Here is a 144,179-nt window from a genome sequence, read left to right as displayed (position 1 = left end):
TTCAATGCTGAAAGCAGTGAGTCCGTGCCACGTTTTCATTTGTTCATTTCATCAACAATTAACTGACATTGTTAAATCGCTTCTTAGACACCTGCTTTTCCCCTTTACTGTGTCCCCTATGACTTCTACTGCCCCCCTTGTACTGTCTCTCTGTTCTCCAGTGTCTATATATATATATATACAGTAAATGTTTTATTTTTTTAAAACGTTTTCCTTCTATCACTGAGACTGCCAATCCGCTTGTTAAGTCTGACGTCAAAAGTGACGTTTAGCCATTTCCGAGTCCAAACCAGAAATTCCCTGCACCAGAGTACCTGTGAACTACAGCGGTAGAATGACAGTTTAATCGTTTTTTAGACTCGGATCTATTCATACAACAAGGGACACAGCACTTTCCCGTTTTCTCCATATTGTCAGGGTATTTGAGCCTCGGAAAAGCGCTATATAAATATAATTAATTATTATTATTATGTCGGCATTTCGAAGACAGCGCCTCAGCCAACGTTGGACCCGGAAACACGTCACGACTTAACAAGCGGATGGCCCCGGGCCTGAGCTGGATTATTCTTCCTAATACGACTGGTGGATTGATGATTCATCAATCGTGTATTGATTGTAAGTCGCTTTGGAATAAGGCGTCTGCTAAATGCCAAAAATGTTCATGTAAATGTAAATCAGCAACTGTCAAGACAAGTTCTTCGCCATGCCAACAGAGAACATTTTGAAGATGTTTTAGCAAATACAAATACATTTTTATCAGTTGTGTTTTGTGCAATAAACCTCTGATATGGCTTTTAATAAAATAATGACACAATTATTTGCAAAAGGTGGGATGATTTGGTATGTGGCGTAGGTAGGGTACACATTCAGGAATTGCAGGAATTGGCCTTCCCCAGAGGAGGTTAGGGCTTCAGGGTGCGCTGCCATAGTACCTTTGTGACATGGGTTATCCCTAGTTGGAGCTAACTCCCTTAGCTTGCTTCATAGTATACCCCTCTACTCCAGGCCAAGTCTTATAGCTACGTACGACCCTATACTCCTCACACTACCACTGGAATTGTAACAATGGCAGAAATGCAGAAGTACAAGCCAACAGAATAGTGTAGTTTCTAGTCAGAGGTGGTCTGTACCTGCACGTGGTGGTGTTACTGAACCAGTAAGGCACCTGGCGAGGTCGGCTGTGGTTAGAGAAGTCCTGGATGTCAAACACAGACAGCGTGTTGTTGATGTAGCCCTCCATGGTGTGGGATGAGTGGTCTCCATAGGGATACACTGAGAAGGACCAGTAGTACACCAGCCGTGGGATCATGTCAGACGTGAAGGCGATGATCATGGCCTGGGAGGAGAAACCAGGAGGAGGTGTGGATCCATCAGACTGATCCTGTCTACTCAATCTGACTCAATTGAAGCATTTCGTGAACTGCATCGGATTCAAACTCGGATTCAAAGTCAAGCTATATTTCGTGACGTTAGAATTATAAGGTTCTATCTCCATTTTTGTCAAAATTGAGTTTTTTACATAATCTGATCCATTAGGTGTTTATTAATGCCTGTGTGGTGTTATTTTTAAAATGTTGACATGTTTTAGTTAGTAATTAATAAAATACAAAGGTTCCATCTCACAAAACATAATGGAATGTAAAAACTTTGACGCTCAATATCTCTGAACTGCCCTAAACGGAGATAGAACCTTATCATTCTAAGCTCACGATTTGACTTGAAACACTCATCAATAGTAAAGAAATAAGCTCTCTTAGATCCAATGAAGTTCCAGGCAGATGAGGAGGAGCGGTGTGTGGGGAGCATGCAGCCTCCGGCCTGTAGAGGGAGCCTGTGAGGGAGAGTGGCTGAGGGCATAGTTGGACACTGTGCCGGTGTCTCAATGATTCCATCAGCAACTCTCCACCACAGTCCTGTAGCACCCTCTACAGGCCAGAGGCTGCATGCTCCCTCTACAGGCCAGAGGCTGCATGCACCCTCTACAGGCCAGAGGCTGCATGCTCCCTCTATAGGCCAGAGGCTGCATGCTCCCTCTACAGGCCACAGGCTGCATGCTCCCCACACAGTTACTTACATTAGTCGCCACAGCCAAGATGGCGACGCCCTGGAGGATGGGCTGCCACGCCCCGATGTCCTGGGCCTTCTCCGGCACGCTGCGGCGGTACTGGGTGGTGATCTTCCAGGCGTCCACCCGGATCTCAAACAGGTTGTTGACAAGAGCCAGGACAGGAGCCAGAGGGAACGAGGCCACGAACAGAGTCACGAACCCAAACTGGATCACTGTGGAGAAGACACACAGTCATAGTCACCGCCTGACCACCATGGGGTCTAGAGCCTTCAGTCACTCTGTCCCCCGTCTCTGTAACTCTCTTCCACAAGACATCCGCAATATTGACTCTCTCCCCACCTTCAAATCCTGCCTGAAAACCCACCTTTTTAAACTGGCGGATTTTTAATTGATGGTTGTTTTTAAGTCTTTTGTTTTGTCTTGTTTTGGTTGTTTTTGGTTGTTCGAATCACTGTTTGAACCTGTTTGAATCTGTTGCTTGTTTTTAACTTGTGCTCTGTAAGGTGTCCTTGAGTGCTCTGAAAGGCGCCTATAAATAAAATGCATTATTATTATTATTATAGTGGCCAACTGAATCACTGTGGACAAGACACAGTCATGGTAGGTTAATGGTGGCCTAGTGGATAATGAGTTGAATGGGTGATCAGAAGGTCATGAGTTCAAATCCCACCTGGGAACACCACCACTAGTGTGCTCTTGAGTAAAGGCACTTAGCCCTGAGTTACTCCAGGGAGACTGTCCCTGTCATCTCTAATTATAAGTCACTAATTGGATAAAAGCGTCTGCTAAATGGAAGACACGTTGGGCTTAGTGCCCAAACTGAAGCACTGCAAAGTGATAACCTGAGTTTAAGCCTACATTGAATATATCTGAGATGCAGTCATTTGTTGCATACTGCTGCATACTTTGTTAGGAGATTCGGTCATGTTTAAGATGGAGTGCTGCTTCACTGTTAGTCAGAACACAGACATGCATACCTTGTCCACCATCTCGAACCCACAAACACATTCAAAGCTTTCCTCTTCATACTGTATCTTACCCATCTCCAGGTACTCATAAAAAAGTCCCAGCTTTCCAATGTCCTGCAGCTGGTAGTCCTGCTCCCAGCGAGGGATCACCTTCTCAGAGCCCACCCGTGTGCAGTAGCGGAAAATCAAATTCTTCACCCACCTAATGAAGAGAGATAGAACTTAAAAGGTGCAATCTATCTATCTATCTATCAAAGTCCTCTATCCTGCAACAAATGTAGACACAAATAAAGAAATAACTAAATTATTAATAATTTACGGCAGCCAATGACTTACGGCAACAAAACCTCCTGAATATTATTCCAGATGGCCTTTCCACCCATGATGACCGTCAACTGGGTCGTCAACTCAATGAGGCATCCTCCTGGATCACACTGTATGGACATCACACTGGATCAACGCTAAATGGTAAATGGACTGCACTTATATAGCGCCTTTTTTGCTGCTCCAAAGCGCTTTACAACGGCCTCTCATTCACCCGTTCACACACACATTCACACACCAATGGCGGCAAGCTGCCATGCAAGGCGCTGGCCCGCTCACTGGGAGCAGAGATTTACTTAGATTCAACTTTTTTGTCATTGCAGAGTACAAGTACCAGACCATGAGATGCGGTAAAGGACATGAAGCTGATGGGCGTACCTCCTCGTTCCTGTACTTGCCCAGCAGGTAGACGGGCTGCCCGGGGTATCCCACCACCTTCCCTTTGGCGAAGGCGATGTAGAAGCAGGAGGAGTAGTAGTTGACGAATTGGAAGAGGAACATCTTCAGAGTCAGACTGTTCTCATACTCCGTCTTCGTCCTGGGGAGCTCTGGGTGAGACAGGGTGAGACAGATGGGTGAGACAGGTAAGACAACCCTCTGGGTGAGACAGGGTGAGACAGACGGGTGAGACAGGTAAGACAACCCTCTGGGTGAGACCGGTAGAACAACCTTCAGAACATTCTGCATTTCCCAGGGTACAGTGGGAGGCTAATGTTTAATTTTCAACTGAAAAAGTGCAATTGATTGAAGATTAACTCTGTTGAAATGGTGAAACAAAATATTTTCAATCTAATTTGAACAGAATCAGCCAGCTCGATCTGATCCTGGTTCAGAGAAAAGGGATGTCATTTTAATGTGTTAATTAACTTGTCACTTCATTGACTGAATGCCTTTCGTGCTGTTTTCATTTGGGGTTCTAACCGAAGTCGGTGATCCAGACGGCGACCCTCTCGTAGAGGATGTTGAGGATCATGATGACCACGAAGCTGATGATGGAGGCCGTGACTGAGGTGGCCATCTGTGGAGTCACATACTCCTTAAAGGGCTCGAGCTCTTTCAGGTCGGCCCGGAGTCTTGCAGAAAATGTAAAGAACACTGCTAAGCGGTACACGATAATGGCCACCACCGATGCCACGATCAGCACAATCTGTATACAGTATGAAAACAAAAACAAGAGATGGAGAAGTCAGACTTAGGGCGTTTTCACATAATAGTCCTCTTTAAATGAGCCAAGTTCACTCAAAGTTCAGTGAACAAAGACGTGTACAGTGTTCACACTCAATGAGTTCTCTTGCTGGTCCATATTTCACAGTTGGTCCCTTTCAGAAGAGAAAAGAGAGGCCCTTTTTTTAATTCATGCTCTGGTGAACACTCCAAATGAATGAATGAAACCCTTTGAAGCGAACTGAACTGAGGCCATCTCCAGATCACATCAGGTCTGCAGTGCAGTTCAATGTGCAATTACCCAAGGTGCAGGTCAGTTAATACCAGTTAAAGCTGGTTCTGTGAAAGCAAAGTGGACCTCATCACTGCTGAAAAAGAGTTCTTGAACTTTTTCTCAACCTCTTGGTTCATTAAAGAGTTTGGATCTTTTAATGAGGATGATGTTAAAATACCCTGAAAATGTTGGCCAACCGTTTCACAAAAATTGGCTGAATATCTTGTATCCTGATGTGATACTGAACATGTAAGGATACTGGGTGGTAGAACGCACATATCTAGGAAAAGTCATGAAAGGAGGGCCCTGAAATTTGATCGAGTGCAAAGATAGAACATTTTTCTTTACTCACAGGGATCAAATGACCTCATGGCTGTTCTAGTGTTAAAAGAGCAGGTAAAAGTAATGGATGGAGGATTGATAGGAAAGGGTTAGGGTTAAGGGGTTTTGAAAGGGGTTGTAGCATTTCTATAGGTACTGTATATAAGGTAGGACAAGATAGGACAAGTCTTACCCAGAACAAGACAGTCCAGATGCCTATAGACACTCTAACACACCGACCGCAGGCTGTGTAAGGCACCCTCTCCTTCACCTGGAACACAAGAGCAGGAACATGTTTACAGGACAATAATAACCAGCAGGTGTTGTTCATTGTGTTACTAGTGGAGAACAATGACTAAAGTCTAAGACCCAAAACCAGGTGAATGCAACAGAGATAGACTCAGGGATATGATGTCGCTATATCCCAAAGCACGAGCAGACTAAATGGTAAATGGACTGCACTTATATAGCGCCTTTTTGTTGCTCCAAAGCTCTTTACAACGGCCTCTCATTCACACACACATTCACACACCAATGGCGGCAAGCTGCCATACAAGCGCCGGCCCGCTCACTGGGAGCAATTTTGGGGTTCAGTGTCTTGCCCAAGGACACTTCGACATGTGGCCAGCCGGGGCTCGAACCGCTGATCTGCCAACCTTGTGATCATTAGACGGCGACTCTACCTCCTGAGACACAGCCACCCCTACCTAAGACTACCGGCATAGAAAGCCAGCCTGAAGCTAGACAATTCACTTGCTGAAAAAAAGAAAGACAAAATGAAAGCACGATGACTGGCACTGGCCCCAGGCCTGAGCATAGATGACTGTTTCCTGCTACGACTGGTGGATAGATGATTCACTTACTCTCCTGCTATGACTGGTGGATAGACGATTCACTTACTCTCCTGCTATGACTAGTGAACAGATGATTCACTTACTCTCCTTCTATGACTGGTGGATAGATGATTCACTTACTGAGTCAAATGTATTTGTTGTAAGTCGCTTTGGATAAAGGCGTCTGCTAAATGCCCAAAAATGTAAAAATGTAATGTAAATGTTTTTGTCATGTGGCTATCAGGTTATGTATATATTGCTTATATTGCAGGTTATATTGCACAAGCAACATCGCTAACAAGTGAAAAGTATTGCTTGCATTAGGCTGAAACATCTCTGAAGTCACTCCACTGAATCTACCATTACATCTCAAAATACATTTCACAAAATTGACATTCTGGGGTGGACATGATGTAACTTAGTGATAGTTTTAATGGTCTTCATTGTGTGATTTACTAAAGGTCGTCTGGACCATATTAAAGTCCAGTAGATCACACCATTACTCCCTTTATGTGTACAAAGCCCTACCCCTACTGCATAAGCTATCTACAGAGTACATTACAGTTTGTAATGTGTGTGTATGCATGGCTCTTACATTTGTCTCAATGGGACTCCCTACCAAAGTAAAGGTTACATTTACATTTTTTTATTGGCCTAGATGGTTTTTAGATACAAACTAAACTAAGTTCCCATACTTTTCTAGTCATATTTTGGTTTGGCCATATTGGACACCATTCATTCTGACAATGAGGAATCACAATAACAAAATGCATGGATAATAGTGGAGGTGAAATGGATGTGGATGGATGTGTATATACTACCCTTGCTCACCCTGACTATCAATATTTTGTGGGTTGCAAGATATGTACCCCAGGGTAGCAGGGTACTGTCTGGACTGATATGTACCCCAGGGTAGCAGGGTACTGTCTGGACTGATATGTACCCCAGGGTAGCAGGGTACTGTCTGGACTGGCAGGTATGTACCCCAGGGTACTGTCTGGACTGGCAGGTATGCACCCCGGGGTACTGTCTGGACTGGCAGGTATGTACCCCAGGGTAGCAGGGTACTGTCTGGACTGGCAGGTATGTGCCCCAGGGTACTGTCTGGACTGGCAGGTATGCACCCCGGGGTACTGTCTGGACTGGCAGAGCACAACACAGGTGTGAGGACAAGAGGAATGAGGGAGCAGGGAGATTGGAATGCTTTTGTAAATCCTGAAACGCACGTAAGGCTTCAAACCTGCCAAATGTCAGCCAAGGTAGAGATACCTCTATCAACCTCTATCAACCTCTATCAACGTCAATTTGAAAATGGACTGGCCCCTCAAGAGGAGGTTGTCGTTGTTGAATAGTGGCATATTGGGGTGGTGTTGAAGAATTGTATTTCAACGAGAGCCCATTGAAAATGCTGCCCACTGTCATCTCCAATAAAGGTCAGGGTTAGTTAGCTTCGGTAATTGTTGCCAAAAGGCAGTCATTGGTTTGGGGGGGGGGGGGGGTTGACTGTCCCATGTTCATGCTATCAACTGACCAAGACAGACTCTTCTTCTGGTCGATGGCCATGTCTATCCCTGTGGGGAGCATGCAGCGTCTGGCCTGTAGAGGGAGCTACAGGACTGTGTCGGAGTGTGGATGATGGGATGATTAGCACCAGCTGGCCGGTGGCCAATTATCCCACCAGCACCCACCCACCCTCCACCACAGGCCCGCAGCTCCCTCTACAGCTCTCTACCCACTAAAACACAGGCCTGTATCTCCCTCTACAGCTCTCTACCCACTAAAACACAGGCCTGTATCTCCCTCTACAGCTCTCTACCCACTAAAACACAGGCCTGTAGCTCCCTCTACAGCTCTCTACCCACTAAAACACAGGCCTGTATCTCCCTCTACAGCTCTCTACCCACTAAAACACAGGCCTGTATCTCCCTCTACAGCTCTCTACAGGCCTGTATCTCCCTCTACAGCTCTCTACCCACTAAAACACAGGCCTGTATCTCCCTCTACAGCTCTCTACAGGCCTGTAGCTCCCTCTACAGCTCTCTACCCACTAAAACACAGGCCTGTAGCTCCCTCTACAGCTCTCTACCCACTAAAACACAGGCCTGTAGCTCCCTCTACAGCTCTCTACCCACTAAAACACAGGCCTGTATCTCCCTCTACAGCTCTCTACCCACTAAAACACAGGCCTCGGGTGACTCACCCCAGATGGCCATGAAGACAGCAAACACCAGCGTCCCGTAGTTATCAAATATGCAGAGTTTCTACAAGAGAGGAAGTCCAGTACAACACATCAGGCCTGGGTTTAGCATCTCTAGCTCCCTCTACAGGCCAGACGCTGCACCCGCCCCAACAGGGCCTTTCTCCATGTGACTGGGCTGACGGCTCTGTCTCCCCCCTCACCCGTGTGACGGGGTTCATCCTCTCATGGGTGCACTTGGCCTCGTACTCCGGCCGCGGCTGCTCCTCCTGCTCTAGGAACTCCACTGTGTCCCACTCGTACTCCAGCTCCGCCTGGTAGCGCTTCCAGAACTCCAGGAACAAGGTCACTGGAACAAAGGCGGGAACAGGCGGAAAATCGTGACGTTAGAATTATAAGGTTCTATCTCCATTTTTGGTCAAAATTGTGTTTTTTTACATTATCTGATCCATTAGGTGTTTATTAATGCCTGTGTGGTGTTATTTTTAAAATGTTGACATTTTTTAGTTAGTAATTAATAAAATACAAAGGTTCCCATCTCACAAAACATAATGGAATGTAAAAACTTTGACGCTCAATATCTCTGAACTACCCTAAACGGAGATAGAACCTTATCATTCTAAGCTCACAAAATCTGTAATGCTGTACTTTATACAATTATTCGGTACTCAAAATAAATAATACAAAAATAATTTGATGTTCTATGTTAATAAGAGGTAAGTAGCTGATGGTAAGATAAAGCGCCAAGAAAATACATTGATTGTTGCGTCCCGAAATCTGAAAAGAATAAATTCCTCCTTTCCCTCATCATGACCTCTGATGTGATGACAGTACTGGGTAGGTGTCTACTGTCTCGATTAGACCTATCACACTCTTTCAGATGGATTGTCATAAAGATAAGTATTCATATAAACTGTCAACATTGTTGGTTTTACTAAACCTGTAATCCAGTGAACCTGAAGTGTAAGCACCAGGATGTGAGTGATGTCACAATCCCAACATGGCTCCCTGTCCATACCGGTTATGTTCATATTGTCATGGTTCATGCAACTAATACCTAATGAGGTTGGACAGCATACTCAAATACAGCGTCCAGACAACAGATACAAGGGGCAACTGTAAAATGCAGAGGAGTCTAAATGAAATGATGTTAGGTGTTAGGGGACTCACCCCAGATGGCCATGAAGACAGCAAACACCAGCGTCCCGTAGTTATCAAATATGCAGAGTTTCTACAAGAGAGGAAGTCCAGTAAAAACACATCAGGCCTGGGTTTATCATCTACACAAAGAACACAACTTGTTCAGAGCGGTTGAATATCACTTAATAACTGGCCATTCAATTCGGTTGTTAAGTCTGACGTCAAACGTGACGTTTAGCAATTTCCGGGTCCAAACCAGAAATTCCCTGCACCATAGTAGCAGTGTACTACAGCGGTAGAATGACAGTTCAATCGTTTTTTAGACATGGATCTATTCATACAACAAGGGACACAGCACTTTCCCGTTTTTCCCATATTTGTCAGCGTCTTTGAGCCTCGGAAAAGCGCTATATAAATATAATGAATTATTATTATTATTACTGAGGCATTTCGAAGAGAGCGCCTCAGCCAATGTTGGACCCGGAAACACGTCACGACTTAACAACCGAATACTGTCCAGCATACTGTTATACCAAGAAGACATCATTGTGGTTCAAGGGTTACATTTGGGTTTACAACTCTCAAGTAGGGCTATTAATCATGAGAGTGTAACTCCAAATCTCCATTAACCTTCCTCTTCCGTTTGTTTCATTTTCCAACTTTCGGTCAAAATTGACCGGTGTGTTTTGCACAGTGATATCTCTGGAACCCCTTATCCAATTTTGATGGTTGACATCTCATTTGAACAGTCAAAGCAAGTAGAATCAAGGGGTGACAGACAGAATGACACCAGGGGTTAATTTCATATTATAATTTTGCAGCAAGTTCAAAGTTAGTGTTTACTGTACATTACTGTATATTATAAAAATGCCTGCCATGTAGGCTGTGTGTACTAGAGATGGAAATTATTTAGTTAGTGTTGTAGCTGAGATTCTTCCCGTTCCATTGATGCATGGGATGTATTGATTTGATACAGGCAAGCCAGTGTTTCATTGTGTAGCCTACTTTCATCTTTCATTTTCCAACTTTGCTACTTTCGGTCAAAATGTTCCTATGGCGGTCAATTCTGACCGGAAACATCATAGGTGTGACACGGTTCAATACATCCCCCAAAATGCAATGCAATTCAATGCAATCAAGTGTATATGCTCAGGGGCCTAGGGTGGAGGATAACATAAGGTCTTGAGGCAATGGGATGAAAAACACAATATTTATGATTACAGACAAAGTCATTCGGTCAGATTTGACCGGGAACACAAGAGGGAGGTTAAACAATTCAGGGCTCTACAACTGTGACAGGATTCAAGAGTGAATTAAAGCACTATCTCACTTTAGAGGATTCACAGGTGCTGTTGAGCCTCCAGTAGGTGCACTCCTTATCACATTGGGGACACATCACAATTTCTCCTCCAATCAGAGGGTTGCACACCTCTTTGCTGTCCAATGAAAATGAACAGAGCAGAGCAGGTCAAACCCAACCAATGAACTCCACAACAACGTGCATGTTGTACAGAACACACAACATACAAGGTTATACACTTACACAGTTTAAATGTATTTGTAATACAGTTCCCTCCAAGTATTGGAAAGAGGAATCATTTTGTCTTCTCTTAGCTTTGAAACACAACAATTACTAGAAGGTTAGAGTAGAGATTCTTCGCTTTAATTCAATGTTTTCCTTTGTCAGATTTGGAAATTACAACCCTTTTTATACATGCTTCCCTGTTTTCAATACTTATGAGGGCACTGTATATCAAAACATATCCACATACAGTAATTGTCAGCCCACAATTAATGTGCTCCCAAAATATAACATCTATACAAACCGCATAGACATCCTAGTAGCATAGACATCCTAGTAGCATAGATATCCTAGTAGCAAGCTTAGATTTGCTTAGATTTGAGTAAAGTTGCTTTGGATGGACTCATTACAACCTGTTGTCTTGTATTTAAAAAGTTCCAATATCTGATGTTTTAATATACACTGACAGTGCTGCAGTGCACATAGCTATGGATAATATGGTCTGCTAAATGACTGAAAGGGAAATGGAAACAGAGCATACCTCCAGGTGCTTGTTTCCTGAGTGTTATACCCGTAGATGAAACAACCTAGTCCAACGATAGCAGCCAGCGCTAGCATGGCCGTGTAGAAGCCCAGCCAGGCAAAGTAAATTCCAATCTTCTCCCCGTAATACTTTCTGTGATGAAATGAAAAGAACAAATGTGTTGTTAAAACCTTATTGTAATAGCATTTAATCAACCTTTACTTTGAAATAAGATATGCATATGTTACGGTACATGTGGGAATACGGTACATGTGGGAAAACTAGGGTTAGGGTTAGGTGCTAGGTGCTAGGGTTAGAGTTAGGGGTAGGGTTAGACATGCCAGCATGTACCAAGTCACCCTAGCACCTAACCCTAACCCTAGTTTTCCCACATGTACCGTATTCCCACATATACTTTTAACCAATACAACATGTGATATGATCATATTATTTGTGTAAGAAATAATCACAATACAACAAAATGAATCAACAGTTGTGACGTTACCTTATAAGGTCGAGTGGCTGCATTTTATAGAAGCTTTTAGGATGAGCCCACTCCTTGTACAGAAGATATCTCTCATTGGGGCAGTCCTCCTCTGACTTAACGTTGAATCTGCACTAAGTTCACATAACACTCTGTCAAACAGCAGTCATACACATTCAACACAGCAGTAGTGTAACTTAATCATAATCTATAATGCATTCAAGTCAGCAATCATTGTGTTATAGGCTTCAGTGAGTATGCACAGGACTACCAGACCACAGACAGCTGCAGGTACTTGTACAGGCTGACCTACTGTCATATCAATGCAACCACCAGTGCCATTCACCTATTAGGGAGAGACAATGAATCCACATAACCTCTGTTGTCAGGGGTTACATACAGTGCCTTGCAAAAGTATTCACCCCCTTGGCTTTTTGTCTATTTTATTACATTACAACCTGTAATTTAAACATTTTTTTAATCAGAATTTTATTTGATGAATCTGCACAAAATAGTGTTAGTTTTTTTTTTTTAACCCAACCCTGACTTGTACTTCTCAACAACTTTGTCTCGGACTTGTTTGGAGAGTTCCTTGGTCTTCATGGCAGTGTTTGGTTGGTGGTGCCTCTTGCTTAAGTGTTGCAGCCTCTGGGGCCTTTCAGAAAAGGTGTGTATATACTGACAGATCATGTGACACTTAGATTGCATACAAGTGGACTTCATTTCACTAATTATGTGACTTCTGAAGGTAATTGGTTGCACCAGAGGTTTTTAGGGGCTTCATAACAAAGGGGGTGAATACATATGCACATGCCAATTTTCAGTTCTTTATTTTTTTAAATTCTTTTTTTATATATATATTGCTCATTTCATTTAAAAACTAACACTATTTTGTGCAGATTCATCAAATAAAATTCGGATTAAAAAATGTTTAAATTACAGGTTGTAATGTAATAAAATAGGTAAAAAGCCAAGGGGGGTGAATACTTTTGCAAGGCACTGTATGTGCACATGTGCTTCATACATACTTTTGGATTTTTCAGTTTTATCTACATTTAGTTCTGTTCTTCTTAGACAATTTCCATGTCTGTTGAAATACAAATCGATGATGAGATTAATGAAACGTGTGATGTGTAAACCATTTGTTTGTTGTTCATTTCAAGGGGGTCAAGAGGACATTAAATACAGGACCTGGTGGGGACGTGTTAATCGTTCATGTAACTGCTGACGGCAGCGGCAGAATGTTTTCTGAAATGTTGTCAGTTCGAGTACAAAGCAAATGCCTCCAAATTAATTGGATGGTGCTTCACCCCATCCAATTTTTTGCATTTCAAAAGAAATGCAAAAAAGAAATGGCCCCCGGCCCCCACTCACGTCATGCAGAGGATAGGCAGCCTTGTACACCGCGCTGTCCAGCAGCTTAGTGATGCCAAACTTCTTCAGGTTCCCTTTGACTTCGTAAGGAGCTCGGCTCAGGATGTAGTAAGCCTAACAGGAAGTAAACATGGCAGATCATTCAGTTATCACTGAAGTGTTGAAGAAGAAGAAGAAGAAGAAGAAGAAGAAGAAGGAGAAGAAGAAGAAGAATTATTTTGTATTTAAAAGCACCTTTCTCAAACTCAAGGCCACTGTACAAAAAAAAAAAAAAAAAGGAATAGAAGCAGGACAATAAACAACAAACAGAAACACAACAAACAGAAAGGCAGGGGGATATGGGGGATAGTGTCAATTGATTGGACTTTCCAACACTGCACTTTCAGAAGCAGTATGACCCAAATATTTTCACAGCAGCATGACCCAAATAGACACAATAGTGCGCTGAATGTCTTCATGGCCAGATTTGACATTTGGAAATGCTTCGGGACTGTCTGTTACATAATTCTCTCCAGGCTTTGCAGCTATGTAAATACAACACTCCTCTAAAAGTACACACTAGAAAGGCGCTATTTTCAATATATACAGTACTTTTGCAGGATTGGAAACCTGAAACTGGGCTTTAAAAACAACATGGTGTAATCTCATAAAACATTAGAAAATAAAACCATAAAAAACAGACATTACCTTGAGCCACACATAGGCTACTGGTGTGTATTACAACAAAACAATTTGCACATATTATGTGAGGCACCAATTTTTTCTAACGGAAACCCTGATGTGACACGTTCTAGTCTTTTGGTCCGCATATCGGCAACCAATCAAAATGTTCTGACTTTTCTTTTGAAACACGGAACTACGTTTCAACGTTGTTGAGAATCACAATTGACTAGTCGAGCGAAAATACTGCAACGCAATGGGTTGGGTGAGTAATCTCCACTGCTACCTAGTTAACTAGAACACTACTTTACAAGGTTAGCAGGCTCACAAGACAAACTGTGTTAGTTGACTAGTGATCTGTGATCGATGTTCAACAACACAGAAATGTATTCACATTTTTCAAAAGAAAAGTCTGATCAGATCGGATCCCGATATGCAGACCAAAGCATTAGAACGTGACACATATGATTGTTATAGCTATAGTTATACATATGACACTAATGAAGATATCTTGAATATGAACCATTAATTTTGTATGGGCTTTGTTACATTGTAAATGTTTTCTCTGCAGGGTTAAAGGTCACAAGATGAATCACATGTGGAACAGATGTGCAGAGGCTCTTCCAACAGAAGTACAGTTCTCTTAAAAGCCCGGAGGCGCAACGGAAACCAGGCAGAGGACCAGGAACCAGCCACACAGGGATGACTGAGAGCTCTTTGAACTCTTTAACATTTCAGGGATATTGGATGAAATGCAAATGCCGCTTTGAGCAACACATTTAGGGTGTGTTCTCACTAGAACATTTGCTTCACTTGGAACCGGAGTTTAGGATAAATTTTGCTTTACTCTGCGTTGTTTGGAGCTGTGAGAACGCGCATTCGAAGTCACTCCCGGAGCAAACAACCGACGCATGCTCCGCTTGAAAAGGGTGGTTTCACTCCGACGCATCGAGGCTGTCCATAGGAAAACAACAGGTATCCATTTGGAATGGCCTTGATGTAACAATAAAAACAAGTAATACTATTAAAATGTTTAAATGCAAATATAAACAGGAATTCTTGGATAAATATAAGCTAGAGGAGCTTGAAAATAACGTGAACTAGTATTTTTGTAATTATTTAGTTATCTTTTGCTATAGTAGATAGGTATATTATTTTTGATATTGATAGATAATTTATTGCATAATAATATGATATTGTAAGGGGCAGGACCAGATAAGCTTTGCTTCTTTCTGTCCCTTCTCGAACAAAACCATTGTTGACTATTACTTCCATGTCTAGGAAGATATATTTTATTTTAATTTATATCTTATTTTATTTTATTTGTATTTTATTTTATTTTTAAAAAATTTACATTTTCTGACCAATCAACTACCTCGTCTGTTGCTTCGATTGCGTATGTTACCTCGTTTACATAAAGGGCTGTGAGAACACAAATCAGATAAATAATTTATGCAACAATGTTGCAAACTCATCCACTTGCTCCTGGTCATGATTCAGACTTTCATGTGAGAACATGACCTCAAACTTCAGACATTGTCACACCTTCCACTTCCACCTAGGGGGGCGCAACTGCCTCCCTCTCTCCTGCCTGTAAAATGGCCTGTCCTGTCTGTCTGTCTGTCTGTTCATGGTGGTGTCTGGGCGTGATCAGGTTCAGGTTGCCCCTGTCAGTCATCACGTCCACCTGCTCAGTCTACGCACCTGTTGGCCGTCATCACCGCTCTGTCAACCCCAGCTTTCCGCTCAACCAATGAACCATCCGCTCATCGCCAGATCCTTGTTAGTCTAGTCTAGCTAGTCTTGCTCTTTCGCTATTACGCTAGTATGTTATGTTTTGTCTGACCGCTGTTTCCCTGTGCTCCAGGACCCACCTATCTGCCCGCCTGCCTGTCTGCCTACCTGGCCTGCCCGCCTGCCTTGTCTGCCCGGCCTACCTGCCCTGTCTGCCCGGCCTACCTGTCTGTCTGACCTGACTACCTGCCTGTCTAACCTGACTACCTGTCTGTCTCGTCTGTCTCACCTGACTACCTGTCTGTCTGTCTGTCTGACCTGACTACCTGCCTGTCTGTCTGACCTGACTACCTGTCTGTCTGTCTGACCTGACTACCTGTCTGTCTGTCTGACCTGACTACCTGCCTGTCTGACCTGACTACCTGTCTGTCTAACCTGACTACCTGTCTGTCTAACCTGACTACCTGTCTGTCTGTCTGACCTGACTACCTGCCTGTCTGTCTGACCTGACTACCTGTCTGTCTGTCTAACCTGACTACCTGTCTGTCTCGTCTGTCTCACCTGACTACCTGCCTGTCTGTCTGACCTGACTACCTGTCTGTCTGTCTGACCTGACTACCTGACCTGACTACCTGTCTGTCTGTCTGACCTGACTACCTGTCTGTCTGTCTGACCTGACTACCTGCCTGTCTGACCTGACTACCTGCCTGTCTGACCTGTCTGTCTGACGTGACTACCTGCCTGTCTGACCTGACTACCGTCTGTCTGACCTGTCTGTCTGACCTGTCTGTCTGACCTGTCTGTCTGACCTGACGACCCTGCCTACCTGCCCATACCCCAGTTGCAGTTACACCCGGCCTGTCTGTTCCTGTATTAAATTCCCTATCATTGTCTTTGACTGTGTCCTGACTCGGTGTTCTGCGCCTGGGTTCTCTAGCTTTACCTTAACAGACTCTCTATCACTGAGACTGCCAATGGCCCCGGGCCTGAGCTAGATTACTCTTCCTGATACGACTGGTGGATTGATGATTCACTTGCTTAGTCAAATGTATTGATTGTAAGTCGCTTTGGAATAAGGCGTCTGCTAAATGCCAAACATGTAAATGTAAACATGGTGCAGAACCCAGCCTCTGCAGACGGAGTTGCAACTAGAGTCGACCCTCTATGAAGAGTTCATGGGAAACGCAGAGGAGGAGACAGAGGAGAGGGAGAGCCGGGCAGACTGCCAGATCTGGTGGGGATCCCGGGACCTTCAAGGAGCGGGATATGGGGTATGTGGAATTGTGGGACACCTCATCGCTAAGGCACTTCACTGGTCCTAAACACGAGCGTCTGTGACTCAAGCTTTCACCAAGGTAATAACTGTATAGACTAGTATAACCAGAATAGACTAGTATAGCCAGAATAGACTAGTATAGCCAGAATAGACTAGTATAGCCAGAATAGACTAGTATAGCCTGTATAGACTAGTATAGCCAGTTTAACACAGTTGTTTCCATTTTAATTACGTTTTAATTGTTGGCTGTTTATTTGCTGTGTTATGCTGTATACTACCAAATGTACTGTGAAGCACTGTGTGTCTGCTGTCTTAATAAGTGCTATACAACTAAATCAAAGTAAGTCAAACAAAGTAAGACAAAGTAAGACATGCCATTCTGCTCCTCATGGACGGCGTGAAGAAGAGGTCCTGCTCTTTGACGTAGAAGTACTCCAGCCTGGACTTCTCGAAGGGGGCGGTGAAGAACTCCGTCTCCTTGGCGATCAGGTCCTCGCTGGGGTAGAAGTACTTGGTGAGGCAGGAGAGGAAGCGGAAGGGCGAGGGCTGGGAGGACAGGTCGTTGGGCTGGATGGGCAGCTTGATGTGCATGACCTCGGCGTAGGTGCAGAGCACGTCCCACGGCATGTGGACCTTGACGAACATCAGCTTCTCGTCCACCACCTCAGGAGGGGGAGAGGAACACGGGAATAGAGAGAGAAAGAAAAAAAGACAAGGGGGAAAAAAAGAGAGCTTTTACAGTTCAGTTTGAGCCCTGTTAACTCCCTATAACGTTGTTATACATAACATAGCATAGCAACATAACATAATCCGCTCCGCAGAGAAGGTGATGGGCTGCAACCTGACATCTCTCCAGGCACCGGAGGCGTGCAGGACAGATTGTGGCCAACCCCTCTCACCCCGGACACAATCTGTCTGAAACACTCCCCTCTGGCAGTAGGCTGCGGTCCATCAGGACTAAAACATCTCGCCACAAAAACAGCTTCTTTCCCTCTGCCGTCAGCCTCATCAACAAGGCCCGGGACCCCCACTGACACAGACTCTTACCCCGCCCCCATAGACACTATGGGCCCTATTATGCACTTCATCAATAAGACGAGGCGGTAGATCTAAACTTAAGACGTGGAGGCGTGGTCAAGGCCACTTTGCTATTATGCGTGCTGTAGTGGGCACCTAAAACCCGGCGCTAAGCAAAGAAATTAGTCATGGGTGTGTTTTGGGCGTCTTCTCAATCAACCCAATCAGCGTGCCAGGTGCCATTCCCTTTAAGAACCGGCTGCGTTGAGTCATTAGCGCTATGCTATTATGGAAGTCCTGAGAAGGAGGTCAGCGCGCTTCTCTGCCTCTCCCTTCTGAAATAAAGCATTAATACTGTGACCGTAATTGACGTCTTGCCGTGGAGCCACGTGCGTGTTCATGTGTGCCCACATGCATGCGCAAACCGCGGAGGCGCGCTCGTGTTTCAAAACGTGCATGAAGTCTAAACTTAAGAACTTTTCAAACCACTTCTTAGCGATAGGAGCAAAGTCAGATCGCATAATAGCAGGGGCGCCTAGTGCACTTCATTAACATATGAACACTCCCACAATGAGCAATATATGCACGGGAGTTTTACGTCTTATGAGTGGGCGCCTATAGACACCTGCATAATAGCAGTAGCGCGTATGAAGCGCATAATAAGGGTGGCGGTAGGTCTTAACCTGGCGGTGCGTCTTAATTAACACTTAAGACGGCAAGTTAAGAAGTGCATAATAGGGCCCTATATATTCATTCATTCATTCATTCATTCATATGTATATCTTACTTTATTTTATATCTATGCACCTTGACGTTTTTTGCACTACTTGATTTTTAATTCTTCTTATTATTATTCTATGTTGCCTGTTTGCACGAACAACCACAGCAAATTCCCTGTATGTGAAAACCTACTTGGCGAATAAAGTCATTCTGATTCTGATTCTGATAGTTCTGTCTTGTCTACTCACAGATCTGGTAGCCTCCAGCTCCATCCCCATCTTCATCAAGCTGGCCTCAAAGTACTCTCGCCGGTCCTTGGGGAAAATAGCAGAGGTCATCAGGGGGTCTTGAGTTTGTTTGAATCAGCATCCAAAACCCATCCCAGTGGTTATGTTTCATTACTATTGACTACATGATCAAAACACCAACAAAAATAATAAATAACCAAAACCACATAATAAATAATAAGCATAGTGTTATTAGTGTTATTACATTGACGTTTCGTTTCGATTCTCTTGACTGCTCTGGATATCTGCATGCTACCATTTAGTGTCTGAACTAGCAATAGTCCCAAAGCATTGCATTAACACACAAATCATGATGGGCACAGAATATTTGTCATTAACAGACAAATCAGAATATGAGGAATGCCTTTGGATTTGTGTCCATTAGGTTTCAAGGAAGTGTATCGATGTGGCAATGAAGTGGCTGTCTGGCAAAGCTCAGACACAGGGTGTGTCCCAACAGTCACTCCAGGTTCAAGGTTCCTCCCCTAAGATATTCTCCTCCAGTGCTTTTTGAGTAGGAGGCAAGGAGACATGATGAAAGGACTAGAGGAAAGTCTATTGGGATGCAACCACAGGCTGTATATAATAGACATGGCAGCTGGCCAAAGAGCTGTGTTAATAATAATATGTGTAAACACAGTGGCAGGGGTGCCATAAACTGAACGTTTGTTCCGCTGTCTCCAGTGACATTCCACAGAAAATGGAACAAAATAATTCACTGTTTTTAAAAAAGAAAAAGAAAATGTGCAAGAATAGTGTTCCACCCACTCCACATGTTTGCCTCATTGCTGTGAGTGATGTTGTAAGAGATGATGTTATTATGTTGCAATGTGGTCAGGGGTTTGATCACCGCTCCCAGCATTACAGACTGCCTGCTAACAGGCTCCTCTTATGCTGAGGATGTTGAATCAGTACTTTAAAAACCATGTTAAAACACATACATATTCTTCTGTATTTGATAGAGATATTCCTCAAGGTTTAATGTTTGCATTAGTACTTGTTTGGCATGAAATGATATGGCAAAATACTTTCGCCATTACTCTTACATAGAAGTGACAACACAAACTCCCTTTACAAATACACCCTTTACAAATACTAAATGATGTGGCTATTTAAGGAGACTTAGTGTCATTGGTCAATCAATCAAACTTTATTTATATAGCAAGTCATAGATAAGTCAAGAGAACTCATATGACTGAACATAACAATGATTCTGCTGTTATCAGATAAAGCAATCTTTTCACAACAGTTTGAAACTAATCTGTACCACATTTAGTAATTTATTTGATACACAATTTGGCTTAAAATAAACATAAAAGCTTGTTGAGCCAGGTTTAAAGTTATAGTAAACAGCTGCCAGTTTCTCTACATATAATATTATTTTGGATTCGTAAGATGTGTTCCACAAAACTATGTTTATACTATAAGGCAAAAAGAGATTTTATTGTAGAGAGGCTTTTTGACATCTTTATCCCAGACAGAGACAGATCCTTGTGACTGCTTTTAAGTGAATGATGCCACCTTGTATAACAACAGAACCACCGCCAGAAATATACACACTTTACATACATAATACACATACTTTACATACATAAATCTACATACTTTACATACATAAATCTACATACTTTTCGTCTTTGACACGTGTGCCTTTTGTCATGGTCCTTCTGGTCCTCGTCCTCGTAGACCAACACAAAGTCGATCCGCCTCACCCCGTCATTGAAGAACAGAGAGTCTGGTTTGTCATTGAACTCAGCCTGCGGGCAGAAACAGGGGTCATCTGGTAACTCCAAATCCTGGAACTCGTATACCTCTTCCTCCATGATATTGTACATATTCCCCATCTTTGGTGATGGGAAAGACTGAGGGCTCTAAGAACAGCTTCACCGAGGTCCTGCTTTAATCAGCCACATACTTTGTGCCTGACATCAGACGGGGATGGGGAGAGGACTGCAGAGTCAATAACAGCTGAGTGGCTCCCACCCATTTCTTCCAGGGACAATAACATCCCAACCCTAGGATCTCTCAAACAAAGGATCTTTTCTGTAATTGAGGAGACTTATGGGTATACTATGCAGATAATAGCAACTCAATGAATTGAAATGTAAGATGAATGTTAATGTTATCCTTTATGAACTAGCCTTGCTGTTCTCATGCCTCTTTTATTGTTAATGCAATAGAGTACAAGTACCAGACAATGGGGCGGCTGTGGCGCAGGAGGTAGAGCCGCCGTCTAATGATCGCAAGGTTGGCAGATCGGCGGTTCGAGCCCCGGCTGGCCACATTTCGAAGTGTCCTAGGGCAAGACACTGAACCCCAAATTGCTCCCAGTGAGCGGGCCGGCGCCTTGCATGGTAGCTTGCTGCCATTGGTGTGTGAATGTGTGTGTGAATGGGTGAATGAGAGGCCGTTGTCAAGCGCTTTGGATAAAGGCGCTATATAAGTGCAGTCCATTTACAATGAAATGCAGTTTAGCATCTAACCAGAAGTGCAAATATTGATATAAAACACGGTAGTTAGAGGTATATACAGGAGATGGGTAGCAGTAACTATGTACAGTTAAGGTAGCTACTGTATGTACAGTATGGTGTATTCAGATGTATAAATTAGAGCTTAAATGTGCAAAGATATGTGCAACGGTAGTATTTAGAATTACATTTAAGGTTCTGGTCATCACCTACAGAGCCCTCCATGGTCAGGCACCTGCATACATCTGCGTCCTTACAGCCCCAGTAGGTCTCTCAGGTCCTCTGACCAGGGTTTGTTGGTTGTCCCCCGTGCCAGATTAAAAACCAAAGGTGATCCGAGAATTCCAAACCGTGGCTCCCAAACTCTGGAATGCTCTGCCCTTGGATCTGAGATCAGCGGTCTCGGTCGAAGCTTTTAAAAAACAGCTCAAGACTGTCCTGTACAGTCAGGCTTTTGGCTAACCCCAAAAGCCTGTCTGTCTTTTTGTGTCTTGTTATTATTTTCACTCTTTTACCTATTTCTTTTAACCTGCTATTACTTACTGCTATTGCCTATGTAAAGCACTTTGTGACCACTGGTCTGTGATAGGTGCTATATAAATCAACTTTACTTACTTCACTTACTTACTATTTGCAAACAGCAGTAGTGCAAAGGGTAAGTGAGTGTTCACATTGACCAGGGGTGTGTGAGGTCTGGAGTATTTTAGATGGGCTTGGATTGAACTCTACGGAGTGATGAGAGAATGTGCTCTTTCATTGGATGTTACGTACCAAGATCCCTCCCCCCACGTGACCACAGCATGGGTACTTGTTGTTCGTTGGGTAGGACTATTCTGCAGAGTGGATGCCTATGCTAGCTTGAAACATTGAAGGAAATGGGAGAAAAACTGAATTCTGTTTAATTGGAGCTCTGCCCAAGCAAAGTATTTGATTGGTTTAACATGTTGCGAAACATTTCAAAGGGTTTTCCACCCATTTGTAGCTACTTTCTGCAAAGTATTTCCCCAGACTTTCTGAACTAGGCAAGCCTGGGCTCAACAAGGTTATTTATGAATGAACTGAACACTATATATATAATATAATATATATCATATATTAGAAAACCAAGACAAGTCAATGCTATACAATTATGGTATCAAATGTAAAGGCAGTCATTTGCAGTTCAAAGTAACTAGCAATGCTATCAGCCCTAATTAGTCACATTCATGATGCAGTGTTAATAATAACGGATAAAACTCACCTTCTCTGCTTTGCGAACCGACGCCCCTTCAGGTATAGTTTCATATGTTGGCAAAAACTCCTGAGAATAGACTGCCAGAGAAAGAGACGAGGATGGAGAAAGAATAATAATATTGACATGACATGCATGACAGTATTTTTTTTAATTTATTCTTAAATTGGACATACACCCTGTGTGTGGTGCTACAGTAATAGTTTAAACAGGCAGCACAAAATTATATCTGGAAAACCTTGTAATCCCTCCCCTGGTAGAAAGCTGTATTGGAAAGCTAACTGGAGTCAGATGTTGTTTTGGAAACATTAACCTTAGTAACGTCCTGGAAACGGCTCTGAATGGTCAACTCATATGTTCCATGTTGGAATTACAAAAACTGAAAAGGAATCCCCGTGCTACAAGTATATGACATAAGTGCATCAGACATTTCTCACAGTTTCGATCACATCATAGCAACCACATCAATCTCATCTGTCTGGGATCTGCGCTGTCTGGGAATGTGGCACGAACTCAAGTTGTCACATTATTTCATAGAGAGGTTTTAAACCAAGATACACACACTTCATGTATGTTGAAGGGTAAGATTCCTCTCCAGGGGTGGTAGTTGTACATGCTCTTACTGTTGGCCAAAGGTTGTGTTTACTAGCAAAGACCTACGTTTACAGCAAAGAGCTAGGTTCTAGGCCCTGGACAATCTAGACAAATTGATGGCAGCTACTAGATTGAAATCAAGTGTAATACTGAAACACAACTGTGTACATTTCAAACCTGCAAACTGCGACACTTTAAATGAATGTGCAATAACACTATGTGCAATATGACAACCCTAGGGTACATAAGGTTCAGAGAATAGGAAATGTTAGAATAGGTATAGCATAGCATAGAGTACAGCACAGTGTTTTATTTGTATAGTATAGTGGATAGTGTACATAGCCTTTATTTATGTAAACCAGCTCTTTTCCCTTCTTGTTTTTAGTTTTTTTTTCCTAGCACCAGGGGAGCCCCCCCTCCCAAATTTCGTTGTATGGTACCTGTACTATAGCAATGACAATAAAGACCATTCATTCATAACAGATACAGACAAAACAGTGAGAAAGCACCAGCCAGAGCACTAGTTGTGGTAAGTACCGTAGGGCTTCTGTGTTAAACTGAAGCTTATAGAATAGAGTACTAGAGTACTGTCAAATACAAAAACAAAACACACTAAATAGATGATGTCAGATCCTTTCAGGGCCTCTGTTGTGCTATTTGAGTGGACAGCTTTGACTTAACTCACTAACTGCCGACGAAGTTCTTCAGTGCCAAGTGTTTAATGTGGTACTTACCTAGCAACAATACTTATTAAGCATTATAAGTTATGCATTTTTGGTTAATAAAGACACCATTGATTGCCCTTGGCGCTCTAGACTTTATTCACCATCGGCACGAAATGAGTTAGTGGAAGTTCAAGATGAGTGGGAAAGAATGGATGTCTGAGGGGCAACAAGTGAAATCAAGTCTCAACCATTGTAAACCATAACAACAAACAACTGGACCAAATCATAAAAGGGCTACACGGCATCGACTTCATTAGATTTTTTTTTTTAGATGCTTGAAATAATATCTAAGAATCGATTTGATTTGAGGACAATTGTCCACACAACACATTGCTTGATTCACGACTCACGATCGGAAAAAGCCAAGCACTCCGCCTTTTTCTAACGTCTTATTTTGTGTGTGTTGTTGTGTGAAAATCAAATCAATCCGCATGAACTCACCCACTTCCTCTTCTATCAATCCCATTTCTATCTCCGTGGCCCCTTCCATTTCTGTTTCGGACACAGAGTCCATCTCAAACAATGTCGTGTCCCTACCCAAAATACATGCGTTCAACTTGACTAACCACCGCTGTTTGTACGGAAATAGTGAGAATCCACTTCTACAGTAAACAAGTTTAGACTTGAGGGGATGGGAGGGGCAGGAGGTGTTGGCAGTGACAGCTATGCAGCACAGCCCGTTTCCTTCAGCCCGCAGAGCACAAATACCATTCTGTCTGGCAATCTGACGTAAGAACTTCTCTTCGTAATACGAAACTGTCTTCCCAGTTCCCAGAACAACTAAAGCGGTGTCCAAGCATGACCCAGTTCAAAAAGCGGTATAAAAACATGGTTTTCACCAGGTACGAGGAGGAAGAAGGGCTTTGATAGTCACCCAAGTTGTTTTCACAGATGATTTGTTTATTTACATTATCTGTTTTCTATTGTTGGTAAATATGTAAATACATTTGAATTAATTTTAAAAATACATTATATTAATATTGAAGTCAACTGCAGATTATTCATTATTAATCTCTGAGTATTGGAGAAGGGGTAGGATTAAATACGCTTATGCTTCTTCCTACTCCTTTTCGGACATGTGAAGTAAATAGTGTTTTTTGTTTTGTTTTGTTTTTTCTTGTTTTTGTTTTGTTTTTTCTTGTTTTTGTTTTGTCTTTTGTTGTTATAACTATTTCTTTTTACACATGTTCGAAATAAAGCTTTCATTCATTCATTCATTCATTCATTCATTCATTCCCGCTCCACGCAGGGTTCAGGTTCTGTCAGTGGAAGGATTGCGTTATTGCAACACTACTGAAGACATTCCCATTCTCCTTAGGATATGCATGCTTCAGTATTGTGTGCCAATTCGCACTAATGGTTTACACTTAGTGGTTTTATTGAAATACTCGTCTCGTAGTAGGATACTATATAATTGCCGAAAATGTAGGCTGTCTTTACTGGAGAAATGCACTGGAGGTGAATGTCAATGAGTGTGGATACAATCACACGTCCTTCTACAACCATCTCACGTCCGTCTGGGTTCTGTGAACGACAACCTACCTCGCATGTAAATGAATATATATATATCTATATAGATATATATATTAAAAATAAGTGAATAAGTGCCCACGTTAAACTTGTTTAATCATTTAGAAATAGTAAACATGGATTTTTTTTTTATCCTCTCAATGTATTATTAGTGCTTCTAGGGTTTATAATTATTCTAATATCCTAATTACCCAGATAAAAGACTGCATAGGGCACACATAATAGACAGTACACAAACAATTTTCCAAGGCCACACTTCAGATTTAGTTTGATTTTTGATTGATTGAGAACTTTATTAGAAGATTTGCAGAAGTAGGTACATGAAAGTACATATTACATACAAGGTCAACTAACAGGATAAAAACCCAAGAAAGCCACTGGCTTATTTCAATTGGGGTCCTTGATGTGACAGTCTACTCAGAGACACTTCTAGTTCAACACTTCTAGTGGGACACAAAGTGTTTCGAAATGTCTCAAATGTGTGCCCCACCTGAACTGCATAGGCCACACATAATGGGAAGCAGTGGTGTTACATTAGAGGCAGGTGGGGAATCGACCCACCAGGTGGCGCTGTGGCGCAAGATGCTCGTTACATCTGAACGTTGTGGCAACATGTATTTTTTATACGAAATAGTGAATCAATGGTGAAATTGGTATGTAGGCCTATACATATAATACACTTAACTCAAAGGGCTTATAGTGCTGTTTTGGAGTTTATAATACTACTTTGCACATACTGTATTTTGCACATACTGTATGTCTCTTGATATAGCTTATTTTATACATCTGCACATTACATGCTGTACATAAGCTACCTTAACTGTACATAGCTCATAACTGTATGTAATATTCATGACATATGAATATGTTTAATTACCAGTATAATTTAAGTGACATGTTATGACAGGCACAGGTTGGGACATCTTAATAACAATGCCTAGCAGGAGGTCCTTGATGGACACCTGTGTTAAAAAGGCTGTGGAGGACTGAGGCTGTGTTCGGAATAGCGTACTAGCATACTGCATACTAGCATACTCAATGAGTATATACTGCATACTACCTACTAAATTCACAATAATAGTATAGTAGTATCCGAAAACCAGCCGACCATTATGCATATATAACCGGCTCGGTCTGTCTCGAGTCGACTACCTGCGTTGTGTTCTGTGCTGACCGATGACAGGACGCCGAAGTGTACTTTAGGCACTTTTAATCTGTACAATGCACACAAAAACAATGCTGTAATGAAACGTCAAAACATGTAGGTGTCTTCTCAGCACGAGTCAACCTCTCTCCGTCTCATAGAATTTAGACTGAGCTCTAATAGTAATAATAATAAACAGGAAATATTTAGATTTTGGCTTTTACATTTTACAACATTAAATAAACCACCTTCTTTTCACTAATCACTTTCCCCTCGCATACAGTGACATGTATGATACAAAATGCATGCTTTACATCTAGCAGTTCAGTGCCATTGAACATTGAACAAAAGAAAACATTTCAACACATTATATTTTGAACCTGGTATTGGGAGTAGCAACATACCTGTACAATGCACACAAAAACAATGCTGTAATGAAACGTCAAAACATGTACAGTAGGTGTCTTCTCAGCACGAGTCAACCTAGCACAAAAAAGGACAACTGAAGCATTTCAGCTAACTGACACGGAGAACAGTGACGAGCGCTAGCTGACACAGTGATGAGCGCTAGCATACAGAAAAATGAACCACGAGGTTAGCTAAATTAAAGTCTCTAAAACGCTCATAACACCTATGTTTTCGATACAACATGACAGAATTGAATTTTCCATTTATTTTCAAAATATCTTTGCCTCTTAGTTTCAGTATTGAGGAGTGAGAATGGATTTTCAAGCTGCTCAAAACAGTTTCTAACTTTATCTAGGGCGTGTTCAGTTACTTCAGATGAAAGGCACTTAAGAACGGCCTCCTGTGCTTGAACATGGACATCTTTGACAAGCTCCTCCATTGAACTAGCTAAACATTGCACAGTACTTTCAGGGACTCCAGATGCTTGTACTTGAGCCATAATAGAGCTACACATATCCAATAACTGCCTTTTTTCAATAGGAGCTGCATTTGGCAGTGAATGACCAACTACGTCAACATTTGTAGTGGTATCAGTAGGAGTAGTAACAGCAGGAGTATCAACAGAGTCAAAATGATCAGTAGATCCAGAGGCTACACAGTCTCCATGTACTCTCAATAAATGTTTCTTGAATCCACAATAAGTGTAAAAAACAGATGAACACCCATGTTCACCGCATTTTAAACGCAACGTACGGCCTGGGTACAAAGCATGAGTAAACTTCAAATGTTGGAACAAAGCTGAACTAGTGCTGTGCTCTAACTTACAAATGTAGCATGTAAACATCTTTCAATGTTCTCCCTAAACCTCAATGTTGTGAAGTCGCACCCTGATTTCTTTGACTCTTGGACTCTCCTTGGCAGTTCCCACATCAATGCCATACACGGTAGTTTGAAGGAAGGTGAAGAAGCTGGTCAAGGCCTCGTCGTAGGACACAGCAAACACAAAGTGTGCCTTAAACAGTTCGTCAAAGGCAGCGACAGATGTTTGTACCATGCACGGAATGGCCTTCTGGTCCAGGACGATGTAAAACTTCTGGATACTGCTCTGCTTTTCTCCTACCGCGAGGAGAAAGGGCTGTGTTGATCCAACTTTGCTGAGGAACGCGTCAATGCTCGTCCCGACCTATAGAGCGATGAAGAAGAAATTGTTCTTGTGTTTGTGTGTGCTCACACCCAAGAGACAGAAAACATTTTCCACCTTCCCTGGACAGGCATCATCTCAAAATTACATGCATGTATGTTAAAGGTAGTTTTTTGGCGTATGGAGGGCTGGCGTAAGCTCTTAGCATGGATGATCATGTCTATTCAACCATTTAGAAGTACATTAAAACTGAAGCAGCAGTTTTTTGCTTGGTTAAAAAATAACATTTTAAATGATCAATCTGGTACAATATTGGTCTCTTCCTAGAATTACAGTGAATAAAATATACAGTACCAAATTGTTTATCTATCGCCCAGAGATGCTTCTTTTCAAGAGCTGTGATGGGGAGATACTCTAGGCAGACCTAGAGTATCAAATCAGAGGTTAAATCAACAATCATTCTTCATCCACGTGTAGAACATACCTTCACAAACTTGATCACATGACCAGCAGCATCACTGGCACTGACTTTTCCAGTCTTCCTTCCTTTTGCAGTTGGAGGCAAGAGATGAACAAGCAGGAGGAGCGCTGCCACGTCACTGTCCCATCCTAGTGGATTAGAAGGGCCACACCCACATCCCATGAGTACAGTCAAAGCTCATAGGTGCAGATGAGGACTGGTAAACAAACACCCACATTAAATGTACACTTACCAGAATCATTTGATTCCTCCTGAGCAGTCAAAAGATCGTCCACATGAGTACCAGGGCGAAGGTCTTTGCATGCAGTAAAGACCCTAGATTTGTAGAAGGTTGGCCATTTCTCGATAAACTTGCGGGATATGTCTTCTCCAAAGATCATTCTGAAGTCTTGGTCAATCTAGCACACAGAAACAATGTCCAAACATTACGCACAATTCATGACATGTAATTATTAGTACATCTAGCTAGTCTCCATTGTGCTCACCAAGCCTGGTGTATCCAAGAATCGGGAGAAGTGATCTAGGACGAGTGCAGACTGGTCTTGATCGTGTAGCATACTCTGTCGGTGCTTGAACGTTGCCTTCATTTTCTCCTTGACAACTGATTGGTCGGCTGAATGCTTCATCATGGATATTGCTTCTCTGCATTCATCACCTGACAGCTGTGCGGGTGTAGATGTCTCACGCTGACTCTTGGGGCCATCTTGATGAGAAGACTTGGAGCTCCTCCGGGTTTCTTTGGAGGCACTTCTTATGTTGCGCTGCACTGTTTTCAATCTGTAGCCCAGGTAACCCTGTCCACTGGCAAGATCATATAACTGTTCCTGTAAAACAAGGCAACATCAGACCAAAAATATGAATATATCTTTCAATATATCTATTTTTTTCGTTTTTGTCTCAATGTGTTAACAATGTGTGCTACACAGGGAAGAAAGGTGTGAAATGATTTTTGTTTTGAAATTCTAAAGTTAGTCCAAAAATGTAGACCTGAGCTAAATGTGATGAGGACAACAATATCCCCTGCCAAATTAGTAGAGAAAGGATCTAGTCCTTATTGGATACTTAAAATCCATCAAAGCAAAAATGGGAAAATCCTAGAGTTCAGCAGAACTCCTCTCAGTGTAGTTCATTGTGAAGCTATGGGTGTGTCTGTATCAGGATCCTGATACCAAGTTAGGAATTCCTAACATACTAATTAAATTAGGTTCCTGCTATATACTGTAACTCACATAACCAGTTGGTGAAGACAGATCCTTCAAATTGGGGAAAAGGGTGACTATTCCAAGGGCATAGGTAACACGGACATTGACCGGTGGGACTTTCCTGCAATATAGCGAGAGAGATAACAAGGTCAGTTTGAAATACAGTTCAAGCTATTTTTAACGGTGTAAACGGTTGAGAAGAGGATGGATGAGTTTAACATAACCAAAATTAGTAAGTATTTCAGTTAAGGAAGTAGAGTATATTGTATTGGTCACTTACCCATGAGTCTCGACCATATCTGCCACCAAGATGTTTACGAGTTTCCTTCTTGTTTGATCAGAAAGGCTTTTGGTTTTGTTGTACTCTTTGAATACATCCTCACCCCCTGGTTTTTGGTGCAAAGCTACGTAGACCGTCTGCAATACAGATATCACATGTAAACCTACCACACATTTTGAAAATGCCTGACATCAACCAGCAACCTATGAACTCACATCTTTTGCCACCTTGCTGTCAGGTGTCAACTTGCTTCTACCAGTTTCCTTTTCCATGTTTTGGTGCTCTCTAAAATTACAGTGGAGCTACTTGACGTGGATTTGGCGGCACTTGATGCGGAGCACGATGACTGAAATGAGGAAGACATCCCTTCATCTGAGCAGAAGGAGGTCTCAGAGATCTCATTCTCACCTAAAGGAACAAGGGAGGCAAAACAATAACTTCAGTTGCATAATATTCCATTTGAGGTATATTTAGCATTGTGGCAACAAGAGCTGTGAAATAAGTACGAGCTTCAACTAGTTGTCGACTTTGGGGGTTAAAAAGTGTACCGTAATTTCCGGACTATAAAGCGCACCTGAATATAAGCCACACCAGCTACATTTAGGGTAAAAACCAATTGTGTACATATACAAGCCGCACTGGACTATAAGCCGCAGGTGTTTTAATGTTTAATTACCATATGTAAGGGTTCGGGTGATTTTTTGAGGGGCCAGCGTCATCGCTGCCAGCAAAACGTCGCTCGCGGCATGTCAGGACAGCCTGATTGAAATGAATGCATTCTAATCCCTTTCACTCGCTTGCGTCGCTGTATGTCAGGATGGGGTGTGAAACGGGCCGTCCAACCGCTAAACAATACTAGAAGTTTGTTCACACCCCTAGTTCATTTGAGTGGTTTGGAATATACCCGTGATAAAATCGCAACGCTGCATATGAGGACAGTTTCGCACATGATTTTGTTGCCGGTTCGCTCGCTCGCTGTATGTCAGAATGAGGTGTAAGGTGGTGGACCGGTAAAATCCATAGATTTAGAACGCCCCCTTGTGGCCGTTAGCTGTAAAAATCCATAGATTAGCCGCACCATTGTATAGGCCGCAGGGTTCAAGGCATGGGAAAAAAGTAGCTGCTTATAGTCCGGAAATTACGGTAATTGGAGGGATCAGAAGGCTACTGCAAAGCAGCGCAGGTCAAAGCCTCTCGAGTCACATCCATCTTCTATCATGCCAAAATCCATTACATTAATACCTGGCCAAAATCAGCAAAACCACTGTATCTACAGTATATATCTCGGTGGCGAGGAAATAGGCTCCCTTAATTCCTGATAAAAGGACCATGTTTGCACGAAATGTTACCCATGTTGGCTGGGTATTAACATTTGTTGAATACTAAAATACTGTGAACACAGTTATTGTCGTTTCTCTTCCTACTCACAAAATGTAAAGTCGCTTTGGATAAAACTGTCAGCTTAAGGCCCTGAATGTAAAATTTACAATGGAGAGGGGCGTTCCTGTTTCTTACCAGAGTGTTCAAAAGTACCAGAGTGCTCCTCAGTGAACACCTTGAAAGATACTGCAGCACCCCTCACTAGCTCATCGAAGATGTCAGCTTCCACATCAACTCCTGAGGAGTCCTTCAGGTTCACATCAGTTCCATGTGGAAGGCTGAATTTCACTGAAACTGAGAGCAAAAACACGTACTCATGTTATGATAGCTATATATATATATTATATAGGCCTACATGCAATGCATCATGTGACATTCAAATGCTCCATAAAGCATTGACTCTCTTTACTGTTCTCATTCTTTTAGCCGTCTTCCCATTAGCTTGATGTGTAAAAGAGTGGGCAGCCCCTACCTTCTTGAATGAATTGGAAGTAATCGTAGCAGTCATCCATCATTGGTGACTTACTTGACTTATGCCGTTGGATCTCTTGCAGAGCAAAGGCCATCAACGACTCTTCTCCATCCATCACGGCTCTGGGCTTTCTTTTCCACCTCTCCCCAGCTGGTACCCTGCCTCTTCAACTCCGCCTCAGAGTCCCGCCTCCAGCTGTTTCTGGGCCTTCCTCTTTTCCGCTTTCCCTGTGGGTTCCATGTCAGGGCCTGTCGTGTGATGGTAGCTGCTGGTTTGCGCAGGGTGTGACCAATCCATCCCCACTTCCGTCTCCTGATCTGGCTCTCTACTGGCTCCTGGCTCCCTCTCTGCCACAGTTCCTTATTACTGATTTTATCTGGCCACCTGATTTTGAAGATGCGCCTCAGACAGATGTTGATGAAAGTCTGGATTTTCTGCAATGTTTTCTTTGTCATTCTCCATGTTTCTGAGCCATAGAGAAGGACACTTTTGACATTAGAGTTAAAGATAAGCACCTTCGTTGGAGTAACTATTTCCCTTGAGGCCCAGATGTTCTTCAGGATGATAAATGCTGCTCTGGCTTTGCCTACCCTAGCAGTGACATCACTGGTACTCGTACCCATTTCAGGGCTCCCTTGCACTCGACGTGAACCAACATTTTCTCCAAGGGACCTGTGCAAAACATTGCTGCTTATTTCATTTTCTGAGCTATCTAATTCTACATCTGTCTCATTCAGCAGCTATAGCTAAATAGTGCTGCCTGTTACGGCTGGGCCTTCACACACGCCCTCCCCCGACCTCACAGCTCGAGCACCCGCCCCCACCCGCCGCAGCTGAGGCTTGTCCCCCTAATTAGATCTTCAGCCAAACCGGCACACCTGTCTCCACTCCCAATCAACCATCAAATACCCTACGGGGCTTCACAGTATTCTGCCTCCATTGTCGTGTCCTTGAGCCCCCTCGCCCCCGTGTCATAACACTGCCAAGTCAAATACTGTCCGGGCGATGTCGGAATATCACTGTTCCTCATCGCAGTGGCGGCAAGCTACCCAGCTATCGTTACCTTGATAGTAAACTAGCTAACGTTAGCCAAAGTTTCCCAGCGCAAGAGGATTCCGATTCCATCACCGTGAAACAATTTGGCATGGCAGCGTCAACTCTAACAAGCTAAAGCCCCCCACGCTTGCTAAACTTTCTCAAACTAAGTTTCATACCACACAAATACACTGTTTTCGACACAAGCCTATATAATATAACGAATTAACAAAAATGATAACATACATGTCGATGAAATTCAGTGCGCAGCAATACAACCATTCTTAGGTAACGTTAAGCTAGCAGATGGCCAAACATACCGTTGCTGGTTTGTGGATGGTTACTTGATGGCCGACCAGAATGTACCATTAGAAAGGAAATAACAGTTAGTGCTACTTAAATGTATACAAAATAAATACAATTACAATAAACGAATAAATCAAATAATACATATTTCGACAGCCAGCTATGGTTAATGATAGCTAGCAAAGCCAGCAGGTGCATGGACCATATCATTAGCAGGCTAGCGTAACGTTAACTTACACAAACGAATATGCACATTTTCAAATATTACATTTGAGCCTATAAATATGCACACAAAAGTGTCAATATTTGGAGTCATTCTTTTCCACTGTCATTTGAATTTATGGTTGATAACGTTAGCTAGCCTAGTGCCCCCCCACGCTTGCTAAACTTTCTCAAACTAAGTTTCATACCACACAAATACACTGTTTTCGACACAAGCATATATAATATAACGAATTAACAAAAATGATAACATACATGTCGATGAAATTTACCTTGATAAAGGTAATGTCGAGCGACGCGATGTTGAGTACCTCACCTCGCTGCATCAAGTCAAGAGAGAGAAAGATGGCGGAGATCGAGACAATTAGCGCTCACCTCACGCACAGCACGTAAATGTCCCGGATGTGGTGTTCAGTGTTAATTATGATCAACACCATAATCCAACTCTGTGCTCAATAGGGTATTAACAACAAGTGGTGTTAACATGCTTGAAGGAACACTGAAATCATAACACTTGACTCTACACTGAAAAGTGCTAACACTGTAATTTTAACACTGCCATTTTTGCTGTGTATCAGACTTTCTGAGGAAGACAGACTCGTATCTGTGGCAGTTCCGCTCCCTCCAGCTCTCCCTCCTCCTCTGCTCTTTTGTGGCAGTGGGGGGTGGGGCTTTCTTCCTGGCCACGGCCGTGTTCATCGAGGGAGACCGGCGACGGGCTGAGAACTACGTCCCCTCTGTGATGGACACAGTGTTTCAGTTCCTGTTTGCTGGAGCTCTCCTCCTGTCCATGGTCCTGCTGGCTGCCCTGTGTGTGACCTGCAGACGCCAGCAGCAGCCTATCTTCCCTAACCCACCTGGGGCACCCAAAGTGGTCAGCACCTCCAAGACGTGGTATCAAGCTGACCTGGACTGCTCCCCCTGAGAGAGACCCACCTGGACCCAAACTCATGGGCTACCAGCTGGAGAAACGCAAGAAGGACACAGCCCAGTGGATCGCTCTGAACACTGTCAACGAGCCCATCGAAGGGGAAAGCTATGCGGTCAAAGACGTGACAGAGGGGTCTGAGTACCAGTTCAGAACTTCAGGGTGTCGGGCATCAATGTGTCTGGAGCCGGAGACCCCAGCCCCCCCTCTCCCATGACGTGTGCCAAGAATCCGAACATGAAGCCGCATTTCAAATATCATGAGAACTTCATGCTGGTCAGAGCTGGATATTCTGTGAGAATCAAAATTACCGTAACTACGAGGCGGAGCCTCCCCCCGACATCATCTGGCTGAAGGATGGCGAGCCCGTCTCCGCCTGGCTCAACGTCATAAACAAAGACGGCTCCTTCCAGCTGGTCGTCCCCTTCTCCAAGCGCACCCACTCTGGCGTCTACACCATCATGGCCAAGAACTCGGTGGGCCAGGCCAGCTTTGACATCGAGGTCAGAGTCACAGATGAGCCCAAGCGCCCCGGGGCGGTGGCGTTGGAGCAGACGGTCCACGGGAAGGTGGTGGTGTCATGGGAGCCATCTCCAGACGAGGGGCTGGACGACCGGCTGCACTACATCCTGGCGGAGCACGACTCCAACAGCCGCAAGTGGCGCGTGGTGGCAGGCCGCCTCTTCTGCAAGACCTACACAGTCCACAACATCCTGCCGGGGAGGGAGTATCACTTCCGTGTCTACGCCAGGAACGACATAGGCCTCTCTGACCCGTCCAACTCCCCGACCTGGGGCACAGACCCGTCACCAGGGCCCAGTCTTAGGAAGCGCCAGGTGAGGACATATTGAGCCATATTGGACCAAAAAACAAAAAAACAAATCTGTCTGGAGCCGCAAAAAATGTAAAGCCTAATGTATAAGCCTTATAATGAAGGCCAGTGGCGCCGGCAGGATTGGATTTCATGGTACGCACAGAAACGTAACAAAACTAAATAGCGCAGACTAGCCTACAATATTCATAGGTTGGATGATTGTATCACCTATTCATAGTTTGCAGTCACGTGACTGGCACAGAGCCCTGGCGAGCAAAACATAGTGGAAACTCCGTAGAACTGCAGCACTGACCTGTCATTTTCCCACCTGTTTCAAGCAACGATTATTTAGATCACCTCTCAAAAGAAGAAAAACTAAGATATGTGAACAATCTACACATTTTGGACACTTGCGATCCATATACAGCACCCGCCGCAGTATTTCAATCACTAAAAACAGCGAAGTCGCTGCCAGAGCTGCAGTTCGGTGATGTTTACATACATCTTGTGGAGAATCTTTCCCCTTACACTGCCGCCAGGATGAAAGCGTACAAAAGTACAGACAGCAGTTATCTGTTTTTTCGATCTGGATGGGTCAATAATGCTAATGTTAGCTAGCTAGGTAGCTAAAGGACCTACACAACCAACTCCAAGCTGGTAGCGTCCACAAAAACAAACCATATCAGAACGATTATGCAAAGATAATGACTAAAAATAGAATAACTAGGCTAGTCAAAGTCAAAGTCAGCTTTATTGTCAATCCAATATATGTACAGACTTGGATTATATGTACAGTCAATCCAATATATGTACAGACACAAGATTAAAAAATAACTATACAAAAAATACTAGATAAAAGATTTGAAATGTGTGGTACAATGTACAGGGGTGGAATACAATATGAACAATGACAATAGTGCAATAGTGGTAATTGGCTCTGTATAATAGAGTAGAGCACTCGATTGCACAGCAACTATCCAACATTTTGTCAAACAACTAATTACTTGATAAAAACCTGATAAAATAGCTGGCAGGCAGCGGAAGAAAGATTTGTTTTGCCCGCCAGGTGGGCGTTCCCCTTATGCCGTGACGACACGTGCAAACAATATGGTGACAGCGCAACTCGAAACACAGATGAAAAACAGCCCAGGTGACAGCGCACCTAACACATGGGGAAAACAAAGGGCCTATTTGGTGACACTGTGACAGCGCACCAGTACATAGGCTAGCACCGAAATGAGAGTTTTGCACTTATGACGGAGGACGAGGTAGCAGGCCTAGCTACACAGCTAGCTACCGTAGGGGGCAAATCAAATCAAATGTCAAAATAAGTCAAATCAAATCAAATCAAATGTATTTACAGTAGTGACAGTGACGTAAACACCAATCATTGGCCTTTATGTAATGTTTCAAACTAACAGGTTGGGTGATTGGCTGAAGGCAACGTGAAAGAGTTTATTAAGCACGTTTACAGAAAAATACATAAGCCTTAGCACATATGCATACAACCGAATGCAAACGTATTGTGCTTTACAAAAGTGAAACACTAGGATAGCGTAAAGCGGGTCTGGGTTGTTTTTTTTTAACAGGTGGGTTGATACTTTTATCTGGCTATACCAAAAAATATGGATAAGTTTGTAATTTCATCCGGAGGAAGTGAGCAAACCAAGAGATCGTCAGCCAAAAAATAGACAAATCCACAGACTGTAGACTACAGTACCAAATGAAAACTAGCCTCCCTCGTCCTCTTTTCACTATTTTAAGTTAAACCCTCTCAGACCCACAGGAACGCCGGCGCTCCCAAATATCATACCTTCTTTAGAAGTTCATAATTCGGAAACGGTTTGAGCTAAAGACAAGCCGCTTTTTGCATTTAAAAGTAGGCAAATAGCGCTCACCGGGAAGCTCCCGTTCATCGATGTGCGTCGACGATGTCTGTATATAAATCTAGCCACAAAGTTGTAGACAGTGTGGATAGTTTCTTGCTTTGCCTGCCACAGTACTTCGTCAATCCCTGTGGATATAGGTCTACTCTTGAAAAAAACCTGTCACATCCAGTCTCATGTTGGGTCCAGTCAAAATGTATAATACTAGTCATGTGCCAACATATCCGAATCCTATTGGCCCTCGTACAACATTTCAGCGTAAGCAGGGAGTTGGAGTTCAAGGAGAGAGACCGCGGCAACGTAAAAAAGAAATAATCGTTGTTAATTTCCATTTGTGGTCAAAGCCACAGGGAGCCACTGAAGATGGGCAAAAGAGCCGCATGCGGCTCCGGAGCCGCGGGTTGCCGACCCCTGGTCTAGACAGTGCACACACACTGGAGGGCGCGCGCGCAACATCCATGTATCTTAAGGTAGCTACAGAGATTAGATCTATATGTGACATAAGGCACTCAAGGCCCCGAATGGTTGCGGCTAATCAGTAGATGAATTCACTGCAAGACAACGCCACCTTTTTGTTACACGAGGTGAGGTCCTCGGGACTAAATTAAAGCACTTAGGTTCGTGTATGAGAGAGGGAGACATGAAACCAGGTTCACACAGATATTACGTGAAACGGCAAGAGCAGCGGTGGGCCAGGACCACGTGGCGCCTTCTGAGAGGATCCAGGACCAGGATCCAGTCGTCTCCTCAGCACTTACAGGCCATGGAGCCAGCAGAGGAGGCGCTGGCGCAGCGGGCGAATTTACGAACGCAGCCATGGAGGCTTGCAGCTAGCCTGCCAGCTAACCAAGCCAAGCACGCTGCTCAATAACAGCTGTCACCACAAGAAAATAACACATAGCGCAGGACAGTGTTGCACAGAGCTGACCACTGCTGAAAACCCCCCAACCCCCATACAACCCTAGCATTGAAGTACCATGGAGGAAGATGTTCCAGGGGAGGGTGGAGAAGTGGAGAATCCTGAGCGCTTCTCTGCTGACAGCCATGCAGCAGAGGCCATGGCTGCAGACATGGACCCTTGGATTGTATTTGACTCGGGCAAAACCCCTCGGGCCGAATTCGACAGCTGGTTGGAAACCAACAGGCCGTCCCAAGTGGGACGGTTTGGGGATGAGGAAAGCGGTAGAGGTCCTGTGGGGTGGATTTCTGTTAAGGGCCCAGACGACTCTCCTAGCATTGGTGACGTCGCCGGACTGCAGGAGAGCTGGGAGAATGCTGGCCAGTGGCAGGCCTGTCAGCTTCCAGACGGTGAAGGAACTGGCACTGAACCACGGCGTGCTCACAGGGAAGTGGCTGATGCACTTGGACACAGGCTTCAAGGTGGACCACGCCTGGGAGTGTGTGGCTAGAGCGACCCAGGAGAGCAAGATCTATTCTGCCAAGGTGAGCCCACGGAACCCCACGTCTGACAGTAAGCACGTCATCTGTGTTTACAACCAGAACTTCACGGATGAGAACCAGGTGATGACGCTGGACGCTGTCATCCGGGCGACGGGCGTTAAGTGTCCGCTCTCGTATAAGCCGGATGTGTACACTTACCATGGCATCTACCGGAACAACCGCTGGAAGCTCTGCCCCACCATATACGAGAGCAAGTTCGACCTGGAGTGTGTGCCCAGACGCTCCCACATCATCAACAAAATCACAAATTTGGAGGTCACATAGGACAACAAAAAGGAGGGCGGGAAAAGGGGTTGCATAAATAAGCAGTTCGCAGTGGACTGGACACATGCCATGGGTTACGTTTTGCAGTACTGTTTGGTTCACTTAATTCCCTGAAGTGTCTGGGATCCTGTTCTTTTGATTCTTCCTACATGTTCACAAGGCAGACACATATGGGAAGAATATCTGAATTTCTTCAGAATCAGAATTCTTATCACTTGTATTCAAAAGAAAACTCTTGAGTCTGTACTGTAACTTTTGCAAAGATGTCTTAAGGATATATAAACATTACATGCCGTTAAATCATAATTTTGTAATTGTTTGTATTTAATATTTGTTTTGTTCTTGAGTACATTTACATAATTGCCAAATAAATAAGCTTTGAAGCAGGAAGTCCTCTTTTTGGGTAAAAAAAAAAAAAGAGGGAGTTGCAACAGATCCCGACAAGGTCGCTATCGTTAAAGATTGGAGGACCCCCACTAATTTGGCTGAGCTCAAATCTTTTCTGGAGTTTGCCAGTTATTATAGGCTCTTCATAGCTGGGTTTGCAAAGTTGGCTGCTCCCTTGCACAATGCGGCAGCACAACTGTCCCCAGGTATAAAAAAGGGTAAGACCCCCAGGAAGCCACTGGCTCCAGTCTGGACAGTAGAGTGTGAGGAGATGTTTGGCCAGTTAAAGAAAGCACTGGTCTCTGCACCAGTGTTGGCCTATGCAGATTTTCATAAGCCATTTGTGTTGGAAATTGATGCTAGTCATGCAGGTTTGGGAGCAGTACTTTGTCAAGAACATGGAGGGAAGCTCAGGCCTGTTGCTTATGCTAGTAGGGCACTCAAGCCTACGGAAAAGAACATGCAAAATTATAGCTCTATGAAATTAGAATTCCTTGCTCTTAAGTGGGCAGTATCCGAGAAGTTCAGAGGGTATTTGTTAGGCGGGTCTTGCACTGTTTTTACAGACAACAACCCACTTACCCACCTAGAAACAGCATGAACCCAAGGAACCACAGAGCACAACACACTCAAAGAGCGTCAACGGTCCTTGCAACCAATGCTGCTGCTACGTGGACCTGAAGAGAAAGATTGATAAACTGGAAGAGCATGTTCTCAACATCATGAAGATGATTAGTGGCACATCAAAGTGATGATTGGAGTGTGTTTTATTACTTTTTATACTTTCATGGAAGACAAGTTCAGTTTGAATGTTTTTCGGTCTTTTGGTGACAGTTGACACAGTTGACACAGTTGGTTTGAACAGTTGACACAGTTGGTTTGAATTAATAATTCAAACCAACTGTTTTTTGGGGGGGGCATCAAATCATACTCAGAGCAGTAGAGCAACGATGGGCAGGCGAGCTGGCTCCTTTCAACCTTACCTTAAAATATCGCCCGGGGGCTCGTAATGGTAATGCAGATGCCTTGTCTCGCCAGTACAGGGAGGCCAGTGCAGCTGAGGCCTCAGAGGAGGAGAATGTCTGCGAGGGAGTGCCCTTTGTAATTCAATCTGACATTTCTGTCCTCCCAGGTTGTTCCAAAGAGAGCCTAGCCATGTTGCAAGCCCAAGACCCAGTTATTGGACCACTGTTGGCCTGTTGGAGAAAAGCCAGGCCACCTGATTCAAAGGAGAGGGAGAGATTTGGTCGTGCTACCAAGGAGCTTGCACGTCAATGGGGACGCCTAAGGGAGGAAGGGAAAGTGCTGTACCGTCAGTTCAACTCTCCTGATGGTGGTAAGGAGACTTACCAGCTTGTTCTGCCACAGTGTTTACAGAAAGATGTCCTTACTCAGCTACATGATAATCATGGGCATCAGGGGGTGGAACGTACTTTGCAATTAGTGCGTTCCCGGTGCTACTGGCCCAACATGTATAAAGAGGTCGAGAAATGGTGTCAACAGTGTGGGAGATGTGTTTTGGCTAAACTGTACAGCCGACAATCAAACCTTTTATGGGCAGTTTACATGCTTCTCGGCCACATGAAGTCCTGGCAATAGATTTTACTGTGTTGGAGCCAGCTTCAAATGGAAGAGAAAATGTGTTGGTCTTAACAGACGTGTTTTCCAAGTACACCCAGGCCATTCCCACCAAGGATCAGCGGGCCAGTACCGTAGCTGATGTTTTGGTGAAACACTGGTTTCATTTATTTGGGCCCCCTGAGCGTATCCATTCAGACCAGGGAAGACATTTTTTGAGTAATTTGGTCCGACAGTTATGTAAGGTCTATAAGATTCGCAAGTCTCGTACTTCCCCATACCATCCTCAGGGTAATGGTCAGTGTGAGCGGTTCAACCGTACACTGCATGATTTGCTGCGCACACTGCCCCCAGATCAGAAGAGATATTGGCCACGGCACCTCCCGCAGGTGACCTATGCATACAACACCACAGTGCATCAGTCCACTGGCATGACTCCCTACTTTTTAATGTTTGGCCGAGAGCCCCGGCTGCCTATAGATTTTTTTCTAGGGGGGGAGGTAGAGGAGTCTGAGCAGGGCCAGGAAGACTGGGTGCAAGAGCATCAGGAGTCACTTGAGGAAGCATACAGTCATGTACGACAGCGGTTGGCTGCAAGGAGACAGTGCAGAGACGAGAAACAGGAGGAGCAAGTGAGAGACCCATCCTTAAGTGAGGGAGACCTTGTGTATGTCCGGAACCATGGGGTGAGGGGCCGGAACAAGATCCAGGACGTCTCGCAATCGACCCCTTACCGGGTGGTACAGTGTCCCCCAGAACGCGGTGTTGTCTACTCTATCACTCCAGCAGTCCAGGATGGGCCAATACGGCAAGTCCATCGGACTGAGTTGAGAGGTATGCCTGTGGGTGGGCTGAGGTCGGATACAGGCCACGATACAGGAGAAGAGCAGGGGGACATAGGAGACCATGCTGAAACAGAGTTTAAACTCACAGAAGCGTTGACATTTGAATCTCATAGTGAGGAGTCACTGTCAGAATCTGAGTTTTGCCCAGAGGCTGAGGTGGGTGAAGGAGAAGAGGAGGAGATAGAAACACCAGGGTCCCGAGTGGTAGTTGAGGGCCCCCGAAAGTCTACTAGAATTACTGCAGGCAAACACAGTAATCTTTTTCGACTTCCAAAATCCGTAACACCGGATGTTGATGGATCAGATAATGTATAGTGTTCTTTTCCTCATTTGAGAGTTTTCCCCACTGTATTTTTTAATCAGTACATCGTCGGGGCGCCGATTCATTTGGAGGGGGAGATATGTGGCGGGTGGCGCCAATAGGAAAAGGGGAGGTGTCCAAAGGAAAGCACATAGGGCTCACCTTAGGGGGAACGCCAGAGCGCAGCCGTGTGATCAGGTCGGAGGTGAGGTAGTTGCACACCTTACTCCATGCTGACAGGCAGAGATCAATAGGTCACCTACTTCCCTGCTGGGTTGAAGGCGGCTGGTAGTCGGTGGTAGGACGCTGCCATCGACGTACCAGAGCATCAGTGCGGCCAGCTGCTCTTGCCGTGAGACGTTTTGTTTTATGTTCTTATCTAGTCCGCCTGGGCAAGTGTGCCGGTAGCGGGGCGGACTAGTTTTTCTTTTTTGTTTGTTTGTTTGTTTGTTTATTTGTTATTTAAATCTGCTTTTCCCCCACCATTGCCACTTCACCGGGTTAATCCCAGTTCGACCATCAGGGCAGGTTTGAGTGTGCTATATTTATAGATGATTGCAGTGAATCCTATCACGTGTGTAAACTTGTTCACCCAGAGTGTCAAAGTATTTTCCCTACGGGCGTGTGCAGTGAACAACCCTTTTCTACAGTGTGTAGCCTATGGTGTGCAGTGAACAACCCTTTTCTACAGTGTGTAGCCTATGGTGTGCAGTGAATATAACACCTGCCCTGGTAACAATAACTGAGGTTCTTTGGAGAGAGGTCAATGTGGGCCTGGATTGTGAACTAATGTAATAAAACTATTTTCTATTTAAAGTACATTCTCAACTGTCATTCTTATGCTAGGGACCTATATGGTGGGTGTAACATTTGGCGTTGTCTCAACAGTACTTGAGAAATCTATTATATCTTTGGCTGATTACAACCGAGAGCACGGGTGACTTGGGAGGGACGTCATATCTGACTGACTCCGAAGGGAACGTCCACTTTGGGCCGAACACGCCACAGGAGAAGAAGAAGACAACCGTCACTGGAAAGAAGATGCAGAAGAGAAAGGACTCAGTCATGCTGACTCTACCTCCCATGGAAAAAGAGGAGGACAAAACAGAGAAGAAAGCTGAGGAGAACGTCGAGAAGAAAGAGGGGAAGAAAGTGGAGAAGGTGGAGAAGAAGGTGGAGGTGAAAGCTGAGGCGGCACCCAAAACCACAGAGAAGGCTGGCGAACAGGAGAGCCCTCAGTCACAACTCACAGCCTCACTGGAGGAGGTCACACCAGACGAGACCTCCACATCTGAGCCCCTGGCTGATACACCACAGGCTGCTAAGGACACTCATGACAAAGAGGCCTCAGAAAAGGAGTAACAATCAGCTAGCTGATTACATTAGTGTAGGCCTAATAGTTCTGTTAGATGTGTTTGATGTGGGATTACGGTATGTTTTGACTGAGGAGTGACCTAGAGTATCACTGAGACCACAATAATTAGGTTTCGTTTACCAAAGATGCAGTTCTCATCTCTTGTTTAAACTGGAATGCTTACAGCAAGGGACACAGTATTTTGTATGCTAAAACATTTGTGGTCATACAGCACAGAAAGACAAGGAATGTTCACTCAGAAGAAGGGTGTTTAAACTATCACATCAACAATGATTTAAACATGTCTCTTTGGTTTATACCAACTTCGTCCTAATACATATTTAGCCTGAGGTTGTTTTGTTGCCTTTATTGTTTTTTTTGGACTGGAAGCGTGTGCATTTTGTATTAGTGTGCATTTTGTTTTATCTTTGCATGAATAAAGTGCAATAAATACAAAAAAAAAACAATACAAAAAAATAAAAATAATATTTACTGTGTTGGAGCCAGCTTCAAATGGAAGAGAAAATGTGTTGGTCTTAACAGACGTGTTTTCCAAGTACACCCAGGCCATTCCCACCAAGGATCAGCGGGCCAGTACCGTAGCTGATGTTTTGGTGAAACACTGGTTTCATTTATTTGGGCCCCCTGAGCGTATCCATTCAGACCAGGGAAGACATTTTTTGAGTAATTTGGTCCGACAGTTATGTAAGGTCTATAAGATTCGCAAGTCTCGTACTTCCCCATACCATCCTCAGGGTAATGGTCAGTGTGAGCGGTTCAACCGTACACTGCATGATTTGCTGCGCACACTGCCCCCAGATCAGAAGAGATATTGGCCACGGCACCTCCCGCAGGTGACCTATGCATACAACACCACAGTGCATCAGTCCACTGGCATGACTCCCTACTTTTTAATGTTTGGCCGAGAGCCCCGGCTGCCTATAGATTTTTTTCTAGGGGGGGAGGTAGAGGAGTCTGAGCAGGGCCAGGAAGACTGGGTGCAAGAGCATCAGGAGTCACTTGAGGAAGCATACAGTCATGTACGACAGCGGTTGGCTGCAAGGAGACAGTGCAGAGACGAGAAACAGGAGGAGCAAGTGAGAGACCCATCCTTAAGTGAGGGAGACCTTGTGTATGTCCGGAACCATGGGGTGAGGGGCCGGAACAAGATCCAGGACGTCTGGCAATCGACCCCTTACCGGGTGGTACAGTGTCCCCCAGAACGCGGTGTTGTCTACTCTATCACTCCAGCAGTCCAGGATGGGCCAATACGGCAAGTCCATCGGACTGAGTTGAGAGGTATGCCTGTGGGTGGGCTGAGGTCGGATACAGGCCACGATACAGGAGAAGAGCAGGGGGACATAGGAGACCATGCTGAAACAGAGTTTAAACTCACAGAAGCGTTGACATTTGAATCTCATAGTGAGGAGTCACTGTCAGAATCTGAGTTTTGCCCAGAGGCTGAGGTGGGTGAAGGAGAAGAGGAGGAGATAGAAACACCAGGGTCCCGAGTGGTAGTTGAGGGCCCCCGAAAGTCTACTAGAATTACTGCAGGCAAACACAGTAATCTTTTTCGACTTCCAAAATCCGTAACACCGGATGTTGATGGATCAGATAATGTATAGTGTTCTTTTCCTCATTTGAGAGTTTTCCCCACTGTATTTTTTAATCAGTACATCGTCGGGGCGCCGATTCATTTGGAGGGGGAGATATGTGGCGGGTGGCGCCAATAGGAAAAGGGGAGGTGTCCAAAGGAAAGCACATAGGGCTCACCTTAGGGGGAACGCCAGAGCGCAGCCGTGTGATCAGGTCGGAGGTGAGGTAGTTGCACACCTTACTCCATGCTGACAGGCAGAGATCAATAGGTCACCTACTTCCCTGCTGGGTTGAAGGCGGCTGGTAGTCGGTGGTAGGACGCTGCCATCGACGTACCAGAGCATCAGTGCGGCCAGCTGCTCTTGCCGTGAGACGTTTTGTTTTATGTTCTTATCTAGTCCGCCTGGGCAAGTGTGCCGGTAGCGGGGCGGACTAGTTTTTCTTTTTTGTTTGTTTGTTTGTTTGTTTATTTGTTATTTAAATCTGCTTTTCCCCCACCATTGCCACTTCACCGGGTTAATCCCAGTTCGACCATCAGGGCAGGTTTGAGTGTGCTATATTTATAGATGATTGCAGTGAATCCTATCACGTGTGTAAACTTGTTCACCCAGAGTGTCAAAGTATTTTCCCTACGGGCGTGTGCAGTGAACAACCCTTTTCTACAGTGTGTAGCCTATGGTGTGCAGTGAACAACCCTTTTCTACAGTGTGTAGCCTATGGTGTGCAGTGAATATAACACCTGCCCTGGTAACAATAACTGAGGTTCTTTGGAGAGAGGTCAATGTGGGCCTGGATTGTGAACTAATGTAATAAAACTATTTTCTATTTAAAGTACATTCTCAACTGTCATTCTTATGCTAGGGACCTATATGGTGGGTGTAACATTTGGCGTTGTCTCAACAGTACTTGAGAAATCTATTATATCTTTGGCTGATTACAACCGAGAGCACGGGTGACTTGGGAGGGACGTCATATCTGACTGACTCCGAAGGGAACGTCCACTTTGGGCCGAACACGCCACAGGAGAAGAAGAAGACAACCGTCACTGGAAAGAAGATGCAGAAGAGAAAGGACTCAGTCATGCTGACTCTACCTCCCATGGAAAAAGAGGAGGACAAAACAGAGAAGAAAGCTGAGGAGAACGTCGAGAAGAAAGAGGGGAAGAAAGTGGAGAAGGTGGAGAAGAAGGTGGAGGTGAAAGCTGAGGCGGCACCCAAAACCACAGAGAAGGCTGGCGAACAGGAGAGCCCTCAGTCACAACTCACAGCCTCACTGGAGGAGGTCACACCAGACGAGACCTCCACATCTGAGCCCCTGGCTGATACACCACAGGCTGCTAAGGACACTCATGACAAAGAGGCCTCAGAAAAGGAGTAACAATCAGCTAGCTGATTACATTAGTGTAGGCCTAATAGTTCTGTTAGATGTGTTTGATGTGGGATTACGGTATGTTTTGACTGAGGAGTGACCTAGAGTATCACTGAGACCACAATAATTAGGTTTCGTTTACCAAAGATGCAGTTCTCATCTCTTGTTTAAACTGGAATGCTTACAGCAAGGGACACAGTATTTTGTATGCTAAAACATTTGTGGTCATACAGCACAGAAAGACAAGGAATGTTCACTCAGAAGAAGGGTGTTTAAACTATCACATCAACAATGATTTAAACATGTCTCTTTGGTTTATACCAACTTCGTCCTAATACATATTTAGCCTGAGGTTGTTTTGTTGCCTTTATTGTTTTTTTTGGACTGGAAGCGTGTGCATTTTGTATTAGTGTGCATTTTGTTTTATCTTTGCATGAATAAAGTGCAATAAATACAAAAAAAAAACAATACAAAAAAATAAAAATAATATTTACTGTGTTGGAGCCAGCTTCAAATGGAAGAGAAAATGTGTTGGTCTTAACAGACGTGTTTTCCAAGTACACCCAGGCCATTCCCACCAAGGATCAGCGGGCCAGTACCGTAGCTGATGTTTTGGTGAAACACTGGTTTCATTTATTTGGGCCCCCTGAGCGTATCCATTCAGACCAGGGAAGACATTTTTTGAGTAATTTGGTCCGACAGTTATGTAAGGTCTATAAGATTCGCAAGTCTCGTACTTCCCCATACCATCCTCAGGGTAATGGTCAGTGTGAGCGGTTCAACCGTACACTGCATGATTTGCTGCGCACACTGCCCCCAGATCAGAAGAGATATTGGCCACGGCACCTCCCGCGAAATTGCGAAGATATCAAGGCCATATTGTTTGATCTGGATAACACACTCATTGACACAGCGGGTGCCGGTGGAGTGGCCGTACAAAAAGTCAGTGAGCTGTTGAAGACCACACTGGACCACGACGACCACTCTAGCATCAGTGACATTTGTGACGGGTTCAAAAGAAAGCTCTCTCGAGAGACCTTTGACCCTGCAGGAGACAGAACTATAGACGAGCTCCGGATCGTGCACTGGGAGGAGAGCATCCAGGAGGCAGTGGGTGAGAGTCCCAGGCGGCCCACTACACTGGGGAGGGAGTGTTACTACCTGTGAAAGAACAGCCGTCTGGAGCAACTGACCATAACGCCCCCGGTACGCGACCTGTTGACAGAGCTGAGGACCAACCACAAGCTGCTCCTGCTGACCAACGGAGAGACCCAGACGCAGAGGGAGAAGGTGGTGGCGGTGGGCTGCGAGGAGCTCTTTGACGCTGTTGTGGTCGGGGGAGAACATGCAGAAGAGAAACCAGCACTCTCAATATTCACCCACTGCTTCAGCTTGCTGGGGGTGACGGCTCTGGACTGTGTGATGGTGGGAGACTCACTGGACACAGACGTTCTCGGGGGCTTCGACGCAGGGGTACGCGCCACAGTGTGGATCAACAATAGGGGGGGCTCTCTGCCTGAGGGAGCAGTCAAACCAGACTATACCATTCCCTCAGTGCTGGACTTACCTGGTATTCTAGCCAGTATGAAATGAGGCTCTTCTACGAGTGGTGGAAAGGGGATCTCAACCAATCAGATAAAGAGTACTGTTGTCAAGGAAGGCCTTGGACTGGGAACCTGGTGATATTGTCATATTTAGAACCAACATACATGAAAATGAAAGTGATACAATTTCGTTTGATACAACGCAATATTTCAAGAATATGAAGTCCACTGACCAGAACGAGCAGCACGCTGGTGAAGTAGTGAAGGCTGGTGAAGTAGTGAAGGCCTCTGGTGAAGTAGTGAAGGCTGGTGAAGTAGTGAAGGCCTCTGGTGAAGTAGTGAAGGCTGGTGAAGTAGTGAAGGCCTCTGGTGAAGTAGTGAAGGCTGGTGAAGTAGTGAAGGCTGGTGAAGTAGTGAAGGCTGGTGAAGTAGTGAAGGCTGGTGAAGTAGTGAAGGCTGGTGAAGTAGTGAAGGCCTCTGGTGAAGTAGTGAAGGCCTCTGGTGAAGTAGTGAAGGCCTCTGGAAGCAGCACGCTGGTGAAGTAGTGAAGGCCTCTGGCAAAACCCTGAATCTAATTTGATTGCAAATGTCTAATGACCTGCTTTTCTTTCTTACTGAAAGCGCTTTGAGTTGCATTCATGTACGAAAGGCGCTATATAAATAAAGTTTCACAGTTTCACTCCCGCAGGTGACCTATGCATACAACACCACAGTGCATCAGTCCACTGGCATGACTCCCTACTTTTTAATGTTTGGCCGAGAGCCCCGGCTGCCTATAGATTTTTTTCTAGGGGGGGAGGTAGAGGAGTCTGAGCAGGGCCAGGAAGACTGGGTGCAAGAGCATCAGGAGTCACTTGAGGAAGCATACAGTCATGTACGACAGCGGTTGGCTGCAAGGAGACAGTGCAGAGACGAGAAACAGGAGGAGCAAGTGAGAGACCCATCCTTAAGTGAGGGAGACCTTGTGTATGTCCGGAACCATGGGGTGAGGGGCCGGAACAAGATCCAGGACGTCTGGCAATCGACCCCTTACCGGGTGGTACAGTGTCCCCCAGAACGCGGTGTTGTCTACTCTATCACTCCAGCAGTCCAGGATGGGCCAATACGGCAAGTCCATCGGACTGAGTTGAGAGGTATGCCTGTGGGTGGGCTGAGGTCGGATACAGGCCACGATACAGGAGAAGAGCAGGGGGACATAGGAGACCATGCTGAAACAGAGTTTAAACTCACAGAAGCGTTGACATTTGAATCTCATAGTGAGGAGTCACTGTCAGAATCTGAGTTTTGCCCAGAGGCTGAGGTGGGTGAAGGAGAAGAGGAGGAGATAGAAACACCAGGGTCCCCAGTGGTAGTTGAAGGCCCCCGAAAGTCTACTAGAATTACTGCAGGCAAACACAGTAATCTTTTTCGACTTCCAAAATCCGTAACACCGGATGTTGATGGATCAGATAATGTATAGTGTTCTTTTCCTCATTTGAGAGTTTTCCCCACTGTATTTTTTAATCAGTACATCGTCGGGGCGCCGATTCATTTGGAGGCGGAGATATGTGGCGGGTGGCGCCAATAGGAAAAGGGGAGGTGCCCAAAGGAAAGCACATAGGGCTCACCTTAGGGGGAACCCCAGAGCGCAGCCGTGTGATCAGGTCGGAGGTGAGGTAGTTGCACACCTTACTCCATGCTGACAGGCAGAGATCAAGAGGTCACCTACTTCCCTGCTGGGTTGAAGGCGGCTGGTAGTCGGTGGTAGGACGCTGCCATCGACGTACCCCAGTGAGCAATAGACGTCTTTTCAACCTCGCGTCTACGCTTGACCATCATATAAACCAGCTATATTACGGCTATATTTTCTACTTATCTTAAATGCATTAAAACCGTTATTAAACCCCTCTAAACTGTCAGAATACGTCCCAGACGTCATGTAGTATGAGATTCATATAGTCTAGCATAGTTATCCTAGCAGAAGTGGTGGTTTAAATTGTGTCTATACGTCGCTGTCCTTTAACCCAGATAAATGCGGTCTGTGTCTAAACCTGTTTTAGTCTAGCAGCACGTTGAGTTTAAATTAATACCCTAAACGCCTGTAGATTGTCAAAATATGTACCAGACCGTCATTTAGTCTGAGATTCCATGTAGTCTAGCATATTTATTCATGCAGAAGAGGTGGTTTAAATTGCGTCTATACATCGCTGTCCTTTAACCCAGATAAATGCGGTCTGTGTCTAAACCTGTTTTAGTCTAGCAGCACGTTGAGTTTAAATTAATACCCTAAACGCCTGTAGATTGTCAAAATATGTACCAGACCGTCATTTAGTCTGAGATTCCATGTAGTCTATCTAGCATAGTTATTCATGCAGAAGAGGTGGCTTAAATTGCGTCTATACATCGCTGTCCTTTAACCCAGCTAAATGCGGTCTGTGTCTAAACATATTTTCTACTTATCTTAAATGCATTAAAACCGTTATTAAACCCCTCTAAACTGTCAGAATACGTCCCAGACGAGTTGATACATCCACACACGCACGTTTGACAGCTGACCCCACAAAACTTCTCTCTGGTGCAAACAATATGTGTGCTGGGCTGGCGCTGGCAAAAAAGTATCAAAACTCGAAAGGTTCGATACAATTGGATGTATCAACTTGTCTGGGACGTATTCTGACAGTTTAGAGGGATTTAATAACGGTTTTAATGCATTTAAGATAAGTAGAAAATATAGCCGTAATATAGCTGGTTTATATGATGGCCAAGCGTAGACGCGAGGTTGAAAAGACGTCTATTGCTCACTGGGATTTGACTGCATCAGGGAGGGAGGTGGGAATAGTACTCGGACATTTGACAAACTGTTCGGCACGTATCGGACACTAAAAAGAGTCGTTCAAAAAGATTAGTTCGTTCATTTTCGCCCATCACTAATCGACACAGCTAGCCCTTCTTGCCATGACTCCGGCGTTTATTCAGTAGGCTATAACAGGTCAAAACAACTAGACCAAACGGCAGCAAACACAAATCAATAACAGGTCACGTCGACCTTAAATAACAGTGTACCAGTGTACAATAACTAACAGCTAACTCTTACAGTAACTTAACGTTACTTCCTGGACCCAAAGGCAACTTGGGAACCGAGTTAATCACGTGGTCCGGTCTCTCTCTCTCTCTCTCTCTCTCGCTCTCTCTCTCTCTCTGCCGTCTGCCGTGGTCCAGAGAGTTTCGAAGCCTGCATGCGATACACCAAGTGAGAAGTTTCCCAGCGAAAACATCCAATTTTCAGTGAAGCAAGTCGAAAACCCTGTCCTTTCACCACGAAGGTTTGTACAAATTCATTAACTGGGTATTTGAAGGGGTATTTGCGGGTGAGTACCAAAATACGTTGTTGTGAACAAACCATGCTGTCGAAGAACGTAAATGAAACTAGCTAAGCGGTTAGCAAGTGCTAACCTACGACACAAAGCTACGTTAACGTTATCTAGATTTTTAGATACGTTTTTAGCAGTAACGTGCAGTGAGGTCATTGGCTGGGTAGGCAGTGAGCTATTTTTAAAAATCATGCGAGTAACGCAGCAGCCAGACTTCAAATGGCATAGCGCATACTATAAAGACAATCAAATAGCCCTTATATCTTTTAACGCAGGCTCAAAACTCACTTCTTCAAGAAGTAGGCCTACTACTATAGGCTATTATACTACTATACTATATATACTATATACTATACTACTACTATAGGCTATTCGGTCGTCTGAATGAGACAGACGACGAGGGAGAGAGAGCGAGAGAGAGCGAGAAGACAGGCAGCGCTGTCCGGGAATGAGTTTGGTGTCAGCGCACCACAACCACCATCACATTATAACATGCACAAAGCCAATGGGAGGGGGGCACTTACTTTATTTGTAAATGAAGTCCATCCGTCTATCCTTCTGGACGAAGATGCTGATCACTCACAAGTCCTCCTTGTCTGGTGCATTCATTAGTTTCATGAGTCTCTCCTTTTCAATGGAAATCAGAGCCAAAGATGAAAGCCTGTCCTGTTCCATCCTATTTCGGCTGTAGGTCTTGATGCGTTTTAATGCTGAAAAGGTCCTCTCCACAGAAGCGGTTGTAGCAGGTATAGTTAAGACCAGCTTCAATAGCTTTGTGGCCTGAGGTACTGTCTCCTGCAGGTCATTGTCCCTCAAAAATGTAAGCAGTTGTACAGGTGACATTCCCTGGACCATTTGTGAACAGTATAATCCCACCAAATCAGATTTTAATCTAACTAGATCAAAGTATTTTGCGTATTTGGACAGACTTTCCAATTTGTCACAGTCAAAATTAACTGACATCTCCGCAAATTTCTTGCTGTCAACGAGGCCAAGGAAAGCAAGCTCATTCATATTGTGAAACCGGGCCTTCATTTGTACAGTGATGTTGTCAAGAACACTGTAAAACAGTCTCCTCCTCTCATCTCTGGGGGATCTGCTGTGGCGAGAATTGTCTTCCGAAAGATTCAGTTCATTGCATTTCTGTTCAAAACGATCATATAAACTATCAAACTGTTCACGCTGATTGTTCAACGCACACATGGTGTCTCTGACGCGCACACAACATAGGCCAATATCCATTGTCTTGTTCTGAAGAACACGAAAGAGCGCGTCTGTCACGATGAATATGTCACCATAAACATTCAAGAGAAAATAGGTGGATGCTTTTGAAAGCAACAGATGAAATCCAGAGGCCATAGCGAGAGTCTCGCCGTCCCATTCATCAGTGTTCTCCATCATTGTCCGGAAGACTTGGCGGAGATCTGGTACGTGTTGGAGGATAGTCTGTACCAACCTGGAGTTTGAGTTCCACCTAACAGACGATGCCCTAGGGATGCGGGATTTCACAATTTCATCCAGTAGATGTGTGCGTTTGGTAGACTTGCTGAAAAATGATGCGAGCCCTTCAACAGTTTTGAAAAACACTTTACACTCTGGAATGTATTTTGCTGATTGTGAAAGGACTAGGTTTAATTTATGTGCATAGCAATGCGTAAAGGTAGCTTCTGGCACTTTTTCTTTTATTTTTGCCTGTACTCCGTTGAGCTCAGAGGCCATCACTGCAGCTCCATCATAGGTTTGGGCGACTAACTTTTCAATGCACTCATATTTATGTAATACAGCCAATACATATTCTGATATTGCCTGTGCCCGCCTGTCATTGCTCACGTCATCAAATCCCAAAAAGGCTTCTTTTACTTCACTGTCGCTGTTGACATATCGAAAAATCACAGATATTTGGGCTTTGTTTGTGATATCCGTGGTTTCATCCACTTCGAGTGCAACAAATGATGCAGCCTTTATGTCATTTTTTATATGAAACCTTACGACATCACCGATTGCTTCAATAATGTCATTCTGAATCCTATTCGATGTACCCATAAACACAGTTGATGATTTTAAATGTGCAGCTAATTTCTCATCCTTTCCTGCCATCAAATGTAAAAGTTCGACATAATTCCCACGATTGATGGAGCTACTGCTCTCGTCGTTCCCCCGAAATGCTAATTCTTGTTTAGCAAGGTAGCATGTTGCATCAATTAGGCTTTTCAAGATTTCCCTGTTGTCCTTTACCTTTGCGTTGTGTGCAGTAACATGCAGCCGGTGCTGCTCATCCAGGGCCATGTCTATGCGACTTTTGCCAAAGGTTTTCAAGGCCATCTGAGAGTGGATGTGGGCTATGGATTTTTCATGCTTCTCTAAAGCTCTTGGAAAATTGTTCAGGTCACAGTAGCCCCCTTTCACCCACACGCTGTCGCTAGACGAGAACAATAGGCAAGGGAAGCAGAATAGCTTGTTAGCCTGGCTACATCCACACAGCCAGTCCTTTTTTTTGTACCATTCCGTTTGAAATGTTCGTACAATCTTCTGTCCCTTCCTTTGGATTAATTGAGATAGGTCAGGTGTTGCCCTTGCCCTCCCATTTTCAATCACATTTACTTTTTGCTCAAAACTGAAGGTTGAAAATCTTTTTAACTGTTGGATATCCATGATGCCGAGATCGCAAGTTAGCTGGGGAAATGTAGAACCGTGGCGCAAACAGCAGAGGAATGCCGCTACGGCAAGCCAAACAAGCCAAACGCAAACTGTCAATCATGCTGTCAGACAGTCAGAGGCAGCGTGGCACGGTGCCTCAACGTCCATCAATGAAGACAACGTGAGAACAGACTACGCATGCGCAAACCTACGAAACTGTTGGTCTGTCACTTCGCATAGCACAGAAGCACAAGCACAGTCTGCCTCAGCCTCGCCAGCAATCAGCTAGCTTTGGGAGCAAACTCTCCTGGTGCCAGGGCATGCATTCTATTTTTAAAACAACACATTTTACATAATTTATTTTTATTTTAACAACATTTTAACACATTAAAGTTAAGAATAATTAGTAAAATAAAATAAAAATATATATATTTTTGAGATTAAAAAATAATAAAAAAATATTTTAAAAAGACTGATATTCTTTTTCTTTCTTAAATGCCTTGGTGAGGCACTGCCTACCCTGCCTCACCTGACTGCACGCCACTGGTTTTTAGAGTTTTAGATAACGTTACTTGATTGTTTGTTAAACACTGCAGAAAAGAACGTAATGTCATTGCTATGAGTTTAACCAGCTTTGGGTGAATTGGACGCTTAAGTTAGGGCTACTCGAGGAATCGCCATTCGCCATTGACCGCGTGGAGCTAGCTAACGTTACTGGCCATGGCCTTGGTTTGTCTAAACTGCAGACAAATAGTGCTGGCTAGCTGCTGCCGATTTGCAATGAACGCAAGTGAAAGTGTGCCTATTAGGTAGCCTAAAATTTCGGATTTAAACCCAATGCTAATAGGTACCTAAACATTGAGGTAACCTGTAAACTTGAATGAATGAATGGTCTTTATTGTCATTGCTATAGTACAGGTACCAAACAACGAAATTAGGGTGGCTCCCCTGGTGCTAGGAAAGAGAAAAAAAAACAAAAAAAAACAAGAAGGGAAAGGAGCTGGTTTACATAAATAAAGGCTATGTACACTATCCACTATACTATACTGTACAGATAAGACGTATCTGGAACTGGAAAAGAAACCAGAAGTTCTCTAATTACACAATACACAGCACCATTAGAACTGCACATGAGCAGTATTGCAGTTTGATATTGATGATTAAAATGGAGACTATTTACAAAGGATGAGTCAGGTCATAAATTCATACAGAAAAATTCCAGTTCAATCAATAACTAGGGGTGTAACGGATCACCAAACTCACGGATCGGATCGTGTCACGGATTTAGAGTCACGGATCGGATCATTTTCGGATCAACACAAAACATTTTATCTTTTTATAAAAACTACTTTTTCCTTGAACATCACTGCTGCAATCTGGTTGCCAAGTGAAACCTAACTTTACCTAAATAATCAAGTGAAATCCTTTAAACATGGTATACAAAATAAAAAAGTAAATAAAGCAAAGCAGCCTCAAGTTTATAACTTCATATTCATTTTCAAAAAGATGATGTCCACATTGTCTGGGGAGAGGGCAGATCTATTTGCAGTCACTATGTCTCCTGCTGTGGAGAATAATCTCTCGCTAGGAACTGAAGTAGCAGGCACAGCCAGGTAGCGTGGCTCAAGCACGTTGACCATATTTTGAAACCCTCTGTTCTCCACAACGGAGTATGGCCTCATGTCTGTCGCGATAAACTTCCCAATGGAATTTGTAATGGCTTTAGCACGGTTTGAGTCTGCAGGAATGGGTTGTTTAAATGACATTTGGAGAAGTTGTTGTTGAGCTACCTTTTTCTTGCTCCCCGGTCAACACACCAGGGTGATGTCGAGTCAGTGAGTACGTCACAGATTTCTTTTCTCTCTCGCAGGGCTCAGGGTATCAGATTTCAGGGTATCAGGTTGCACACAGCTTCATGGCAACTCTACGTCGTGATTTACAAGACATTTTTTAGACGTTGAAATGCCGTTGAAACATAGAAAGGGAAACAACGTCTATGTTTCAACGGCATTTCAACGTCTAAACATAGACGTTTTTTAAATTTCCAATTTGGCCTATATTTAGCCTCGATTTGGCCTAGACGTCTACGGGCCATTTAGTATGGAGGGTGTATCATGCCTGATTTAAATACAATACAAACATCGGAATGCAATACACACATCGGAATGGAATACACGTGTAACACCAAATACAATGCAAAAATACGGAATGTTTGTGCCAAAATAAAAGCAATGTGTATTACATTTGAGCGCAGCGTATTCCATTCTAGCATGTGTATTGTATTTGGTCACGAGTGTATTCCATTCTGCATGTGTATTACATTTGAGCGCTGTAGGTATTATGGCACTTGCAAATAGGCACTTGCAAATACAATGCAAATTAGTATCCGCCCATATGCAAATTAGTATCCGCCCATAGGTTCTGGGTACTCATTTGCATTGCTTTTCGATATCCGGTTACTCATTTGCATTGCTTTTCGATATCCTATGTAAATCCGATCTAATTTGCATTGTATTCCATTCCGATGTAGGTATTATGGCACCTACATCGGAATGGAATACAACCTTCCGGTTCCAGCCATAGGTTCTGCCCTTTCCGGCCATAAGTGGCGCTGTGATTCGCTATGGGAGCTTCAAGAGAGTATAAAAACTGTGACATCTGTAGAGTTTGCCCTTTCATCAATTGCTGCACGTGTTGCCTGTTGTGTGTCTCCAGCCTTTCCACGAGCCTTTTCCTTATAATAGCCTTATAGTATTAGCCTAGCATTTATCATATCATAAGGTTAACAACATGGACGCATTTGAGATTGTACGACGAGAAATCCGTGGCCTCCAACTTCAGACGGAGCAAAACACAGTGTCTAACGATTTTGTGTTCTACCGCGTAGAGTGGCTGTTGGATAGAATGGGGCAAATCTCTGCTGCTATGGGTGTAGAATTTCCTCAAGTAACGGTAACCGCCTTGATGACCATTCAACAGGAACATTTGTTGACATTAACGATGCCAAACGCAACAGCACCCGAGACTGGGATCATCACCACTGGCCGACCGGGCCGTCCAAAATTGGACGTCCCGTTCAGTTTAATTGAGTTCTACGTCAGCTTGGGCATATCAGCGACAGATGTTGCCGGTATACTCAATGTTTCGCTGAGGACGATCAGAAGAAGAATGGAGCAAAACGACATGAGGTCAGTCACACATTGAACTGAATACTAAAACTAAAACCAAACTCTGATAATTATATTACCGTCCGGATTGACATGTCAGTATTTGGTAGGCATTGCATGATTTTGCAGATATCTGTGTTAACTGGTATGTAATATCGTGGTTCCAGTGTTGCAGCATTCGGCAGAAACCTTCGTTTTCCATAACACTGTAGGCCTACAGGCGAAGGTCCTTGCAAATAAACCCAGATAGACTTGGCAGTAGTCGGAGCCCTCGGGGAGTTAAAGTTTGTTTTGAAATATAATCGTTCCATCCAGACTCTAGATGTCGTATCTGTTTTTCCCCGCTTTGCGCCATTTCAGCAATTCATCTTCTTAATTTTGATAACATCACAACATTCTGATAGAACATCGACATGCTAGAAACACATAACTACACATAATTAGATGATCACACAGCCCCAAACGAACGTATCCACAAAGTATGAGTATTTTGTGATCGTTAAACTGCTGTTTATTATATCGAGTGGGTACTTGGGTACTCGGCTGCGTTCGTAAATTCGCTCTGGAAATCTGATCAGCAGTCATGGAATGCCTCTTGTCCAATCAATCCTACGAACGGACACACACAGACATCACTGTAAACTGTATGTAACGTCATATAAGTATGTCATAAATATTACAATATATCTTTTTTTCACAATAGGGTATCAGATTTCTATTCTGATGTGGAAGATGAGCACCTGGACACCATTATTTCTGATATCCAGCATATGTTTCCCAACTGTGGGTACAAGATGGTGCGAGGACATCTTCAAGGGAGAGGCATCAGGGTTCAGAGTATGTAGTCTGATTCAGAGTTTGGCAAACCTACAGCTATCTTGGCACCAAAGGTTTTATCACATGAATACATTTGCCATCAAGAAAGTTTAAATCATGTTTACATCCAATGGACAATCATTGAAAAAGGTCGATGGTGAAAATGAGTCCACAGCAGGATCCGTATATCATGCTTGAACGCTTGTGAACCCTGTTGGAATTTCCACACATTTTATGCTTTTATTTGATCTTCATATGAGTCCCATAGTCTGATGACGACTTTCAAGCATGACTGTATACAGTGTATTGAGGGAGGGGGATTTGGAAAGTAGCTTGTGTTGTTAGTGCAGAACAGTATACAAAGCTCCAAATCCCACAAAACAAGGTTATGTGATGTATTTTGTAACCATATTGTCCTTTTAAATTGTATTAATGATCACTGTTATTGGATATTATGATCATAGGTCTCCGAGTCCAACAAGCAATGAGACGCATTGACCCAGAGGGAGTATTGGAGCGTACATTACGTCTGAACACAATAAGAAGAAGGGTGTACAGTGTCCCCGCACCAAACTGCTTGTGGCACATTGATGGGAATCATAAGCTTATCAGGTATCCATAGATAATATTGGTCAGAAGTGATGAATAACAAGTAATTGAGAAAAACAAAATCATATTCATCATAAATGTGTCTCATTTCTTATGTTTTCTGAAGGTGGCGCATCATTATCCATGGAGGGATAGATGGTTTCAGCAGAATGGTTGTGTTTCTGAAAGCATCCAACAACAACCGTGCCGAGACAGTCTGTTCCCATTTTCTTGAGGCTGTCCATGCACACGGCTTGCCATCCAGGGTTCGCAGCGATAAAGGGGGCGAGAACTGGGATGTAGCAAGCTACATGGTGGCCAACAGAGGTATCGACAGACACTCCCACATTGCTGGGAGAAATGTGCATAACCAGAGGTATTTCTTTCACAAGTAGTCATATTTCTGTAACAATACTCTGTAACACCTTACACCAATTACAATTGTTCAACTCCTATTACCCATATTATTGTAATGGTGACCATGGTATGAAGCACTCTGAGGCGTTTGTATATATTTCATGGGTAGGGTTAATGAGCAGCCTACCCATGCAGTATATTTTGATATATGCATCCCTCTTTGTGGTTTACACCATACATATGGTGTATATTTTATCCCCCAACAGAATAGAGAGACTCTGGAGGGATGTCTTCATCGGTGTGACAGAGCTCTTCCACTCACTCTTTTGGCACTTGGAGTGTGAAGGACTCTTGTGTCCAGACGATGAGACACACCTCTTTGCTCTTCAATGGGTGTTCCTGCCCAGGATTCAGATGCACCTGGACTTCTTTGTCCAGGGGTGGAACCACCATGGAATCCGCACTGCCCGAAATCAGTCACCCATGCAGCTATGGCACAGGTTCCGAAACAGCCCAGGCGCTCCAGATCTACAGCAGGTTTCTATACTTTTTTATTAATCCTTTATTTAACCAGGGTAGTCATATCGAGACAGTAGCCTCTTTTTCAAATGAGCCCTGGCCAAGAAAAGCAGCACTTAATTAAAAAAAGATGTTGTTATTATTTATTTATACTATAAAAACATACAACATACAACATAAAATAACAACCAACAAGCAACAGAAACAGTGAGCGGATACACTGTTTTTATATACCTTTAAAATCATACCAAAATAGACAGTTGTTGTCATTGGAGTTTATTGGAAACAGTAGATCACTAATGGAAGATCCTTCAACTCATGCTGAAATAGGCTGACATTCTCATACATTGCTGTTAAAAATGTAACCGTCTTTTTAAGTGGTGCAGCCACTTCTATACATGACATGTGTCCGTCTGTGTGTGTCCGGTTGTAGCATGAGATTGTGACGTCATCTGTCATACAGATACCTCTCAAAACCAATAACCCTATCCATTCTGTTTAACCTGATGTTTAGGTGGACATTAACTACGGCATTGACTGGATTGGACCCAGTGACCCTGGAGAAGACGCTGCTGGAATTCAAGTGCCTGAGATTCATTCAACTGTCACGGCAACTTTCTCAGGCAGAGCTAGACCAGCTCCCTCATCCTGATAACTAGTGTTGTTCCGATACCGATACTAGTATCGGCATGGCCACCGATACGCACAAAAATGCTGGTATCGGTATCGGCGAGTACTTTACAAAAACGTTTTTTTTTTTTTTTACTTAAGTTTTACAAAAACTTTACGAGTTTTACAAAGGTTTTGAGCAGTGCCAGACTAAGTGTTAGCAATAATTTTACATCGAGGTGAGTATGTGGCTCAAAAAACATGTTTTTTTGTTTTGTTTTTTCAAACGCCGTGGTATCGGATCGGTACTCGGTATCGGCAAGTACTGCACGGTCAGGTATCGGTATCGGTATCGGGATCAAAAAATGGTATCGGAACAACACTACTGATAACACAGTGAAAGATTATGGGGTGCACTTGTATTTGCAAACACTGGAAGTCTTGACTACCCTGTTGAGCTAGACTTTGGATGACATTGCTAGAGTCGTGAGGGACAGCTCTCCAGTGAAACACGGCAACATCCCCCAGCTTGTAGGCCTGGAGAATGGCACCGTGCTTGTTCAATGCTACGACTGGCAAAACGTTATTACTTATCATTACTTGTTTACTTGTGTTTGCACAGCATGTTATTAAAATAAATTCTGTTTCTGATTCAAGACTTTTTTGTATCATTAAAAGAATAATAGTTACAACAACCATAAAGCCTCCATAATGATAAGCTGGCTAATTAGCTTAGGTAATACCTTGCTAGGTAATAATGTTAGCTATAGCTATCTGACCCAGTGACTAACTGTTACGTCCACCAGGATCTGACCTCCATATCAACACTATCAGACCCTAACCCTCCATATCAACTCTATCACACCTACACCTGTCCACGGGCGGCTATTTGAATAGGCCTGATCTAAAGTATAGATAGTCGTGTGGAACAAAGGAGCACTTGAAGACAAAGGACTGCAACAGAGAATTTTATTTAATTTTTTGTAAAAAATTGTAAACATACATCATAATAACAATAAATTAATAAGAATAAATACATTTATACATTTTAATAAAAATAAAATAATGAAATACAACAGATCAGCAAACGAGATAAATAATCTACTGTTCATTCAGAGTTAATTGTATCAAGTGCTCTTTTATTGTTTTCTTGAAAGTGCATCTAGAATTAGTTTTACTAACATGCTTGGGTTAATGAATGAATGAATGGTCTTTATTGTCATTGATATAGTACCAAATAACGACATTTGGGAGGGGGGGCTCCCCTGGTGCTAGGAAAGAAAACTAAAAACAAGAAGGGAAAAGAGCTGGTTTACATAAATAAAGGCTATGTACACTGTCCACTATACTATACTATACAAATAAACACTGTGCTGTACTCTATGCTATACCTATTCTAACATTTCCTATCTCTGAACCTAATGTACCCGAGGGTTGTCATATTGCACATAGTGTTATTGCACATTCATTTAAAGTGTCGCAGTTTGCAGGTTTGAAATGTTCACAGTTGTGTTTCAGTATTGCACTTGATTTCAATCTAGTAGCTGCCATCAAATGTCTAGATTGTCCAGGGCCTAGAACCTAGGTATTTGCTGTGTTCAGGGCCTGAATGGCCCTGGGGTAGAAGCTGAGCTTCAGTCTGTTTGTCCTTGCGAACATGGTTAAGAGTTCCATCCTGTTATGGCTCTGTGAATTACAGTAGATTTGTCCTAGGTCTAGGAGGTAAGAGATGTCCTGAAATGGCCTGTCTGGTCAGATAGTTACTTTATACACACTACTTGGTCAGAAAAGTACTGTGGTTTCTGTGCCCCCTCGTTAATCCTTCAAGCAGTAAACATCGTTGTGCATGTGAGCGCATTTGGACAGCATACATGAGGGTACATCAGGGCAAGCTGCCATTTGAATCTAAACAGTGGCAATGTTACAGACAGTTCTATTTTTTATTTTTTTTTGCCATTTAGCAGACGCTTTTATCCAAAGCGACTTACAATTACGAATTACAGGGACATTCCCCCTGGAGTAACTGAGGGCTAAGTGCCTTACCCAAGGGCACACTAGTAGTGGTGTGGCTTCAGGCGGGATTTGAACTCACAACCTTCCGATCCCAAGTCCAACTCACTATCCACTAGACCACCACTACCCTACCTATTAACATCTACACAGTGGCAATGTGACAGGCTGGGGGTCAGGCAGGTGGAGTTTTAGCCATCACATGTAGTGAGGCCTATGACTCTGTTTCCATGCCCATGATAGTACCTCTCTGCTGGGCTGTGTGAGTAGCTCAAGCAGCCTGGTTCTATTGTTCCACATGTAGTGAGGCCTATGACTAAGTGTCCATGCCCATGATAGTGCCTCTCTGCTGGGCTGTGTGAGTAGCTCATGCAGCCTGGTTCTATTGTTCCACATGTAGTGAGGCCTATGACTAAGAGTCCATGCCCATCATAGTGCCTCTCTGCTGGTGCTGTCTAATGTTGTCTAATGTTACCTGTTACCTCCAAACTTCCTCACTTTGAATGCCAACCACCAATGGGGGTGGGGGGGGTTTGGGGGTTGCACCAGGAAGTGCTCTTGGTGACAAATAAATGCTTGCAATCAACTCAGAATCATGAAAAATGCCTAGTTTGACCCCTCAAAAGTTACTCAAGTCCAATTTAAGCATTTTCGAATTTTCGAAAATCGGTTATCGGTACCCCAACTTTGAGCAGTTTTTTATGAGGTTTCCCACAGGAGTTGAATTTCAACCTTTTAGGACATGTTATTACACACCTTTAGAAACACATTGGTGAAGACATTTCTTGGTAACGATTTACTTCGCAGATTGGTCAAATATCTGGTAAAATGCCCTTACTATTAAAACATGTAACGTTAGATATATATCGTTATACAGGGAGCGATGTATTTCTACGGAAAGGCTGATAGATTGTAGAATCTTCTTGTCGGTAAAACGATGGAATCAATCTATTGAGGATTGTGATCTTAAATGCGTTGTCATCTCATGGTGCACAGCAATGACAGCATACACGATTTGACAAGGAAATAGAATGTTCAACACGGGTTGGAATCTCTGTACTTGATTTATTAAGACAGTCAGCGAATGGTTCATTCAGCACAGTACCACAGCATCGGCATTCAACGACATCATTATACAGACAGGCTGATAGATACGAGTGCAGCGCTGTCTGGGGCTCCAATCTCCGCGTTTATAGATCGATATAAATAGATCAACATAATGCAGCACTATCATGCACAGATCAGCCTTAAAACATGTAACGTTAGATATATAACGGAGCGATGTATTTCTACGGAAAAGGCTGACTGACGCGGGCATTTGAATGGAATTCCGGGGTAGAAATATTCTCTGCCCCTACTGTCAACTGGACAAGCGGTGCTGCGAGCAGCAGCGGCCGGGTGAACTCCCGGTTCATCGAGTTTACGGTTAAAAGCATAACTTTTCGGGGTGTCAGCGCGGTGGTTAAGGGCTCAAAATGACCGTAGACAGATGGTGAAGTTAGCAAAGTGTGTACCACCTCCACAGCCGGTGTTATTCGCGGACAAAGACGGTGTATAATAGCGATTTTTGTGTTGTGCTTGTTGTAAATAAAAGTTATATGATTCATTGAAATGACATTAAACTAAGATAATACGATGGTCAGCATAATTTTTCGAATCTTTATTAATAAGCTATTACAGAAACTGTCGTCATCGTTGGCATCGCGAATCCTATGGCCGGAAAGGGCAGAACCTATGGGCGGATACTAATTTGCATATGGGCGGATACTAATTTGCATTGTATTTGCGAGTGCCATAATACCTACATCGGAATGGAATACAATGCAATGGAATACGCTGCGCTCAAATGTAATACACATGCAGAATGGAATACACTCGTGACCAAATACAATACACATGCTAGAATGGAATACGCTGCGCTCAAATGTAATACACATTGCTTTTATTTTGGCACAAACATTCCGTATTTTTGCATTGTATTTGGTGTTACACGTGTATTCCATTCCGATGTGTGTATTGCATTCCGATGTTTGTATTGTATTTAAATACGGCATGATACACCCTCCATAATTTAGACGTTGTTTAGACGTCTAATTAACGTAAAATTGCTCACTGGGCAGTTCTTAGCCTCCTTGAATCCTCTTTCTGAATTCATATGCTGGCAACTTTGGACCAGTTCCTTGGGTTGGCCAGTGGTGTACTGCTCTAAAAAGTACAGTCTGCCGCGGTCATTGTCTGTCTTGTCTTCAATGCCGTGTTCAAACGCCCTTATGAATGAGACATAATGAAGTGGATTACCGTCAAACACTGGGATCTCTCTTACAGGAAGTGATGAGAGTTTTTGCTGTCGAACAAGGATTTCAGCAATATCATTTTGTCTATGCATTACATCTGCAAGATTTAATTGATTGATGTGTCCTGGATCTGTTTGAACAGTGAAATTATCAGCAGTTATGTGCGGTGTTTTAGATGACTGTTCCAATGGAGAGGGGTTGTACATGTGTACATTGCCACACAAAGCTTTTTCCGGATGCAGTGTAGCTACACAGAGAGATCGGGCAAAACATGCCACAGTCACATTTTTCAAAAATAAATAAATAAAGGAAGAAAAATATAATGTGGGTCTGCTTTGTCCTCACTAGTGCTTTTGGCCCCAATGAGGGGAAACCTCCCTTCATGGCATCTTTAATAAGTACTTTTTAGAGCAAGCGAGAATCCAGAAGTTTCTCTTTCTCTGTCTGGTTTCCAGAGAGGAAAGGGAAACGATATCAAACAAACTAGTGCCAGTTGTGAAGTTGCTGTTGATCATACTCTGCTATAAGTTTCTTTATATGTGCCAGTTTGTTGTGTAGATATATTCACAGCGGTTCTTCTCTTGGCTATAGTTTGGATTAGTCTTTTTTATCTTACGATACTCTTGGAGTATCTGATTGACTCTGGGTATGGGCTCCTCGTCATTAGAACCTTTTGTTTTGGAAATGGATCGCTGATGTTACCAAAGAGTGGATCTAAGATTATTCTGGCCTGCTTTTCGGTGAACTCCACTAGATCACTGAACTTAGCTCTGGCATTGTCTCTCTCTAGTAGTTTGCATGCGACTGATCTCCACTTGGCTCTGAGTTTGAATGGGAGTTTGGAGATGATGGCTCATGTTGGTGGGAGAGTCCAGTTCTTCCATGTAATGAATATCGCGCATAGCATTGCTGCAAGCTCACAGGAATAGAGCATAGTTGTTCAAGGCCCTTCCATCCTCTGGTTTTATGACTGCCCAGTTGAGTGCCTTTTCAATGTAGGCTGCAGTCATTTTTACCTCATTGCCAAAGTGCCATTTCAAGAGTGTCTTAGCCTCCTGATCATACTCATAGTTTGCTTGCATGATTATGTCTTTCTGCATGTTTCGTAGGGCAACATAATATGGCAACATTATTATTATATTCTGAAATCTGGAATCATTTGATTTTCATTTCAGTTCAGTCATAATAGTTTCCCACGAACCTTGTAAACCCCACTTCTGCAGTTCACTCTCAGACAGGTTTGTATTCACTTTGAGCTAATTTTTACCTCATTGCCAAAGTGCCATTTCAAGAGTGTCTTAGCTTTAGGGTTAAACTATACACATCCGCTGCTACCGGTCTTTATAGCCGCCTCTGTGAGGTCGAAACCTTTGTCCTTGTGTGGCTTGGTTTGGGTTCCAGTTCCCCATCAGCCCCCTCCCCTGCGCCTGTAGTCCCCAGACCAAGGTGGGCCCCACCCCGTGCCAGGCCAGGGGCAGAGGCATGTTGTTGGGGAGGAGCAGGGCTGGCCTGGGGACCCCCACCATCCCTCCGTTCACCAGGGGGCTGTGGAGCTGGTGGATGTTGTTGTTGTTGAGGCTGAGGCTGGGGTTGGGTAACAAGCTGACACGTTGCGTCATTGTCAGAGGCGACCTGCCCTCAGCCGCTATAGTGTTTAGTGTCACGCCCGCTGTTGCTGTGGGAACTCATAAGCTTTCTTCCGTCCTTGTGACGACTTGGCCTGGGGGTTCAGGTAGTTGAGTGACCGCATGACACATTTCTCCAGGGACAGCCGGTGGGTGGGTGGGGCTTCTCTCTGGTGGGCTGGGGTAGCTGGTTGCCATGGGGACTTGTATGAAGTGTGGGTCGTGAGGATTGTCCTTCTCACGTTGGCGATACTTCTCTGACCTCAGACCTGAAGGAGAAGGAGAGATGTTTTTTCTTATTATATTTTATAAAACTTTTTTTTTTCCTTTCTCCAGCACTGTGACTGCTGATGGACGAGGACTTGTTGTCATCAATGGTTTTAATTACAATGACTGTTGTATAGTTGATTCACTTACTTGTACTATGTACTTGTCAGTCACTGTGGATAAAAGCATCTGCTTTGACTTAAATGTAAATGTAAAATAAGACGGAGACGGTAATAGTAGATGAAGTTCAAACGTTTCGTTTTGTTGTCCATTTTAGGGTAAACATTGACATTTGTAATCCGCTTCCATGGCTTACAACAGACACCACCCTGAATTGGGACAACTTCAGTTCTGCCCCTATCTTATTCAGTTGATGTATCTGAGGTAAACCAAAGACATCATGAGCAGTATTGGTTTAACTAGTTATGATGACCGTGTCCGGTACCTGAGATGGGGATGAGGACCCAGGGGATCTCCCGGTCGTCCTCGTCCCCCTGAGAGGCGCTCGCTCTGGGCAGCTCGCTGTGAGAGCTGGGGCTGAAACCCTCCAGGCTGCTCATGCTGCCTGCAGTCTGCTCCTGCACAGAGACACGGGGAACATGTTACATGCACGCACGCACACGTGCATGCACACGCACACGCACACGCACACGCACACACACACACTCACACACTCTCTCACACACACACACACACACACACACACACAAAAAACTCAGAAACCCTACCTCCAGGTAGTCCCGCTTCTCCTGCAGCTTCTTCTCCTCCTCGGATGTCCGTTTGCGGAGGTCGATGTCACAGTTGGTGGGCAGGCCCAGCTTGACCATCTTGTCGAACAGCCAGGCCTCCGTCTTCTTCTCCGCGTCCCCCCGCCCTGCCACACCGCGGCCGGGCCTCTCTTCCCCGCGGCCGGGCCTCTCCTCCCCCCCGCGGCCCGGCCTCTCGTCCCCGGAGCCCCTGGCCGTGTTCTATGCGTTCATGCCATCCTTTGGTAGCCTTGTATGAGACACTTGATAGAACATTTCTGTTATCCATTTTGGTTGTGTTATGGTTGTGTTGTCCTCAATGTTTTCAACCGGCAATGTTTGTCTCCTGTTTGTCTGTTTTGTCGTGTGTGTATTTTATTGCTTATCCTGTTCTTATGTAATATGTAATGATTATGTATTATTCAATATGTATTATTATATTTGTATTGTATTATATTATTGTATTGTATTATTGTATTATGATGTATTATGCACTGTGTTGTAACTTAGGACCCCCTCGAAAACGAGATGGTTCATCTCAAGGGGTTTATCCTAATAAAATAAATTTACAACAAATGTACAACTTGAGATGAGCTCTCATCCTTCAACACCTTGAGTCTAGCAGTGGAAGCTAGTGATGTGTCCTTCCGTGCCGAGTCTGCCGACGCTTCGTATCGTGTGTCGAGTAACCGAGGTGCACCTTTTGCATAACTGGAAGTGCACCTTGCGCCTCCGGTCGGCTGCCAGACCAGAGAGATACTGGGAGAGGATGGAGCCCAGCGGGTCCTCCTTGCATACAGAGTATTCCTGCGTAGGGTTGGGTACCGAAAATCGGTACCGGTAGGTACCGGTTACTTTACATTCGGTATGTACCCGTACCGAATCGCAAAGGAGATTTCGGTTCCTCATTTCGGTACTTTTCTAAAAAAAAAAATCTTCCCCTGGTGTCCGGTGTCATGCAACAGTCAACCACACGTGACTTGAGTCGTGACGTGAGTGACATCGCCTGTTTCCAATTTCCAATCAGTGCGTGCGTGGTAGTGAGGTGAGCAGTTGTGTTGAGAAGAAGAAGAGTGAGTTTATAGTAAGTGTAGTAATATAGTTAGTGATTGTATTATTGTATTATTGTATTGATATTATTATTATCATCATAATAATCATAATCATGTTATCTAATTTCGCTAGCTAGCCTAGCTACGAGGTCACCGAGAATGCCGAAGACCGCAATGAAGACCGCAATGAAGCGTTCTAAAGTGTGGCTGCATTTCACCCGGCTCGATGAAAACAACGCGAAGTGCTCAAAATGTTTTAAATCATTCGTGTGTAAAGCAGGCAACACATCGAACTTGATGAAACACCTGACAACGCACGCGATACATTTAAGGGTAGAAGGGTGCTCCGTGTTTGACAGCTTGCGCAAGTTCACCCGCCCTTCGGCTGAGCAGCAAGCACCTCCGGAGAGGGGGAGGCGGAGATCGCCATTCCCATTGAGGATGATGATGACAGCATTTCCTCAGGTTAGTAATAATGTTTCTGTTTATTTATTTAAAGAGGGGGACAGTGGACATTCGCCCTCTATGATTTCTTGTTTTGTTTTATTTAACCAGGAAAGGGACGGGGGATTGAGAGATTAAACATGCAGGTAGGTAGGCCCAGGATGGATGGTGTTAGCTGGACTGGGGGAGGGGGAGTAGGGTGAGGGGTGTGTGGAGGTCAGGCAGACCGTCTGATCCGCACCCAAGCGACCCCAGGTGTCGTTATGTGGTACAGCATTCAAGAGGGTCCTATCCAAGACAGGCAGCAGCAAATATTTAGCTACAGTCAGTAACATTATTTAACCTATGTTTATATTGTTGGCTCAACAATGTAACTGTGGTTGTAGGTGTAACTGTGGTTGTAGGAGTAACTGTGGTTGTAACTGTGGTTGTAGGTGTAACTGTGGTTGTAACTGGTTGTAACTGTGGTTGTAACTGTGGTTGTAACTGTGGTTGTGTAACTGTGGTTGTAACTGTGGTTGTAGGTGTAACTGTGGTTGTAGGAGTAACTGTGGTTGTAACTGTGGTTGTAGGAGTAACTGTGGTTGTAGGTGTAACTGTGGTTGTAGGAGTAACTATGGTTGTAGTTGTAACTGTGGTTGTAGGAGTAACTGTGGTTGTAGGTGTAACTGTGGTTGTAGGTGTAACTGTGGTTGTAGGTGTAACTGTGGTTGTAACTGTGGTTGTAGGTGTAACTGTGGTTGTAACTGTGGTTGTAGGTGTAACTGTGGTTGTAGGTGTAACTGTGGTTGTAGGTGTAACTGTGGTTGTAGGTGTAACTGTGGTTGTAGGAGTAACTGTGGTTATTGTGCCTCAGCAATAAAAAAGTGAAAAGCTGTTTAATGTTGTCGACCGTGTTATTATTATTATATATATATTATATATATTTTTTTTAAAATCAAAAGTACCGAATTAAGTACCGTTTTGGTACCGGTACCGTTTTTAAAGTATCGGTTAGTAACCGGTACCGGATAAAACCCAAACGATACCCAACCCTATTCCTGCGCCGAGCCTTTCTCCTTGCCCTGAAGTCGCAGTGTGATCATGCCAGGTCTTTCCTCTGGCTCCTGTCTGTCATCCGCTGCTATGACAACGCAATATATGATGTCAGCGATGCCAAGTCCCAGCTCATTGGCTGTGGACTGGGCAGGAAGCTCCACATCTCTCCTCACCCTGAGTGCGTTTCTCTCTCTCCTTGTTGTCGTCCGATCCAGAGCTAATGGTCTGGACATCGTCGCTGTCAGAGAGGGTCATGACTTCCTGTTTCTTCACTCCCTCTGTCTTCACCGGGAGGGGGTGGCCACTGTGCACACAGACACACAAAACCATTCAACTAATCTGATAAGAGACAATGGTCAGTGATGTCCCCAGGCTCCTAGAACAGAAGACAGGCACTCATCAATATCCAATGACAACACCAGGACACACATCATTCATTTAAGGGACCAGCAGTTGTGGAGGTAGATAGCATTAGCATTGCATCTGATTAGAGGTAGATAGCATTAGCATAATTTGCATCTGATTAGAGGTAGATAGCATTAGCATTGCATCTGATTAGAGGTAGATAGCATTAGCATTGCATCTGATTAGAGGAACAGAGCATTAGCATTGCATCTGATTAGAGGTAGATAGCATTAGCATTGCATCTGATTAGAGGTGGATAGCATTAGCATTAGCATCTGATTAGAGGTAGATAGCATTAGCATTGCATCTGATTAGAGGTAGATAGCATTAGCATTGCATCTGATTAGAGGTAGATAGCATTAGAATTAGCATCTGATTAGAGGTAGATAGCATTAGCATTAGCATCTGATTAGAGGTAGATAGCATTAGCATTGCATCTGATTAGAGGTAGATAGCATTAGCATTGCATCTGATTAGAGGTAGATAGCATTAGCATCTGATTAGAGGTAGATAGCATTAGCATTGCATCTGATTAGAGGTAGATAGCATTAGCATTAGCATCTGATTAGAGGTAGATAGCATTAGCATTGCATCTGATTAGAGGTAGATAGCATTAGCATTAGCATCTGATTAGAGGTAGATAGCATTAGCATCTGATTAGAGGTAGATAGCATTAGCATTGCATCTGATTAGAGGTAGATAGCATTAGCATTGGCATCTGATTAGAGGTAGATAGCATTAGCATCTGATTAGAGGTAGATAGCATTAGCATTGCATCTGATTAGAGGTAGATAGCATTAGCATTAGCATCTGATTAGAGGTAGATAGCATAGCATTAGCATTAGCATCTGATTAGAGGTAGATAGCATTAGCATTGCATCTGATTAGAGGTAGATAGCATTAGCATTGCATCTGATTAGAGGTAGATAGCATTAGCATCTGATTAGAGGTAGATAGCATTAGCATCTGATTAGAGGTAGATAGCATTAGCATTGCATCTGATTAGAGGTAGATAGCATTAGCATTAGCATCTGATTAGAGGTAGATAGCATAGCATTAGCATTAGCATCTGATTAGAGGTAGATAGCATTAGCATTGCATCTGATTAGAGGTAGATAGCATTAGCATTGCATCTGATTAGACGGTACCTTTCATGAGACCCATAGCTTCCACATAATGCACATAAGCTCATCTCTCTATAGATAAGCTCATCTTTCTATAAAAACCTCAGAAACCCTACCTCCAGGTAGTCCCGCTTCTCCTGCAGCTTCTCCTCCTCCTCGGACGTCCGTTTGCGGAGGTCGATGTCACAGTTGGTGGGCAGGCCCAGCTTGACCATCTTGTCGAACAGCCAGGCCTCCGTCTTCTTCTCCGCGTCCCCCCGTCCTGCCACTAAGCCGCGGCCGGGTCTCTCTTCCCCGCGGCCGGGCCTCTCCTCCCCCCCGCGGCCCGGCCTCTCGTCCCCGGAGCCCCTGGCCGTGTTCTATGCGTTCATGCCATCCTTTGGTAGCCTTGTATGAGACACTTGAGATGAGCTCTCATCCTTCAACACCTTGAGTCTAGCAGTGGAAGCAGCAAGGGTCATTTCCATGTCCACTCGCTCTCTTCTGGCTTTTAATTCCGCTGTGAGTTTAGCCTCCTCCATTTCAAGAGCGTGTTTTTTCTCCATGGAAGCTGCACGTGTCAGCAAAGCAGCTCTCTCTGCTTCTGCCTTCTATTAGATGTCTGTGAGACAAGCGAGATACTGCCACCTACTGGACGGCAGTATACCCTTCAGTCATGAGGCCGAACAGTATCATGGTGCAGAGATTCAGTTGTGTGTTGTTTAGGTTGAACATCCATTGCAGCCTGTATCCATACATCAAGTTCATCTTGAAATTCCATAAAACGTTTAATTTTTGGTTCATACCAGTCCGTCTGGTCGTACCCTTTCTCCTCCTCAGGGAGAAACACTTGCACTGATTTATGAAGTCGTTTGAATTCATTGAGATTTGTATTGAACACATCCATACGATTGACAACATTTTCAACATCATTCTCTTGCATCAGAGCTTTTATTTTGTTCATTTTTCTTGTCAAAGCACTCAGATTCCCTCTGCGTGTCCCAATTAATTTAGTTAATGTTTCATTTGCATTTTGAATTGGACCTTCGTCCGGTTTTGTGTTACTTTCGACGTCCATTACGTCGCACAAGTCCTCTATTTAGATAGATAGAGCCGTAATGTTGTTTTATTGCATGGAACAACGTGACAGTTTTATATTGACGGTGAAGCAGCGCTTTCATTGAGGTACGTAAGCGCTTGAATTCCTTCCCGCACCAATTATTCAATTGTCGGTTTTGACAGACATCCACAACACTTCACAAGCGCTTCCATCAAACATCAAACATTGTATCAAACAATTTGTCCCAGGGCAGAGCAGAGCATGGGCATTTCAGCGTTGTTCTACTCACGAAACGATGGTCATATAGCGCGTTCTGTGATCCACTTGCGTTGTCCTTCCAAACAATAGATACAACGTTTTCGAGCAGGTGCGTAAAGTTTCCACTTGAATGCACCTGCGTTGTCCTTCCAAAACAGTAGAGCAAAAGTTTCAACTTAAATGTAGAGGCTTCTTAATTATCCAAATAGACTCTACATTGGGTGAGTCGTAGGTTCCAACAAACAGTATCCAAAAAAGGCAGTGACGCGTGTATAAAAATAAACACGTTCCTTTATTTACTCAAAATAAATATATCTCCATCAGCATAGTCCACATTAACGATCCTGTCAGTAAGTCTATATGCGTCCACAAAACTGTCCATTAGTATTGAACTGTCAATTACTGTTCACAACCGTGTTGTCCTGAACTGTCAATTACTGTCCACAACCGTGTTGTCCTGAACTGTCAATTACTGTCGTTGAAACTTTGTTTGCTCCCAATTAACCATCCCCTTCCTGTTCCCTTATATCCCCAATATTCATTCATCCCAACCACCAGGGGGGAATGACCATAAGGAACAATCTAAATAACATAAAATAGGGAATATAGACTAGGAAGCAAATATTATCATAATTAAATTAAAGCAATCAATATCATAAATCAATAACTAAAAATTCATATTAGAAGATTAACATAAATAACATGTAGGACTAAAATGGCTCCTACAGCCACTCTTGACCGAATGCAGGCAAATCAGCATGAGGCCTTTCAGAGCTGAATAACTTTGGTAGTGGCTTGGCAGGCGCAGGCGCTCGAAGCAGGTGGAGGAAGTTGGCAGGCTGGATGGGGAGTGGACTATTTCAAGCCTGAGGACTGGGGATGGTACTTCCCACCCAACCCAGAACCTCATCAGCTGGCGGAGATCATCTGACGAAGCTAGGATGAAAGAACAGTAAAGAGATTCATACATTTCTTAGAAAAACACAATTAGATTGATTTTGCACAGCCCAGTTATAATTCTGTGAAATTATACCTTCTTCAATGAAAGTGCGGAAAAACACAGTAATCAGCCTTATTGTCCCTTCCGGTACGTTGTCGTCGTCATGATCCTCATCGTCAGTGTCTGTGGCCTTTGCCTCTGGCCACTTTATGGACTGCAGGACCATCTATAATAAATAGTGTGAGTACAGTGACAATACAGTCAGTAAGCTAACAGCAAGCTAATATCACTACGGTTTCTGCTTTTCATTTAACTACAATTAGTCGTCAAATTTCTGGTTTGAACAGGCGAATCTGATTTGACTCACAAAATTCTGAGTCGGGTACAGCCAGTACAATGTAAGAAATGGCATAAGACATTAGGCAACCTTATTGGTTATCGTGAGGGACTAGGAGTGGGGCACGGATGTGTCCATTGACATGAAACTATCCTCAAGCGTTTTCCATCACTATTAATTCACCTCAGGAGTGATGTCCACATCTGACTCCCTTGGGAAGAGTAGGGGCACCACATCTGGCCTGCATGAGATGAGTGGCCAGATGCCTGTCTCATTTAGGCCCTTCCTTAACTGCTTTACTTGGCACTTCACTCGATTAAGGACCTGTATATTTGAAGCAAGGGATAACGTATGGTCGACCAGTCGACCAGTCAGGCCATTGTCCAATCAGAATCAAGTATTTCAGAGTAGTGTAATAAGCAAAAAAGACAGTGACAGGAATGATTCAAAAATCCCCACAATGTGTCAAAATGCAAGATAGACAATCACCGTGCCATCCACTGGGCCATCACTTCCCACAACTGGAGGACAACAGCTACTGTAGTTTTCCAAATATGTATTCATAGGGCAATGATTATTCAGTACGAGTACAATACCGCATGAACGAGGAGCTGCTGGAAGACTATCAGTCTATTAGACTGAGTGGGGACTGGCAAATCCCAAGCCAGGCACAGGTCCTGAACCGACGTTGCCTCCTCTTCAGAGAGCTCTTCCTTGAGCAGCTTTAAGACAATATAAATATTAAAAGTATTATTTTAAGTAGTACAGTGCATATCCAAGAACAGCAGATTTCATGCATCTTCTGTACCAGGGGTTTTCAAAGTCTGGCATCCCCTCAGAACTGATTTACAAAATGATATTTCAAAATAATAATCAATAGGACCACAAACATGTCGTCAACTCAAAAGGAACAGCCCTTGCTGTTTAAAGATAGTCTACTGTACATGAACATGAGCCATCAAATCACAGCCCTTGCCTTTTAAAAGGTTTTGGGCCAGAAACCCAAGCCTGTTAACATTCTCAGACTTTAGGGAGGAAAGGGGGGCATGTAACAATGTTCCTGCCCGTACTAAAGACCTCTCGATTAATCGTGGCCTTTGTGATTAATTGCAGAGGTAATAATTGTGATTTCGATTAATTCACTAGGGTAATGTGAGGCCATTGTAAAGCCGCATTGGGTACCGCTATAAATGCAATCCACTATCATTATTATTATACTAATGATATTTATTTTGTTCAGTTTGAGAAATCCCCACGATTGTTCAAAGGCATTTTCTGCACATTAAGTTTCTCTGTGCCTCCCTTGAAATACTGGCACCTGCGCGCCTCAAGCTTGAAATCCCCTGTTGTCCACTCACCAGAGAGATCTTTTCACGATATTCCAAGTCTGGACAGTCGAGCAAGGTCAGGTGTGATGCTGCGGTTTCCTTCGTTCCACCTGTGATAATATTGACTACTGCCGGGCTAAGTCCAGACAGTGTCGGACCCCCGTGAATGAAGGAATGCCCGATCATCCGCCCTGCCATCAGGTACAGGTCACTCTCTATAAGAACTGCAGCAGCACAAGGGACACAGTGATCCCTCTCTCCTGTGAACAGGGTTGTCACTGCTGTATCATCTGAAATGACATTGTTGGGTAACAATTGTGAATCAAGTTTCGTATTAATTCATGTCAATTACATGATTTCAGATTAAGCATCAACTATGGAGACAAGCTCCCACCTGCAACTACTCCATGCCGCTGCTGCAAAACGAAAATCAAGACCATCAATGACACCCTACACCCCTACTGTCCATCCCTTTTAAATCGTTTTGTACAAACCTAGGTTGAGAGCAAACCCACTCTTGAGCTTCTCAATCATGAAGGCAATGGTGTGTCTGTTGACACCTTTTCCTACAGCAGAATCACCTACAAAAACAAAAACACTAAGCATTAAGCCTTACACTTGAATAAAGCCTCACAATGAATACAACCTGGAAAGTCTTCAAATCTGGAACATGAACTAAAGTAAAACATAGCTTTCCAGGTTTTACTTAATCTACTATCTAGGTGCAACAGGCCCTGGAGACCTTTGATAACTTTAAAATGAGAAAGAGAAATAAAATGTACAGTAATGCCACACCTGGAATCCTACACCTGAGTGGAGAGGCCCATTTTACGTCGTTCTCCTTGTAAAACGATATGAGGCTTCTTTCCTGCTCATCTGATTCATCAGACGCATCAAGTGTGAGAAACAGGGTAGGTTGTTGGGCGTTCTGCTGCAGCAGTTCTTTCAGGAAGAGAGTTTTAGACTCCCGTGGGTCTGCGACAGTTTGCAGGCAGCAGGCCCCCCCCCCCACCAGAGAGACCCCCTGCTGCACCCAGAGATGCTGAAGAACAGAGAGAGGCAGCAGGCCATCCTGAAGGGCCTGGCTGAGCTCAGACAGGTGGGTCTGGGGGCGCTTAGGTGGCGTAGCGGGTTAAGCGTTGACCATGTAACCGCAGGGTCTCCGGTTCGATTCCGGCCGGGGACATATCCTGCATGTCATCCCTCCTCTCTCTCTCACCCATCCTTCCTGTCTAAATCTCTACTGTATCTGTCAATAAAATGAAAAATATTTAAACATCTGGAATGCCAATTCAGTGTCCGTGGAACGGTAGTTAGGGTTGCCAACTTTCTCAGGTCAGGGGGTTTGCCGGAATTGCCGCATTTACTCTATACGTACACATGAGGGGGGTCTGTGATTGGATGAATATACGGGAGGGAAGTCCCATATATTCATCCAGCCCAAAATACGGGACAGTTGACAACCCTAATGGCAGTAGTGTTTCATCAGAATAACAAGTCAGGGAAAGCCATAGTTTTGACAGGCATGTTTTAATACAAACAATATAACAATGAAGTGTAAAAAAATACAAAACTTTTTAACTTTTAAATTTGATGCTTCCAACACCACACGGCCTGGCTCTTGCAGTCTGTCCTTACAAAAACAAGGATATCCAAATGAACAACATCCACTGAGGTAATAACAAACGTGTTAGAAAATACAACAATTCTTTTCCCCCCTTTTCTTTTACAAGATTCTCACATGCTCGGGACTGTCCGTCTGCAGACGTGTCAACCCCGAGGCCAGTGCTGATGTTCCTTCATCCCGAAAAATGCAACGTTAACAGGCACGCGGGAAGGTATTTTGACTGGGGGTGCTGAGGTGCTGTCTATATACGCTACAGGGAAAAAAATTGCCAGGGAAAAAATTATAACGATTTCTCTCCCTCCCTCCCTCCCTCTCGCTGATTGCTCGTTCGCTCACACGCACACAGTGGCATAACGACGGGCCCCAATGCACGGGCAATAATAGTTAATCCGTTTGCGGAGGTCGATGTCACAGTTGGTGGGCAGGCCCAGCTTGACCATCTTGTCGAACAGCCAGGCCTCCGTCTTCTACTCCGCGTCCCCCCGTCCTGCCACGCCGCGGCCGGGCCTCTCTTCCCCGCGGCCGGGCCTCTCCTCCCCCCCGCGGCCCGGCCTCTCGTCCCCGGAGCCCCTGGCCGTGTTCTATGCGTTCATGCCATCCTTTGGTAGCCTTGTATGAGACACTTGATACAACATTTCTGTTATCCATTTTGGTTGTGTTATGGTTGTGTTGTCCTCAATGTTTTCAACCGGCAATGTTTGTCTCCTGTTTGTCTGTTTTGTCGTGTGTGTATTTTATTGCTTATCCTGTTCTTATGTAATATGTAATGATTATGTATTATTCAATATGTATTATTATATTTGTATAGTATTATATTATTGAATTGTATTATTGTATTATGATGTATTATGCACTGTGTTGTAACTTAGGACCCCCTCGAAAACGAGATGGTTCATCTCAAGGGGTTTATCCTAATAAAATAAATTTACAACAAATGTACAACTTGAGATGAGCTCTCATCCTTCAACACCTTGAGTCTAGCAGTGGAAGCTAGTGATGTGTCCTTCCGTGCCGAGTCTGCCGACGCTTCGTAGCGTGTGTCGAGTAACCGAGGTGCACCTTTTGCATAACTGGAAGTGCACCTTGCGCCTCCGGTCGGCTGCCAGACCAGAGAGATACTGGGAGAGGATGGAGCCCAGCGGGTCCTCCTTGCATACAGAGTATTCCTGCGCCGAGCCTTTCTCCTTGCCCTGAAGTCGCAGTGTGATCATGCCAGGTCTTTCCTCTGGCTCCTGTCTGTCATCCGCTGCTATGACAACGCAATATATGATGTCAGCGATGCCAAGTCCCAGCTCATTGGCTGTGGACTGGGCAGGAAGCTCCACATCTCTCCTCACCCTGAGTGCGTTTCTCTCTCTCCTTGTTGTCGTCCGATCCAGAGCTAATGGTCTGGACATCGTCGCTGTCAGAGAGGGTCATGACTTCCTGTTTCTTCACTGCCTCTGTCTTCACCGGGAGGGGGTGGCCACTGTGCACACAGACACACAAAACTATTCAACTAATCTGATAAGAGACAATGGTCAGTGATGTCCCCAGGCTCCTAGAACAGAAGACAGGCACTCATCAATATCCAATGACAACACCAGGACACACATCATTCATTTAAGGGACCAGCAGTTGTGTAGGTAGATAGCATTAGCATTGCATCTGATTAGAGGTAGATAGCATTAGCATAATTTGCATCTGATTAGAGGTAGATAGCATTAGCATTGCATCTGATTAGAGGTAAATAGCATTAGCATTGCATCTGATTAGAGGAAGATAGCATTAGCATTGCATCTGATTAGAGGTAGATAGCATTAGCATTGCATCTGATTAGAGGTAGATAGCATTAGCATTGCATCTGATTAGAGGTAGATAGCATTAGCATTAGCATCTGATTAGAGGTAGATAGCATTATCATTGCATCTGATTAGAGGTAGATAGCATTAGCATCTGATTAGAGGTAGATAGCATTAGCATTGCATCTGATTAGAGGTAGATAGCATTAGCATTAGGATCTGATTAGAGGTAGATAGCATTAGCATTAGCATCTGATTAGAGGTAGATAGCATTAGCATTGCATCTGATTAGAGGTAGATAGCATTAGCATTGCATCTGATTAGACGGTACCTTTCATGAGACCCATAGCTTCCACATAATGCACATAAGCTCATCTCTCTATAGATAAGCTCATCTTTCTATAAAAACCTCAGAAACCCTACCTCCAGGTAGTCCCGCTTCTCCTGCAGCTTCTCCTCCTCCTCGGACGTCCGTTTGCGGAGGTCGATGTCACAGTTGGTGGGCAGGCCCAGCTTGACCATCTTGTCGAACAGCCAGGCCTCCGTCTTCTTCTCCGCGTCCCCCCGTCCTGCCACTAAGCCGCGGCCGGGCCTCTCTTCCCCGCGGCCGGGCCTCTCCTCCCCCCCGCGGCCCGGCCTCTCGTCCCCGGAGCCCCTGGCCGTGTTCTATGCGTTCATGCCATCCTTTGGTAGCCTTGTATGAGACACTTGAGATGAGCTCTCATCCTTCAACACCTTGAGTCTAGCAGTGGAAGCTAGTGATGTGTCCTTCCGTGCCGACGCAGATGTTTGTGGTGCGTGTATCGAGGCGCGTGTTGATGACGTATGTTGAGGACGTATGGTGCGCGTATCGAGGCGCGTGTTGATGACGTATGGTAAGAGCGAATAAAAATGAATAAATGAATAAAATGTTGTTGTTCCTAGTAACACAAGCACATGTATTCAATTCAAAGCTTCACACACCAAAGCCACGGTGTCATTAGGCAAGGTTCAGAGATAGGAAATGTTAGAATAGGTATAGCATAGCATAGAGTACAGCACAGTGTTTTATTTGTATAGTATAGTGGATAGTGTACATAGCCTTTATTTATGTAAACCAGCTCTTTTCCCTTCTTGTTTTTAGTTTTTTTCCTAGCACCAGGGGAGCCCCCCCTCCCAAATGTCGTTGTATGGTACCTGTACTATATCAATGACAATAAAGACCATTCATTCATTCATTCATTGTCAACATCATTCTCTTGCATCAGAGCTTTTATTTCGTTCATTTTTCTTGTCAAAGCACTCAGATTCCCTCTGCGTGTCCCAATTAATTTAGTTAATGTTTCATTTGCATTTTGAATTGGACCTTCGTCCGGTTTTGTGTTACTTTCGACGTCCATTACGTCGCACAAGTCCTCTATTTATTTGAGATAGATAGAGCCGTAATGTTGTTTTATTGCATGGAACAACGTGACAGTTTTATATTGACGGTGAAAAGCAGCGCTTTCATTGAGGTACGTAAGCGCTTGAATTCCTTCCCGCACCAATTATTCAATTGTCGGTTTTGACAGGCATCCACGTTATCAACACTTCACAAGCGCTTCCATCAAACATCAAACATTGTATCAAACAATTTGTCCCAGGGCAGAGCAGAGCATGGGCATTTCAGCTTTGTTCTACTCACGAAACGATGGTCATATAGCGCGTTCTGTGATCCACTTGCGTTGTCCTTCCAAACAATAGATACAACGTTTTCGAGCAGGTGCGTAAAGTTTCCACTTGAATGCACCTGCGTTGTCATTCCAAAACAGTACAGCAAAAGTTTCAACTTAAATGTAGAGGCTTCTTAATTATCCAAATAGACTCTACATTGGGTGAGTCGTAGGTTCCAACAAACAGTATCCAAAAAAGGCAGAGTGACGCGTGTATAAAAATAAACACGTTCCTTTATTTACTCAAAATAAATATATCTCCATCAGCATAGTCCACATTAACGATCCTGTCAGTAAGTCTATGCTGCCCACAAAACTGTCCATTAGTATTGAACTGTCAATTACTGTTCACAACCGTGTTGTCCTGAACTGTCAATTACTGTCCACAACCGTGTTGTCCTGAACTGTCAATTACTGTCCACAACCGTGTTGTCCTGGGGGGTATTCCATCAATGTCGCTAAAGGAAAATCCTGGCTTATTTTTGATAACTTCTCGCGAGACTTATCAGAATATGCCTGGATATTTTTAGGAACTCTCGCGAGACTTGTCAGACTAAACCTGGATTTTCTTTTAGCGATGTTGATGGAATACCCCCCTGAACTGTCAATTACTGTCGTTGAAACTTTGTTTGCTCCCAATTAACCATCCCCTTCCTATTCCCTTATATCCCCAATATTCATTCATCCCAACCACCAGGGGGGAATGACCATAAGGAACAATCTAAATAACATAACATAGGGAATATAGACTAGGAAGCAAATCGGGGGACTTTAATCATGTCGACCTGAAGGCAGTACTACCCAAGTTCTACCAGCATGTAAAATGTGCAACGAGAGGAGAAAAAACACTGGATAAGGTATACACCAACATCAAACGTGCTTACAAGGCTAGTCCGCTAGCTCATCTAGGCATGTCTGACCATGTGTCAATCCTCCTGATTCCTGCATACACTACAATGGGGAAAAGTGCTCCCACCACCACTAAGACTGTCAGAACCTGGCCAGAAGGGTCCGCTCCACTGCAGATCTGCCTAAATGACACCCTATGGCAGGAATATGAGCATGAGGACCTGGAACAGTACACGTTGTCGGTTCTGAACCACATAGTGAACTGCACCAACTCAGTCACCGTGGACAAACGGGTCCGGGTCTACCCCAACACGAAGCCATGGATGACTGGGAAGGTCCAAAAACTGATAAATGAGAGGGACAACGCCTTCTTCGCAGGAAAGCGCACACCGCTGTACAGCTCCACCAGGGCCAACCTAAAGCGCGGCATCAAAGCGGCCAAGGCAGAGCACAGAGAGAAGATTGAGGAATGCCTCCTGAGCAACGACTCCAGGCGGATGTGGCAGGGGGTTCAGCAGATGACAAACTTCAGAGCCAACAGGCTCACAGCCGCAGAGGACGACCCCCTGCTGGCGGGTAAGCTGAACACCTTCTACGCCCGGTTCGACGAGGGGCGAACGGAGGTAACCACAACACAAACACCACTCTCTCCAGCTCTCAGCAGCCTCACCCTCACAGAGCATGAGGTGAGACGCGTACTGAAGGCGGTGGACCCCAGGAAAGCCTCGGGGCCGGATGGCGTCCTGGGACGGGTGCTGAGAGACTGCGCCGACCAGCTGGCCGGGGTTTTCACCAACATCTTTAACCAGTCCCTGTCCCAGGCCACCGTCCCACCCTGCCTGAAAACCTCAACTATCATCCCAGTCCCGAAGAAAAGCACGGTGAGCTTCCTAAACGACTACCGCCCGGTGGCACTCACACCAATCATCATGAAGTGCTTCGAGAAACTAGTCCGGGCCCACATACTCACACGCCTCCCGCCCAACCTGGATCCATACCAGTTCGCCTACAGAGCCCACAGGTCCACAGAGGACGCCATAGCGACGACTCTCCACGCCACTCTATCCCACCTGGAGAGGGGAAACAGCTACGCGAGACTGCTCTTCGTGGACTTCAGCTCCGCCTTCAACACCATCCTTCCAGACAGGCTAGTGACCAAACTACTAGACCTGGGTCTATCACACTCTATATGTGCGTGGATCAAGGACTTCCTGACCGACCGCCCCCAGAGGGTGCGGGTGGGTCCCCACACCTCCACAGCCCTCAGCCTCAGCACTGGGTCACCCCAGGGCTGCGTGCTAAGCCCCATCCTCTACAACCTCTACACCCACGACTTCACCCCCGTCCACCCCAGCAACTACATCGTAAAGTTTGCAGACGACACCACCGTGGTGGGATGTATCTCGGGGGGGGGACGAGGCGGCGTACAGGGATGAGGTAGAGCAACTGAGCAAGCTGTGCAAGGTTAACAACCTGCTGCTAAACAAGTCAAAGACCCAGGAATTCATCGTAGACTTCAGGAGGAAAAAGTCAGAGATCCAGCCCCTGCTCATCGACGGAGAGAGCGTGGAGAGAGTCTCAACCCTCCGATTCCTGGGACACAACATGCGGGATGACCTGGCCTGGAAGGACAACACTAAAGGCACCATCAAGAGGGCACAACAGCGGCTATACACCCTGAGATGCCTCAGGAAACAACACAACAAGCAGGAGATACTGGTGGCCTTCTACCACGGCGCAGTGGAGAGCATCCTCACCTTCGGCATCTCCAACTGGTTCCACAGCTGCACAACAGCGGAGAGAAACGAGCTACAGAGAGTCGTGAGAACAGCACAGAAGATCACCGGCGCCCCCCTCCCCTCTCTGGAGGAGCTGTACAACACACGGTCTCAGGAGGGCCTCCAAGATCTCCAGGGACCCGACCCACCCTGGGCACGTACACATTGTCAAGCTGCCCTCGAACAGGAGGTACAGGACCCCGGCCGCTAAGACAAACAGACTGAAGGACTGCTTCTACCACAGGGCCGTCAAGGCCCTGAACACAGAAAAGGCCTAAGTTCTGGGCCCAGGACAGTCCGGACGGATTGTATGGCAGCTAGTGCTGAGGCACAAACATGTACATTTTCAAGCCTGCAAACTGTGACACTTTAAAATAATGTGAAAAAATACTCTTTGTGCAATATGACAACCCTAGTTGACTATCTGTGCAGTATAGTACAGTGGATTGTGTACATAGCCTTTATTGATGTAAACCAGCTCCTTACCTTCTTGTGATTTTATGCATCTATGCTTTTTCTAAAATGTGTTTTCTTTTTCCTTTCCTAACACCAGGGGAGCCACCCCTCCTAAATTTCGTTGTTTGGTACCTGTACTGTAGCAATGACAAATAAAGTCCATTCCATTCCATTCCAAATATTATCATAATTAAATTAAAGCAATCAATATCATAAATCAATAACTAAAAAGTCATATTAGAAGATTAACATAAATAACATGTAGGACTAAAATGGCTCCTACAGCCACTCTTGACCGAATGCAGGCAAATCAGCATGTGGCCTTTCAGAGCTGAATAACTTTGGTAGTGGCTTGGCAGGCGCAGGCGCTCGAAGCAGGTGGCGGAAGTTGGCAGGCTGGATGGGGAGTGGACTATTTCAAGCCTGAGGACTGGGGATGGTACTTCCCACCCAACCCAGAACCTCATTGAAGCCCCCCCTCCCAAATTTCGTTGTTTGGTACCTGTACTATATCAATGACAATAAAGACCATTCATTCATTCATTCATTCATCAGCTGGCGGAGATCATCTGACGAAGCTAGGATGAAAGAACAGTAAAGAGATTCATACATTTCTTAGAAAAACACAATTAGATTGATTTTGCACAGCCCAGTTATAATTCTTTAAAATATACCTTCAATGAAAGTGCGGAAAAACACAGTAATCAGCCTTATTGTCCCTTCCGGTACGTTGTCGTCGTCATGATCCTCATCGTCAGTGTCTGTGGCCTTTGCCTCTGGCCACTTTATGGACTGCAGGACCATCTATAATAAATAGTGTGAGTACAGTGACAATACAGTCAGTAAGCTAACAGCAAGCTAATATCACTACGGTTTCTGCTTTTCATTTAACTACAATTAGTCGTCAAATTTCTGGTTTGAACAGGCGAATCTGATTTGACTCACAAAATTCTGAGTCGGGTACAGCCAGTACAATGTAAGAAATGGCATAAGACATTAGGCAACCTTATTGGTTATCGTGAGGGACTAGGAGTGGGGCACGGATGTGTCCATTGACATGAAACTATCCTCAAGCGTTTTCCATCACTATTAATTCACCTCAGGAGTGATGTCCACATCTGACTCCCTTGGGAAGAGTAGGGGCACCACATCTGGCCTGCATGAGATGAGTGGCCAGATGCCTGTCTCATTTAGGCCCTTCCTTAACTGCTTTACTTGGCACTTCACTCGATTAAGGACCTGTATATTTGAAGCAAGGGATAACGTATGGTCGACCAGTCAGGCCATTGTCCAATCAGAATCAAGTATTTCAGAGTAGTGTAATAAGCAAAAAAGACAGTGACAGGAATGATTCAAAAATCCCCACAATGTGTCAAAATGCAAGATAGACAACCACCGTGCCATCCACTGGGCCATCACTTCCCACAACTGGAGGACAACAGCTACTGTAGTTTTCCAAATATGTATTCATAGGGCAATGATTATTCAGTACGAGTACAATACCGCATGAACGAGGAGCTGCTGGAAGACTATCAGTCTATTAGACTTGAGTGGGGACTGGCAAATCCCAAGCCAGGCACAGGTCCTGAACCGACGTTGCCTCCTCTTCAGAGAGCTCTTCCTTGAGCAGCTTTAAGACAATATAAATATTAAAAGTATTATTTTAAGTAGTACAGTACATATCCAAGAACAGCAGATTTCATGCATCTTCTGTACCAGGGGTTTTCAAAGTCTGGCATCCCCTCAGAACTGATTTACAAAATGATATTTCGAAATAATAATCAATAGGACCACAAACATGTCATCAACTCAAAAGGAACAGCCCTTGCTGTTTAAAGATAGTCTACTGTACATGAACATGAGCCATCAAATCACAGCCCTTGCCTTTTAAAAGGTTTTGGGCCAGAAACTCAAGCCTGTTAACATTCTCAGACTTTAGGGAGGAAAGGGGGGCATGTAACAATGTTCCTGCCCGTACTAAAGACCTCTCGATTAATCGTGGCCTTTGTGATTAATTGCAGAGGTAATAATTGTGATTTCGATTAAATTCACTAGGGTAATGTGAGGCCATTGTAAAGCCGCATTGGGTACCGCTATAAATGCAATCCACTATCATTATTATTATACTAATGATATTTATTTTGTTCAGTTTGAGAAATCCCCACGATTGTTCAAAGGCATTTTCTGCACATTAAGTTTCTCTGTGCCTCCCTTGAAATACTGGCACCTGCGCGCCTCAAGCTTGAAATCCCCTGTTGTACACTCACCAGAGAGATCTTTTCACGATATTCCAAGTCTGGACAGTCCAGCAAGGTCAGGTGTGATGCTGCGGTTTCCTTCGTTCCACCTGTGATCATATTGACTACTGCCGGGCTAAGTCCAGACAGTGTCGGACCCCCGTGAATGAAGGAATGCCCGATCATCCGCCCTGCCATCAGGTACAGGTCACTCTCTATAAGAACTGCAGCAGCACAAGGGACACAGTGATCCCTCTCTCCTGTGAACAGGGTTGTCACTGCTGTATCATCTGAAATGACATTGTTGGGTAACAATTGTGAATCAAGTTTCGTATTAATTCATGTCAATTACATGATTTCAGATTAAGCATCAACTATGGAGACAAGCTCCCACCTGCAACTACTCCATGCCGCTGCTGCAAAACGAAAATCAAGACCATCAATGACACCCTACACCCCTACTGTCCATCCCTTTTAAATCGTTTTGTACAAACCTAGGTTGAGAGCAAACCCACTCTTGAGCTTCTCAATCATGAAGGCAAGGGTGTGTCTGTTGACACCTTTTCCTACAGCAGAATCACCTACAAAAACAAAAACACTAAGCATTAAGCCTTACACTTGAATAAAGCCTCACAATGAATACAACCTGGAAAGTCTTCAAATCTGGAACATGAACTAAAGTAAAACATAGCTTTCCAGGTTTTACTTAATCTACTATCTAGGTGCAACAGGCCCTGGAGACCTTTGATAACTTTAAAATGAGAAAGAGAAATAAAATGTACAGTAATGCCACACCTGGAATCCTACACCTGAGTGGAGAGGCCCATTTTACGTCGTTCTCCTTGTAAAACGATATGAGGCTTCTTTCCTGCTCATCTGATTCATCAGACGCATCAAGTGTGAGAAACAGGGTAGGTTGTTGGGCGTTCTGCTGCAGCAGTTCTTTCAGGAAGAGAGTTTTAGACTCCCGTGGGTCTGCGACAGTTTTCCATGCAAAAAAAAAAAAAAAAAAGATCACCTCAACCCTGTCCTTCATCAACTCCACTTGTTACCTTCTCTCTCTTCTCAAAATGTAGAGGTAGTAACTGACATGGCTGTGCCTGTTGTCCATGGACTTGGTGTAGCTGGCCCTGGCGTCGATGGCCCAGGTGGATGATCTTCGTCTTCGATCCTGGGAAGACGATTTCAAAACAGACAATCAAAAAAATACGAGGTTTCTCGCCTTTTTTTTTTCTTCTTCTTTTTCTTCTGAGTGGGGCAGTCCCACTCATTTTTTTAAATTTTTTTTTTTAATTGTGACAGAGACAGTAGAGATTTGACAGGAAGGATGGGTGAGAGAGAGAGAAGGGATGACATGCAGGATATGTCCGTAGCCGGAATCGAACCGGGAACTCTGCGGTTACATGGTCAGCGCTTAGTCCACTACGCCACCTAAGCGCCCCCTCGCGGTTACTTCTGTGATGACGCGCTCGAACCAAATATGGTCTTCATGCGTCCGGGTGTCGCGAACGCAGCTGGGCCCTTCTCGAATGAGAGGCCGTTGTAAAGCGCTTTGGAGCAGCAAAAAAGGCGTTAATAAGTGCAGTCCATTTACCATTTACTTGCTCTGGGTCTCGATTCGGACTTTCATGTGAGAACATGACCTTAGAACGGGGTTGGTCAGGCTGCAGTCTGCCTTAGGTCTGAGGTCCCGGCAGTGGTGTGCCGTCAGGGCCAGCAAGGCCTTCTCTGCTGGCCTAAACATCATCAGAATATACATTTTATTTTAATATATATTTTCCACAAATATGTATTAATGATTCCCCATAGTCTATTCTCTTCATTTCATAGCTTTCCTCTTGGTTGCGCTGCTTCCAGTCTCCGATTGAGATTTGGAGGGCTGGCCTTTATGTTAGAGCTTTTATCCAATCAAAATGTGTTGCTAGGGGGCTCAAAAATCTGCCCGCCTTCACATTAAACGGTGCTGCGGATTCGACCTGTAACTTAACATTGGAACGAGAAAACCTGTGGCGTACCTAGTAAACCTACGTAGATGCGAGCAAAAGCAACAACGGCGCCTGCTGTAAGGCTCAATGATGTCAGCACCCAGCACGTCTTTTGATTGGATACGCACTATTGCTACGCACTATTGATACGCACTATTGATATTCACTATTGAGATGCGGAACTATGCCGGTAGATGTGAAACTTTTGAAAGTGCGCAGGGAAACAGAGCCTCACAACGAAAGCTTTCGTTGACTGATCGATAATACTGATCGATTGTGTCCTGTTTTTGGGTAAACAATAACTTTCATTTAGGGGACACAATGAAAGCGCCAAGTCCACAAACAGAGGAAACTACGTTGAGCTTCTTTCTTTTCTGGCTGAAAACAACCCAGATTTACATTACCACCTGTCCACAAACAAAGTGTTTACTGGGACGTCAGGCAAAATACAAAACGACCTGATTTTTGCTATTGCTGAAGTGATGGAAGAAGAGATCAAAATGGAGATTAAAAAGGCACCCTTTGTCGCTATTATGGTGGACGAGACGACAGACGTGGGTAATGTAGCGATCTTAAAGATGTTAGTTTAACACTCTTCATTGTAAATGCGGATTTATTGATTAAAAATGCTTCGGAAATATTAATATAACTCTGTTGTACTTGTCTGACTATGTTAAGGTGATGCAACGCCCGGTTATACTGTGTTTCTGTCTAGTTTCTAGAGCCATGGCGTCATAACGATGGTATTAAGAGGTAGAATAATTCAGGTAGGAATGTGTCGGACATCACTGAAGGCCTAGGTGTGAAATGCACCGCCCGCCACTGGGTCCCGGTGATATTGGAATCCCACCGCTGTCACCAAAGTGTCGTGGATTTAAATGAGACTCAAGATAGCTTTACTTTAAATCCAAGTATAATATTTATTAAAAGAAAAATGGTCATTCACAATTCGAGTTTGACCCAGCCTACTGAAGGTAGACTGAAGTGCCACTCACACACAACACATCTCTTGTAGACAACATAGACACAAAAGCGATAGGAGTCCGCATTCCATAAATGTTTATGAACCCGTTCTCCAGTGAGTGTTCAACTCAGGACAGAGATGAACTTTCAACAATCCTATGGGCACAGCTACAGCCACGACAGTTATCTAGACAATTTGATGGCAGCTACTAGATTGTAAACATAAGTGCAATATTGTAATACAACTGTGAACATTCTGAATCTGCTACTGCGACACTTTAATGAATGTGCAACAAATATTATGTGCAATATGACAACCCATGTTTACACAAGGTTCAGATATAGGAAAAAGTTAGGATATTTATACCATAGCATAGTGTACAGCAGTGTTTTATTGTATAGTAGATAGTGTACATAGCCTTTATTTGTTATTTATTTTTGTCAACCAGCTCTTTTCTCTTTTTTGTTTTACCCTTGGTTCTCTTGTTTTTCTGTCTTTTTTCCAAGCACCAGGGGAGCCCCCCCTCCTAAATTTCGTTGTACGGTACCTGTACTGTATTAATGACAATAAAGACCATTCATTCATTCATTCATTCATTCATACATGTTAAAAATCCTCTACTGTGTCTGTGTGTGTGTTCTACCTGCTCTGCCGTGTGTGTGTGTGTTCTACCTGCTCTGCAGTGTGTAACTCTGGATGGCGTTCTGAAAGTAGGCGGCGGTGTTGTGCTGCGGCAGGCGGAGGATGATGTAACACTTTGGCAGGAAGTAGCCGAGCAGGACGCCGTAGAGGCTGGCCAGCACGGAGAAGGCGTTGGCGGACAGGAAGCCCTTCCCCGGGGAGGCCAGGCGGGCGGTGAGCGACGCGGTCTGGGACAGGAAGTAGACGAGCACGCTGAAGGTGATGGACTTCCCCTCGTTGTAGTTCCTCGGCAGGTCCGCCCCCGCGTAGGCGAACAGGAAGCAGGCGGCGCCGAGCGCCACCAGCAGCAGGATGACGAGGTAGTGGACGGGGGCGTGGCCTAGGGTGCAGTCCAACACCACCTCCCTGTAGAAGGTCAGACGGGAGGGGCGGGGCCCCCCGGCCGCCGCCGACAACGCCACACAAAGCAGCAGCTCCGCCCCCGTGCACGTCGCTATGGCGACCCACTGGCCGCCGTGCCTCACCCAGAGGGCGTACGCCCGCGGCAGCCTGGCGGCCATCTTGAAGATGCAGACGATCTGGAAGGAGCGCACGGCGAGGCAGGAGAGGCACGCCGCGTAGAACACGGCGAACACGGGCGTCCGCAGGGCGCAGGAGGCGCGGGAGGGCGGGCCCAGGTGGAGCGGCACGCTGCCCGCCGATAGGCCGAGGCACGCCAGCATGAAGGAGCACAGGCCGACGCCCCCGGCCGAGCGCACCACGGGGGTGTGTCTGTGGCGCAGGAAGAGGACGAGGACCGCCGCGCACAGGAGGACGAGGGCGGCCGTCAGCGTCACCATGACGACCGCCGGGGGGTCCGACAGACGCAGGAACTCCACGGAACGCCGCGTACAGGAAGTGCTGCCTCTGGCCGCCCACTCATCCTGCTGGCAGGACAGGCAGCTGGAGGGGTCCGCTGGGGAGGGGGGGGGGAGAGGGGTTAGGGCTGACCTAACTAACCCTAACCCACCCTAACTCACCCTAACTAACCTAACTCACCCTAACTAACCCTAACTAACCTAACTAACCCTAACCCACTCTAACCCACCCTAACTAACCCTAACTAACCCTAACTAACCTAACTAACCCTAACCCACCCTAACTAACCTAACTAACCTAACTAACCCTAACTAACCCTAACCCACTCTAACTAACCTAACTAACCCTAACCCACCTAACTAACCCTAACTAACCTAACTAACCTAACTAACCCTAACCCACCCTAACTAACCCTAACTAACCCTAACCCACCCTAACTAAACTAACCTAACTAACCCTAACCCACCCTAACTAACCTAACTAACCCTAACCCACCCTAACTAACCCTAACTAACCCTAACCCACCCTAACTAAACTAACCTAACTAACCCTAACCCACCCTAACTAACCTAACTAACCCTAACCCACCCTAACTAAACTAACCTAACTAACCCTAACCCACGCTAACCCACCCTAACTAACCCTAACCCACCCTAACTAACCCTAACCCACCCTAACTCACCCTAACTAACCTAACTTACCCTAACTCACCCTAACTAACCCTAACCCACCATAACTCACCCTAACTAACCTAACTAACCTAACTAACCCTAACCCACCCTAACCCACGCTAACCCACCCTAACCCACCCTAACTAACCCTAACTAACCCTAACTACCCTAACTAAACTAACCTAACTAACCCTAACCCACGCTAACCCACCCTAACTAACCGTAACCCACCCTAACCCACGCTAAACCACCCTAACTAACTCTAACTAAGGGTTACCTGGGGTGATGCAGGGCTGTGATTGGTTACCTGGGGTGATGCAGGGCTGTGATTGGTTACCTGGTGTGATGCAGGGCTGTGATTGGTTACCTGGTGTGATGCAGGTTCCGTCAGGGCTGTGATTGGTTACCTGGGGTGATGCAGGTTCCGTCAGGGCTGTGATTGGTTACCTGGGGTGATGCAGGGCTGTGATTGGTTACCTAGTGTGATGCAGGTTCCGTCAGGGCTGTGATTGGTTACCTGGGGTGGTGTAGGTTCCGTCAGGGCTGTGGTTGGTTACCTGGGGTGGTGTAGGTTCCGTCAGGGCAGACCTCACACTGGAAGCAGCAGGAGTGGAACCCCGTCTGGACCCTCCTGGACCCGGCAGCACACGGAGGGGAGCAGAGGTAGACCGGCGCCTGGAGGGGGGAGGAGGATGGGGGGGGGGGGAGAGGGAGAGCGAGTGTGTGTGTGTACCTCCTCGTGTGTGTGTGTGTGTGTATGTATGTGTCCTCCTCACCTCTGAGCCGTCAAACCAGCTGATCTGGTCCGCGTCGATGTGGAAGCTGGGGGCGGGGTTGTTGCTGTAGGAGCCAATCACAGCCAGTCGCCCACACGCCCGACGCCAGTGTACGATGTCATAGAAGGCGGGAGGATCCCCGTTCTCATCGAACTCTACGCTCTGATTGGCCAGTGTGAACTTCACTCTCTTCACAGCTTCAGTGACCTGGGAAGTAAACACAACATTCAGAGAGGGAGGGTGAGAATGATTGTGTGTGTGTGTGTGACCTTCTCCCTGTGCTATGACCTTGTCTTAGTAGAGAGGCTTGCGTGCTTCTAAGACCCTGAGAGCTATGCTGGGGGGAGTCTCTGTCTCCTGGCAGGTCTAACCTGACCAGACTGGTCTTGGGCGAGGAGTCAGACGAAAGTCAGGACACTGGCTCTCCAGGTTGGGGGTTGGGCGCAGCGCTAACAACGCCACCTCGTAAAAAACCATTCCAGAAACTACAATGAGCCTATTGACATCAGGCCTATTGGACCCCAGCTTCTCAAACTATTTGAATGGCAGTATGACCACTCCTGATGAAAGCCGAAAGGAAGTCAGGAGTGCGAAAGAGGGAAGCGTGGAATGTCCGAACCATGCATGAGACCTCCAAGACAGCCCCAGTCCTCAGTGATATAAAGAGGTGCCACCTGGACATCCTGGGGAGAAGTGGAAGTCACTGTACTGGCTCTGGACGTCAAGTGCTGCATGATGGATCTGTCATCCTCCATTCACAGGGTTCCCACGCTGGTCTTAAAAAGCCGTAAAGTCTAAAATCCACCAATCCGATTCATAAGGCCTAAAAAGGTCTTATATTTCAGTTATTTGGTCAAAACATTTGGTGTTAGGTATTAAAAATGAGATTAGCTTATCCTGCAAGGAAATCAGTCCGACCACATCTATTTACGCAGAAATGAATCAAGCTGGAACCAAAAAAATGCCAATTCGCTTCCTTTTTTGTCTGTATGGCAGTGAAATCCCTAATTGTATCACCTCGAGGATGACAAAAAGCGACCACACAGTGTTGCGAATAGGTCTAAAATTATATCTAAAAAGGGTCTAAAAAGGTCTTAAATTTGACTTGTTGAAATGTGTAGGAACCCTGCATTCAGGCCATGAGCATATCCACACACATGGCGTAGCCATCATTATGATGGCGAATCATGAACCAGTAATCGAGAGGCTGAACGCAAAGTTCTGCAAACTCACCATCTTACAGTGCTATGCACCAACCAATGAGGCTGAAGAGGAGGTCAAAGAGGATTGGTATGAACAACTACAAATGGTGGTTTCAACCAAAGCTTCTCATAACTGGTGACATGAATGCCAAAGTGGGAACCTACAATTCCAACAATAAGTACTATCAGCCAAATAGACCACATTATCATTAATGGTAAGTGGCGAAGGTCACTACAAGATATTAGAGCATACTGGGGTGCAGATGCCTATAGCGACCACTACCTAATCACTGCCACCATCAAGCTCAAGTTGAAGAGGCCAGCGACAGAAGAAACTGGACATTGCAAAACTCCAGTATCCAAAGAAGAACAAGGAGTTTGTGTTGGAAGTCAGAAACTGCTTCAGCACACTAGATGCTGCCTCTGAAATGGAAGAAGAACCCACCATAAACAGCAAATGGGATGATATCAAGACCATATACAGCACTCTGAAACAGCACAAAAAACCCCGGCCTTCAAACTGAAAGGGGCCAAAGAACGGATATCAGCTAACACTTGGCAGAAAATAGAAGAGAGGAAACAGCTCAAGGCAAAGGAAAGGCTTCCTTGTTACCATAGACTGGATCACAACCAACACCACAGCAGACAGACACATAGGGCGTTCACACCGGCAAAGAACCGTGCCGGTTCACGTTCGCGAAAGTCTGGGACCGGCTGGCGCGTTCAGACCGAAACTCAATTGGTTCGGAGCCTGAAAAGTTGGTTCGCAGCGGGAACCAGAAAATAGTGGTTCTCAAGCGCGAACCAAAACGTAGAACAGTCACGTCGTCAGTGGGTGTGTCATATTCTAGGCTGCAGAGACCAGCAAGAAGGAAGGAGACAAAATGTAATCTAATCTAAATCTAATCATTAGTGATCAAAAACAATATCAAAAGTTTCATTATTCTTCCTCACATGCTCAGCAAACACACACACACGCGCGAATGCGAATTTCGTAAGCCATTTCTATTCCAGTAATGGAGCAGCTGGGGATGGGGAGATGATACAACCGTCGACCTGGAGGAGAAAATTGCCAACCTTCCTAAGCAGTGCCTTGGGTGCCACGCCCATGAGCTCAGTCTTTTTGGTGTTGAGTTTCAGAAGGTTAGCTGACATCCATGATTTTATTTTGAGGAGGCAATTGACCAGAGATTGAGGGGGGATCAGGGAGGACGGTGTAGTGCTGGGATGAAGAGGAGGAAGCCTTATCTCCCATAGGGGACGGAGAGGAGTAAGTGTGAGTGTGTGTGTGTGTGTGTGTGTGTGTGTGTGTGTGCGCGCTACCATGTGTGGTTGGAGCAGGGGGGTATTCCATCAACATCGCTAAAGGAAAATCCAGGCTCCAATCTCGCAAGATTTACCCAAATAAATCAGGATTGTCCTTTAGCGACAAAGCGACGTTGATGGAATACCCCCCAGGTGTGTGTGTGTGTGTGCTACCATGTATGGTTGCAGCAGGTGTGTTGGGGAGCAGCGTTGGGTGTCACAGCGCAGCGTGGCGTGCAGGGCGTGGCCTACGGCGAGGACCGCGGCGTAGATGCTCCAGCTGTAGGTGGGGTCGGCCTCCACCAGCGCCTGGGCCGCCACGCCCCCGCAGGATGGACACGCCTGGTTACAGACCTCCACCCCCCTCTCCCCCTCAGGGCAGGACCCCTCCCCCTCCCCCCTCTGTCTGTAGATGAACTCCCGGAGCCCCGGCAGCGCCTGGTGACCCCGCAGCGTGACGCCCAGCACCGTCCCCACGCTGCTCAGCTGCTCCACCAGCTGCAGGTTCTGGGACCAGGTCTCACTGGCCAGCCACACCCCCCTACGCCCCCCCCCTCCCCCCGGCCCCCCCTGGCCCGCCCGTGTCCCCCCCCTCCGCACCGCCTCCCGCACCAGCGGCTCCACAAACTCCACGTTGGCGAACACCACCACCACCCGCACCTGCAGGGCCGCCAGCTTCTCTAAGATCCCACCAATCAGAGAGCTGTTCAGAGGGATGGTGTCCTGGTAGGCCAGGCAGATGTGGGCGGGGCGTATCTGCTCCTGGAAGGCGGCCAGAGCGTCGCGGCTGTAGTGGTTGTCTCCGCCCAGGAAGGCCACCCAGGTCCAGCCGAAGTGCTGCAGCAGACGCACCATGGCCTGCACCTGGTAGCGGTCGCTGGGGATGGTTCTGAAGAAGGAGGGGAACCGGGTCCTGGAGCTCAGCTGGACGCTGGACGCCCCGTGGGTGACCTGGGGGGAACCATGGAAACAGAAAGAGAGAGTAGAACTGTCTATTCTAGTTCTCTCCATGGAATGTGGTGTCTTTGAATACTGACTATACAAAATAAATGCATTATTATTATTATTAGTAGTAGTAGTAGTACATCAAAATATGACAGATTTGTAATACATAATTGCCATAGTAACCATTGTTTTGTTACTGCATTGTCTCTATATCGAAAATAAGAAAACCAAGATGGCGGCTATAGATGTTGTAAATGACAGCCTTGCTATAGGTTTTCTGAATTTAAACCACTTTTACATTTTTCTGGTTACTCTTTGCAAGTCTAAACTTACTAAGAAACGGTATATCAGTGAAGGTACTGGCACCAAATTCATAGAAATTGTGTCAACTTGAGCTCAAATGAGCTCTTACATGATTTTGTCAAAAACCTACTGCTATACGTAATGATATTGCACCTGTCAAAATCGAATTCATCTCTGGTAAAGAGAGAAAAAGCTCCTTGGAGAAATGCTGGTGACAATGGTTAAACCAGAGTGACACAGAGCAGAACACAAATGGCGGAAAACTAAACTTCATGTTCACCTGGTGCTGTACAAAGAGAAACTGCATCCTTATAACATTGACCTGAATAGAGCCAGAAAGTCATTCTCCTCTGATGTTATTGTGCGTCAGTAGAACTACAGGCCTCCCCTTAGAGATGAGGTACACCACTGCAGTTACCATGGGGATGAGGTACAACACTACAGTTACCATGGAGATGAGATACACCACTGCAGTTACCATGGGGATGAGGTACACCACTACAGTTACCATGGAGATGAGGTACACCACTGCAGTTACCATGGAGATGAGGTACACCACTACAGTTACCATGGGGATGAGGTACACCACTGCAGTTACCATGGGGATGAGGTACAACCCTACAGTTACCATGGGGATGAGGTACAACCCTACAGTTACCATGGGGATGAGGTACAACACTACCGTTACCATGGGGATGAGGTTGGCCATGAAGAGTGGAGCCACGCTGATGGTCTGGCTGCTGCCGAACGGCCCGGTGACCGAGATGACCTTCGACCTGTAGCCTGACCCCTCCCACACCGGCACCGACCCGCGGTGGAGCCCCGCCCCTCCTCCTCCGGCCCCGCCCCTCACAGAGAGCAGGCGCAGCGCGGCCCCGTAGCTGAGGGAGTTGTGACAGTAGTCGTAGATCTGGTAACCCAGGGCGACGCCAGGAAGCAGCTCCGTGCTGTTGTTGATCTCCTCCACAGCAAACCTCAACACCTCCACCTGCTGGACACCAGCGGTACTCAACCTCAACCTGCAGGAGAGGAGAGGAGAGGGGAGGAGAGGGAGGGGGAGGGGAGGAGAGGAGAGGGGGAGGAGAGAAGAGAAGAGGAGAGGGAGAGGAGAGGGGGAGGAGAGGAGAGGAGAGGGGGAGGAGAGCGGAGAGGGAGAGGAGAGGAGAGGAGAGGAGAGGAGAGGGGATGAGAGGGGGAGGAGAGCAGAGAAGATGAGAGGGAGAGGAGAGGGGGGGGAGGGAAGAGGAGATGGGGAGGGGAGGAAAGGAGGACGAGAGGAGAGGAGAGGGGGGGAGGGAAGAGGAGATGGGGAGGGGAGGGAAGAGGAGATGGGGAGGGGAGGAAAGGAGAGTGAGCACCAATGGTCTATATATACTGTAGGTATAGTACATTGGGTGGCATAGCCATCAACATCCAGCACTCTGGGTCAGTAATGGGCCAGCGAAGCATGTTCACCCCCACTACCCCCAGTACACTCAAAATACAGTAATCCTTCCTTCTTCTAGCATGGTGACTGCCAGTGGCCCCTGGTCCTCCTAACCCTGGTCTAACCCTGGTCCTAACCCTGGTCCTAGCATTTTTCTTATGATGACTGATGCACAGATGATTCACTCACTTTAGACAAATGTAATCGCTTTGGATAAAGGCGTCTGCTAAATGTCATAAAAGGAAGAAATCTTCTTTCGGCTCTACACTCAATAGGATTTCAGACCTACAGACACTTCACTGAAGGTACAAACCACTAGTTATCCTCAGAAACAGGAGGGTCAGGTACCTAAAAGAGCCTGCAGAGGTCTGGAAAAAGGGTGTTGAGGTGGTGTTATGGTTTGGGCATGTGTAGCTGCCACAAGAACTGGCTAACTCTTCATTGATGATGTCGCTGCTGAAAGCAGCCGCAGGATGTATTCGGAAGTGTACAGAAACATCTTTGTGTCGGTCTCGAGGACAAGCAAATGTCTCAAAGTCACTGGTTGGCGCTTCTCATACAGTAAGGTCACATGAAAGTCCGAATCGAGACCAGGAGCAAGTGGATAAGATTGCAACATTGTTGCATAAATTATTTTACATTTTTTACATTTACATTTTTGGCATTTAGCAGACGCCTTATTCCAAAGCGACTTACAATCAATACATTTGAATACTAAGCATGTGAATCAGCAGTCCACTATTCGTTGCAGGAAGAGTACTCTAGCTCGGGCCCGATATTACTGGAGAAACAGAGAAACAGTACAAGGGGGGCAATAGAAGTTCTTAGGGACACAGTAGAGGGGAAAGCGGGTGTCTTTAGGAGACGTAGTGGTGAGGGTCAGAAGATGTCTCAGGAGGAGCAGTTAAGATGTAACCTGAAGAGATGGGTCTTCAGTCTACGACGGAAGATGGGTAGTGACTCTGCCGTTCTGACAGCCGTGGGGAGCTCATTCCACCAGCGGGGAGCCAGTGTTGTGAAGAGACGTGATCGGGCAGCCCGACTGCTGTGTAGAGGAGGTGGGGCCAGTCGGCCAGCCGAGGTGGAGGAACGGAGTGAGCGGGCAGGGGTTTGGGGGGTTACCATTTCCTTCAGGTAGGCAGGGGCTGTCCCTTTAGCTGCCTGGTATGCAAGCACCAGGGTCTTGAATCTGATGCGAGCTGCTATCGGGAGCCAGTGCAGGGTGCGAAGGATTTCTCTGATTTGCGTTCTCACAGCCCTTTATGTAAACGAAGTAACATACGCAATCGAAGCAACAGACGTGGTAGTTGATTGGTCAGAAAAATTGCCCGTTCGTCCCGCTCTTATCCAGATCAACACGCATGCGCTGTTGTTTTCCTATGGACAGCCTCGATGCGTCATTTCTAACCGGAGCGAAACCAGCCTTTTCCGGGAGCGACTTGGAATGTGCGTTCTCACAGCTCCAAACGACGCAGAGCAAAGCAAATTTTATCCTAAACTCCGATTCCAAGTGAAGCAAATGTTCTAATGAGAACACACCCTAAGACAGTGTATAGAAACTAGGGTTTTGGGCCTAGTTTTTAGGGCCAAAAAGAGTAAGTCAATCTTCAGATTTAAATCCGAATGAACATGCATTTAATTTCCTGACAATAAGATGTTGGACAAAAAGACCTCAAAACAAACAAGTGCAGATGGCTGCAGTACAGGCCTGGCAAAGCATCCCCAGAGAAGATCCTCAGAGAAGACCTCAGAGAAGATCCTCAGAGAAGACCCAGAGCAGAGCGTCTGGAGGGATCAGGGGTTGCAGGGTGAGTTGGGGTTCAGGGTAGGTTAAGGTTACCTGCGGCAGGGTTAAGGTTACCTGTGGCAGGGTTAAGGTTACCTGTGGCAGGGTTAAGGTTACCTGTGGCAGGGTTAAGGTTACCTGTGGCAGGGTTAAGGTTACCTGTGGCAGGGTTAAGGTTACCTGTGGCAGGGTTAAGGTTACCTGTGACAGGGTTAAGGTTACCTGTGGCAGGGTTAAGGTTACCTGTGACAGGGTTAAGGTTACCTGTGGCAGGGTTAAGGTTACCTGTGGCAGGGTTAAGGTTACCTGTGACAGGGTTAAGGTTACCTGTGGCAGGGTTAAGGTTACCTGTGGCAGGGTTAAGGTTACCTGTGGCAGGGCAGTGCCTCTGGTCTTTGCTGCGCGTCTGTGATGTCGGAGGCGTCTGCGTAGTGCAGCTGGAACAACCCGCCCAGCAGGAAGTCTCCGTCCAGGCTCAGCCCCGGGAGAGAGCAGGCCGCGCTGGCGCTGTGCACCCCCATCATCACCCCCATCATCATCACCCCCAGCCTCCTCATCATCATCATCACCATCACCATCCTCCTCAGTCCTCGACGGAGAGACAGTGCCTGGGTTAGAAATGATGAACACAAGATGCCGTCTGTCGATATGAAATATCTCATCACCATCATCTCTGTTTTACATACCGGCCACCGGTGCCATGACTATCACATCCCATAATCACACTCAATCGTTAAGGAAACCTGTGGTTTATGCAAATGACCAGAACGCAAAACAACCAAACAGGAAACTGAACTAACCTTAACCCTGTCCTAACCCTGTCTCAACCCTAACTGCTGTTGGAGACTGGTCATGGTCATTTCTTCTCTGCTTTGGCTGCGTGTGTGTGTGTGGGTGTGTGTGTATACACACCATTTGCTCATTTGCTTGTGGAAGGAACTCTTCACGCCAGACCTGCTCTTCACGCTGGGGCGTGGTCTTCTGAAGGCCTCTTCATCTCCATCCCTCCGTCCCTCCTCTTCTGGCCCTGCTCCTCACCTCTCCTCCCGCCTCCCTCTCCTCCTCCTCTCCTCCTGACCCCGCTCTCTCTGACTGTCATGACGACGTCACCTGGATGGTTGTCAGGGACAACCTCCTGACCCTCCACAGCCACAACCTCTGACCCCCCATTTTTACAAATGTTTTGTTGTTTGTGAAACTGATCTGATCCTTTTGTATTTTTGCACTTTCTATTTAGTATTGAATTAAACGCCAATAAAGTTGTCTATTGGATGTTTGATATCTCATGATTATGATGTCAACAACAAATATGACACGTATATTTATGTGCCTCAGGGGAGGCGGGTGGAGGTAGGAATCGGAGGATGGGCTCATTGTAACACCTGAAACACGTGTGTTTGATGCCATTCCTTCTTCCTGATTCCATTCCTGTTATGACACCATGTGTGTTGACCCTGGACTTGATCCAGCTGTACCTACCTGGAATGGAATGGAATGGACTTTATTTGTCATTGCTACAGTACAGGTACCAAACAACGAAATTTAGGAGGGGTGGCTCCCCTGGTGTTAGGAAAGGGAAAAAAGAAAAAAAACCACACATTTTAGAAAAAGCATAAAAGCATAAAATCACAAGAAGGTAAGGAGCTGGTTTACATCAATAAAGGCTATGTACACAATCCACTGTACTATACTGCACAGATAGTCAACTAGGGTTGTCATATTGCACAAGAGTATTTTTTCACATTATTTTAAAGTGTCACAGTTTGCAGGCTTGAAAATGTACATGTTTGTGCCTCAGCACTAGCTGCCATACAATCCGTCCGGACTGTCCTGGGCCCAGAACTTAGGCCTTTTCTGTGTTCAGGGCCTTGACGGCCCTGTGGTAGAAGCAGTCCTTCAGTCTGTTTGTCTTAGCGGCCGGGGTCCTGTACCTCCTGTTCGAGGGCAGCTTGACAAAGTACCTGTACCTGTATGTACCTGTATGTACCTGTATGTACCTCTACCTGTATGTACCTGTATGTACCTGTATGTACCTCTACCTGTATGTACCTGTATGTACCTGTATGTACCTGTATGTACCTGTACCTGTATGTACCTGTACCTGTATGTACCTGTATGTACCTGTACCTGTATGTACCTGTACCTGTATGTACCTGTATGTACCTCTACCTGTATGTACCTGTACCTGTATGTACCTGTATGTACCTGTATGTACCTGTACCTGTATGTACCTGTATGTACCTCTACCTGTATGTACCTGTATGTACCTGTACCTGTATGTACCTGTATGTACCTCTACCTGTATGTACCTGTACCTGTATGTACCTGTATGTACCTGTATGTACCTGTATGTACCTGTATGTATCTGTATGTACCTGTACCTGTATGTACCTGTATGTACCTGTACCTGGAGGTAATGCCTTTCATGGCTCTTGCAATAGAAAACAACCACCAAACTGGCCCAACCTAAATTGCTAAATGTCCACCATGGGAACACCCTTGCTCTACAGGTACTGTGCCTCTCTGTATAAGGCATAGAGCTCAGTGAAAGTACCTGCCCCCCTACACCCCCCAACCCCGACTCCACACCCCGCCCCCTAATAAAACCAGACATTGCAGCAACACCTCCACACACTTCCACCCGGGGCCAAAGTGTAGCTGCCCCAGGGTTCACACCAGCGAGGGAGATTATATCACATCATAATACACAACCGGCAGCAGTGACCACAGAGCCGCAGTGGAACAACACCATAGTTCAAGAACATTGTAGTTCTAGAACACCATAGTTCTCGAACACCGTAGTCATAGAACATCATAGTCATAGAACATCATAGTTCCAGAACATGGGAGGAAGCATGAAGAACGTTCTAGTTGTCTCGTTTGGATTTCTGCTACTCTTCACTGCAGCGGGGAGCCTTCTCAGCCTACAGGTGAGGGGAGGAGCCTACAGGGGAGGAGAGGGGCCTACAGGTGAGGGGAGGAGCCTACCAACCTACAGGTGAGGGGAGGAGCTTACAGGTGAGGGGAGGAGCTTACAGGTGAGGGGAGGAGCCTACAGGTGGGAGGAGGAGCTTACAGGTGAGGGGAGGAGCCTACTGACCTACAGGTGAGGACAGGATGGAATGGTATTCTGCGTATGCACGCTTAAACGCAAAGCCATCGGATCATTCAAGCAGTCCAATGTATGGGTGACGTTACCAGCACGATGGGAAATGCATACCGTTGATTACTGAAACTGTATGGCATCTCCATCTTGATCCTGGTGATGCATGGAATGGAATGAGTGGTATCAAACACACGTGCTCCATGCATTACAACCTCCGACCTCCACCAGCCTTCCCTGGTATAGCCTTACACAGAGAGTTGTTTGTCTCAGTTCTACTGGGAACAATCCTCCCTCTCTGCGCCACAGACACCTGGTAGTGACCTGCAGCACTGCAGTAGCACCAAGCCCAGGAGGGGTAGTGGTGGTCTAGTGGATAGTGAGTTGGACTTGTGAACGGAAGGTTGTGAGTTCAAATCCCGCCTGAAGCCACACCACTACTAGTGTGCCCTTGGGTAAGGCACTAAGCCCTCAGTTACTCCAGGGGGAATGTCCCTGTAATTCGTAATTTTAAGTCGCTTTGGATAAAAGCGTCTGCTAAATGGCAAAATTATTTATTATTTATTACCAAGCCCAGGTGTTCTAGTACACCTGACTACTACAGAGACTACAGGTACCATGGTCCTGTTTGAACACTCTTCAAATGCATCCTCACATCCTCCCTTCTTTCAAATCACTCATCTGACAGGACTTGCTTAGTGAAAAGAAGGCCTGTTGTAAATCAGGCTGGCTTTGACCAATCCAACCATGTCAGATTAGGGATTACCTCAAGGAAGGAAGGAAGGAATAACGGAAGGGAAGGAAGAATGCAATGTTAGGGACGTGACGTGAATCTTTAACTTGCAACTCTCATTGTTTAGCCCGTATGTTTTACAGGGTATCTGTACCAGGGGACGTAGAAATCCGAGGACAGGGGGTCATTATAATGCATGGAATGAAATACAGAACGAGGAATGGTATTAGATTAGATTAGACTTTATTGTCATTGCAGAGTACAAGTACCAGACAACGAAATCCAGTTTATGGTATCTGAACTTTGAACCCTGGTCTGTGCCTTTCCAGAGCAGCCTGAACGCAGAGGAGGGGGTGGGCGTAGCCTCGGCGAGCGTGCAATTCTCCACCAGCATCCTGTCCTCCCTGTTCCTGACACCCAGCGCCATCGCGTACCTGGGCTGCAAGTGGACCATGGTGGCTGCGATGGGATGCAACGTGGCCTTCACCGTGGCTAACTTCTACCCTGCATGGTAGAGCAGCCAGAAGGCATGATCTGCGTGATTACGTGATTTGATCTGGCTCAAGAAGCAAGCACTTGATTATATAATATAATTTGTGTTCATACATTGTGTTTATAACACAGTGTTTTTGAAACCATGATATTCCGTTCCGTTCCATGCATTACAATGAACCCCATCCTCTGATTTCTACCCCCACGAGCCTCCTCTGTTACAGATACCCCATAACAAATACAGCCTGTTCAAGTTAAAGTTTAATTTCCCTATCTTTGTCTTAGTGACAACCAACCTCTCTCTAACCAGTGTAAGCTGGTGGAGGTATGGAGGTAATGCATGAATGAGAATGAAAATAAGAAAAAGAGAATGAAATAAGGAATGCTATCAAACTCATCCTGATTTCTCTGACCAGTCTCTCAGAGAATTGAATTCAAAATCCTCCTAATTACATACAAATCACAAAACGGTCTTGGACCAAAATACATATCAGATCTCCTCCCACCCTATACTCCCGCAAGGCCCCTAAGGTCAGCTGAGGCTAATCAACTAATCATTCCAAGAGTAAAAACAAAACACGGTGCAGCAGCTTTCAGTCACGCTGCCACATGCTCCTGGAACAAACTCCCTGAAGAAATGAAACAGGCCCAAACCCTTAAAATATTTAAATCTAAGCTAAAAACCTTCATGTTTTGCAGCTGTTATGATTAAACACAAACACTTCTATCAATGTCTTTTTTCCATTAACTATTGTCTTATTAAATGTTTTATCTATTTACTTCTTTATATTTTCTTACTATGCTGCTCTTGCTGTATTATTAAATAATGTATGTAAAGCACTTTGAATTGCCCCTGTTGTATGAAATGTGCTATATAAATAAACTTGCCTTGCCTTGCCTTTCTACCTCCACCAGCCTCCCGTCTCTAACCCCCACTGACCCCTGTGCTTGCCTCTCTCAGGGCCACCCTGATCCCCACCTCCATTCTCCTGGGTGTGGGGGAGTCTCCCCTGTGGACAGCGGCATGCACCTACCTGACCCTCAGCGGCAGGATCCAGGCCCAGCTGGAGAGGAAGAGGAGCCAGGATGTCATCAACCTGAACTTTGGGGTCCTGTACCTGCTGTACCAGTCCTCTGCAGTCTGGGGGAACCTGCTGTCCTCCCTGGTCCTGGGACAGGACACCACCTTGGGTCAGCAGGGAACGATCTGGACGAGAATTCCTTCTTCTAGCACGACGACTGCCAATGGCCCCAGGCCTGAGCATAGCTTATTTTTTCCTGCTATGACTAGCGGATAGATTATTCACTTGCGTAGTCAAATGTATTTGTTGTACGTCGCTTTGGATAAAGGCGTCTGCTAAATGTCAAAAATGTCAAACGGTAGCCAACTGACTTTAACTCACCAACTGTCAAAGAGTTCCGGAAGACTCGCCACCTAGAGTGCCGAGTGTTCCATGTGGAATCGACATAGCAACAGTACTTTGATTGGCTACAAAATGAAGCAGGATAATTTTTTCTTTTTAAATTTGGTGAATAAATCACCATTGGCACTCAAGATTGTTGACGATCTGGGCAACTTTATTGCCTCTTTACCCTCAGAGTAAAAAAAGAAAAAAAAACGCCAGAGAATTTCATGGCACTGATAAAACATTTAATAATCTACGGCTTGTGAATTCCAATATTAAGTCAAGGCCAATGCACACGGTGTGCGATTTTGTCGCACGACAACATTCGATTCTCAATTCACACCACCGAAGTGTGTGGGTGTGAATGGAGAATTGAATGTTGTCGTGCGACAAAATCGCATCGCACGCCGTGTGCATTGTCACATTCAAAACATTGCCTTGCATGGCAGCTTGTCGCCATTGGTGTGTGAATGTGTGTGTGAATGGGTGAATGAGAGGCCGTTGTAAAGCGCTTTGGATAAAGGCATAGCTATATAAGTGCAGTCCATTTACCTGCAGTTCTGTGTGTTTCTCTGTCCAGCCAACATCACAGAGGCTGACCTGCAGTTCTGTGGGGTTGGCAGCTGCAGCGACCTGCGGGAGGACCAGGTGAACTCCACCAGGCCAGAGGACAGGCTGGTCCACACGCTGGTGGGCTGCTACCTGGGTGAGCCTTCAGTACACCACAATAACACGCTCAACCTGAGGTAAAGTCAAGGTCTATCTCTCTCTCTGAATCAGAATCAGAATTAGAATCGCTTTCATTTCATCCCAGTGTACACAAAGAGTCAAATTCTTTGGCTTTGGTTCCTCAACATTAGCATTGCAGCATCAAGATACCAGGTGTGTGTATGGGTTAGGGTTGGTAAGATATGTTAATAAAATGCTGTTAAAAGGCTAGTCCTTCTGAACTGTCTCTATCCAATAAAAACTGAAAAATATGAGAGTGGGACTACCTCACTCCAAGAAAAAAAAAATAATAATAATAATAATAATAATAATACTAAGAGAATGTTGCAGGTGTGGGTCTAGCGGCCATGCTCCTGGTGGCGATGTTCCTGGACAACATTGACCGGGACGCGACGCAGGGGTCCGGGAGCAGCAAGGCCCCGTTCTGCAGCACCTTCCTGGCCACCTTCCGCCAGCTGAGGGACCGGAGGCAGCTGATGCTCATCCCTCTCACCTCCTACCTGGGCCTGGAGCTGGGCTTCCTCACAGGCGAATACACCAAGGTACCACAGGAGGGCTGCTCATGTGACCTGGGGCGGTCCAGTGGTCCTGGGGTGGTCCAGGGGTCCTGTGGTCCTAGGCTGGTCCAGTGGTCCTGGGGTGGTCCAGGGGTCCTGGGGTCCTAGGCTGGTCCAGGGGTCCTAGGCTGGTCCAGGGGTGGTCCAGTGGTCCTGGGGTCTTAGGGTAGTTCAGTGGTCCAGTGGTCCTGGGGTGGTCCAGTGGTCCTGGGGTCCTAGGGTAGTTCAGTGATCCAGTGGTCCTGGGGTGGTGCAGTGGTTCTGGGGTGGTCCAGTGGTCCTGGGGTGGTCCAGTGGTCCTGGGGTGGTCCAGTGGTCCTGGGGTGGTCCAGTGGCCCTGGGGTGGTCCAGTGGTCTCCACTGAGGTGGCTGTGTTGGTTTCTCACAGGAGTACGTGACCTGTGCGTTGGGGATTCACTTTGTTGGATACGTGATGATCTGCTATGGAGCCACCAGCTCCATGTTCTCCTTCCTGTTTGGGAGGGTATCACAGTACACCGGAAGGGTGCCCCTCTTCTCTCTGGGTAAGACACTCAAACGCTTTATTTGCCCTACAATCAGTTTGTTAGGAATGTGTTATTTATTGCCCCCCGCCACACAACACACATGGAGATCGGATCCACAGGGTCAGCCACAGTTTGGCTGCAAATAGCTGCAAACCTAAACTAGAAAGAGCTTTGCTCAAGGGCACAACAGTAGTGAATGCCGCCAACAACCCTTCTTCTCTGAGTCTCTATTTTAACCTCACAGTAATTGCTTGATGTTGGGAGGATAGACTGTTGGGAGTATAGAGGTCAAAAGAAGACAAAATGGTTCCTCTTTCCCATGCTTACGGAGGCACTGTACAGTACGTGCAGCATACACACACACAAACACGGACTTGCTTCAAGACTCACACATACATAAACACACACCCCACCCCCCCGCCTTCGCCCTTTCGCCCCCCCCCCCCCCCCCCCCAAACCGTGGAAGCACAGTGCGCCGCGATTAGAATAGCAGATTTTAAGAGGGTGATGTAACCCCCCCCCCCCCCCCCCCTCCCCTGCTGTTGTGTCTCGTGTTAAATTGTTTCCCCCCCCTCCCCCCCCTTTTTTTTCCTTTTCCTTTCTTCATTCTATGGTCGTATATGTTTTTATCCTGTTGTAAAGCGCTTTGAGTTGCATTTCATGTAGGAAAGGCGCTATAGAAATAAAGCTTTAATTCCTTACGTCCATGTGAACCCGTGTCTCCTCCTCCAGCCGCAGCCACCCAGTTCTCCTGTGTCCTGGCCCTCCTCTTCTGGAGGCCTCACCCAGACCAGCTGCCCGTCTTCTTCCTGTTCCCGGCTCTCTGGGGCATGGCTGACGCCGTGTGGCAGACACAGAACAACGGTGGGAGCCCAGGCTTCGTAGAGCACGCCAGGGGAGGCTGGTGGAGGTAGATATCGGAGGAGGAAGGGCTCATTGTAATGCATGGAATGGAATGAGGAACGGTGCATTAGAATGAGCCTGTCGTCCGATTTCTACCTTCACCAGCCTCCGCTGTCTCACTTCACTGTGTCTTCCATAGAAACATGGCAGGTGGTGGTTCTGTTCTGTGAACCACATTTGAGTGATGAGCGCACTTGCCGAGACCTGAAGGCTTCCTTGGCTTTAGCTCAGCCGGACAACTCCGTTTTGTGCCACAGGTCACAGAGGTTCAAGCCCAGTCGCACAGGTTAGGCTCATAGGCGCATCTGACAGTGGCTTATAAACGACAGGTAGATCCTAAGTGTGATGCTCAGGACGACACAACTCTGACGTTACCCAATTGAAGTTGAGATTTAAAATGGTTAGAGTTTTTATTTTATTTTTATATAGGCATTTCTGCTTTATTGGGATAGAGACGGTAGAGATTGACAGGAAGGATGGGCGAGAGAGAGAAGGGATGGCATGCAGGACAGGTCGACGGCCGGAATCAAACCAGGAACCCTGAGATTACGTGACATGCACCTTAGAGAGCGACGCCACCCAGGTGCCTGTGGTTACAGTTAGAGTTAAGGTTCGGTAAGAGTTGTGGTTAAGATTAGGGTCGGGATAAGGGTTAAGAATAGGGTCCTCCCAAGGATCCCACTTAGAATCTACCATTAATGCTCTCACTTTATTTTTCCCAGCTCTGTACGTTGTTCTCTTCCACGGCCAGAAGGAGGCAGCGTTCTCTAACTACCGTCTGTGGGAGGCGGTGGGGTACGTCATCGCCTTCGCCTGCAGCGGTTTCCTGTGCGTGGACACCAAGCTGTACATCCTGCTGGCCGCCCTGCTGCTCTCCCTGACGCTGTGCTGCACCGTGGAGTACGGAGAGTACCGGAACCCCACTCCCAGTATGGACAACACCACCGACGCTCCACCCAGTGTGGAAAACATCACTAACCTTCCTCCCAGTATGGACAACACCACTAACTCTCCTCCCAGTATGGACCACGACTAACCTCTCCACTTCTCAGCGGTCTATGCAGTTCTACTCTACAACCAGAAGGAGGCAGCATTGTGCTAACTATCGCCTGTGGGAGTCAGTGGGATTCGTCATAGGCTTTGCAATTGGATATGTATCAGGCACGTGCCGTGAGCTTTTAGATTGGGTAAGCATAAGATATAGACAGTTTCAAGGAAATGCAGTTTTGATGCCCTAGAACCCGCTAATAAACTGTAGTGTCACTTTGTGATCAGATTACCAAAAACAAAAAAAACAGTTGCCAGTTTCGACTATATCAGGGGTGCTCATTGTTCAATCTTTTTTGAACCAAGATCTTTTCAAGTAGCCAACCTGCTGAAATCTACAAGTCCAGTTTCAACATCGCAAACGCACACACGCACAACACAGACACACACCGTTTCCATCCTCCATAGTAAACTCACAACACACTTTCTTTTCACACTTTGTCACACAGGCACTTGACATCACATCACAAACCCTCCCTCTCTATCTCTCTCAAACACTTTTGGTCCAGAACCTCTGGCACGGACAGCGACATTAGGCCTATCTCAGCGATTGATTAAGCAGCTCTCTCTCCAAACACAACGGCACATGACTATTCAAAGGTATAAGCAGAGGAAGTCTTAAATAAGAAGCCATAACCAGCAGCACAGCAGTACTCAAACCATATAAACAAGCACAGATCGCCACCAGCCTCGCGAATCATATAAATCATATAAACCGCTCATACCAGGCTTGCTGGCGACTCTCCCTTTCTGGGTGTGAAGATCGGTGAGCGGTGGCTTCGGGCAGCCTTTAGCCAGTAGTTCTGTTTTTCCAGTCCAGTCTACGAAATCCCTTTAGGTCGCTGACAGTAATGTCCATATTCACAAAATCAAGCAAGTTATCCTTATTGATTATTATTATTTAGATCGTTTGAGCTAGCTAGCATAAGCTATTCTGCCGGGCGAGAGAAAGTAGTGTGAAACTTAAGTGAACTTGAAAGTGATAAGAGCCAATCAGTAGCTCTTATCGGAATGAAAGAACTACTGATTGGCTGTAAGCATTAAACAGCGGGCTGAAGCATCGAAAAAAATAAAAAATACATTTTCACGCATTCGAATGTACGCGAGGGAAAGCAGAGAGAGAAGTGCTTATAATGTAACGCAATGCAGGCAGAGTAGGAAGTGCTTACTCCTGCATGTGGCGCTAAAAATGCAACGTCAAAATGAATGACTCCTGCTGCCCTGGGACCTAAAATACGACTCTTTTAATGAAAACAAACAAACGGTTACATGCACTTTTATTTTAATATTTTCAGTCCTTTTTTATTTTTTCGTTGGGTAAGCACTGCTTACTCTTATATGGACGGCACGTCCTTGATATGTATGGACATCAAGCTGTAAACGTTACTTAGACTACTGGTAGTGTCAGTTAGTATTAGTATTACATAAACATGACCACAGAGACGACAGCACTCTAGTGACCCATACAATGTTTTGTGATTGTCTCCTATGGCGTATTGTATGCTGTCTGTCTTATTTTGTGCAGCCTACATTGTGCTATTATTTTCGGTAATTATTATTGTACTATTTAATCCTCACGCCACACGTACACATGAATCTGTAGTTTTCAAAGGTAAAAAATTAAGTTATTATTCTGTATTCTATTAAATTATATTCTAGATAGAGGCCTGTTACCACAGCTAGGCAGCATGGCCTGATATATTTACCTCAACAACATGAGCGACTGTTCTTGGGCAAAAAGACAGCAAAACGTCATATAGAATGTACAATTAGATGTGTTCAGTAATTTCAAACCATTAATTAGCTGCATTTAATCATAAAAACGTACCTGTGAGACCCGTTGGTGTGAGGAGGTGTTCACCTGTCCTGCCTGGATGATACATCTACAGCCCGCAGCGTCTCCTAGCAACCGGGATGATCTCGGTAAAGCTAGCTGGCCGACACACGGCTCCGGTTAGCCACCGTCTGGCCGACACACAGCTCCGCCGAACCACCGTCTGACGGTTCGGGTTTGTAAAGAAGAGGATTCAACTCAAGGTAAAAAAAAAATCTTAAAACTGTAAAATAGCCTAGATACTGAGATCTAGAAGCATGGTTCAGTGTGGTTCAGGTGACATCTCAAACTTACACGAATGGAGACAGAATAACATGAGTAATAGGGTTGTGACAGCGGCTGGTGTAAGGCTCTATCCTTTCTGCGAACCTGCTCGAACACTTCCCACGAGCAGTGCTGAAAAATGAGTTTAAAATAAATAAAAACAGCGGTAAAAATACTTGTGGTTCGTAACGACACTGTCAGGACAGATTCGACTATGTATGGGAAACACTGACCAACACTCACCTCAGTACAAAGCGCAGAGAGTGTTACAGCAGACGAGTGCTATAATCGCGCATCCTTCTTCTGAGGAGAAGCGGTCACGTGACACACAACCATGGCTGCTGCTAAATAGTCTTTTTTACAGGTTATTTATTTGACAAACAAAGTTTTTTTTACAAAAAGTTCTGTCATCACTTTCTGTAGCGTCTTCAACCAGACAGTGGTGCTGGCTCATTTATTTTATGACGGTATTGACACCGTTGCTATTTTTAAATTATCACGGTTTACGGTAACCATAATACCACCCAAACCTAATGAGTAATGCTAACATTTCTTGCAATACGCATATGAAGTACATAGCCAATATCATACAGGAAGACACAATAATGTCAACAAAAAAAAAATCCTCCAGAAACAGGAGGAGCCATAACATGATACTCAGGTTAGATGTCCACATTACACCCAATTACAAGAAGGACAGGTACTGTCCAGAATAGATATGAATCTACTCATCCAGGCCAAGCAAAAGTTCAGACACAAGTACACCATAACAACATCCTGGGTCCCGTCCCTCTGGAGGTCATCTGTTAACACTGTTTCACATGTGTCCCCTCCCCTCCGTTCAATCAGTCAGTCTTCTTATCCTCCTCTCCCGTAATAAACAGGTGCGCGGGCTTCTGGGACTGCAGCATCTGGGCGGCTCTCTGAGCCCCGGTGATGGCGGCTAGGCGCTGGGCGTCGTAGCGTGAGTAGAGCGCTGTGCAGGTCCAGCTGGCCTCCTCGCCCCGGCCGCCCGTCTGCAGCATGTTGCACACCTCGCTGTAGAAGTGGGGGTAGGAGGGCAGGCTGTAGAAGATCAGGTTCTGGATCCCCTTGATGTTGTATCTGATGACGGGGGATGAGAGGAATGGTTCAAAGGATGAGAGGAATGGTTCAAAGGATGGGAGGAATGGTTCTCTGACCCCATCATTAGCCTTAGCCGTTAGCATTTTAGCCATGTATAAGTGAAAGACTATACAGTACTCAGACCAGACAGTACTCTATGCAGGGCAAACCTTCTACTTGACAGGACTACCCTCGGAGGACTGGATGCCAAACACCAGTGGTACCTCTTGAACAAGATCAGGGATTTCTGCAAGTTTTTTTATTTTTTATAAAGGTTATTTCAGAAGGGCTTCAGGCCTTCAATGAGACTCTGGGTTTGTTGATCCCTCGACTGCCAGGCGTAGTCTTGAGAGAGATACGGGCAGAGTGTATAGCCTTCTATGACTGACAGTAGTGTTACAGGTCATGTGTATAGCCTTCTATGACTGACAGTAGTGTTACAGGTCATGTGTATAGCCTTCTATGACTGACAGTAGTGTTACAGGTCATGTGTATAGGCCTTCTATGACTGACAGTAGTGTTACAGGTCATGTGTATAGTCTTCTATGACTGACAGTAGTGTTACAGGTCATGTGTATAGGTCTTCTATGACTGAAAGTAGTGTTACAGGTCATGTGTATAGGCCTTCAATGACTGACAGTAGGTTTAAAGGGGAGGGGCCAGCCTTTCCTTTTGACTGACATTAGGTTTAAAGGGGCGGGGCCAGATGTACCTCTTGACTGACAGTAGGTTCAAAGGGGCGGGGCCAGCCTTTCCTTTTGACTGACAGTAGGTTTAATGGGGCGGGGCCCAGATTTACCTCTTGTAGAAGTGGAAGCGTTCGGTGAAGAGCAGGAACTGCGTGTCCCCCTTCTGAAAGAAGTGCCTGGCTCTGGACACCTCTGACTTGCTGGAGTACTCGCAGAGGCTGGCGAAGTCGATCTCCTCCTTCTTCATGAAGTTGCGCAGCCGGACGTAGTCGAAGTAGGAGGGGACGTAGACCAGGGTGTGGGACATGACGGACTCCCTGTACTGGGGGAGGACCTTGTCCACAAAGAACTGGAACCTGCAGGGTTAATACAACAGGTCATGTTTCATTCAATTCAGTTCATCTGAAGATCTGAGTCTGGAAGTACCAGAGATTCATTCATTCCACAGGTGTAACAAAAGTAAACAAAAAAATCAAACTGTGATGTTATAATCTTGGCAGGGACATGGCTCCTGGCTCGTGAATCTGGTCAGTAGGTGCTAGTTGCTTTTACTTTATTGTGATGCATTATTTGATTGTAATTAACTCACTAACTGCCAAAACATCAGATTCCAGGCAGGCACAGATTGACTTGCCATAAATAACATAACAGGCATTTTGTTCCTTTGTTCCAATGAGGAATACGAGTATGTCTGCATGGTTGAATAGTTGAATTATTTGAACTGGAATAGTAATGACAAGGTTAAAACTGGTCTGTCTGTGTTGTGACTGTCATGAGACAGATTGACCACTTTGCTGGTTTAGGCCAACATTTTTTATTTGTCCCAAAATTATTTGTATTTTTGTATTTATTGGTTCAGAGAGCATTTGATAGGGTTTTCTTAATCTATTGGGCATGGTAATGGTGATTAATCTATTGGGCATGGTAATGGTGATTAATCTATTGGGCATGGTAATGGCACAGGGATTAAAGCAAAAAAAAATCTCCTGACTGAAAATTTGTTCAAGCCAAGTCATATTCTCATTTTAACCTCCACTATATGTTTGTATTTTATAACGTTAGCGTTTTAAGGGAAGAAGATTCTTTTGAACAGCTTTTCTATTGCCAGTTTGCTTTTATGTGATACGCTCGGCGGAGAGGGTGATTGGCTGCCCTTTGCCCCCCCTTGAGGCCCTGTTTAAAAGTAGGGCTTTGGGGAGGGCCAGGAAGATCATGGCTGACCCCGCACACCCAGGACACGGTCTCTTCGCCCCGCTCCCCTCAGGCAGGAGGGTGCGGTCCCTAAAAACTGTGAAGGCCCGACATACAAACAGCTTTTTCCCCACAGCCATCCGGCTCCTAAATGCCGCTGCCCCCCCCCCCCCTGACCTGACCCCCTATCTATCTATCTACCCTCCCTCCACCCCCACTGGACTGTCTGGATATGAACACTTGAACACTTGATCTCTGCACTTTATATTTATATTAATTATGACTCTTGCACTTCGATGTTGGTTTGCACTGTCTTGTCCTGTCTTGCACCTGTCCTGCTGTAAACCGTGCTCCATTGTTCCAAACCAAATTCCTAACATGTTTACATGTCATGGCAATAAAAGTCTTCTGATTCTGATTCTGATTTATGTGATATCAATGCTGTTTTCAATTCATGAAATAAAATTGATACTTATTGCAAGGGTTGACTCTGACATACAAATAATCAGATAATGGGTGTGGCTTAGACAATTAGGGGGAGTGGCTTGTATGAAAGTGGGTGTGGCCTGTCGGTGGGGCCGAGCCGATTCGTAAAATATCTGAACCGTGTCTGTGGCACTTGTGGTTGCTGAGCTAAAGTCCTTTAACCTTCCTTTAACCACTAGGCCGGAAAAGCCTTCATTAAAGTGGGTGGCTGCTGCTGGCGTACGTTTGGGCCCAGGGAACGGGCATGGAAAGAGTCACAGTCACCAAACTCTACACACTCCTTGATTGTATCCCTACATTGTACCAAATCAACTTTCAGAGTCCTAGGCCATTCCTGGGAGGCCTTGCACGCGAGCTAGCGGGAACCTGTAGGGAGCTCTAATGCTTGATGTGAAGTGCCTAGTGTAAAAAGACATGTTCTCACACGTACAGGGGTACAGGGAGTACAACATGTTGCATTTTCATGCCATTAGGGTTAGGGCTTCCTAGGGTTTCCTAGGGTTAGAGATGCATTTGGACTTCTGGAGTACCTCCACTACTTTCAATGGGTTCTGAAGGTCTGAGAGCAAAGGGCTTTCTACCAGGGGTAACTAACCCTGGGTAGAACCTTGGGTTCAAATCTGGAGTGTGTGGGACCAAATGTGTAGATGTGGTGAGCTAATGAAGCTCTTTGAGATTGAGATGAGAAAAGGGCGCTTGTCTCTTTAAGGCCAGGAGGGAGTTAGCGACTAGCGATGTTAGCTTAGCGCCAGTTTAACAGAAGTAACTTCACTTTTAACATGACTTCCCGTGGTCGTAGCGGGCTGGTTGACGGCTTAAAATGACCGTGGAGACCTGTAGACCTTATCCAGCCAAAGTCTTGTGTTTCTACCCCGGGGCATAGCCGGTGTTATTCACGGACAAACACTCCGTAGTAGAGTGGTTCTAATACACTGGACATATGTAGCCAATTGACGGAAATCCGTCGCGACTTGGAAAAAATTGACGGAAATCCGTCGTAGCGACGGAGAACTTTAATCCCTGTGATTAATCTATTGGGCATGGTAATGGTGATTAATCTATTGGGCATGGTAATGGTGATTAATCTATTGGGCATGGTAATGGTGATTAATCTTTTAGCTGCAGTTTGAGTTTGTTGCATGGCTGTGTTCTAGTCTGTTTGACCTACAACTAAAGGTAACAAATTAACAAATTATTCATAAACACCTATGATCTCAAATTTAAAGAATTGGTGGACTTCAAAATGGCACAAGTAATGCATAAAGTAAAAAATAAGATGCTTCCAGACTGTATCCAGAGACTATTTCAAGTTAGACAGAGTAATTATGAACTCAGAGGAATATGTATGTTTATGAAAACAAAGATTAGAACAAATGCAAAACAAAGATGTATAACAGTTAAAGGAGTTAATTTATGGAATACTTTTGAAAAGGAAATGAAAATGTGTAGTACATTAAAAGGATTTAAAAAAATATTTAAAAATAAGATGATTAACAAGTATAAAACAGAGGTTTAAATATATATATATAATTATTATTTTTGAACTTTTTGTTGACATGCGTAAGTGACATTTTGTTTATAAAAGTTTCAATGTTTTGATGATGCATTCATGGGGGGACATGCATACATGTAACAAGGGTAGGCGCAATAAGCCACGGCTTCAGCCTACACCTTTTTGGTCCTGATGTTATAAATTGTGACTATGTACATTTTCTTATATCTGTATTGTGAATTGTATAGGGGACCAAAATAAACATTCTCAATCTCAATCTCAATCTCAATCACTGCTGGTTTTATTACCGTTTTCTGAATGAATGAATGAATGAATGAATGAATGGTCTTTATTGTCATTAATACAGTACAGGTACCATACAACGAAATTTGGGAGGGGGGGCTCCCCTGGTGCTAGGATTTTTTTTTTACTAAAAACAAGAAGGGAAAAGAGCTGGTTTACATAAATAAAGGCTATATACACTATCCACTATACCAGGGGTCGGCAACCTGTGGCACGCGACAGCTTAAACAGTGGCACGCAAGCAATAAGTGCGAGAATGGGAGAATGTTTTTATTGTATTTTATGTTGGCCGCGTTCGTAAATTCGCGCACACTGGGTTCAACGTCATAATGGGACCAAGTAATTTGATTGGACTAGAGGCAGTCTCGGGGACGCTCCGGCGCTCTCAGGGCGAATTTACGAATGCAGCCCTAGTCTCTCTTCCACTCCACGAGAGCCGTATTCTGGCGCAGAAGTAAAATTCTGAATTCGATTCGATACAAGTGTTACTGTTAAGCACACATAACAATATAATAATAATATATAATAAGAGTGGGGTTTTGTGTCCCAGAAAGACCGTGCTGTATGTGTCCTATGTCACGAAAATGTTGTTTGCCGAACTTCAAGCGTTAAACGGCATTATGAGACCAAACATCAGAAGTCGTTCAAGGATGAAACAGACAAGGCCGAATCAATAAGACGTGCTGTGTCAAGGTATGGGAAGCAGGCCAGCACCTTTAAAGCATTTGCCACTGCTAAAAATCACGCAACTGAAGCAAGCTTTCGCATTGCTCATTGCTCATTGCATTGCGAAACGTGGAAAGCCATTCACTGATGGAGAATATATTAAGGAGGCTTTCCTCTGTAGCTCAGATGTTTTGTTTGAAGGCTTATCAAACAAAGACACAATAAAATCAAGAATAAAAGACATCCCAGTGTCAGCCAGAAGTGTGGAACGAAGAATAGGAGAAATGGCAGAAAACGTGAAAGCGCAGCAGACCGCTGGTTTAAAAGATGCGACGGTGTTTAGCCTGTAGATGTGAATGACATGCCATGTTACTTAAAGTGACCAAGTACCACCCCCAGATAATGGAGTTGAGCAAAGGTTACAGGGCCAGGGATCACATTGATTGTTAGGACTGTTTACATGGCTTTGCATACATAGCTCTTTGCAACCCCAAAAAAATGTTTGTTGTGGTTGGAATAAAAGAATAAAATGTAAGTAACAACCAAATAATTATATAAATATAAATTATAATTCATACAAGTAAGACCCTTGTATAATCACCATCCAGTTAGGCCTACTTATTAAAATGATAACCATAGGGAGCGCAGTTAGCAGCATTGCAACTTTGGTAGAAATTGAGCACTCCAATTTGCTTAAAGTTGTGCTACGCATCACAACGTTTAGTTGTCTTAGATGTTATGTTGGTCATTTTGTTCAAGTTTCAGTTAGTTGACTGTTAGGCCTGTTTATTTAGCATACATGGCTTTGCATACATGGCTCTTTGCTGAAAATTGTTGTTCATGTTGTGGAATAAAATTGCAGATCAGTTGGTCTGTTTGGTTTGATGTCGAGTCATAATTAATGTTGATATTGTGGTTGGCACACTGACTAACAAGAACATTTTAAAATGGCACTTCATATCAAAAAGGTTGCCTACCCCTGCACTATACTATACAAATAAAACACTGTGCTGTACTCTATGCTATGCTAAAAATATCCTAACATTTCCTATTCTGAACCTTATGTACCCGAGGGTTGGAAGCCCTGGACACCTGGCTAGAGAAGGCCTGGACACCTGGCTAGAGAAGGCCTGGACACCTGGCTAGAGAAGCCCTGGACACCTGGCTAGAGAATCCCTGGACACCTGGATACAGAAGCCCTGGACACCTGGCTAGAGAAGCCCTGGACACCTGGATACAGAAGCCCTGGACACCTGGCTAGAGAAGCCCTGGACACCTGGCTAGAGAAGCCCTGGACACCTGGCTAGAGAAGCCCTGGACACCTGGCTAGAGAATCCCTGGACACCTGGCTAGAGAAGCCCTGGACACCTGGCTAGAGAATCCCTGGACACCTGGATACAGAAGCCCTGGACACCTGGCTAGAGAAGCCCTGGACACCTGGATACAGAAGCCCTGGACACCTGGCTAGAGAAGGCCTGGACACCTGGCTAGAGAATCCCTGGACACCTGGATACAGAAGCCCTCGGCCTGAAGGGATGTTAGAGAGTCTGAGCGTACCGTGCTTCCTGATCCATGAAGCTGTCAGAGGGGATCATCTGGAACACATGAGGCAGCTGCACCAGGACCTGGCAGATGGAGCCTGTTTTAGGCATATTCTTTGAGGCAACCTGGAATAAAAACGTGAAAAGTATGAGTCATGAAATGTGTGAGTTGTGGGCTACAAACCCAGCACACTGGTGGAACGCAGGCGTTCATTCAGAGACTAGCTGTCTCTGCTCGCAAACAGACAACTTAAGAAGTGCAACATTTCAGTTTAGGCTGTTGCAAGCAGAGACAGTGGGCAGTCCCTAAACTTTCCTACTTTTATTGATTTCTCTTGTGTGCAAAATACTTTTTGGGGGGTCATGGAAAGCAGGCTACTGAAATTCCAAAACACAATGCCTAATATCCCCAAAAAACAAGATGGATATAGAAATATATCCATATAATAACCCTATATATTCTGAAGTAACTCCATGCTAATGGATGTAGAAATGTTGTGAAGTGCCAAGACTACAGACTCGTTTGCCATAGGCTACTGGTAAGGGAGACTTACAAATACTTTCGTTTTGGGACGTGTTTGTGTTTGGGGCTGTGTGATCATCTAATTATGTGCTGTGTTTTTTTTATGTGTTGATGTGTTTCTAGCATGTCGACGTAGTGAAGTGCCCAGACTGAGCTGAAGGTGCACAGCGACCTGTCCGCGGTAGTTGCAGCAGTGTCTGGAGAGGATGCTGTTGATCTGGGGGTCCTGGATGCTGCTCAGCACCAGCGTCTGCCGGTAGTGTTTGGCCCAGTTGTTCAGGTTCCACATGCGGACCCGGGAGAAGTCCACGCCATGGGCGTCCAGGGGCTGCAGGTTCACATGCTTCATCACGTGCTGAAACATGTCATTGTGGGGAAATGGGGGGTTGAAACTGTGAAGGGAGGGATGGGATGACTGACGGATGGAACTGGAATTAAACCCGTCACACTGCCGGGTCACAGTGTAGTGACCACTTATATATATATATATAGATCTGATTTAGGTACAGTGGGGTGCAAACATTTGGGCACCCCTGGTTTAAATGTATGGACCTTACCAGGACATGCTCCCAGTTCTGCATGAGCATCACGTCAGCCTGGTCCACCACCAGCAGCTCGATGGAGGACAGGAAGTCAAAGTCCCGCTTGGTTTCCCCCTCGGCCCCCAGCTCCGTGCGTAGGCCCAGCGGCGAGGCGATGATGATGTCAGAGGAGTAGAAGGGCGCGTAGAGACGCATGCTTCTCCTCAGGATGGACACGCCTGGTTGGGTTGGAGAGGGGAGGCAAACGCCACGGTAAGAGGGTAAGAGGGTTGGAGGGTAAGAGAGTAAGAGAGTAAGATAGTAAGAGGGTAGGAGGGTTAGAGGGGTGCAGCCATGGGGGTAAACATCTTTTTTCAGGTTCTGGTACTGGTACTGGTACTGGTACTGGTACTGGTACTGGTGATGAACAATCCAGATAGTTTTACGTGAAAATATTGCCAAATCAAGCCCACTGAACATGAATAGTTATCCACAAGGCTGGTTGTGTGGTATAAAAAAACATCCACATCCGGGAATTCAATATATTTCAATATGAATGGGCCTTAACATACATAACCCTGGGGAAAACCAAGCATTTATGGAAAGGTTCCTTATTAGAACCTAGCAGACGCCACTTCTGTGTGTGTAGCTTAGGTGATTTCAGTGTAATGCAGACTAGCATGTTCCACATATGCATGGTGCAGAGCCCTAAAAACAACCAACTTATGTACACAAACATTTCAATAACATGGGTTTTCTGCCAGCTCCGTATCGGCTAGCAGACCTATTCTGAAGTGGTCGTCCACGTTGCCAGAGAACACGGCGTTGAAGTCGTCTGGTCTGAAGTGGTCGACGGGCTTGGTGTCCCCTGGCTCCTCCCCAAACTCATCCTTGAACCTCTTCTTGTTGCTGACGTCCATCTTCTTGCCCTTGGTCTCCATGAGGCTGATGAGCGTCTGGACCACGCGCAGGGCTCCGTCACGGAACGGCACCAGGACCAGCACCTGGCCAGAGACAGACGTCAGTTACAGCGTTGGACCACGTGTGTGTTGTTTTTGTTGTTTTTTAAATAACATATCGGTGAGCTTGTGAACTGTGACCGGGCGTTAAACTGGTGGAGGATTAAAATGCTTTTCACGGTCAAATATATTTATTACATAGAATTTATACCAAAAGAATTCAATTGTGTTACAAAAAAGTGCAACCGCCGCATTTTGTAATAACCTGAACAATATGTAATACATGTATTACATAATACAGTAAACGTATTACATTTTTCGTTCAGGTGATTTATTACATAATGTGCAGGTTATTACATAATGAGGCTTAACAGGGTGCCCACATGTTTGCACCCCACTGTACATATCTCTGCACATAGCACATCATATGAATCAATAGCCTGATGCTCTTTGCTTTTTGTTATTAAAAGCATACCTAATAAATTAGACAATTACGCCATGTAATGTTAAGTGAAATTCTGGCCCTGTTACAAGTGCTATTCAAGCACGTTGCCGAAATAATGTGAACATTTGTTTCACTTAAGCTGCATTACCTTAGGCCGGGTCAGGCCCTGGTCCCTGTGCTCGTCCTGGGGCTCCGCCCCCGCCTTGCCCTCTGCCTGACCCCCCCTCAGCTGGGCGTTGTGTTCCAGGACACGGGCGTTGGCCTTCAGCACGTGGTTGAGGGCGTGGAGGCAGTAGGCGCTGCGCACCTGGCTGCCCTCGCTCAGCGGCGACCTCTCTGGGAAGTACACGTCCCTGTAGGAGCCCATGAGGCCCAGCAGCTCCTGCTGCAGCGTGCTGTTCTCCTCTGGCTCCCCTCCTCTGAGGCTGGAGGGCTGGTTCAGGGACGTCCAGTTGGCCTCCAGGGCTTTGTGGAGGACTAGGGGGCTGGTGCTTCTGTCCTGGCGGACAGGGCCGAACTTGTCCAGGGGGGAGGAGCAGAGAAGGGTGCCTAGGCGTGGCCACTGTGTGCGGGAGGACAACGGTGATATTAAGTGAGGAACACAACATGGGGATTCACACTGTCAACAAACGCGTGGACACACATTAACATGCAACATGCTCACGGCTGCCACTATTCTGTAAACCAGCAGACAAGAACAGCTAGCCTGTACAGCCTACATTGAAGACGGGCAGATTCAAGGGAAAGGACAAGAAATTCCAACTAATTCTATAATTGGTTTGATGAATTAATCAGTTTAACAGAACAGTCAGTGTAACATCCCCCATCTTAACCTGAGTGAATGAACCACAAATGAAAGCCCTTCATGTTAGTCATGTAGAGTAGTAGGAATCCACTGAAAGCTAACTGTTCACACTGGGGTAATTATTTCATCTGCAGATCTCAAAAAGGTATCCAGCCTAATTAAATACAATCACAATTGAAGATCACATGGATCACAATATTGACTGAAGACCAGTGGTGTAGTCTAGTGTTTTCTAGTGGGTATATTGTGATTTTTCCCTCCCAGCCTCAACGTTCATTTCGGAAGGCCATAAAAATAAATCTGCGCTCCCTGTCTAACGTTATATATATATATATATATATATATACATGTATATATTTATATAACATTACGTTATATATACTAACATTATGTTATACGGCTGATTTGTGCATGATAGTGCTGCATTTTGACATATTTCATGTCGCATTTTCCCCCCGTTGATGGTATATGACGCTATAGTCAGTCCCAATGGTCCAAAAGTCAAGTGCTTCGTAACACAGACGGGGTGAATTTTATGAATGAAAGTGAAAGTTCTGTCACAAAACTCTGTTACGTATCCTCACACATTTTTAAGTGGATATATGGAAATCCTTGGCCTTTCCTAGTGGGTATACGGCCTAGTCCTGCGTATCATGTAGACGACACCACTGCTGAAGATCACACAGATCACAATATTGACTGTGCAGAGCGGCTGCTCACCTTGACCTGAGATCTGGTCTTTGTGCCAGAAGAGATGCTCTTCACCTCCTCCTCACTCAGCTCCATGTTGAGATGCTGCATGAAGGTGTCTGGATGAAACAGAAAGAAGAGCGACAGTCAGCTAAGGAGGCTGGGGGGGTATTCCATCAACGTCGCTAAAGGAAAATCCAGGCTTATTTTTGCTGAATCTCACAAGATTTAAAATGAACTTTGTGATAAAATACACACAGCTCTGATGAAAACCGTAGAAAAATGTGGCACTGGACACGCCAACTGCCAAAGGGAAACGTAGTTCCCGGGGTAAGCATATGGCAATCAAAAAGTCAACATGAAACTACACAAAAACCCAACTTCAGTTATCTAAAGTTATTTCTGAGTGATACAGCTGCAAATGTAGTTTCTGGTTTAACTTTATCTGGGGGGGAAAAATGCTTATAAATCGCGTGGGGCGTCATTAATACGCATATGAACAAATTGCTGAACTTAAAATGTGAGATTCTAGTCCGAATTTAGATTCAATGGGATTAGTGATGGAGACATTGTGTCCACATTATGTCCTATATTCAGGGGGAAAAAGGAAGCATTTAACATTTCTATAAAGACTAGTAAGCACCACTGACTTTATTTTACTTTGCCCATTTTATTGCACTGTCATGTTGACTTACCTTCCTTGTCCTCCTGCTCAGCGGTACTCTGCTCCGTGGCCTCCTGTCCGCCCTGGCCTCCTGAGAAGTTGGTCTCCAGACAGAACTGAGACTCGTGCTCCTTGTCTGTGAACTCCTCTCCTCCTTCCACTTCCTTCTCCAACACATCCTCACTGTTCTGCCCTTCTTCCACTTCCTCGTCCACTCCCTCCGACGCCACAGTCAAATCATTTCCTGCTTCTTGATCCTCCTCTTCTTCTCCGTCGTCATCGTCATGCTCGCTGTCTGCGTCGCTCTCTCCTACGGGCAAGCAGCCAAAGGCATACAGACAAATATTCAGACATCTGAAACGTTGCCAAACTGAGACCACTGGTCTTAGCTGCAAGATAGGCATAGGAAAAACACACCGTGAAATTTGCACAAACCAAACCTCAGCTGCACTGTTGCACTTTCCTGAGGTGTCGAGGGGAAACTAACTTACCTTCAACCAGATGCTCTTCCTCCTCCTCTTCCTCGGAGCTCTCTGCGTCGTCACTGTCATGGTGGTCTGCTGGCCGGCTCAGCGTGGACAGCAGCCTCTGGTAGGCTGAGCGCTGCTCAGGCCCCGCCTCCTCGTCACTCTCAGACCCAGACGGCTCCGGGCTGTCAGGGAGCTGGAGAGATGAGAGCAACATCAGCCATGGAGGAGCCCAGGACAGATACCAGCCATGTAGGAGCCCAGGATAGACACCAGCTCAGTAATACAGGCAGAACTATCCTCAGCACCAACAATGACTGAGTAGAGTACAGACCAGTACAGTACAGACCAGTACAGTACAGTACAGACCAGTACAGACCAGTACAGTACAGACCAGTACAGACCAGTACAGACCAGACCAGTACAGACCAGTAGAGTACAGACCAGTACAGACCAGTACAGTACAGACCAGTACAGACCAGTACAGACCAGTACAGTACAGACCAGTACAGACCAGTACAGACCAGACCAGTACAGACCAGTACAGACCAGACCAGTACAGACCAGTAGAGTAGACCAGTACAGACCAGTAGAGTACAGACCAGTACAGACCAGTACAGACCAGTACAGTACAGACCAGTACAGACCAGTACAGACCAGTACAGACCAGACCAGTACAGACCAGTAGAGTACAGACCAGTAGAGTACAGACCAGTAGAGTACAGACCAGTACGTAGAACCCTCTCTTGTTCAGAGTACTAATTCCAACTAGTTGAGAGTCTGGATTCTCTAGTTAGGGTTGGGGTTAGTAGTAGTAAGTAGATTCTCTAGTTAGGGTTGGGGTTAGTTAGTAGTAGTAAGTAGATTCTCTAGTTAGGGTTAGGGTTAGTAGTAGTAAGTAGATTCTCTAGTTAGGGTTGGGGTTAGTAGTAGTACCGTAAGTAGATTCTCTAGTTAGGGTTGGGGTTGGTAGGCTAGTAGCAGGTAATAGTGAAAGCATGCTGTGCAGCAAAACAAGTCTACTCACCAAGTCCAAGATCTGTGTTTTCTCTGGCTTCTCGTTGACACTAGCAGAGAGAAAACACAATGTCACCACTTTATTCAGCTTATTATGGACCGGTAGACAGTTTCCTACTACTTAGCTAGCTACACAGCTAGCTACACAGCTGAGGATGTGTCGACCCTGGACCTACATGTCATGGAACGGATGCTCCTCTCCAAACTCTTTCAGATGTTTCTTCTGCTTTTTGGATAAATGACTGATGAGGTCATTGCTCTGCTTTCTCTTCCCCATCGTTGGCGAGGTGTGTGATCCGGGACCACCAGCAGCTCCACATGTGCAGACCTCCACCTTCTTCTTCTTCTTCTTTTTCTTTTGGGTTTAACGGCAGTTTGCATCCTTGATGTTGCATTAGCGCCATCTGGTGGGGGTAGTTAACTCCTACAGTGTTCGGGTTTGACAGATGTTCCCTATCAGTCCTGTTCTCTTAAGAAAGCGGACTAGACACGTCCTTCCTTGTCCGCTTCCACCACCATGTCCGTCTGCAGGTGGACTATTCTCTCCACCATACTCCAGTATGCCCTTTCAACCTGCTACTGTTAGTGCAAACCTGCTCCATGAGTCCGAATACCTTGTTCTTCTTTAGTGGAATTGTATGGCGGTTGGCAACCAACGTTTGTGGTATATTACCGCCACCTACTGGGCTGGAGTGTGTCAGCAGTGTCCCAGCATTGTTTTACGACAGACAGACAGGGCGACTCTGTCCACACTGAAATGTCTGATGATCTAAGGTGCGTTATTATTATAATTATAATTATTATTATTATTATTACTAACTACCACGAATAACCACTAACTAAGCCGAATAATGAAGATGTTTGTTGTGGTTTTAGCTGACTATTCCACACTGATCATGACTCAAGATAACTTTACCATCAGGCTACATAAGGCTATTCTTTTATTGTTGTTTACTGTCCACCAACCAGTAATTTTCACGCCTTATGGTCCAAGGGTTAAGATTATTTTCCAAAGATGAAGTATGTTTCATTAAACAAGCAAATATAACATGTGGAGGACCTTGGGAGTAACAGGAGTAACCTTGGCATACCACCTCATCAGTGAAATATGGTAAATGGTAAACAGACTGCACTTATATAGCGCCTTTTTTTTTTTTTTTGCTGCTCCAAAGCGCTTTACAACGGCCTCTCATTCACCCATTCACACACATTCACACACCAATGGCGGCAAGCTACCATGCAAGGCGCCGGCCCGCTCACTGGGAGCAATTTTGGGGTTCAGTGTCTTGCCCAAGGACACTTCGACATGTGGCCAGCCGGGGCTCGAACCGCTGTTCTGCCAACCTTGTGATCATTAGACGGCGACTCTACCTCCTGAGACACAGCCGCCCCCTTGTGGAGGGGGTGTTCTGGCTTCCACTGGGACTGACTAACTTGTCTTAATTGATGTAACTGCTGACAACAAATGCTTTCAATGTCATTGGATGGCACTTCATCATACAGCAAGGCAATGACCTCAAACATACTGCCATAACAACAGGGAGTTTCAGGGTGAAAGGTCTAGAGTGGCTAGTAGATTTAAATCCCCAAACCCATGAACATGCATGAAATGTAATCTGCTAAAGTGGGAATGTAAGGCAAAAGACCTCAAAACTAACAACTGAATGAATGAATGAATGGTCTTTATTGTCATTGATATAGTACAGGTACCAAACAACGAAATTTGGGAGGGGGGGCTCCCCTGGTGCTAGGGAAAAAAACCTAAAAACAAGAAGGGAAAAGAGCTGGTTTACATAAATAAAGGCTATGTACACTATCCACTATACTATACTGTACAAATAAAACACTGTGCTGTACTCTATGCTATGCTATAAATATCCTAACATTTCCTATCTCTGAACCTTATGTACCCGAGGGTTGTCATATTGCACATAGTGTTATTGCACATTCATTTAAAGTGTCGCAGTTTGCAGGTTTGAAATGTTCACAGTTGTGTTTCAGTATTGCACTTGATTTCAATCTAGTAGCTGCCATCAAATTGTCTAGATTGTCCAGGGCCTAGAACCTAGGTCTTTGCTGTGTTCAGGGCCTGAATGGCCCTGGGGTAGAAGCTGAGCTTCAGTCTGTTTGTCCTTGCGAACATGGTCCTGAACCGCCTGTCCGAGGGCAGCCGAGCAAAGTGTTCGTACCCAGGGTGGGATGGGTCTCTGGAGATCTTGGAGGCCTTCCTGAGGCAGCGTGTGTTGTACAGCTCTTCCAGAGAGGGGAGGGGGGCGCCGGTGATCTTCTGGGCCGATCTCACGACTCTCTGTAGCGCATTCCTCTCTGCGGCTGTGCAGCTGGAGAACCACACGCAGATGCAGTAGGTGAGGATGCTCTCCACTGCGCAGCGGTAGAAGGTCACAAGCATCTCCTGTCCGATGTGGTCTTTCCTGAGGACTCTCAGGAAGTAGAGCCGCTGTTGTGCCTTCTTGATGATGGATGCTGTGTTGATCTTCCAGGACAGGTCATCCTGTATGTGCACCCCCAGGAATCGGAGGGTTGAGACTCTCTCCACGCTCCCTCCATCGACGAGCAGGGGCTGGACCTCAGATTTTTTCCTCCTGAAGTCCACGATGATTTCCTGGGTCTTTGACTGGTTCAGCAGCAGGTTGTTAACCTTGCACAGCTTGCCCAGCTGCTCCACCTCATCCCTGTACGCCGCCTCGTCCCCCCCCGAGATGCAGCCCACCACGGTGGTGTCGTCTGCAAACTTTACGATGGAGTTGCTGGGGTGGACGGGGGTGAAGTCGTAGGTGTAGAGGTTGTAGAGGATGGGGCTTAGCACGCAGCCCTGGGGGGACCCAGTGCTGAGTCTGAGGGCTGTGGAGGTGTGGGAGCCCACCCGCACCCTCTAGGGGCGGTCAGACAGGAAGTCCTTGATCCATGCACATATAGAGTGTGATAGTCCCAGGTCTAGTAGTTTGGTCACTAGCCTGTCTGGAAGGATGGTGTTGAAGGCAGAGCTGAAGTCCACAAAGAGCAGTCTCGCGTAGCTGTTTCCCCTCTCCAGGTGGGATAGAGTGGAGTGGAGAGTCGTCGCGATGGCGTCCTCTGTGGACCTGTGGGCTCTGTAGGCGAACTGGTATGGATCCAGGTTGGGCGGGAGGCGTGTGACTATGTGGGCCCGGACTAGTTTCTCGAAGCACTTCATGATGATTGGTGTGAGTGCCACCGGGCGGTAGTCGTTTAGGCAGCTCACCGTGCTTTTCTTCGGGACTGGGATGATAGTTGAGGTTTTCAGGCAGGGTGGGATGGTGGCCTGGCTGGGACAGGGACTGGTTGAAGATGTTGGTGAAAACCCCGGCCAGCTGGTCGGCACAGTCCCTCAGCACCCGTCCCAGGACGCCATCCGGCCCTGAGGCTTTCCTGGGGTCCACCGCCTTCAGCACTTATCCCTCTCTATAAATCATTTGTTAACGTGGGAGTTCTTGAGTCTTTGCTTTATACATTAACTGTGCCAATTTAAATTTGAATAAGTCCATGAGCTTTAAGGCATTTGACATTAGGAACAAGTTATTAGTGTGATCACGATATCCGACCTTATGTACAATCCTCATAGCTTTTTTCTGTAGTGTAATCAATGGGTTTAAAGTGCTTTTATATTCATTTCCCCATATCTCCACACAGTAACTCAAATAGGGTAAGACAAGACAACAATATAGAGTATACAACATCCTCTGTTCCAGAATATGTTTTGCCCTGCACAATACTGCAATACTCCTTGATACTTTGGATCTAACGTATCTTATATGAGATTTCCAACAGAATTTACTGGGCTTAAAGTGCAGACTCTCAGCTTTAGGTTAAGGGTATTCACATTTATGAATTATAGCTCTTTTATATATAATAACCAAAAGTAATTAGACAATTGACTCAAAAGCTGTTTCATGGTGGGCTATTTATTCCTTCATTATTTCTTTATCAATTAAGCAGGTAAAAGGTCTGAGTTGATTCCAAGTGTGGCATTTGCATTTGGAGGCTGTTGCTGTATATGCACAACATGCAGTCAACAGAGCTCTCAATGCAAATGCCTGAAACAGGCCATCCTTAGGCTGTAAAAACAAAACAAAAATCCATCAGAGAGATAGTGGGAACATTAATACTGGCCAAATTAACAGTTTGGTACATTCTGAGAAAAAAAGAATGCACTGGTGAGCTCGGCACCACAAAAAGGTCTGGACGTCCATGGAAGACAAGAGTGGTGGATGATCACAGGATCCTTTACATGGTAAAGAAAAACCCCATCAAAACATCCAGCCAAGTGAAGAACAGTCTCCAGGAGGTAGGCATATCATTATCCATGTGTACCATAAAAGAAAGACTTCACACAAGCAAATACAGAGGGTTCACCACAAGGTGCAAGCCATTCATAAGCCTCAAGAATAGAAAGGCCAGATTAGACTTTGACAAAAAAACATCTAAAAAAGCCAGCCCTGTTCTGGAACAGCATTCTTTGGACAGATGAAACTAACATCAACCTGTACCAGAATGATGGGAAGAAAAAAGTATGGAGAAGGGTCTGTGTATGTTTTGTCAGTTCGATATTCCTTTTGAAAACGAAAACGGATTGACTTGTCAGCTCGATATTCCTTTTGAAACCGAAGACGGCGTGACTATAATAGCAGTTTATTTTCTATTTCCAGAACACAAACAAGAACATACGAGAGAATTCTATTTTCTGTTCCTCTTTGAATCGGCACACTCCAGCCAGGTGGGCGTTGACAAGGAGGGGGTTCGTTCGGACTTTTCCAAGTTAAAATACAGGGGTTGTACCGAAAACATTTGTGCCGTGTGTGGTGGGTTAACATAATTCACCCCCGGAACTAATAGTTGGGAGTATTGTTCCGTACGGAGGGTTAAGTGGGTGGTACTCAGTTTTAGTTCCTGTTTTAAGTGTGTGATATCAACATGTTCATGTCTGTTAATAAACGTCTAGCTGTGACATTTGATACGCCGCCTCCGACTCCCGTCTCTCGGCACCACATTGGTGACCCCGACGTCAGTCCCGTTGAAGTATCCGAGACTGAACCGAACATGGCAAATAACGCCGTTATTCTCAAATTGCCGGAGTTTTGGGAGACGTCCGCGGCTGCATGGTTCGCTCAGACGGAGGCGCAGTTCGCCCTCCGTGGGATTGCAGACGACGCCGCACGCTACTACCATGTCGTCTCGGCTCTGGGGAGCTCCACTGCAGCCAGAACGGTGGGCTTCATTACAGCTCCCCCTGCCCTGAATAAATATACAGCGTTTAAGACTCTCCTCCTCAGGACCTTCGAACTATCACGGTCAGAACGAGCCCGACGTCTGTTCGCAATTCAGGGGCTGGGAGACAGCAAGCCTTCCCAGCACATGGACATGATGCTGAACCTACTAGGTACGGAAGAACCAAATTGTCTTTTTATTGAACTGTTTCTTCGGCACATGCCTGCACATGTACAGACGGCGCTCGCTAATACGTCTATTACGGAACCCCGTGAGTTAGCAGAGGAGGCTGACCGCTTCTTCCTAGCTACCCAGCGTTTTACCCCTGAAGTGCTAGCCCCGACACACAATTACACTCCCCCTGGCAGAGACAGGCTAGCTAACAAGGGCCCACCTACCACCGATAGCCGTGCTAGCCCAGGCATGTGCTATTTACACTCACGCTTTGGCGCGAAGGCGACGAGGTGCCGCTCCCCTTGCAACTACGGCTCGGCGGGAAACGGCAAAGCCTGCGTTCGGTAGTGGCTATGAGCGTGGGCACAGCAAACCAGCTACTATTCATCAGAGACACTCTCTCCGGGTGCAAATTCCTCTGTGACACCGGTGCTCAGAGGAGCGTCCTGCCTGCGACAGTGGATGACACCGCCAGGGGAGGTCATGGCCCACATTTAAAGTCCGCTAACGACACCCCCATCCGCACCTATGGCACGAAAGCTGTAGACCTATGTTTCGGGGGTCAGCGGTTTACATGGGAATTCGTCACGGCCGACATCTCTTTCCCCCTCCTCGGTGCAGATTTCCTATGTGCTCACGGACTGCTCGTGGACGTCAAGAACAACCGCCTGGTGGACGCACTGACATTCTCCTCACTTGCATGTGTCCGCGGTGAGGCGACATACGGTGGGCTCTCCAGCTCACTCTCAGAGGGTGACAACTATCAGCGCCTGCTCAGCGAGTTCCCCAGCTTGACACAGCCCACATTTTCCGCCACCACTACCGAGCATGGGGTGGAGCACCACATAGAGACCAAGGGCGCCCCCATCTACGCTAGGGCCCGGCGGCTCAACCCCGACAGGCTAGCAGTCGCTAAGTCTGAGTTCGCCAACATGGAGCGCCTTGGTATCATCCGCCGCTCAGACAGCCCATGGGCCTCACCGCTACACATCGTGCCGAAACCAGACGGCGGATGGCGACCGTGTGGCGACTACCGCCGCCTCAACGACGCTACGACACCCGACCGCTACCCAGTCCCCCACATTCAGGACTTCTCTGCGCATCTGGCGGGTAAGCTGGTTTTCTCAAAGGTGGACCTGGTGCGTGGCTACCACCAAGTCTCCGTGCACCCTTCAGACATTCCCAAAACGGCGGTGATCACGCCGTTCGGGCTATTCGAATTCCTACGCATGCCGTTTGGACTTAAGAATGCGGCCCAGTCCTTTCAGCGGCTAATGGATTCGACGCTCAGAGACATGCCATTCCTATTCGTCTATTTGGACGACATCCTCGTTGCCAGCTCCTCGGTGGAAGAGCACCTGGCACATCTCCGAGACCTCTTCACGAGGCTCAGCCAACATGGCCTGATCATTAACCCGGCGAAGTGTCTGTTCGGGTTACCCTCCATCCGATTCCTTGGGCATCTCATCAACAAAGATGGGGCCGCCCCCCTCCCATCGAAGGTGGAGGCCGTTTCCGCCTTCCCCCGCCCACACACAGCTCGAGCGCTCCGAGAGTTTCTCGGAATGGTGACTTTTTATCACCGGTTCATCCACCGTGCAGCCCACACCATGCACCCGCTGTACGAGGCTATGAAGGACAAATCCCCCAACCAGGCCATCGACTGGACGGCCGAGAGGGAAGCCGCCTTCATTGCCACCAAGACCGCCCTAAGCCAGGCCGCCATGTTGGCCCACCCGTCACCCAAGGCCCCTATTGCCATCACCACCGATGCGTCGGACTACGCCGTCGGCGCGGTGCACGAACAATGGGTCGCAGGCGCCTGGCAGCCGCTCGCCTTTTTCAGCCGTCAGTTGACGCCCAGAGAGCGCAAATACAGCGCGTTCGACAGGGAGCTCCTTGGCCTCTTTTTGGCAGTCCGCCACTTCCGGTTCCTGCTGGAAGGCCGTGAGTTCACGGCGTTCGTGGATCACAAACCCCTCACGTTCTCCATGTCCAAGGTGGCCGAGCCTTGGTCTGCCCGCCAGCAGCGCCAGCTCTCGTACATATCTGAGTACACCACAGACATCCAACACATCGCTGGCAAGTCCAACGTGGTCGCGGACTGTCTCTCCAGAGCGGTCGTCGGGGCCGTTCAACTGGGTCTCGACTACCTCCGCATGAGTGCGGACCAGGACTCCGATCACGGGGTCCAGACCCTCAAGAACGCGGACACAGGACTACGCTTGGAGGATGTCGCAGTCGGTGACTCAGGTGCAAAACTGCTGTGCGACTTCTCTACGGGCCAGCCGCGGCCGCTAGTCCCTGTGAACTGGCGCCGGCCCGTTTTTGAGGCTGTACACAACCTCTCCCACCCCGGCAGGAAACCATCCGTAAAATTGGTTTCTGAGAAGTTCGTATGGCAGGGACTCAAGAAGGAGGTAAGGGGCTGGGTCGACACGTGCATGGCCTGTCAACGCGCCAAAGTACACCGCCATACCAGAGCCCCTTTTGAGCCCTTCACTGTTCCTGAGAGGAGGTTCGACCACGTCAACGTCGACCTTGTGGGACCACTGCCCGCCTCTCACGGCTTCACCTACCTTTTCACCATGGTGGACAGGACGACCCGCTGGCCCGAAGCCGTTCCCCTCTCCTCGACGGCGTCTTCCGACGTGGCCCGTGCGTTCATCGGCACGTGGGTCGCGCGCTTTGGGACCCCGTCTGACCTGTCCTCTGACCGTGGCTCGCAGTTTACCTCGGAACTGTGGAACGCTGTAGCTGGTGGTTTGGGGGTAAAGCTGCACCGCACTACTGCCTATCACCCCCAGGCTAACGGTTTGTGCGAGCGGTTCCACCGCTCAATGAAGGCGGCCCTACGCGCGAGTTTGACGGACGGCAACTGGGTGGACAAACTTCCGTGGGTCATGCTTGGCCTCAGATGTGCCCCCAAAGAGGACTTGCAGTCCTCGTCTGCCGAACTCGTGTACGGCCAAACCCTACGAGTCCCCGGGGATTTCATCCCGGATGCCACTGTCCCCTGGTCTGCAGCCAGGCAGCGCTCCTCCCTACTGGAAGCCGCTGAGGTGTTCGCACCCGTCCCCACTTCACAGCACGGTACCCCTGCTTTCCGGGTCCCCACCGAGCTGCGCTCGTCAGACTTTGTCTTCATTCGCCACGACGCCCACCGCGGCCCCCTACGCCCCCCTTACGATGGCCCGTTCAAGGTCCTACAACACGGGGACAAGACCCTGGTGGTGGACGTTGGTGGTAGACACGAGACGGTCTCCATTGATAGGATCAAGTCCGCTCACGTGGACGTTTCCCGGCCATTGGAACTGGCTCAGCCCCCACGCCGTGGCCGCCCGCCCATGCCCCACCCCCCGCCCCCGGTCGCGGTGCCTTCAGCTGCCCCTGCCCCTGCCCCTGTCCCGGTTCCCCCTGCTCCGGCCCCGGCTGGCCCTGCTCCTGCCCCTGCCCCGGATGCCCCTGCGTCCCGCACCCGCCGGGGTCGGATCGTCGTCCCTCCCCGACACAGGGATTTTGACTATGGGTGAATTCTGGGGGGGCTTGTGTGGTGGGTTAACATAATTCACCCCCGGAACTAATAGTTGGGAGTATTGTTCCGTACGGAGGGTTAAGTGGGTGGTACTCAGTTTTAGTTCCTGTTTTAAGTGTGTGATAGCAACTTGTTCATGTCTGTTAATAAACGTCTAGCTGTGACATTTGATACGCCGCCTCCGACTCCCGTCTCTCGGCACCACACGTTACTGTTAGCTGACAAGCTAACATTAGCGTTAGCGTTGCATATTTCTGCTATGTAAACTACTTCCTTATGAATAAATACGTTAGATTACAGCACGTTAGCTATAGCAGATGACGTCACACCTATACACTATAGTGTTATATGTATTCATAATAGAGGTGTTAACATTACTTTGGGTGTTTTGGTGTGGATTAATTTAGCTTTAACAAGCACCATGGCTTGGACGCAATGATTAACAATGATAGCTAGAAACCGTATTAACCTTATGTAGGCTAGCCTACCTCACAACCTGCTAAGCAGCTTATGTCCTACTGTGTGCATTCATGTTATGGAGCTGTCTGGAGCTGTCTAATGGGCAGCCTGGATCCTGCCAGATTTCACAGTAGCTATATATTAGTTTCCTCAATCCTGATTCTACCAGAGTGAACCGGTCTCACTAATTCATCATGAATATCATCTGTGCTACATGCCAAGTCAATAACATTCCAGCTGAACCTTCTAATGTCTTAACGTCTGCCTCTGTGTGGTCTATATTTTCAGACAACCACCAATCTCTCCTCACTACACTGTCTGAGGCTCCATCTATCATAGGGGTTAGACTCCTAACCCTGTCTGCAAGTGGACTCTGAAGGTCCTGTGTAAAGGTGAGACATGGAGAAAGGCATGGACACACACAGGCAAACACACACACACACACACACACACACACACACTCTCACATGATTGCATACACAATGTTTACATTTGTAAAGCACTAATGTCTATTCCATGAAGATAAGAGTCTGAGGAGGGAATCATCATCAATGCTTCTCTCCTCTGCTTATCTGACAGCTCCCAATAGCAGGTCATGTGGTGCAGAGGCAGGGCCTGTGAACCACCACACCTTCAGCTGGATTCAGGTGAAGAACAGTCACAAGCAGAGCTGTAGATCATCAGCAGCAGCCAAGGGAGAGCCTTCTTCTTCCTCCATCTCTCGCAGAGCAGAGCAGAATGGCTACTCTTATTCTCAATAAGTCTAACGCCTTTGAAAGTAATCATGAAGTTCACATCCCACAGGGCAAACCATGTAATATTAAGAATTTCCATCGAGCTGTACTTCTCCATGTTATTGTTACTCATAAGGCCAAGCCCTGGGTATGACTGGTAAATACATGTGGCCAACACATCTCACACCAGATTACTTTTATTTGACTATTACTCACCACAAAAGCATTCATACATCGTTTTTCATTTGAACTCAGCATTTACTTGAATATATTTTGGTTGCAATCTTATTTATTGCAATTTCATCTGTTGTAGTGTGGGAAATGTAGTTCATGTTTAATTCACATTACATGGGACCACTCACCTTGGTCACAATCTCTTTGATTCTCCACCATTGAGATAAAGGAATTCAGAGTATGTATAAACTACCATGGCAATAAACTGATTCTGATTTAAGCTGGTAGGCTGCAGTTTTTCAGACAACCTGCTACAGTAGGCTATGGCTAGTGCACTCTTACGCTAAGTAGTGTGTAGTAATGTATGTAAATGTATAATAAATCCACTTTTTTTTTTTAACAGAGTAATGTATTTTATTTATTCAGTAGGTGGATGACCTCCAGCACCTCTGATAGCCCAGTAACTGTAACAATTTTGTCTCTGATTATGGCAGACCTGCATTTCATGCAGTGCGGGCTCGTTTCCATGGCCTGGTTCACACAGGCCTGGCAGCCAATCAGGTTTCATGGTCATGTTTTGTGCATGCACACACACACACACACACACACACACACACACAAACACACACACTCCCTCTTCAAGCCCATCTCCTTGTACTACTTATAAGCTTAAGTACAGCCTCCTGAAATGGAGCATAATCTCCATTAACAGTATGGTTAAAAAGCAGAGAGATGTCGGGAAACTGTTCTCTGAATTCTTCCTCAGCATGCAGTCTCTGGTCGTCTGTGGAGAAAGGCTCTGCCCCAAACACTGATGCTCGCTTCAGTATTGAGCCCACATCTTGCTGGTACATCTGGGCAGCACCTTCTCCATTTGGCAGCAGGTCAGGATTGATCCTTTTCTGGCATCCTCCTTCTGCCAACTGATTTGGAACACCCTTGCCTGCAGAGCAATACCGTATGTACTGATTAGGATAATATCGCATTCCAAACATTCACTGTATTCATTTTTCCATAGACTATGGACTGGGCACAACTAGGGGATACAGTATTCTATAGATGTCTAGGAAGATCTATACTGTACATGTTACTCATGCTGATGTGATGTGTGAATATAATGCACCTGGAATTGGATGCTCATTCCATGACTGGACAACTCTATCCAGGCCTATTTTGCTGACTCGACAGGTGAGGTTCGAGATGCAGTATTGGACCAGAGAATCGTCCATGTCAATGATGTCCTCATTCACCATGTGGACCAGAGCCTGTTTCAATGGGTAATTAACCCGGTTGTTGACCTCTGGCCACATCCTTTCTACTGTGTGATTCTGAAAGAAAACATTGTTTCACATACATTTCATATTTTTACACAATTCAATTCAAAAGAAAAAAATAAATTAATTGGACAAAACAAAGTAAGCAAAAAGGTTTAAGAACCGCTTTACAGTATATCACATATGGTATACTTAAAACAACAAGGATTATGAATCACGGTATACTTATTGATGATATACTTGTTGATGAAACAAGTATACTTGTTGATAGACTATGGACTGGGCACAGCCAGGGGATAAAGTATTCTATATATGTCTAGGAAGATCTATACTGTACATGTACTTGTTTGATGAAACAAGTATACCAAATACAAGAGAAATCAGAAAAGTATGTGCGGAACATGAAAATAAACATACTTTTGTGGACTGGGTTTGGCGGTATGGTGGCCTTTCGGTGTTGTGGCGGTGTTGGCATAGCTTTTCTTGCATATACAAGGTTAAGTAGAACTCTTTGCCATGGTCTACTCTTACGGTGTCCCACATTCCCTCAGTGACAACAGCCTGCCTGTAAAACACCATGAATCACTAGAGTTGCATGTATAAAGGATTACATAACACCAAACACAGCACTATACTGTATTTCTGTTTCATTTTTACATTTTTTGTTTTTGCCTAAAATAAAATGCATTTTAGTAGCCTACTATACAGAAATGTAGGTGTTTACCTGTAAACATCTTCATAGATGATAAGATTGTTTTTGACAGGCATGGTTGCATGGCCAACAATCTTGGAGCTATAGCCATCCACTGCCAAAACATGTCACACCAAACATCACCAACTTTTCGTTCTGGTCTAAGTGCAGTTTATGGCCAGTGTATTCCGCATGATACAGCTGGGGATTCAAATTACGGGCACCCTGTAGAACAAGCAAAATGTTAGTAATGATATACGTATAATTGATTAATCTACTTATTTAGTGTACATAGCTACTTACTAGACGACGTGCTTCGTTGTATGGTTGATGGGTATCTCTCAACACCTTTCCGACGCGGCACTCTGCAGCATTTACTCCTTTTGAAGACAGGTACCCCTTCATCATTTTTCTGCCATATGTTGGACCTGTCTGTAGAATGTGGAGCAAAAAGGCTTGTATTTAAATTGGGGTAATAAAGGTGTAAATTGAAGGCACATTTTGGCCGGATAATCGGTCTAAACTGTTCCATCTAGCCTACTCATCTGAAAGGGGTGAGGGCAAATGTAAATCTAAAAAGAAGCAAAAGATGGATGTTTATATTGGGGGGAAAACAGTAAGTTGCAGTTGGATGGGTGGATGGGCGAGTGGTATAAAATGGACTCATGCTGGGTGAATGATGGAGTGGCGACAAACATTGATTGGGAATGGCCTCATTGATCAGTTTTGACAGAATTGTCTAAATTGATCAAAAAGTATAATAGTTCTACAACAATGACACAGAGCTGCCAACTCTCACGCTGTCAGCGTGTGACACACGCATTTGCCTGTTTACACACGCACACACACCACACATCCAATTTCTCACGCAATCCCCCCCCCCCCCCCCCCCCCCCCCCCCGTCAACAAAAAAAGTTGCGTGCATCCCAGTCGCTGCCGTCGCTGCCCCGGCGTTGAGCGCACCCCCCGTCAACAAAAGAAGTTGAGCGCACCCCCCCCCCCCCCCCCCCCCCCATCAACAAATTCTCACGCCAAGGTTTTTTGAAAAGTTGGCAGCTCTGATGACAGACTAGGCCTACCTCAAATACGGCTGAAGCAACGGCGCCTTCTAGTTCGACCTCTCACTGGCGCCTTTCTTTTCAGGCCGAGTTCGGCACAGAAGCGCAAAATATTGGTTCGGCTGGAACCTTTCTCTACACCGCACTCTACTTGTAGATGTCGCGAAATATCAGACTCTGAATAACCACTTTCAAACATCTTTGAAATAATGTCAGCAAAGGGTGTCAAATTCGACATTGTTGAAGTAGGAAGCAAGTTTGCTATCTAATGCTGCTGCAGTAGTAGCCTAGCACAACAGCTGTCCTGTTGTTCGGGGGGTGGGGGCAGTTTTTTTTTTTTTTTTTTTTTTTAAATATATATATTTCTTACATTTCCTGTATCAGAATACAACAAGTAACAGTATATCATACAATACAAATAACAATAGGGGGGGGGCAGTAGTCTACATACTCGTGACACTCGTTGTTGGTCATTTATTTATTTAATTACCCATAGCAATATAAAGAGATTAGATAATAAGTTGGCCTACTGGTGTTTCACTGTAACCCATGGAGGTCAAAGTTTTGGGTGGTCAAATAAAAAAAAAGTTGGGTAGCCAATTGGCATCTTGGACAGAGATCTCTCGAGATCACTCAAGCCGGGACCTTATAAAAACAGCTGGACCATGTGTTCCATTCTCTCCAGTCACCATGTCAGACAGCTACGTTTTTGTGAAGGGTGGCCAGACTAATAAATTAAATGATGTTGACTGCACCATCAGGAACCTTGCATTCCTATTCAAGGTTTGTACAGTAGTCCTACATTTGGCAGATTATTAATGCTAGAGCTACAGGCCAGATGCTAGGCCTAGCTCACTTCATATTGCCCTATATATGTAGAGCCCATATCGGCTCGTGGTATTAGCTTCTCGTGGCGCGTGGTACTGCATACCCTACTTATCGCTAGCACCAATAACCCGAGTATACTTTAACCAATAATCTAAACAATCGAAATAAATGCATACATATAATAGACGGTCTCTGAAAAGTCATGGGATGCCACCTCCAGTGTGTGTGCGCTGGACGAGACACGTGTAGGCTCCACACTGGAGGTGGAGGGAGGAAGATTTTTCCCAGACATGGCTGGGCTGTCGGTGTCCCATTGTGGGAAAAGCTACAAAGAACAAGTGTGTGCTTTAACTGTTGTTGTATGATCGCCAATAAGAATGCAATTTTAAATTTAGTGGTTGGATGGGTGATTATTAATAATTAGTAAGCTCACCAAGATGTTTTTTTAAACACAGGTGACATCAGAGAGTATTCACCTTGTGGATGAAGCGGGGATCACCCTTTTCCCTGAGGAAGGGCGCTTCTGCTCCTATGCCCTGGGTGTGTCAGGACGTACCTTCAGTGTAATGGGGGACAACGTCCCACCATCCTCCTCACACCTCAGTCCTGCTCCTGTTCCCTCCCCTCCCCCCTCTACCTCCACTCCTCCCTTTCCTTCCCCTGGCCGCTTTGGATTTTTAAATCCATCTACCTTAACTCCCACTGGACCTCCGACTGCAAGCTCAAGACCTCCCAAAACATACATACGGTAAGGTTTTTTCAGTAGTCCAAGTCAAACAAAGGCTTTTAATAACAAAACTAGGTAGGCCTTGCTAATAGGTTACAATTTTAATATGAATAATTTTCAGTGGCCATCATGATGGTACCACCAATACTTATACATTTGCACCATCACTCAGCTACATTAGACTGTCTGAAAAAAGTTTAAATGAAGCTGTTAGGCTTAAAGTACTTTCTTGGTGCGTGTGTGTTAACTCTACAGAAAAATAATAGCTGGAGTTGTTGAGGGGGGACAGCTCTATCCCAACAATGTCATCCAGATCACATTCAGCCCAAGTGACTCAACGGTCACTCATGTGGCCGAAAAAGCAAAGGCAGCCATGGGGACCACAGAGGACATTGTCCTCACTGACTGCCAGGGCTGCCTGATTGTTGACAGTCAGGCTACGCGAGGTAAGTTCTGTAATAGGTAGAGCAGACAGCCTTGTTTGCTATTGCCAGCAGAAAGTGACATAGTGGTGTGTAGTGTAGAGTGAATGATGACATGTCTTAGTGAATGCTGCAGACTTGGTTGAAGACATTGAGGATCAGATCTTACTGAAAGACATTGTTTTCATGATTATTTGTCATTAAGACATTGGCCTCTATATTCGTACCGGGGCTAAGGGCTAAGTCCTAAAGTTGATGCTAGATTGGATCGTCCAGAGGGATGTGGGGGTGGGGGCTCCGCTATGTGTTGCAGTCCCCCCCCCAGCATCCCTCTGGACAATCCAATCTAGCATCAACTTTAGGACTTAGCCCCGGTACGAATATAGAGCCCATTGTCTTAATGAAAGACACTGTTCATGATAATTTAAGATTAGTGCGAATCCATCCAGTTAAGTGCTTGATTTGAAGAGACATTGGCTGGGTTTCCCAAACGAGTTAAGAAGCACTTAACTCCAAAGTACTTCATAACTCCCATGCAAAGGGAAGCTTAAGAAGGGTTCCTTAAGGTTCTTTATCGGGAAACCCAGCCATTGTCATTCCACTCTGTCCAGCGTGCCTCTAACGATTTGACGTGTATTGTACACTCAGATCGATGACTGATGTGTTTAAAATCTGATGTTTTTGCAGGGATCGACTTCTGGAGGCCGAGTTCAAGAAAGATTGTTGCTCTCCCTAAAGAGAAACATGAGGAGCTCACCAGAGCTAAGAGGAGGAGGATGGGGTGAGTGTTGCATACTAACATAGTATTTAGTCAAATAAGAGGTATAAGGGATCCACTTGATGGTGTAGTACTTAAAAAAAACATGCTAGATATAAGAACACTCAAGTAGTAATACACTGTACAGTAGTAAAAAGCAAAAATATACTACTTGGTTGCTCCACCCACCATTGTAATGTGTTCTTTATTGTAATGGTGAAAGTGACTTTTTGTATGCAGATGAAAGCATACAGTAGTTAATATTATTCACATTGGGCCATTATATACCAAGGCCAGCCAGGAGGAACGAGGAGGCGGTTGCACTGGATGGGGTGGCTGCGAAGATCGAGGAGGTGGTCCTGGCGGCAGACTGCCTACCTGCAGTGCTGGACAGGATCCAGCAGGTGGCCGGGCTGCGTCATACATTGGCCCCACAGCAGGAAGCAGCCCTTAAAGAGGCATTCAAGTGCTGCATCTGCCACGGTTAGTCACACATGTGCATGTCATGAGGGTCTCAAAAATAGAGTGAACAGCCAAAAACTGTTGATGGTGAATGGGAGGAGTCTGGTGATCAATCCCAACCAACTGCAGTGGCAGGTGCTGTAGCAGGGCAGGGGAGTGGAGTCTGTGAGCATTTTCATCAAACAGGTGTACTATCAAGCAAAAAGTGCAAGTGATAAAGAGATTTGAATTCCGGCCTAGAATAGGCTTCAAGGTTGAAACTCCTACACATCTGCCCAGCTTATAAATAGAAATCAAAAGTTTATTCTTGCCAATAACTAGTGCAGGTACAGGTAAATTGGAATTCTTGTCACTGCTTTGATCAGCACTAATTAGTTCGTCTTTCCAGTCCAAGGTGCACATCCAAACTGGTGATTTATTATCTGTAGTCTAGCAGTCTCTCAATTTGATCTTGTTCTACTTCCCATCCAATCACAGTGTGTCTGTATGTGTGATATAGGCAGTGCAATTAAATAACATTGAAGTATACAGTTGTGCAGAGTCAGCTGTTATCATAAGCAAGAGTCAATTGTCATCGTCTATCATATTGACAGGGTGTTCTTCACGTGTTATCTGGTGTTGGCCCAGGTGATAGTGTGCAGTAGTAGTCAGTTGGACTGAATGTACTAAGATGTACTATGTTGTCTGTTTTACTTGTCACAGGTCTGATGCAGGTGCCAACAATGGCATTGTGCTGCCGCAGCCTGGTTGGCTGCCAGGCCTGTGTGAACCAGGCCATGGAAACGAGCCCGCACTGCATAAAATGCAGGTCTGCCATAACCAGTGACAAAATTGTTACAGTTGCTGGGCTATCAGAGGTGCTGGAGGTCACTGATGAAGATAAATATGTTGTGAGGTTTATTACAGAATAAATAAAGTACATAACTGTAAACACATGGATTTATTATACATTTACATACATTACTACACACTACTTAGCGTAAGAGTGCACTAGCCATAGCCTACTGTAGCAGGTTGTCTGAAAAACTGCAGCCTACAAGCTTAAATCAGAATCAGTTTATTGCCATGGTAGTTTATACATACTCTGAATTCCTTTATCTCAATGGTGGAGAATCAAAGAGATTGTGACCAAGGTGAGGGGTCCCATGTAATGTGAATTAAACATGAACTACATTTCCCACACTACAACAGATGAAATTGCAATAAATAAGATTGCAACCAAAATATATTCAAGTAAATGCTGAGTTCAAATGAAAAACGATGTATGAATGCTTTTGTGGTGAGTAATAGTCAAATAAAAGTAATCTGGTGTGAGATGTGTTGGCCACATGTATTTACCAGTCATACCCAGGGCTTGGCCTTATGAGTAACAATAACATGGAGAAGTACAGCTCGATGGAAATTCTTAATATTACATGGTTTGCCCTGTGGGATGTGAACTTCATGATTACTTTCAAAGGCGTTAGACTTATTGAGAATAAGAGTAGCCATTCTGCTCTGCTCTGCGAGAGATGGAGGAAGAAGAAGGCTCTCCCTTGGCTGCTGCTGATGATCTACAGCTCTGCTTGTGACTGTTCTTCACCTGAATCCAGCTGAAGGTGTGGTGGTTCACAGGCCCTGCAGAAAATAGAATTCTCTCGTATGACATCATCTATGTTCTTGTTTGTGTTCTGGAAATAGAAAATAAACTGCTATTATAGTCACGCCGTCTTCGGTTTCAAAAGGAATATCGAGCTGACAAGTCAATCCGTTTTCGTTTTCAAAAGGAATATCGAACTGACAAAACATACACGGACCATGAACACAGTGTGTATCACAGTGTGTATCATAAACGTCATTGTTGCTTATGAGAACCGTGTCACATTGCCTGCTCTTTGTTAATCATACAGAGTGAAAACAACTGAAATGGTAATTTTACGAATGACATCGCTATGTCAATTATACAACTTATTTGATTAGGATCTGTGATTTAGACACTGCTGAGTAAAACAGGATTTGTTTTTGACTTTGTGCCAGAAATGAGGGCATGATATTAAATGAGCGAAAGCATCGCTTAAAGAAAACACTGATGTACTACTGCGTGTGAACCATCAGTTGGTGTTGATGGTGACATATTCAAGATTAAACCAATAACCAATAACCATTAAACAACTGATGTGGTTACTAGTATATTTATTCTGCAGTTGAGAGAAGATATGCCTTTTTAATTTATTTTATTTATTATACACAATTGTTTTGTTGTTTGCTGCCTGCTCTTGCGCTAAGGACTTTGGGAGAAAATGACCTCTTAAATTGTGAGTGTTATTGTTGTTGGCCTCTTTGGCTGAGTGTTTTATGTTGTGGAGACAATAGACACTTTTCCAGACTTGAGCATATATGGTGGTATTACAAACAAGACAGTTTGTAATAGTCTTTCTCACATTTCCTGTCTTGGATACAAAAAATGTAATCAGTGATTTGCAATTGGCTCATGACATTCCTGTCTTTTTAATTGTTTACGACTTCCATGTATATTCAGAGAATAAATGGGAACTGTGGAAATAAATATAGATATTTTTAAATGTCTTTACATTTTTTATGAATACATCTTCAATGTTGCAAATGTTGATTGAATATCAACCAATATCAACAAATCCAAAGGGCAAATGAGCTGTGCTCTCCAATACTGGCCATCCCTTTGGGTGACAGTGTTGGATCAAGGTCGTCAGTGGCCAGTACAAGAGTGATGATGAGCCATCAGATGGAGCAGTGAGGGTCCTGTTATTGACTGTTATCTGGGAGTGGAGCTGCTTGACTGACTGAGATGGGCCAGCCAGTCTCTTATCTGCCCTGGCCCACTAACGTCCGTAGGGGACCTGGGCCGCGTGGCCCCCTCCTCATCCTTCTTCATAGGCCGGATGAGGAAGCGGAGCGGCCACCGCGCATGATAGGAGCTCTAGAGATGAATGCCATATGGCCCGCTTTATTCCCACTGGAGTGGGAGCCTCTGGGATGCCAAGTATCTAAATGTACACCAGAGATTTTGGACAATGAAGGCTGTGACAAAGGCATTTGAGGACAGTATTTTTTTTTTTTGTAAAACCGGATGGGAGCATGTGTGAGAAATAATCTTTATTTGCATTTTCTGCATTCACAATCATTTTTAATGATCAAAAATAATTTGTTTGGGTACTATATCTTTACAGCTGCAGCTACTATCACAGTTTATCAATTTCTTGAAAATCAGTGCTTGAGCGCTTTTGATTGGAAAATATTAAAACATTTCGTCCAAGATATGTTGAATCTTTCGGGTTTGGATTACTTTTAGGGCCCAATGCATCATGCAAAACATGTTTTTTTTCCTTGGGTGAAATATAATCGGAGAATATTTTTTGTACTCGTGCACTGCAAGATGTTTTCAGATAAAGACTTGCAGAAGGCAGTAGTTTGTAAACAAAGATACTGCATTTCTTTAACACGGCTGGTATGATTCCTGCTCGGGATGAAACAGTTAAAAAAGAAGCACTACTGCACTACTGTAACTGTCCAGTTGAGGACATGCTTTCCTCAGACCTGGCAGATCCCCAATACCACTGTATTATAGTGATATGAGTAAATACACTAATTGGAAATCTGTGGTTTTGTACACCTTTTTAGAAAACAAAGCTAAAAAGCGGAATGCAGAATTATTAATGTTGGAAATGTAAAAGTATATAATCTACAATAAAAAAAACAATATTTTTTAGTTTTTAAGTAATTTTTTCTGAGTGGGGCAGTCCCACTCATATTTTTATTTTTAATTACAGATATTGTAGAGATTATGACAGGAAGGATGGGTGAGAGAGAGAGAAGGGATGACATGCAGGATATGTCCGCGGCTGGAATCGAACCGGGAACCCTGCGGTACATGGTCAGTGCTTAATCCACTACGCCACCTAAGCACCCCTACAATTGCTTTGTAAAACAAATATTTGTTCAATTTGTATTGAAAAATATCTTAATGCTAATGCCAAATTATCACAATATATCTCCCAATTTTAATCTTTAAAGTATATGTTTTTTTTAAAAGCATTAGCCTACCTGTTACAATGTCATTCCCATCAGCCGAAAAACGAAACTTTTCCCATGCAGATGTAGCCTAAGCTACCATACTATATCAACCTTCCACCGGCCAACAAGTATTGAAAGGGGGGAGGGGTAGAGAGAGAGAGAGACCTCCATGAGGCTTTTGTATGTGGATTGAGGACAATTTTCCTGCTGAAAGGTGGTCTACCTGGAAGGCCGCGGCCCCACGCCAGCTGCATGTCATTTCTATCAAGCCTGGCCAGGGCCTGTCAATTAAGAAAACACAGGGCAATCTGTGGCCGCTGAAAGAGATCCCCTCGGCCTGCTCCCGGGCTGAGAGACGGCCTTTTGTTCCCAGGCATGTCTCACATACTTTCAGAGGCCAGATAAGCTCAG

The 144,179-nt window shown here is 45.4% G+C and overlaps 5 protein-coding genes and 1 pseudogene across 6 annotated transcripts in view; 3 read left to right on the top strand and 3 right to left on the bottom strand.

The window, feature by feature from the left end:
- The window catches only part of ano6 (anoctamin 6), a gene marked incomplete at both ends in the record, with an annotated part of 25,787 nt that extends 1,393 nt beyond the window's left edge, over positions 1–24,394 (bottom strand). The window contains 18 exons of the mRNA XM_080537988.1: positions 1,131–1,336; positions 2,075–2,280; positions 3,108–3,238; positions 3,373–3,470; positions 3,739–3,908; positions 4,282–4,507; positions 5,313–5,390; positions 8,353–8,498; positions 9,320–9,380; positions 10,620–10,725; positions 11,353–11,487; positions 11,840–11,952; positions 13,193–13,306; positions 17,238–17,525; positions 18,848–18,913; positions 20,515–20,643; positions 22,595–22,665; positions 24,346–24,394. Of these exons, the coding sequence (XP_080394114.1) occupies positions 1,131–1,336; positions 2,075–2,280; positions 3,108–3,238; positions 3,373–3,470; positions 3,739–3,908; positions 4,282–4,507; positions 5,313–5,390; positions 8,353–8,498; positions 9,320–9,380; positions 10,620–10,725; positions 11,353–11,487; positions 11,840–11,952; positions 13,193–13,306; positions 17,238–17,525; positions 18,848–18,913; positions 20,515–20,643; positions 22,595–22,665; positions 24,346–24,394 (2,393 nt within the window). The remainder of the gene's footprint in view (positions 1–1,130; positions 1,337–2,074; positions 2,281–3,107; positions 3,239–3,372; positions 3,471–3,738; positions 3,909–4,281; positions 4,508–5,312; positions 5,391–8,352; positions 8,499–9,319; positions 9,381–10,619; positions 10,726–11,352; positions 11,488–11,839; positions 11,953–13,192; positions 13,307–17,237; positions 17,526–18,847; positions 18,914–20,514; positions 20,644–22,594; positions 22,666–24,345) is intronic.
- A 13,716-nt stretch (positions 24,395–38,110) lies between these two features.
- On the top strand, positions 38,111–38,858 carry LOC308163796 (UPF0696 protein C11orf68 homolog; the record flags this gene model as incomplete). Its single annotated transcript, XM_080537987.1, is given in 2 exon segments — positions 38,111–38,400; positions 38,402–38,858. Coding segments are annotated over 2 exon segments (747 nt in total).
- A 6,176-nt stretch (positions 38,859–45,034) lies between these two features.
- Positions 45,035–47,880, top strand: LOC308163795 (N-acylneuraminate-9-phosphatase-like; annotated as a pseudogene). Its single transcript has 3 exons — positions 45,035–45,139; positions 45,823–46,278; positions 47,044–47,880. The product of its transcript is annotated as an N-acylneuraminate-9-phosphatase-like (transcript).
- A 40,937-nt stretch (positions 47,881–88,817) lies between these two features.
- Positions 88,818–98,584, bottom strand: LOC308163794 (taste receptor type 1 member 1-like; the record flags this gene model as incomplete). The annotated part of the gene is made up of 7 exons (XM_080537986.1): positions 88,818–89,746; positions 90,878–90,995; positions 91,097–91,303; positions 93,778–93,912; positions 94,042–94,554; positions 95,300–95,870; positions 98,433–98,584. 7 exons carry the CDS (start codon positions 98,582–98,584, stop codon positions 88,818–88,820), a joined length of 2,625 nt encoding a protein of 874 aa, XP_080394112.1.
- A 2,334-nt stretch (positions 98,585–100,918) lies between these two features.
- Positions 100,919–107,528, top strand: LOC308163793 (protein unc-93 homolog A-like; the record flags this gene model as incomplete). Its single annotated transcript, XM_080537985.1, has 8 exons — positions 100,919–100,993; positions 102,229–102,410; positions 103,353–103,582; positions 104,378–104,503; positions 104,857–105,068; positions 105,472–105,607; positions 106,322–106,453; positions 107,215–107,528. 8 exons carry the CDS (start codon positions 100,919–100,921, stop codon positions 107,526–107,528), a joined length of 1,407 nt encoding a protein of 468 aa, XP_080394111.1.
- A 2,461-nt stretch (positions 107,529–109,989) lies between these two features.
- utp25 (UTP25 small subunit processor component) lies at positions 109,990–123,503 on the bottom strand. Its single transcript, XM_080538710.1, has 12 exons — positions 123,377–123,503; positions 123,211–123,250; positions 122,208–122,379; positions 121,748–122,026; positions 121,083–121,171; positions 119,706–120,119; positions 118,938–119,157; positions 118,190–118,392; positions 117,805–117,987; positions 117,126–117,235; positions 111,541–111,786; positions 109,990–110,741 (listed from the first exon to the last, which is right to left on the bottom strand). The coding sequence occupies exons 1-12, from the start codon at positions 123,475–123,477 to the stop codon at positions 110,483–110,485; spliced, it is 2,316 nt and encodes a 771-aa protein (XP_080394836.1). The 5' UTR covers positions 123,478–123,503; the 3' UTR covers positions 109,990–110,482.
- Positions 123,504–144,179: the final 20,676 nt, after the last annotated feature.

The sequence above is a fragment of the Nansenia antarctica genome, assembly GCF_963989245.1.
Source record: "Nansenia antarctica genome assembly, chromosome: 8".
In the NCBI taxonomy this organism is placed as follows: domain Eukaryota; kingdom Metazoa; phylum Chordata; class Actinopteri; order Argentiniformes; family Microstomatidae; genus Nansenia; species Nansenia antarctica.
This window is presented reverse-complemented; position numbering and strand designations above follow the sequence as displayed.

Excerpts from the sequence above, each read along its gene's own strand:
- utp25 (XM_080538710.1), bottom strand. The coding sequence starts at position 123,477 with ATGGGGAAGAGAAAGCAGAGCAATGACCTCATCAGTCATTTATCCAAA. Across the intron at positions 122,027-122,207 it reads GGAAGAGCATCTGGTTGAAG|GAGAGAGCGACGCAGACAGC; the intron begins GTAAGTTAGTTT and ends GCTTGCCCGTAG. Across the intron at positions 117,988-118,189 it reads AGAACTGGGAGCATGTCCTG|CACGTGATGAAGCATGTGAA; the intron begins GTAAGGTCCATA and ends GACATGTTTCAG.